Source organism: Pezoporus flaviventris, unplaced genomic scaffold, assembly GCF_033815535.1.
Source record: "Pezoporus flaviventris isolate CSIRO_AGI_PZ_B2104156 unplaced genomic scaffold, CSIRO_AGI_Pfla_v1 ptg000015l, whole genome shotgun sequence".
Lineage (NCBI taxonomy): Eukaryota > Metazoa > Chordata > Aves > Psittaciformes > Psittacidae > Pezoporus > Pezoporus flaviventris.
Window position 1 is genome coordinate 27,898,236 of NW_026892563.1, and position 140,648 is coordinate 28,038,883.

General features: G+C 43.9%; 2 protein-coding genes across 11 annotated transcripts; both read left to right on the forward strand.

Annotated features, from left to right (window-relative positions):
- Window positions 1-5,744: 5,744 nt before the first annotated feature.
- On the forward strand, window positions 5,745-31,463 carry NXPE3 (neurexophilin and PC-esterase domain family member 3). 2 transcript variants are annotated; one of them, XM_061453915.1, is made up of 6 exons: window positions 5,745-5,825; window positions 8,247-8,459; window positions 20,502-21,262; window positions 23,259-23,332; window positions 26,442-26,648; window positions 29,800-31,463. In XM_061453915.1, the coding sequence occupies exons 2-6, from the start codon at window positions 8,367-8,369 to the stop codon at window positions 30,348-30,350; spliced, it is 1,686 nt and encodes a 561-aa protein (XP_061309899.1). In that variant the 5' UTR covers window positions 5,745-5,825; window positions 8,247-8,366; the 3' UTR covers window positions 30,351-31,463. The 2 variants fall into 2 exon arrangements, with proteins under 2 accessions (XP_061309899.1, XP_061309898.1); XM_061453914.1 differs by lacking the exon at window positions 5,745-5,825 and adding an exon at window positions 6,946-7,162.
- Window positions 31,464-38,500: 7,037 nt separating this feature from the next.
- NFKBIZ (NFKB inhibitor zeta) lies at window positions 38,501-81,641 on the forward strand. 9 transcript variants are annotated; one of them, XR_009743484.1, is made up of 13 exons: window positions 49,535-49,837; window positions 50,242-50,381; window positions 51,258-51,294; window positions 51,385-51,491; window positions 51,587-52,350; window positions 52,778-52,883; window positions 53,208-53,354; window positions 53,700-53,763; window positions 54,149-54,318; window positions 54,962-55,072; window positions 55,190-55,357; window positions 77,534-77,713; window positions 81,581-81,641. XR_009743484.1 is itself a non-coding variant. In XM_061453918.1 (12 exons), exons 1-12 carry the CDS (start codon window positions 49,606-49,608, stop codon window positions 77,597-77,599), a joined length of 2,112 nt encoding a protein of 703 aa, XP_061309902.1. In that variant the 5' UTR covers window positions 49,535-49,605; the 3' UTR covers window positions 77,600-77,805. The 9 variants fall into 9 exon arrangements, 7 of the variants coding, with proteins under 7 accessions (XP_061309906.1, XP_061309902.1, XP_061309905.1 ...); XR_009743483.1 differs by having other exon boundaries at window positions 77,534-77,664; XM_061453918.1 differs by lacking the exon at window positions 81,581-81,641 and having other exon boundaries at window positions 77,534-77,805.
- The last annotated feature ends 59,007 nt before the right edge of the window (window positions 81,642-140,648 follow it).

Below are 140,648 nucleotides of genomic sequence, written 5' to 3' on the forward strand. Positions count from 1 at the left end.
TGTTTATGTCAGTGGCCCTATCTTCCATGTTCTTAATTCCCTACTGTGTTTAAATTAAAAGATGTGGCAGTATTCTGTACAGAGCTTTCTAGAAATAGGATTAAGGCTGTGGGCTTATCAAAGGAAATATAATCGCAAAGCATGTTTTTCCCTCTTCTTCTATTTTGGTTTGGTCAGATACCTGATGTGTGTTTAAATGAAGATTAATTGAATGTATTTCAGCTTTAACAAACAGTCCAGCAACTCGGGCATTCTAGGAAAGTTGAGGGTTACTGCAGGACAGTAATCCCAAAGTTGAAAAAAACCCAACCCAAAACCAAAAATCCCAAACAAACAACACCTCCCCCCCTCAAAAAAAAAAACAAAAAACAAAAAACCAAACAACCCCCCCAAAAACCCCAAAACTTTGTTTTGTTTAACTTTTACTTGACACAGGGAGGTTAGTGGTAGTTTTAACTCTACTATGTTTCCACTTCATTATGCCAAAGAAGTTAGCTAGGGTTAGTGAGACTCTTCTTGCTCTTCTGTGGAGATATTTGAAAGACGGAAATAGGCATAGCTAAAGTGTCTTCAGGACTTAAAAGACTAATCTTGGAGTAAAGCCATTAAAGCTGTACTGTTAGGTTTAAATGCTGTAGTTTTTTAGGATTAGTAACCATGACACTTCAGGAGATCAGGTTGAAGGTCCCTCTTGTCCCTGTTTCCAATCCATGCTTGTAATAAGATCAGACATTAAAATCTTTAGTTAGAGTTGGAAGATAAAGGGATACACCTAGTGGACAGACCCACTTTTGTTCAAATGGAATTAGTTATTTTTAAATTTATGGGGTGAAATCCTTACATATGTTAGGAGCTGAGTTTCTCTTTTGACTGGTTGAAAACCTCCTTTTAATTCTGTATAAGAGTATAGAACCATAGAATAGTTAGGGTTGGAAAGGACCTTAAGATCATCTAGTTCCATCCCCCCCGCCATGGGCAGGGACACCACACACTAAACCGTATTACCCAAGGCTCTGTCAAACCTGGCCTTGAACATCGCCAGGGATGCAGCATTCACAACTTCCTTCGGCAACTGATTCCAGTGCCTCAACACCCTTACAGTAAAGAACTTCTTCCTTATAACCAATCTAAACTTCCCCTGTTCAAGTTTTAACCTGTTACCCCTTGTCCTATCACTACAGTCCCTAATGAAGAGTCCCTCCCCAGCATCCTTATAGGCCCCCTTCAGATACTGGAAGGCTGCTATGAGGTCTCCATGCAGCCTTCTCTTCTCCAGGCTGAACAGACACAACTTTCTCAGCCTATCTTCATACGGGAGGTGCTCCAGCCCCTTGATCATCCTTGTGGCCCTTCTCTGGACTTGTTCCAACACTTCCATCTCCTTTTTATGTTGAGACCACCAGAACTGCACACAATACTCCCAGTGAGGTCTCACAAAAGCAGAGTAGAAGGTCAGGATCTCTTTCGACCTGCTGGTCACACTCCTTTTGATGCAGCCCAGGATATGTTTGGCTTTTGGGGCTGTGGGCACACACTGAAGCTGGCTCATGTTCATTTCCTCATCAACCAACACCCCTAAGTCCTTTGTGATAGTCTTATCATAACTTGTGGATCTGGAAAGGTGTATATGGCTGTCGCAAGTCTTGTAATCCAGCATGCTCTCTGGTCTGGGAGCATCAAGACCAATGGAGTGAACATGCCTCCCTGCATAATTGTGCCTGTTGTCCGAGTGGGGACTGCTTCAGGATTTCTCAGAGGATGCTTTCGTGCACAGCCTAGGTTGTTTCTGTTAAAATTTGTGAATGTGAGAGATTTGCAACTGCTCCAGTCTATCCCATTTTTCCTTGCCAAGATCCTGTTTACCTGATGTCCTGATTTAATCCCAGCTGGTAACTAAGTACTGCACAGCTGCTGCTTACTTTGCCCTGGTGGGACAAGAGAATTGGAAAAGTAAAAGTGAGAAAACTTATGGGTTGAGATCAGGACAGCTTAATAAGTAAAGCAAAACAAGGAATCCACTCCCAACTTCCTATCTGTAGGCGAGGCTTCAGCCATCTTCACAAAAGCAAGGCTCAATCATGCATAACAGGAAACAAACACCATTACACCACATGTCCCCCCTTCCTTCTTCCTCTCCCAGCTCTACATGCTGAGCGTGACACCATATGGTCTGGAATATCCCTTGGATCAGCTGGGGTCAGCTATCCCAGCTGTGTCCCCTCCTGACTCCTTGTGCACTCCCAGCCACTTGCTAGTGGGCTGAGAGGCAGAAAAAGCCTTGGCTCTGTGCAAGCACTGCTCAGCAGTAATGAAAACATCCCTGTGTTACTAACGTTGTTTTCCAAAACACAGCCGCATACTAGTTACTATGATGAAAATTAACCCAAGCCAAAACCAGCTCAGCTGCTCTTTCTCATAATGTGCAAGACATCAGTAACAAAGGAAAAAATAGAGGAAAATTGTGTTCAGGATGCCCAAATGAAACCAGTTATAACCTCTAACTTCCAACACTCTGGAATTTGTCTGTGAAAACTGAGAAGCCCATGATCATGTAGGATGCCCTGGAAAATGTAAAATATGTGGCACATTGTGTTGAAACTGTTCATGTGTTGAGCTGAAAGCAATAATCCATTACAAAAGCCTAAAAATTCTCAATGTAGGGTTGTGAGGAACAGCCTAGCAGCCAGGGCTGTTTCGTTAGCATTCTGCTGAACTGCATTCAAGCAGCAGACTTTGCGATGTCTCTTCCTGACCATTTTTATTACACCAGCTGAAGTTCTCCAGTCCCTTGAAAACTTGCAGCGTGTTTCCTGGTGTGGGAAATCTGTGGAAAATAAGCTGAGGGGATTACCAATGCTTGTATGTATAGAGGTTGTGGGACCTGAGAAGAAATAGGACATACTGAGAAATCCTACAGCTTGAACTCTCTTTTCTTCCTTCCATCATTAGCTCCTACAGCCCCTTCAACTTAAAATTAAAGGCAAATGCACTTGCTATTAGTAGAACTTGTGTTTTCAAGAACCACTCCACAGCTGTCCTGTAGTGCTGAGCTACCTGGGGTAGACTTCATTTACTTGTCCTCTCTTCATTGTGGCTTGCTTGTTCCCAATTTCAATACTACTTCTGCAGCATGTTGGCTGCCCTTTTGGTCTTTTATTCTCTGGCTTTACTCACAGATACTGAGAGTCTCAAGCACATGGAGTAGCTATTCTTTTGCTAGCAGGTGACCTTTCTCACCTGCTTTCTCATATTCATAATTGCCTGTTCCATTCCCTTCTATGGTGTGGCAATGTCCTTTTATTTGGTCTTTTATTGTTCTGCTTATACAGACAGATGGCTTTTAATTCTTGACTGACACTGGTGCCTATTGGACTTCTGTTTTCCATCTCTATCAAGTAATCACCAGTGTAATGTGGGGAAGAGGAGGAAAATAGAAGCAAGACCACTTAACTTGTTCAAAATAGGCTGATGGGGATGAGGGCAGGAGAGTAAGCATTTCATATTTTTAATGGCTAAAATATTGTGTTCACAGGACTATTTCAGCTGCTCTGTCTCTGTTGCTGATTTTAAGCAAGTCAAGTATTTCTTGCTAAAACTAACAGAGTCTTTAACCTGTACACATGAAAACAACTGCTAGCAGGTGAAAGTTTTGGAAAGAGGCATTCCCAAACTTACATGGCAAATCCAGTTGCAGGTGACCTGTTATCACATTGAAGGTACCCCTCAGCTCTGGTGCAGCATGCTAAATCCAATGCTGACTACATGCAGCTCTTTGAGCATTTTGAAGCCCTGCTTCTAAGGCAGCTGGCTTTGCCTAACACTGCTGTTGTGTACCTGTCTCCCTTGCTCGGCTCCTGCAGCTGGCCTGTGGGCCAGCCTCTTCCTCCTTTATAACCTTCTCTCTGTTCCACGCCCGCTTCCTCTCATATTCACTTCAGGCTCAGCAGCTTGTGATCCATGTTCCTGTCAGAGCCTTCTCTCTTGACTGGGGGTGCAGGTGCAGAGTATCATGATGCCACCTGCACTCTGTAGCAGCCTCCCCGCATCCTGGTTTCTTTGGCTTCACCCACTGTCACTCAAAACATTACAGGGACTTTTATTTCTCTTTTTTATCATTAACTAGTGCCCTCCCAGCGATGAGTGTGTGCTGTTTTAAGGTTTTCCTTCCTCACACGATCACTGTTTTCAGCGCAGTTGAGCATCGCCAGTGCTGCAGAACTCCGCCAGGACCAGGTCCAGGTTCAGGTTCAATCGAGTTTCCCCTGCCGGTGCCGGGTCTCTCGGCCGCGGCCTGCGCTCTGCCCACAGGCCGGGGCGGCAGCCTGGGCGAGGCGGTGGCCGTTAGGGGCGGTGGTTGGCAGGGCGGGACCGGGGGGCGGTGCGATGGCGGCAGCCGTTGGTGTCGGGGGTGGGGCTGCAGGCGGGGCAGCAGGGCCGATGGGTACAAGGCCCGTCTCCTCCGCGCCGGGGGAGCAGCTGCTGTTTGGCCCGGGGGACCGGCTGGGGCTGCGGTGAGGGGGCGTGGGGGGCTGGCGGCTGGCCGGGGAAGCGGCGCTGTGGAGGAGCAGTAGCGGAGCGGGGGTGTCGCAGGGAGGCCCAGGGGCCTCGGCTGCGGGTACCCGGCTGAGGTGAGGGTTTGGGGGTTGACGGGTGTCCGCTAGGATCCCCGTTCCCCGCGGTTGGGCCCGCCCTCACCGGCGCGCTTGCGGGCATTGCTCGGGCTTTCTGTCGGGGGCGGCTGGAGGTGCTTCCTGACCGTGCAGGGGCCGCCGGCCGAGGGATGCAAGTCGCTGTGGCAGCCAGAGGCCGGCTGGTCCTGGGGCGTGTGCCCGGGCTGCTGCGCGGGGCTGCCCAGCTGAAGCCGAGGTGTGCCGTGGAAGCAAGAGCGTAAGTGCCTCCGAGGCAGTAAAGTACACCTTTACCATTTACATCGCTGGCGGCAGTGCTTCCTGCTGGCTGTTTTTTGTCTTCTTCCCTTCATCCCTTACTTGCGGACGAGGACCCAGGCAGTGCTCACACTTCGGTGTGGAGCAGCCTTGTTTTCCTGGAGCAGAGCAGCTGCCTGGAGCTGCCGCAAAGCCTGAACTCTGGCAAGCGACCGGCGCTGACTTCTGAATATCAGCCCCACTCTCTGGGGAGCAAGGCTGAATTGGGAGAAGCAGGGTCGTGAACCCGGTTTTTCTGTGGCTGTGTCTAGCCTAGAAACCTTGTGCCTCAGAGAAATGGGCTCGGCGTCTCCAGTTAGCTGCTTGTATGCCTTAGCGATTTGCGTGACAGCTCTTTGAAGTAGTTGCACTGATACGTGCTTTTGGAATGCTGCTGGCTTAGAGAAGTACCGAGATAAAGAACTGATAAGACTTAACGACTTAGAGAAAAATCCCAACCCCCCAAAAACAGTCCTGAGTATGAGAGAACTTGAATACTGTTCATAAAAATGTCACTGAGCTGGTTTCTGTTTTTAACCTTAGGCAAAAATGTGGTATGTAATAACAGAACATAGCTGAGAGGGGTAATGCTTAGTAATTAATAGAAGAAAACTCAAAGGTATAGGACTGAATTTAAAAGAAATTAAAATACTTAACACCCCATCCACCCCACCACCAGGTTAGCACAGAAATAAAACTAATTTTATGATTAAGGAGTCTTAACTGTTATGTTATATTTTGTTACTGCAAGTAAACCATCAATATGTGTGATTTCATTAAATATTTGTGTGTGTGCATATATATATTTATATATCTATGTATGATTTTCCCCCAGTATTGTTTCCAAGGTTATTTTTGACCTTTTTTTGTGGATAGCTTCAGAGGATCTCCAAGAATAGGGTAAGAATCTAAGGCTTTTTTGGTGTACTTGCATGCTTCCATTATGTGAAAAATGAACTAGATCAATAATTCAGGGATGATGAAACTGGAAGTATGTTAAGGCCTTTAGTATAAAGAAAGCTCTAAACCTGTACATTTGAATATTTTAAAACATGTGATGTTTACAGAAATACAGAAATTTTTGAGCAAGAACTTTTGAACAAAAATACGTGGTATTAGTTTCTGTGGCCCATTTAGGTCTGTGAAATTGCATTCCATTGATTTTCAGTGTCTTGTGCTTTTCAGTGATATTCAGATAATTCTCAGCAAATTGGAAATCTAATTTTTCTCTAGTGTATTTGCTTCTGTTCCTCAGATGGTCATCTATGTCCTTAAATTATGATTTTAATGTATTTAGATATATTCATTAGCAGTTATGATTTAAAACCTGAGTTGGTATTTTATACAAATTTAATACTTTATATTAGCACAGAGCTGTTTCTACAATGAAAGTTTGTTGCATTTTATCAGTTTGATGCTTTTACTTTAATGGATGTCTTGCTTTTTCAAAACTTGTTCATCAGTCAGAAATACAATCTCTAATTCTCAGCAAAGTATTTGAAATTATAATCCCTATAATCCCTGTAAAGCAATTTGATGTGGGATCTATTTTGAGACTGTCCTTGTTATACCAGTAATATATTTCAGTTTTCTATCTTTCATTCAAATTCATTAAATAATGAATGATTTTGTTAGCTAATTTTGATATTTAATGTATCATTACATTGATGATACATGTATCATTACATTTTGATATTTAATGTATCATTACTTCAAGGCCAGGTTGGACAGAGCCCTGGTGAGGTGTCCCTGCCCATGGCAGAGGGGTTGGAACTTGATGATCTTAAGGTCCTTTCCAACCCTAACCACTCTATGATTCTATGATTACTTTTAATTTAATTTTACACAACTTTCTTCATATAGTCTTAATAAATAGTATAACTTTTTGGTTATACTACTTATAGAAAATTATAAAAAATATTTAATAATTTGTTTATACTCAATGATCTTAAGGTCCTTTCCAACCCTAATCATTTTGTGATTCTATGTTGTTACACTTGGTGGATGGTTGTATGAGTAACACTGCTTTGTTAATATTAGGTTTGAAGTGATTGATATCTTTTGACTGTTTCTTCTTGCCATCTGTTGTCTGTTTCCAAGTTTAGAGCTTTTTCTTCTGCAAGAACAGCATCCTTTTTGCTTGTAAAATGACTGCCTCAGAATTGTCTTTTCTAGAAAAGAAGGAAGATCTGAGTCAAACTGAACAAGTAATAAGCTGCAAGAACTCCTTTTCAGCAGTTAAGTCTGTGATTTTATAATAGATAGCTACTGGGCAGCCTCAAGGAATATATTTCATGAAAGTTAAATTTCATTGAAAGTATGACTACTATTATATTGCATTAAAAAAAAATACAAACAAAAGAAACAAACCCCAGCACCTTGAGTTTTTCACAGAAGTTTACTTTTTTACCATTAGAGCTACATTGAAGTACATGATGTAGAAGGGATGACTAAAAAAAACCCAAACAAATCAACAAACCAAACCAACCAAATCAACAAACCAAACCAACCAACAGGGAGGGTGTAGTTTAATATTATAGAAATTTTTGAGTTTTAATGCATTCAACTCCAATACTCTTGTTTAACTAATAGGTGAAAAATATCTTTTGTCTATCCAGACTTGCTTCAGACCTTAATCTTTAAGAACAACTTATTGGAACCTCTAGTCAGGTAAATGGTCCAAACCCACAAGTCTTGGTCTTGTGATGGCTGATGGTGGTTGTGTGGCCTAACAGGTAAACAGGGTGGTTGTTGTTTCTTTAGGTTTTTTGGTTGCCAGAAAGAAATCTTGCACTCTTCTTTTGCTTTTTTGGTGAAACTGGCTTTATGAGGTTTTTGCCTCGACATGCCCAAGAGAATTAAGTAACATAATCACAGAATCAACTAGGTTGGAAAAGACCTTTAAGTTCATCAAGTCCAGCTGTTACCCCAGTATTGCCAGTACCACCACTAAACCATGTCACTAGGGGCCTCTTCTATATTGTTTTTGAACACTTCCAGGGATGGGGATTCCACCACTTCCCTGGGAAGATTTTCCAACTCCTGGTCACCCTTTTGGTGAAGAAATACTTCCTAATATCCAGTCTAAACCTCCCCTGATGCAGCTTGAGGCCATTACCTCTTCTCCTGTTACCTGGGAGAAGAGACCAGCTACCTCTTCGCTCCAGACAGTACTGTTCAGAATAATGCCACAAAAATCTGTCTTAACAGTTTTATTATATCCATTGTTGCTGTGCACAGTTCTGCTATTTATATGCTTTCAGTGTCAAACTTCTATTAATATTTTGGGGCTTAATATAATTTTTGTAAATGCATTTGCAGGAATGAAGCAGAAGTCACCTGCATTCTCTTGTGCACTACTGAGACGAAATGACATTCATGTTTGCTGTGAATGGAAGTCATGGCAGCACCTAACATGGGAGGGAGAGGCATGAGTGGACAATGTGGCGTGACTCGTTCAGATTGCAGATCTTCTGCCTGCTTATGGCAGTACTGGCTATTGTGGTGCTGGTCCACAATTTTTTTCAGTTAGAGGTAAGTGGAGCCTGTTTACCCTCCAAGAGGGCTTGAGCAACATTATTCCTCTGAGTATAAGGTCAGAGTTGTGACTGATGGCATTTAGATATCACTTCCTGTGATCCCAAGTGGTATCTGGACTTATTTAATCCAACAACCCTCTCAAAGGGCTAATTCGATTAGTTAGCTTGGATTGAGCAGGGTATTGCTGAGTTGTGTTTGACAGTCTTCAAGGGTGGTCAGGTTTCACAACCTGCCTAGGCAGCCTGTTGCAGTGCTGCACCTTTCTCATGGTGGATAATGCTTCTCTTACGTGCAGGTGAAAGTTGTCTCTTGTCCTTTTAGTGTGTCTGATCCCAGTTCCTCTGTAACTTCCCTTTAGGTAGTGAAACACTGCAGTTAGATCACCTCTTGGTCTTCTCCAGACTTTAAAACAAACCAAACAAAAAAGTCTGGTTCCCTTTCTGTCATGTACTCCAGTTCCCTAATCATCTCGGGGCTTCTTAGCCAGGCTCACCAGTTTGACTGTGGTATAGGGGTGTCCAAAAACTGTATCCTAGGTATAGCTTCGTCAAGGCCAAGTTGAGGGAAATTATAACTTTGCTTGATCATCTAGTTATGCTTTTGTTAATTCACTGCTACAATACTATGCTGTTGACACATGATCAGTTTGCTGTCCACTGGAATCCCTAGGTCTTTTTCTGCAGAGCTGTTAGCTAGCTAGTTGATTTTCAGTTTATGCTGATGCAACTTCTCTTTGCCTTTTTCTTTTTCCCTTTGCTGTGTTTGACTTGCATGTTTACTTATTTTACTTACCCCTTTAGTGCAGTGGTACTTTCAAACTCCATAATGAGTAACCCTAGACTAAAGTCAGGACAGACTAAATCACCAAGACTCTGTTCTAGGGAACCTTGAAGGCTGACCCTGCCCATTGGCTGCCTGCTTGGCCAGACTATTCAGTGCAGCATTTGGTGGGTGAGCATAATAATGCTCAGCCTGACACCTTGTTAAATTATAGCTATCTGTTATGTGTGTTAGCCAATCAATAATTGCTTTATGTTTTGGTTGTGGTTGGTTTGTTTTTATTTTTTTTATGCCAAGGTGGGTTTTTTTGGGGTTTTTTTTGTTTTTTTCCTGGCTAGTGATGCCCAAATGAAATGATCCAAATGAGGGGCTATAAAATCTCCTCTCAACCCCCAAAAAGATAAAGCTGAATTGGAAGAGGTAAAGATAAGGGCAAGGAAAATGTCAGAGTAGTCAAAAATCACAACTGACACAGGATCAATAACTAAAGAATGAATGTTTGTTTCGTATTCCAGTACTAGTGAAGGCATTAAATAAAAAAATGCAGATGCTGAATTCAAATGAAGCAGGGGTGGGTTTTTTTTTATGGATTGCATCAAAGCTGCAGAAATCCTTGCAGTAAGACTGTAGCTGCTAAATGCATATATTAAAAAACCTGCATGAATTCACAGAAGATAAAATCATTAGTGGATCTTAAAGATGTCAACTCTAGTTTTTAAGACATCTGTAAGTGGCAGAAACAGGAAGAAATATGACAGCATGTTTGGCCTGTATTCTTTTCTCACATATCTGCTGTTGGAAACTACTGGAAATCAAAATACTGTGTTTGATGGACTTTTCTTTTGAGTTAGCATGATTATTTTTGTGTAACACAGAAGGTAGATTTTCTTTTGTTATCTCTTTCTGTGTTTTTTGGTCTTATTCTCCCCCACCCTCACCTCCAGGATATTACATGCAGAACATTGTTGGTATTTTTGCATCTTAGACTATTTTTTTTTTTTAAAAAAAAACCTTACATTTCTTAGGAAAAGGGCTGTTGCAGAGCTTTGAGAGTGAAATTAAATATGCAGTATGGGTGTTCACCCACTAGTCATGATAAGTATCCACATGGCTTTGATCTTTACACATCTCACATTCCAAACTTAGTTAAGAATTGTGTTACAGGTAAATCTTTTTGGTGTAACGTGCAACTCTAACCCCTTTTGTTGTCTTGACTTTTCTGAATGGATCCACTCTGGTATTTGTCTGTGTCTTTGGCACAGCTTTCCAGGCAGTCTAGTATAGCTGTCTGTGCTGATTCTTTTCAGCATAGGGATCAAAGCCTTTTCCAGTTTAGAATGTTTTCACAGAATATCTGTAGCTGAATCTGTTCAGGCTCTGGAAGGAGGGCATATTGTTGAAAATGTATTTGTAAATGCATCAGACATGCTTCTCATCCCCAAATCATCTAATCTAGCTGGCTGAGCTAAAGGCACTTATCAGGTAGCTCCCAGCTAGCCTCGTTTTTTCTCTTTAGGATTTTACACTTTTTCTTGTTGTAATCTTCACTCTTGAATTCTTAAGCTACTAATGATACTCTCTCAACAGTCCTACCCATGTCAGAATTTTACTTTTCTTACCTTGTATTTAAAAAAAAACACAAAAAAACAAACCAACAAGCTGTCCACAAAACATCTGCTAGCCTGCTTACTGTTTAATTCAGTTTTTAGTATGGAGTAACTCCTCCCATGAGGTCCACGGCTGACCACTGCGTTATAGTACCAGAAGAAATGTTTTGGGTGGGGTTTTTTTGCAAACACAGCTAGACGGATAAAATGTTCAACAGTTTAATTTTCCACGAAGTATCAGGTTTGTTGCTGAGGAGCAACATCATACCTGTATGATACAGGAGAGTTTGTATAGTTGTACCAATTGCCTTTAGAGTGACAGAACCACTTCAGGGCTGGTTGTGAGCATTTTTATTTAAGAGCACTTATTAAAGAGAGCATATGGGGAGAGAGGCAGTTTCTTGTGTGATAACTATGTAACAAAATTTTTTATTCTTCCTGCTAAATTGCAGGTGCCTACAGAAGGTAACTGCATCATCTTATTTGCATTATTGCTGGAACATTGTCTGGTGATGGCTTTAGGATTTGCTTTGACATTTAGAGTGACTTGGCACCCACTCAGTGCTTTGAGACAGTAAAGACAGTGAACTGATCTCATGCCTTCTGTAGGCAACAAATATAAAGTACCTGGAGTGTAAAATTAGACAGTAAGATGACTGACTTTTCAGTAATTGCTATTTGTTCAGTTTCATTATTTGTCTGCTGCATAAACTCAGCCTGTCTATTGGGCAAACTGGTACTTCTCCTTCCGGGATGCCTGTCATGTGGGGCTCTCTTGTGGCTTTTTCTGCTCTAATATTGGTGACATGCCGGTTTACAGCAATTGTTCTAAATGTACCAGACCATGCTAAGGGTTACAGCTGGTAGAAGATACTGGCTTTAAGATGGAGTTCTACCTTTTTAGCAATTGAAATATTTAATTTTTTATCAGCCACCAACATAATCACATTTAACTGAGGACAAGTGTACAATTATGGGTCTAACCAAGTACCCTGTGACCCTTCTAGAATATATTTAAGAGCATAATTGCCTGGGTGGGTCTATATGTTATATCTCATTTTTGCTTAGTTGGAAGTGAGAATGCTAAAAGTTGAGTAATTGACCTGAAACATTTATTAGTTCTCCTGAAAATACATCTATTTTTCCCCTCTTTTTTATGACATCTTTTCTGCACCAGGAACAGCTTATGGGATTTATTTATGCTTAATTGCCATGTAGTCCATTCTGTTCTGCCTGTGTTACTTGGCATAAATCCATGAAATCACTTTGTGGTTGTATTTGTTTTCTGGTTAACTTCAAAATGCAGCAAATAAAAAAAGTACAGAAAAAAAACCAAACAAAAAATTACAAAGGAACAAATGGAAAACTGTCAAGCAAGCACAACAAACAAATTCTTTTGAATTTCACTAAAAATCAAGACACCATAACTGGAGTATATATGGAAATAAGCAAAACAGGGCAAATGTTATTCAATTTGGAGACTGTATTAAAAACCGAAAGCATCTATGTCATAAAAGAAGAGGGCTTTTGGGAAATCTTGAGGAAGTGCTCTTCGTCCGCCCTACTTAAAGGAATTTTATTTTGTTGGAGTAGAGAGCTTGCAGTTCTGCATGGGCTCTGCCACAGAAAATACATGGACTCGGAGATCAATATGATCAGACAAAAGCCGTTTATTACAAAGCCTTAACCCCTTAAATACTATTTCTTACATGCACTTCCAGTGATTTGGCATATTATGATTGGATACATGTCTTGAAGACCCTTTGCAACTAGCATATAATTGGTTAAGCACAGGTGTGGGAACTTGACCTCGAAAGCTTGCCAACAGTCCGCAGTTCTCATTACCTCAGTGAATTCTAGCTTCTTCTTATCTTGCTTGCTTAAGCTTCCTTGGGCCTCTCACGGCCTTGCTGTATCTTTCAGGATTATTCGGAGTTTATGTACCAATTATCCATTCTCCCGTGAGAACACTGTCTCCACATCTCCCCCTTTTTGTTTTATATACGTTTTGGGTGACTCTACTTGAGCAGGGGATTTGGGCTAGATCACATCTCCAGCATATGCCAACTACAGGCTGCTGGGCCTGCCCCTTTTTTCTCCTGTATGGTTCCCTGACAACAGGGGAGGCCATCCCTCACATCAAGGTCTGGCATGGCTTGTGTCCCCACCGCTCCATGCCTGCTGGGTTGCAGCCAACAGCGGAGCTAAAGGTTCTTCTTGGTGGCAAACACAGAGGCCAACCCAGTCTTGCCCTTGGCTGTGGTAGCAGGCATTTTGTCAGCCTCAGTCCTTGCGCCTTGTTGTCAATGCAGAGTTTCACCTGCTTCATCCAGTAACAAGTCGCTACTACAGCAAGGCACCCACAAATTTACATTAGCAGAGTAACTATTACAGGGTGCAGCAGCAGTTGAAGATGCTGATGGCAGCGAGGGACTAGTGGAAGAAATTTCTTACCAGTGGAATTCTCCCCCCCTCTTAATTTGTTCCATCACCTGCTTTATAACACTACCATTGTATTAAAATCTTTCTATCTTTTGCCTTAGCATTTTCTAGCAGCTACTGCAAATTTCCATATGCTAACATTTCTTTTACAGGTGACGAATCTATACAATACAAGGCATAGTTTCTTATTAGCAACTAGCTAGTAAATACAGGTGGTTTTATACACAAAATCACAACCTCTAATAATAGCTACTTTACAAGCACACGTATTTAGGATGTTACTTTTCAGTTGCCCCCAAGTGATGTTTTGCAGTCATTTGTTTTTCTCTTCCTCTATCTCATTCTGCTTGGGGTATTCACAATCAGTTCCTGTAGCTGAGGCATCAGGTTTTTCCATTCGTCTGTCCAGCTCATGGCAAGGCTTGACAAACTTTGCAGGCAGTCGCCATGGGCCTGTAGGCAGGAAGACACAAATATACCCCCTCCCTCAAGTTATCAGTTCTTGAGAAGCAGACAGTTAAACTGCACGTTGTTAACTGTCGAGAAGTTTGCTGCATCATTGCTCTTTTCTCCTTTTTTTTTTTAATCCCTGCAAAAGCCGGCCTGCTCAGCAGCAGCTACAGCCGCCTGCCTGCTTCAGCAGCAACTATAAATACCTGCCGGCAGCTGCACTTTTACATTAACTCTTTCATGCCCGAAATGTTAAAAGCTACCCGTTAAAAACTTTTACATGAGCCCAACAATACAAAAAACACCGATTGCCCTCAATACACACACATGTGTGGGATCCCACAAGCACACACCACACAACTACAGTATTTGAAGCACAAAATCCAGACAATCATTACTCCCACTACAGTTCCACGTACAGAATGTGGCATAAGAACCCTGTGGAGACTAATAGCAAACCAGCTCCGAGAAGCATCATTGCAGTGCGAGGTGGCAGGCTCATTCTTAGCGGGCGTCCCCGCAGAGGCTCTGCCTCCCCCACAGTGCATGAGGCTTGGGCTTTTATACTGACCAAAATGCACACTCATTCCAACACAGGTGGCCAGCCTGTGCTGAAAGAAGTGGCCAGCAATATCTGTAAAGGTCTCCAAAGGTTGATAGAAACCTGGACATACTTATTTTTACCAACTTCTAGTTCATAAGTATCACAGAGAGACTGTATTAAATGAGTCACAGTATGCCCAACACCCCTCATAAGACCTTCCCACCACCGAAAACACACACAATACCCCTGTATCCCATGTTTGTCTCGCTGTAGGTTCGGGTGGGTGGTGGATGGTTTGTTTTGGTTTGTTTGTTTTTTTGTTTGTTTTGTTTTGTTTTTTTCTTTTTTTTTCTTTTTTTTTTTTTTTTTACCTTAACATGAAATTGTTTGCTGTCTTCACTATAAGAAGGACTGAAAAACATCCATAAAACGGAAGTCCTAAGCTGACATTTCAATTAATTCAGTCACTGACAAGGGGGGTTGTCCCAGGGTGGTGCTGGTTCTTTCCAGGGTTTCACCCATTGTGCTGGCACCCACCACAGACCAGAATCTGTAATTATACACATATAACCTCAACCAGTTAGTTTTACTTCTGCAGGACCTTTCCAAATGCCGGTTTCCAAGTCCTTATACTGGACCCGAATACCCTGAGTTTTAGTCATATAACCTGAACCTAATGCCTGACCATGTATTATGGCAGGGGGGTCATTAAAGTCTCTGTCAATCGCAGAAAATTCATAACATATACAGCTTTCTGTATCCTTGCTACCGGTGTAAGTCCTTCTTCCCCCATTTTTTGTTTTTCCAACAGTTGTTTCAAAGTTTGATGTGTTCGTTCAATAATAGTTTGTCCTTTAGTACCTCCACGATACCCTGACCTTGTTGTAGAAGGGGTTTAACAGCAGCAGCGAAGGCAGTAGCCATGTATCCAGCCTTTTCCTCTGCTGTGCCCACTTTAGAACATGCATCCATCATTTCCTGAAGACCAGCAGATTTTGGCAAAACCTGCAAAATACGCTTACAAGCTGGGTTACCATTTTCCATAGCCAGAGACATAAGCATGGATTCTTTCGCATTAGACGCCAGATCAATATTCTTTTCAATAGCCTCTGTCAATAAATTGCATATATGGCTCAGTAGGTCCCTGCTTTACTGATGTATATGAAGGATTAGGTTTTCCCGCTTCCGGCACAGCTTTCAGAGCAGCTAAAGCCAATTGCTGTGCTTGCTGTAAAACTTCAATTTTCATACAAGCTTGTACTCCATCAGGGTGAAATTGTCCCTTTCCCAATAACATTTCAGATGAAACACCGTGCAAAGGGTGATGAGGATTACACTCTAAATTCTCATCTGCAGCCCTTGCAGCGAGCTCCTCAAACCCACTTTTGAAATGTAGGAGCTGTGAAGGAGTTAATAAAATTGCAGCCACTCTGAGACAATCATTTGGAGTAACACTACTGGAAAAGAAAGCAGATAACATTTGCTGTGTATATGAGGAAGACAACCCATACTGAGTAATTGCTCCCTTAATTTCTTTCATAGCTTTCCAGTCCATAGGAGTCCAGACAGACTGTCCCTGAGAATTTATAATAACAGGGAATGCAGCGGGAACATCTATCGGTAAAATAGTACTGCCTATGATTGCATCCTGAATGCAGCCTCGCCATCTCATGGCACTTGGATTGGCTTTATTAGATGTAGGAGTCCGTGGTAATGGCACATCACACGGACTGATCTTATCTGTTTTTTCCGGTTTTTCTGGGGCTTGCTCCCTCTCCTCCCCCAACTTGTCCAGACGGTCCCGCAAGTCCTGCAATTGCTTATCTAAGGATTTTGTCCATTGCCCCCAGTTCCACTCATTTTGCAGCTCCAGTGGGAGCGATGCAAGCGGTGGTGTATGTGGCGGAGGTGGGTATTTATTTGGAGTTACGCTCTCCTCCTTAGGAGACTCCCACCCCAGCAAAAATTCTTGGAGATCAAGTTTAGGGGCAGTAGCAGCATGAAAAGGGTTAACATCAGTTTGTTTCAGTTGCTCAGTAGCGCTACTGGCTCCTGAGTATCAGCTGGAGCTACTGCTGGTAAAGGCATTGTCGACACAGGATAGGGGAAGGGCGCAGGGTCCTCAGACTTTCATACTGTACTGTGTGCCGGTTTTTGACCAGAATGTTTTATGCCAGAAACAGACGACACTACCATGGCTGTAGCACCGGGTGCTGAATCTAATGTAGGTGCCAAGTCCTGCTGTTGTGAAGGCAAGTCAGAGAGAGCTGTAAAAACGGATTTTGCCGCTTGTTTCTCAGCCTTCATTGCGGCTAGAGTCCCTTTTAGTAGTAACCAGGGGGCAGCCTCCTTAAACCCACAAGTAACTTGATCCCACAGGCATGCCCCAATTTTTTTCCAAGTCCCGAGATCAAAAGCTTCATTAACCCCCTTGATCAGCTCTTTTTCTTTACTCCAGAGCAACAATCTTTTTAACAGATTATCGTCATATTCTATCCCTCTTACTGAGAGGATATGCTGGAAGAGCTTAAGGATGACCATTTTTTCTTTACTTAATTGATTCCCCATCCTAACCCTCTTCCAGACCCCGTCGGCTGTTACCTTATTTCCACTGCGCAGTGTCTTCCGGGCTCACTAGGCTCCATTCCGAGGCGACTACCTCCCGATCCTGGTCCTGCCGGATCGAACCCAGCCGACGTCCCTGCGGCTCCGCGTTTTCCACTTTCTTCGGTGCCACGCGCTTTAGTTCCTTCAGTTTCAATATGAAAAATATGGGGGGTCCGTGTTCAGGCGCCATTTGCCGCAGAAAATACATGGACTCAGTCAGAGATCAATATGATTAGACAAAAGCCGTTTATTACAAAGCCTTAACCCCTTAAATACTATTTCTTACATGCACTTACAGTAATTTGGCATATTATGATTGGATACATGTCTTGAAGACCCTTTGCAACTAGCATATAATTGGTTAAGCACAGGTGTGGGAACTTGACCTCAAAAGCTTGCCAACAGTCCACAGTTCTCATTACCTCAGTGAATTCTAGCTTCTTCTTATCTTGCTTGCTTAAGCTTCCTTGGCCTCTCACGGCCTTGCTGTATCTTTCAGGATTATTCGGAGTTTATGTACCAATTATCCATTCTCCCGTGAGAACACTGTCTCCACAGGGCTCAGTATGACTTCTTAACTTACAAGAGCCAGAGAGATTTGGAAATATCAGTGAAAGAGCAGATAGGTAATGGAGTGAGGACAGACTAAGCTATTAATCTGCCTCTAGGCAAGCCGTGTGTATCCACATGGGTAGGAGAACATGAGCACTTGTGTGGAGATGAGCCTGGGAAGCACTTAAAAACGGAAGGTGGTTTAGAAAGCTTTTCTATTCTAGTTGAGGATCTTTGGTATATTGACTCTGAAGCTTTCCCTGCCTTAACTGGGAAAAGGAATCTTGAATCTCTATAATTATAGTAGTTTCTCCTGTGAATAGTGTACATGGTGTATCTTACTGTCACATGTAAGCTGTATTATTGCATTCTGCAATAATGCATGGTCCTTTTTTGTGCTTGGGAGAGGGGTGTAAAGATGAACATGGAGGTTAGAGAAAGAATGGTCCTTCAAGATGTTGAATCAGCTGTAGTTTTACCTTCATAGAGATTTTTTGGTTTTCTCTTCCCCTTGAAGAGTGACTGAGGAAATATTTGTGGTATGATCTATTCTGCTTAGTGGGTCATAACCTCAGATGCTGGACTTGAAGTGACAGTGCTTGTCTAGAACAGTGGCTAAATACAAATGAAGAGCTTTGGCCTTGTGCTTTGCTAAGAAGACTGTGTAGGAAAATTGTTTTAGAGACATGGAACTATGTTCTCTGCTCTGTTTTTTGAATGCATGAGTTTGTTGTCTTGGTGTTCTTTGCACCCTTTTCCACTAAAAGATATAGGTATGCCCTTGGAAAGACTTCAGAAAGGCTAGCAAGGCCATGAACGACATTGTCTGTATCTCTGACAGAAAGACTGGGTTAAAAATCCTCAAGAAATGTATAGATGGTAAAATATAATGATAGGTCTGGTTTTAAGGCCTTCTTATATAGCTATCGCTTTCCTGCATTTGAGAGGATTTTTTTCCTTATTCCCCCGACCTGAAATAACAACCACTGAATAACCAACTGAAATACAGAAACTGTCTCTTGAGAGCTTACAATGAACACAAGAATTTATGACACACAGAGAAAAAATATAACAAACTTTAAAAAATATTTTCATGAGGCAATATTTGTGTTATGTATATGCATGAGCAAGTGGAAGGAAGAAGTTGTAAAGGTTTCCAAAAATAGAAACTTGGCTTATTTTGAGAATGCATGTAGGCAAGATTTAAAGTAGAACTGTGCCCAAGATTCATTCTTAGCTCTTCCTGAAATTAACTGAATTAATAAAGTAATGTGCAGTGATACATTCTCATTTTTGCCTGCTCTGCTGAAAAATAGAAATAATTACAAATTACCTCAGATGGCCTTCAGGGAAAGTTTATTCCATCCTGGTTGGAAATGTAAAAGAGAAGTAAAAGCTTCTGTTATGATAATAACGTCTGTGAATACAGATCTGTGAATACCTGTCAATTTATATTTCATAGTTAAAATGTAGCAATTTACAGTTTCAGGTTTTATAGTTAGTATGGATATTAAACAGAGAAAATTCTGTGTATCCATCCTGCATCCTAGTGTACTCATCCTCTTAACCTGGTCAAAACCAGCTTCTTATGTAACAGGCTTCCAAAGCCTGTTAGGCTTGTTAGGTTTATTTTTCCTCTAAAAAATGTATTGAATCTCTGTGTTGTTCAAATGCCTTTAATATACTGACAAAGTCAAATAAAATGTAGCAGCAGGAGGAAACTACCTAGTCTGTACATGTAAATGATATTTCAATGGACTAAGAAAGGTTTATAACTTATTGTTATGGCTTTAACGTAAATGCTGGGAATTTTAGTACATTACTGGGCAGCTAGTTGTGGAGGAAGTAAACAGAAAACACTAGGATATTGGTATGTACAATGATCTTTTTAAACAAATAAAATAGTATGGTTTGGTTTTTTTTAGAAATCTTTTTTTTTTCTAGAAATTTTAAACTGGCATATTTTCTGATGCCATGAGAATGGTATGTTGTATAATTTTAACCTTTACTTGAAAAATTATTTGCTTCTCTATGACACGCAAGTATGAATAAAGCTCTGCAACACACACCTGATAATTAAGTACTCATTGACTGTAATTTTGTGCATATATGAGGTGTAAATTTGGATTTATTGATTAGAAATCTCACAGATTACTCTGGAGTCTTAGACTGTGCTATGCAGTCATTTGCATGAAAATACATTTTTTTGGACACTGATCTCAAATCACAGCAGAAGTCATCTCTCTTAGTCTAGCCCTGTTTTAACTATTTTAGTTTTTAAACTCTTGTGTGGATTATGGAATGCTTTGCTTGTGTTTCATTTGACTCTAGAGGAAGCTGTATATAGATTTTTAAAATCTTAAATATAAATATTTTTTTCCTGTTTAGTCCTAGGTTGTCCCAGGCTATTTTACTTGCCCACCACTTCATGAACTCATTGCCCCTGAAGCATTCCTTCTTCTGTTTCTTTCAATCTGTACATCACAGGGAATTCCACATTTCAAATAATTAGATAGGAAGCAATGTGAATGTAAGCAGATAAGTGACTGCAGCTGCTACATGCAACAGGCTAATCTGGAAGGCATGTGCAGGGGGTACCTTAGCTTCATCCGTGTTGTAATGTCTCAAACCCTATTTCCTTGCATTGTATTGGGCAGCTATTAGAACTCATTGTGCTCAAAGACTATAATATTGCTACAGTAAGAAAATTAAACATGAGTTACAATTTACTATTTAATTAGACAACCTTTTGTAATTTTTTCTAGATTGATGATATTTACAGAATATAGTGGTATTCAAAATACTGCCACAGAAAAGATTTGACCAGATTTATATATTAAAGCCTCTTTGCCAGGTGACCACAGGTTGACCACCTGTTTCTTTGCCCATGGTCAAAGTAATAGATTTGTGTCTCCTGTTAAAATTGCTTCATTTGGTCACATGTGAATCTCTATAAGCAAAGCCCAGTTCTTGGTATCATTTTGTGACAAAGCATCCGTTATTCATAGTGTTTCATTTAACAGCACAGTTTCAGGTAATCTTTTTCCTCCTCAGCACCTGGATGATGACACAGTTTCAGGATCAAATTGGATAACAGAAAACAATGTTGAGCGTTCTCTATCACAAACAACTAAAACTGCCAGGAAACCTTATTGTGGTTATAAGCAGCAGACTTTGTCCAAGAGAGAACAAGCAGAACAGGAATCATTGCTTGCTGCAATACAGTGGCCAAAGTTGCCTAACAGCAAAATTGCCTTTGTACAAAGCACTGATCCCGCACATAGTGACTTTGTGATTGTGAAGCCCAGCAGGTTCTTCAAGGTGGGTGATCAGTTAGAGGTGCTTGTTCATATGAAGGATTTCCAAGGAAAACCTAAGCAATATGGTGGCGACTATCTACAGGCACGAATTCATTCTCCTCTGCTGAAAGCTGGAGCAACAGGAAAGATTGTAGATTGCCACAATGGCCTTTATAAAGTCTTCTTTACCTTGCTTTGGCCAGGGGAGGTCAAAGTTTCTGTATCACTTGTCCATCCGAGTGAAGCAATCCAAGTCCTCCTGCGTTTACGAGAAGAAAGGCCTGACAGAGTCTATTTCAAAAGCTCATTCAAGTCTGGGAGGTATTCAGAAACTACTGAGTGTAATATTTGCCTGCCTGGAGGTCTCCCAGTCTGTAACTTCACAGATCTCTACACGGGTGAGCCATGGTTCTGTTACAAGCCTCGAAAACTCCCCTGTGCCAGCCGAATCAACCATGCCAAGGGTGGATATCAAAAAGGTCTTCTGACACGAGAAGAAAGCCTCTTTTTCCAAAGGTATGTGTGTTATTGAATTAATGTATAATCAGCCAAGTATTATTTATTTAAAGACAAACTTTCAGTCATTGGTGAAATATTACAGATTGCCTTAGAGGAGGTGTGTATCTGCAGGAGCAGGTTTTTGATGTGAATTGTTGAATAGTTTCTTTCCCTCCATTCAGCTGTGCCAAGAGCACAGTAATCTTAAACTAAAGAATCTTGGAACGTAGTTCTCTCTCTATGCTTTGAATTCAACCCTGGTGCACCTGCTATATTAAAGAGCATGCTATCTAAATCTGGTGTGGTTTGAGGGACTGTTTCCTTCTTTTGTTTGCACACCTACACTTGCAATACAAATAAGTATACAAATACAAATCTCTGCTTTGAGATGTTTTGGGGTGTTTTTTTGGCCAAGTCTGAGCTACCTAAAAAAGGTCCAAGTTTTAGGCTTATTTTTACACAAAACAATTGCTTTTACCCTCAGCAAAAGCCATCTTGCATCTAATGTAATGTGTTCCTTTTAAATCTTGTGAAGAATTTTAGGACAGTCATGAAGAAAACACCTGGTAGGACAAGCTGCTGAGCAAAACCTTTGAAAGTGGAAATGATCTGTGCATGTTATAGGAAGTGTTGAACCTAATTAGTTTCACAGACATCTTTTTCTTCTGCATTCAACATTTTTTAAAAAATATATCCCTTAGTGCCTGGGTAGATGTGATAGAACTGCTTCTGGATATACCCTTAGCTGAAATTAGACATAGTTAGCTACTGTGTAGTGTCAGAATTGTAGTTGTAGGCTACCGCCTTGCTCTCCAAAAAAAGATGTTGAAAATGTTGTGGCAGGTTGTTCACTTGAGGTTTAAATTGGGAAAGGCTTTAGAGTAGCAGCTCCCAATAGTTTAATTAGGAAAGAGTGTGCATGTTTGTAACTGAAAGCCAGAGGTCAACCATAAATATCAGTGGAAATGGTTTTTCGCTATTCCTTGTTAAGATTGTAAGTGGGTCTTCTGACTTTCTGTGCCTCAGGCAGTTCACCTGCAACATATGGCTGATACTGACTGGTTAGGTTTCCAAATGGGAGTGGGATTTTTTTTTTTCCTGCATGTTTTGTTTTTTTGTTTCATTCCCCTTTGAGATCCTTTACTGAATCTGCTTATAGAAATTCCAAATTATTTATTTCTTAAATGGAGAAAAACATTGGAAAAAGGATTCTCTTCTAAACAGCAACAAAAGACAGAATAGTTTAGTATTAAATCTCTGCAACTGTCACAGCTGTACAGTAGTGATATTTGTCCAACACAAAGCGATCAGAATCCACTGATGTCCACAAGCAAGTACTTCTGAGGTCTCTTGGTGCTTAAAGGGATAAGCTTTGTTTCTATATTCAGCAAATTGCTGTCCTACTGGAAGACCAAAGTTACTGCTGGAGATCTCTGAACATCAGCTGGTACTACTGTCTTCCCCAGGGTCAAGGAGAAACCACTTCCAGCCTAGGCTATAGCTAGAACTGCAGGTGCTGAACTGCCACAAGCTCCACTGTGTGCTGCAGAGCAGGCTGTGGGATTGCAGGGGCTAAAAGCAGTAAGTACCTCAGCAGAAGTTTTTTCTGTGATAAGCACCTGTAGCGCACTGGCAGAGCTGGGAGCTGCTGCCGCAGCAGTGTACCCTTTTAGTGTCTTGTCTCCTGCCAGTGGCACATGTACCACAAGTTGAGAAATTCCCTCTTTGTGGTAAATCCCCCAAAGCATCTTGCAGACCTCTGATAGCTTTATCTAGGTTTGTGCCAATAAAAGTGTCTGCAAGATTTGTGTTCTAGTGCTATGAAATTTTGAATTCTGATTCAGAATGATAGTGGAAAATAATACAGAATGAATTCAGCTATAGTGAGTAGACTGAATTTAAATTTAAGTTCTTAGTGAGCCTTATTTACTTATTTGAAGTGATTTAAAAAAAAATAGTATTACCTTCAAATTTTACTGTTAATTTTACACAATTTTTTTTTTTTTCTTCCAAGTGATGTGAATATCAAAAGGCCAATACTCTCCAGTGGACCTGATTCAGTGATAGTAAAGCCCAAGGCATTTACAGGTAAAGTGAACTTCGTAAGATTCTTGTTTGTAATGCATAACTAAATTTATAAAAAGAATAATAGGCATAAGGTAATAATTGATTTGCTTGTTTTCATAGCATGGAATATAACTTTTAAATTTGTCTTTAGAAGACACAGGTTTTTGGGCATTAACTGCAATGCAAGTTTAGTACTAACTGGCGGTATTCAAGGCCAGGTCGCATGTAGTCTTGGGTGGCATGGTTTAGTGTGAGATGTCCTTGCCCATGGCAAGAGGGGTGGAACTAAATGATCTTATGGTCCTTTCCAACCCTAACTATTCTATGATTCTAACAACAAAATTAACTAAAATTCATACATACATGGAATTTTTAGCAAAAGACAATAAAAAGGTTGTTCTCTCCAAAAGTGTATTTTTTCTAGCACTTACTCAGGGTTATAAAATGTCATACTATAACTGCTCACCAAAATCTCAAGTTACTCTAGCAAACCCAGCTGTGTGGCATTTCTTACTTTCTTTCTCTAAGTATTTTGACTACCAGATTTTGGAAATTTGCATGTAAGCATTACTGTCATTTGTTTAACCACATGATGTCACAATCTGCAGCTGTGGACCAGAATCTAATTGTTCTACACACTGTCTAAAAACAGAACAAAGAGATGGTCTGTAATAAGTTCAACTTAGAGGGTTATCTCATTCATATCCATATACATCTTAAAGCCTGTATGACTCATTTTGTGTGATACACAGGGAATTGCTTCTTGATTGAAAGCGTGTTTTCATAAGGTTGTAGGAGACTTTAAAGGCAGAGTTCATGACATGGGCAATAATGTCTTAACAGAAAACAGCCTACAGCATTTCTTGCTTTTAGAATTGCATTTCACTAGTGAAAGAGTGCTGCTATTAGGCCAGCAGCATTTCCCCCTGCTTGCTTTCTTCACATCCTTTAGATGAGATGTTTTTTGCTGCTTTTTTTTTTATCCTGTGTGTTTCCTCACAGAAACTGCTGCAAATTTGAAATTTGATTACATTGCCCTTCTTTCAGGAGTTTTCAGGATCAAAGCTTGCCTGCATTTCCTGAGGAGTAATGCTGGATTAGAAAGAGTTGATAGCAGTAGCACAGTATTCTTTGGGGAAATTCTGTCTATGAAGAACGGTCTCTGAATAAATAAACTTAATACATTGGTATAACGGTGGTGGATGTATGGCTTTGTTAGGCTTGATGGCACATAAATGCATTGTTCTGCTGTTCTTGCTTTTGCACATACCTTTCTGTTTAAGGGTAAATGTAGATAAAGATGATATTTTTAACTTTTTTTTTTTTTCTGAAATACAAGTTTTATTTCTATTCCTGGTCTGTAACTGTTCAGATTGGAGCTTTTACTCTCTTCTATAAAATCCAGACTATCTGGATTCTGAATTTCTGAATTCTGAAACAAAACTGATGGTACTGTGCACAGATTTGAAATGCTGGTGTTAGGTTTAGCATGAGGCATCAAAAAGTTTTTCTAGTACCATCTTCATATATTTATGTATAGTCAAAGAATTGATTTAAGAGACAAAAAGTGCAATCATTTTTATATCAAAATTTAAGAAGCAAATGAACTGAAGTTGTGAATTCACATGATGAATTATTCTTTAATTACATGATCGTATGAAGGTATTTTCCTTTTTTTTTTTGTAAGATTCCTGTTTTATACATATTAGAGGAGTTAACATTACTAGTTTTTGTCTCTTCCTTCATTGTCCCTGTTGCCGGATTTAAAGAAACATCCAGAGATACAATCTTCTAGTGCTTTGTCCTGTGGTACTCATCATTATAGTCTTTTCTGTTATACAAACAGAATAGTAGTTTGCTTTTTATGGTGTCCCTGTAAAAACGTAGATGTTAACTAAGGAGGTTAACATCTACTAATGCAAGACGCAGATCATATTGCACACAGTGAGACCAAAAATGGTGGTTGGGAATGGGTGCTTAAACATGCTTATGGTCTAATTTTACTGAGTTTGGCTATACCTGTGTTATAATGAAGCATCTACCAGAGGATGCTTGGAATTTCTCTGCATGTACTTTTACACAGTTACAACAGTCCCTGGCATGATTTTGGCCATGGCAATGTTTGGCTGACGTAACTATGAGATTGCAGCTTCTCTTCCTCTAATCTCTGGCCCTTGCTTGCAAGGTATTGCCTGACATCTGCAAGTTTGGTAGGCATCCTACAGAATAGAGCTTCCCTGGGGTAGTCTCATTACTCCTCAGGGGGCCACCTATCGTGGGCAGTAAAAAGGGAAGGGGCTAGGTAGCAGAGGAAAGTAGGAAATCTAGGGAATTAGAGACTTGTAATTCATACATTCAAAGGACACATAAAACAATGCTTGGTCACAGCTTTAATTCTGGCATTTCCAAGCTTTGGAGTCCTTACAATCCAGACTTCACTCTTGCAGCCTGCGTGGTCAGAGCAGGAGTGTCGGTGTATGTATGTGTAATTCCATGGACAGGCTTATTTTGTTCGGTTGTTTGTGTTTTGAGTGGTCTCAGGCTGTCGCGCTGGGGTTGGTGGGCCGCGCTGCTGGCGGCAGGATGGCCGCTGGGGGACAGCAGAGCGCCGCTGCACGGAGGTCCCTGCTGCTCTGTACCCTCTGCAAGCACTCACCCTTGAGCGTTTCTGTCCAATTGTGGAAGGTGACAGGTACTCACTACTTTGTACTTTATCAGGGACACCATGTAAAGTGAGCTGAGTGAAATTGTAATAGTTCAGCCAACTCGGCCTGGTTTTCCTGCAGGTTTTGCTGCAGAAGGGGTGAAATACTGGAGCTTAAAGAAGTGTGATGCATCAGGCTTCAGAACTGTGATGCATCCAGGCTGGATGTGATTCCTGGCAACATGATCTAGTTGAAGATGTCCCTGCTCATTGGAGGATGGTTAGACTATGTGAGCTTTGAAGGTCCCTTCCAACCCAAGCTGTTCTATGAATCTGTGATTCTGTAAGCTTTTTAATCTGTGTGATACATCATACTCATTTGCTTTAAACTAGGAAAGATGTTTATACACCACTGGCAATATGTCCATGAAGGTTACGGAGGCTGGTTTTTCCTGTACATAATTTTAAAGAACTTTTCTCTTCCAGATTCAAGCAGTGTAGACAGAGCTGAAGATTCTATGGCTTCACCTGCTGGTTATTATTATGAAGATCAGTGGAGGTCCAGAACACATTGGATCCATCATTTTAACAAGTCAGATGATATAACCAAGTGCTTACAAGGAAAAGTAATCCACCTGTTTGGAGACTCTACAATAAGGCAGTGGTTTGAATATCTGACAGCATTTGTTCCAGGTTAATTTATTATTTTTTTTTTCTTCATTTGGTTTTGTCCTTAAAGAACTTTGCATAATTTTATTTTTCACATCTCAAACACAAAGTTGATATTACTGGATGACAATGTAAAGGAAGAAGAAAGACAAAACGTTACTGGGAGTACTGGTAGATAGGCATTTAGTCAAATGTTAAAGCAGACACTGGAAACAAGTAGGCCTTGGAAATGAGGCCACAAGGTGTCTGCAAAGTTGTCCATGCTTCACCAGTAAGGACTGCTGCGGTAGCTGTGAGTTAAGGTGGCCACCTAGGGGGCATGGCAGAAGTCACTTAAGGTTGCTTTGCAAGGCCTTGCAGCATCCCATCACATGAATGACATTAGAATGAAGTAGAAAATGACTTCCATTACTGTTGATTGGTTTTGAGCCCTTTCTTGTGCTTCCCTTATTTTAACCTAAAAACAGAATTTCAGTAGCCAATTAGATATTCCTTCCTCACGCCTTACCCCTAAAGCAGTTAAATTGTGTTGGAATAGAGACTTTGAGACTCCTTAATGCCTGTAAGTAGAGGTGCCATGCCTGACCTTGTGCTCACCAACAGGGAAGGGCTGGTTTGAAATATGACGCTCCAGGGCAGCCTTGGTTGCAGCGATCACGAGATGGTCAAATTTGAGATCCTCAGGACAGAAGAGCGTGCAGGAAGCTCACTGCCCTGGACTTCAAGAGAGCAGACTTTGGCCTCTTCAGGAACCTGCTTAGTAAGGTCCCATGGGATATAGCCCTAGAGGGCAGGGTGGCCCAAGACTCTTGGCTGATATTCAAGGATCACCTGCTACAAGCTCAGGAGTGTTGCATCCGAACTAGAAGGAAGTGCAGCAGGAGGGCCAGGAGACCTCCTTGGATGGATAAGGAGCTGCTGAGGAAACTTTGAGGGGAAAAAAGAGGCTTCTAAAAGGTGGAAGAAAGGACAGGCAGCCTGGGAAGAATGCAGGGATGTTGTCTGGAAAACTAGGGACCAGGTTAGGAAAGCTAAGACCCAGTTAGAATTAAACTTGGCTAGGGACGTTAAGGATAACAGGAAGGGATTCTATAGGTACGTAGCGAATAAAAGACAGACTAGGGACAACATAGGCCCCCTCAGGAAGCTATAGGGAGAACTGCCTACCCTGGATTTGGAGAAGGCGGAGGTTCTTAATGACTTCTTTTCCCCAGTCTTCACTGGCAGAGGCTCTGACCACACCACCCAAGCCTTGGAAGGTAGACGCAGGGACTGTAAGAATGGATACCCTGGGCCCACTGTAGGAGAGGATCTGGTTCTAGGCCATCTTAAGAACCTGAATGTGCACAAGTCCATGGGACCTGATAGAATCCATCCATGGGTCCTGAAGGAAATATAACCCCCATTTTCAAGAGGGGGAGAATGGATGACCCAGGGAACTACAGACCAGTCAGTCTCACCTCCATGCCTGGCAAAATCTTGAAGCAAATTCTCATGGAAGGCATGCTAAGGCACATGAAAAACAACAAGGTGCTTGATGACAGCCAGCATGGCTTCACTAAGGGGAAATCCTGCCTGACCAATTTGGTGGCCTTCTATGATGAGGCTACGGAACTGATGGACGGGGTAGAGCAGTTGATGCCATCTACCTGGACTTGTGCAACACGTTTGACACTGTCCCACACGACATCCTTGTCTCTAAATTGGAGAGACATCAATTTGATGGATGACCACTCAGTGGATAAAGAACTGGCTGGATGGCCACACACAAAGAGTTGTGGTCAATGGCTCAATGTCCAGCTGGAGACCAGTAACGAGTGGTGTCCCTCAGGGATCAGTGTTGGGACCGGTCTTGTTCAACATCTTTGTCAGTGACATGGACAGTGGGATTGAGTGTGCCCTCAGCAAGTTTGCCAATGACACCAAGCTGTGTGGTTCGGTTGATAGGCTGGAGGGAAGGAATGCCATCCAGAGGGACCCTGACACACTTGTGAGGTGGGCTGATGCCAGCCTTATGAAGTTTAACCATGCCAAGTGCAAGGTCCTACACCTGGGTTGGAGCAATCCCAGGCACAGCTACAGGTTGGGCAGAGAAGAGATTCAGAGCAACCCTGCAGAGAAGGACTTGGGGGTGTTGGTTGATGAAGAAATGAACATGAGCCAGCTTCAGTGTGCACTCACAGGCCAAAAAGCCAAACATATCCTGGTCTGCATCAAAAGGAGTGTGACTAGCAGGTCGAAATAAGTGATCCTGCCCTTCTACTCTGCTCTTGTGAGACCTCACCTGGAGTATTGTGTGCAGTTCTGATGTCCTCAACATAAAAAAGACATGAAAATGTTGGAACAAGTCCAGAGGAGGGCCACGAGGATGATCAATAGGCTGGAGCACCTCCCGTATGAAGATAGGCTGAGAAAGTTGTGTCTGTTCAGCCTGGAGAAGAGAAGGCTGCGTGGAGACCTCATAGCAGCCTTCCAGTATCTGAAGGGGGCCTATAAGGATGCTGGGGAGGGACTCTTCATTAGGGACTGTAGTGCTAGGACAAGGGGTAACAGGTTAAAACTTGAACAGGGGAAGTTTAGATTGGTTATAAGGAAGAAGTTCTTTACTGTAAGGGTGTTGAGGCACTGGAATGGGTTGCCCAGGGGGCTTGTGAATGCTCCATCCCTGGTGTTGTTCAAGGCCAGATTGGACAAAGCCTTGGGTGATACAGTTTAGTGTGAGGTGTCCCTGCCCATGGCAGGGGGGTTGGAACTTGATGATCTTAAGGTCCTTTCCAACCCTAACTATTCTATGAAGTCATCTTTAAGTTTAATGGAGTCCTAAAGCTGCCAGGAGGATTTCCATGGACTTGGGATTTATAGAGAACAAATGACTGAAGGAGTCTATTTGGAAAATATCTTTTATGAGAGAGAGAAGGAAATATTTTGGGAAAGGCATGAACAGCCTTGTGAAGTTGAAGTGTGCTTTCTTGCAGATTTCAGCACCCAGAAACTCCACTCTGAAATATGCAGCTGAAACACACATGATACTCATCTTCTGTTTCATTTTAGAGTTCTCAGAATTAAACTCAGATTTCCATATCTACTGCTGGTTTTGCCCTGTGGTCCTAGCATCTTTTTGATAGTGTTAATATCTTTTGTTATCTTTCACTAACGCTTGCTCTTGGGTTTTCAGATCTAGTGGAATTTAACCTGGGGAGTCCTAAGAACGTGGGGCCTTTCATGTCTGTGGATCTGAAGCACAATATCCTAGTGAAGTTCCGCTGTCATGGGCCACCCATTCGCTTCTCCACAGTCTTTAGCAGTGAGCTGCGCTACATTGCCAATGAACTGAATGGCATAGTGGGTGGGAGAAACACAGTGATAGCCATAACTATATGGTCCCACTTCAGCACTTTCCCTGTGGAAGTGTATATTCAGCGGCTGAGGAACATTCGGAGATCAATTATTCAATTGCTGGATCGCAGCCCCAAGACTTCAATCATCATCAGAACTGCCAATGTTCAGGAGCTTGGGCCAGAAGTGAGCCTCTTTAACAGTGATTGGTATTCCTTTCAGCTTGATTCTGTAATGAGAAAAATGTTCTCAGGAATTGCTGTGCACTTTGTGGATGCTTGGGAGATGTCTCTGGCTCACTACCTGCCACATAACTTGCACCCAAAAGAAATAATTGTTAAGAATCAAATAAATGCATTTTTATCTTACGTGTGCCCTTTGCAAACTTAGCACAAGTAGGTACCCTTATGTCATCTTTTGCTATAGCTGAAGTAAAGTTGCTCTTTGTTGGAGCAATTGAGGTAGGCTGGGTGGTACGGAAGAACTCTGGTTATTGTACTTGCATGCAGTATAAGTGGGTGGCCTTATCTCTGGGTAGCTGTGAAGTGTGGTAAAGAGGAGTTGATTGTTCAGGCCATATCTTCCTGCAAGGATGATTCCTGTCAACCTTACCATTCATATCTGAGATTAGAGAGCACTTTAAATTAAATCAACAGGATTCAATAAGAAATTACGTGGATTATTAGCTTTACTAGTTGTCTGTACTGTATGCTTAGCTTAATCCATATGACACTGATTTTGTTGTCAGAGTCTTGCTGCTCAGAACTGTGTGTCAAGTCTGCGAAAGATTTTGGGAGCAGTCTTTCTCTCAGTGTTCTAGTGTTTGAGGGACATCTCTCTCCAGTTGTATGTCAGAGAAGCACAGTGTCTGTTCTTGTTTCAAAGTCCTAATTAGAAATGTGAAGGGAGTGTACCAAAATCGCTAATGTCAATCAAGGAAGCAAATCAAAGTAACTATAATATTAAGTCATCACAAATTTGCTGAAATAGAGTACACAAGTTAGGCAACTTTGGTGTTCACAGATGGCTGCTAAATAATGCAAATAGCCAGTATTTTAGCTTGATATCCTGTACTACTGAATTTCTTCTGAGCTTTGGTACACTGTCTACTTCTTGATTTGTCTGTAATGGAGAAATGTGTATATTATGACCTCAGTGAAGACACTGTCTCAGGCAGTTTCTGCAAGTTCAAGTTGCAGGCTCACTTACTTGAAGCTTGAAGCATTTACTAATAAAAGTGTTTCCCTTCCCTGTAAGATAAAGCTCTTCACTTATGTTCCTGTGAAGCTGGGCTTCTGATAATTACTCTTCTGCATCATTCATATGTTGTGTCTGTGTGGAGAAGCTAAGTGATGTGAATGCACTTGGTGATTTGGCACTGGGTAACGGTAACTGGCACACACTAGTGCCAAGGCCATGCTGTGGTGCCCCTTCTGATTTCTTCATGAGCTTCACTGCTGCCAATATAAAAGGTCAAAAAAATTGCACCCAAAAGCCTAGCACACAGAGCTGCCCTTGGTGAATATCGGTGGTTTTGCTGGTGTGAAAGCTGGTGGCTCTTGTGCCTCTTGGTGTGGTGGTTTCTGCTGCTCACTTGATTGAGCCTGTCTATAGCTTTAGCTAGTAGCACTTTGAAAATTCAGCCCCGAAGTTAAGCAGCAGTATTCCATGATGTCTTATTTCTGGACCTCCTCAGGCCAAAGTTTGTCTTTACCATCTGCTTTGCTGAGAAATGTGTCAGAAAGTAGAGGAGTGCTTCTGAAGAAGCTCATCACTCTTAAGGAGAATGGGAAAGCTGAGTCTTTGTGAGCAAACTAAGAAGAATAATGAGGCCAATTGGTAGGTGGCCCAGAGTGGCATAATTGAAATGTCTTCATATTAGAAACATTTTACTCTTTGCCAAGTTTGCTGCTATGTTAGGAAGGTTGTGCTCTTATTGCTGGAGCCCCAAGAGAGCTGCTACTACTAACCACAGGAACAGTGGTTTTATTCTGTTTATTTTAAAGGACAGCCAAGAACTGTTTTGAAAACAAATGTAAATGCTTTTAGGATGTAAGAGACTGTCAATAATATCCATCTAGAAACTTACAAATTTTAGAATGTTTTAAAATGACTGGAGGAGTTGCATACACTGAAATAGCATTTTTACCTAGCTTTTCACATCAGAATTAAGGAGGTCCAATTTGCCAGTTCCTACTGACAGTTGATTCACATAGATTTGTTCATACATTAGCTTTAGGTAACTATTTCTTTCTTTAATATGCTAATGGAAATTTATTCTCTGCTAAAAAGAGACCACAGTAATTCAGGTCTGGGAAGGTAAACCACCACAATGCAAAATGACTTTTCATCTTTTCCAGCTGTGTTTTTTTAAATAGATAGAATATAAGAGTTTCATCCTGGATAACAAATCTATCAAATAATGTTAATAAAAATAAGACTTCAAACTTTTACTTCAAAAGAAACTACTTCATTTGTGGACTAACCATCTGGTTTTCCTCATAAAGCCATTATCATGTGTGAAAGTGTTGTGGCAGAGTGTTTCATCTCCAAATGTTGTAGTGCTCAGCATTGCTCTGTAACAGCAGCTTTATATTGGTGTTAGCTTCCAAGAACAGAGAAGAATATTTTTTTGACTGTTTTTATAATTGAGGGAAGGAGAACAGGGTTGGCATTAGCAAAGATGTCTAATTGCCTTCTGGTAGAACCTCTCCCTTTTAGATTAATTAGATTAATTATTTAATAACAGATGAACTAACTTTTAGGAAATGCACTTGAGAGAAATTGCCAGTTGATTTGGAATGAGGACCAATAATTCATTTCTTTGGGCTTTGGAATAGACAGGGAGGAGAAAGGGAGAAACTGAGACTTTACTCTTGTTTTAAGATGAAGGCTGGGGACACTATGCTTTTATATGTCATTCAGTTGAACTATAAAGGATTTTTCATTTCTATTCTCATCTTATTACCAGTTATATATGTACCATATATATGGAAACATAGAAGCAATAAAATATTTTTAAATTGGTTTCTTTAAACCTCTAAGTTTCTAAATGGATTTTAATAGGAATTTAAGGGGTTGTTTATTTTTCAGGTTACTTAATATGAAACAGGACTGGAAAGGAACTTCTCAGTCATCAGCTGAATATCTTTTTGCATGTAAAAATTTATTTAATGAGTTTTTGAAAGCCCCATCTTCCTTTCCATTTTCTTCATTTGAAGGGAAGAAATTGTATTATTTTTTAATATCTTCATTCTTGTCCTGAGCCTTTTGATTATTAACCTTTCAATACAGAGATTTTTATTCCTTTTAAATTTCTTTATTCAAATAAATAAATCCCAATGAAGAAGTATTCTTATGGTGTTTATCAGAAGATTTCAGAGCAATCCATTTATAAGATACAAACCTTCCATTTTATGGATTGGGCTGATTCATGGTGATTTTCTGCACCTGTTATTTTGAGAATCTTGTTTTTCATATCTACCATATTAAGCTGATTTTTTGTTCTAGAGATTTAGTAAAAGCATTAGTTGAATTGTTGGTGAAAAGAGAGGATAAAAAGTAAAAGTTTCCCTTTTTTAAGGTTTTCAATTGCTGGTAATTCCATCTGCTATGCAGCACTATAGCTTTACAAGATTCAATTTATCTTTTTTCATTGTTTTACTTGTTAGAGGTAAGCTTTTAATAATGGGATCTTTGCTTACTAGAAGGGTTTGTAGGGCTTTTTATGTACTACAGGCAACAATTCCATGTATACATGACAAAACCCAAAGATTTGAAGTTAATTCCTGAGAAGGGTGAGAGTACTGTGGTTCTGCTTTGGCTTTGTTGCAAAAGTGTGGGTTAAAATGTTGTTCCACTCATGACAGTTTAAATAATAGCAAAAACTTAAATCATCACAAATGTGTATTTATTGTTTAAAGCACTTAGTTGTTAAGTCCAGATCACTTCATGCTTAGTCTATACTCATATATTTAGAATGTCTGCAAGGCTCTTGTTATCTCTTGGTAGCAGAGAAGAACTCTGTGTGTTAGAGAACTTGTTTTCAAAAGGATTTTTTTTTCCATGTATATTATTGAAATACTTACAATACAAAGAAGGCTCTAACGTCTTTTTATTTCCTAATTTAAATAATTTAAAAAGCCAAAAAGCTCAAAAATAAAAAGTTCCTAATAAAGAGGGCAAGCTTACTTGAACTCTTTCATCTGATTTAGTTTCTGTTTATCCTATTTCCTGTAAACCCCCCCCATTATATTTTTATAGTTGCATAGTAGTTCCCTTAGTTTTGCTTATTACTTTTTTTGCCCTGTGTGTAGGGTAGAAGTTTCACAGTATAGTTTATAGATTAAGATCACTTAGAAAAGTGATTCTTTTTTTTTTTTCTGATGATGTGTATTTGGAGGAGAGTGGTCTGTGCAAGCTGCACATGCCTGACATGAGACCCAGCACTGAAGCACACTTGATGTTTTCTCCTGTCGGTCTGTCAGGCCTGAGGCATGATAAAAGCTTGCATATAGCCTGGGCTTCCTTTTTTTGAGTGTTTTTGCAATGCAACCAGCCAACAGGAAATACTTAATCCACTTCAGTTAAAAAAGCAGTGTGAAGGACAGAGCTGAGATCCACTGTTGTTTGATGCTTTTTTAGGTTATGAAGAGTTTTTACTTTAAGTAATGGAATTAAAATTGAGAACTGTCTTGTAAGTCACTTGGTGTGTTCGAGGCCCATAGGACACCCCATGCATCTTCCTGTATCTGGATCTTTGAGTCTTTCCTGAAATGTTCATTCACTGTGGTGCTTGTCACGCCTATCTGAACTCTCAAGCAATGTAACCTGGCTCATAGCTGGGCAGTGACTCTAAAATCCTGTCCAAATTACTGTTTTCTCCTTCACTGTTGATGTTACTAGCCTCTTGTGGAAGCTTTTTATGGTGAAATAAGCAGGTCTGCTTTGGGAGTCTGTCTTTGTGAATTGCACAGGAGCTTCTCTGCCTGGAATGGGAGAGAGTGGTTTTGTAGGAGGATGCTGAAGAATTGAGAGTATGTAAGTTGTTCTGTATGAGCCGCAGATGCAGAGTGAGCACATCACTAAACCCAACTGAAAGTATAATGGGCATATCCTGACTGTGTCAGCCAGTGTGTGCTTTATAGATTAGTGAATCCTTAACGGATGTGGCCAGAAGAGGGCTTTGAGGCACTGAAAAAGAGCCTGGGATGACTCTCACATGAAAAACGTAAGCCACAATGTAACAGCCTTAGAGGTAGTTTATTTTCTAATTCTTGGGTAGTTGTATTTTAAAAACAAATGACGTGAACACTACTGAATGAAGCTCTTTTACATGCAAGTCTTTTTAGAGTGAAATTTAGTTGGTGACATAAACATTGATAACTTGGTAATTCTCAGATTGGCTCAAGATTGTCCTCATGACTTTTTTTTTTCTGAAATCTGATTTCTCACCCACTCCCCCCAAGTCACAAAAGGATCCAGAGGAGTAACCTTTACTGGGATAGAACAGTCCATCTCAAGTCAGTTCTTCCTGCAGTGTAGAAAACTTAGCAGACTGCGTGACCTGACAGCAAGACCATGCTATGGCAGTCAGCGTTCTTTGGTTCAGCCATCCATTAAACATTTTGTGCTGGATTCCACTTGTTTTTCTCTCCCTTCCTTGGACAGCTTTGAAAATAGACAAGTGTTTTTCTCATGGTGCCCTCACTCTTGAGCCCTCTATAAGAGCCTGCTTTTTTTTGATATGGGGCTCTCTCTTTTCACTCTCAAGTCTCTGCTGCAGGTTGTTTGCAGCAGTCAGGACTGGTTATATGGCAAGCACTATTGCTCTGCCACGGTGTGGCAGCCCGCTCTGAAGAGTCTTGCAAAAGAGCTTCCAGAGGGACGTGTTTATTGGAGTTCAGGAGGCTAGTGGCATGGCAAACGTATCTGCACTGAAAGAACCAGGACAAAGTCATGTGTTTTTTCCCCTCTCACCATCATGTGCTCAGTTCTTTCCACTCCTTCCTTGATTTTCCCTGGGCTGGGTGAGTCACACTTTCCAGTCCCGCCTGCCCTCTTTCTCTGCCTGAATCAGCTTGTCTCAGGGATTTTGTCACTTGCTGCTGGCAAGGCAGCCATTGCTGTCTTTAGCCGTTTCTTTCTTCTAATGGTTTCTTCCCTTCCTCCATCTTTGCCATTTTTGATCTCTGTATTTGTGTTATTGTTAACAACTTCTCCTACATCTCATTTTTGCCTTTGTTTTCATTAGAAAAAGTAGAAAAATAGTTTAAGAAAAAAAGATACTGTCATAAAAATGCAATAAAAAACATTCAAGAGCTCTAGTAGCAAGCAGATTTTAAAATTATTTTATAGAATGCAAAATGTGTCCAGTATATATATCTTTCATTCCAAACAATTTCATATCCACTGTTTTAAATGTAGGTTCTCTACCGCAACAAATTTCTTCCTGATCTTCTGTTGTCCCTATTCTTCTGCACAACAAATATTGCTACCAGAATATTTTGTTTCTGACTGGCGTCATGACTCTTCACCCTGCCCTTTCGCACATCATCTGTTTGGCCGTGGCGTTGTTACTCTGCCTTTCTGGTTTCCTCTTCGTTTCTTGTCATATTTGGATTTTCCTTTGCTTTGCAGCAGGGATTGCTTGTTTGCACTGATCAGTAGTTCCCTGGAGGGTGCTGAACATTGACACCAAATGACAAGTGCTCCCCATAGCTTTAGGAGCCAGAATACCAGAGCTGCCTTGATTCAAGGGGCAGTGACTCGTGGGAAGAAAGTGATGGAGCAGCTGGATGAACTGAGTGGTGCTCCAGGTGCTGCTCCTAGTGCCTGTGTGCGTTGGGCCATCCATGCCCCTCTGGGGCTGCAACCTGTCATCTTTGCAGAGACATCTCGGTACTTTGTGAAGGCACCCAGAGGCCTCATGGATCCCTGATGGCAGCATGTTTTGCTCCACAGTTGCTGCAAGAGAGAGCAGGGCATGAATCTCGCTGGGGCACTGCCCTGCCACACATTGGACAAGACTGATGGCTGTGGGCCTTCAGTGCGTGAATTAATACCAAGCGTGGCTGGAGCAAACAGCCCTTATTTCAAAGAAAAGCATTGAACCCATCAAGATTATCAGCTGAACATGTTCCAGTGACGTAATACATCTGTGAACAGGAAGATGGAGCCTATGCAAAGTTTCCTGCCTGCAGGGGGAAGGTTTCAAAATTACCACCTTTCGGAAAGAGACGATCTCTCCTATGTCCCTCCTGCAGCTTACTGAGGCAGGGCAAGGGTAGAATCTGAGGGGAGGGGGGTGGTGTTTGTTTGGTTTTAACATTTACGTTCCAGTGCAGGAGGCAGGGGGATAAGTGGTGCTTTTACCTTGCTGGTGCCAGTCTGTTAATTCTGCTTGAGAAGGGGTACTGAAAAGCACTGAAGCCAGGGTGTGTTTGATCTGAGAAGATTTGGGTGTCTGTCCTTGCTTGCTGTTTTTTATAAGCATGGTGAATCCTGGTCTGTACCACTGCTGAAAGAAGAAGCAGGAGTATGATTCAGATGGATCTGCTAATTTCTTAGGAAAATCCTGGAAACTCCTTCAGTGCTGAAGGTTATATCTCCTGGAGAAGGTGCCTGTTTTACACCTGATACATCTGTGACAAAGGGGAGTACACACCCCCACACCCCCCCATTTTAATGAGACTTCTGGCTGTATGGAGCTTTCCTACTTATGCTAGCCCATGTGAAGCTCATGCCCTTTCTGAGGGCAAAGTCCCGCTGAAACCCAGGCAGTCACCAAGGAGATGTGTTTACCCTGCTCCACCTCCCAAAGGCTAGAGCTGTTCTTTATCTGTGGACACTGCATCTCTCTTGCTTCCTATGCGACCACTACACAGGCACTTGCTTGCCCAGGTTACCCTGCAGCACCAAAGGCTACAAGACCTCCAGCTTGGCTGTTTGCAGCCATACAGGCAGCACTTCTGGCAGGAGGTGGGCAAGGAGCAGAACCTGACCCTGTCAGGAATGAAACCCCTCCACACTGTACACTCCAGGTTTTTCTTCACCCCTTTATTGTACAGCCCTTTTCATTGTTCTTGCTGTGAATCTCGTATCAGTGACTTCTAGACCCATTTTTTGGCAGCATTACACCAGCCTGGGGTTTCCTGCCATCTTCTTTGGAGGGGGAATGTCCATGCCAGGTCTCAGCCCGCCTGGGAAATTCCACCACACAGAAAAAGTCCAGGGAGCTACACTCACACAGCCCTCCTCCTCCACCCTGCCACTTCCTGTCGAATGGCATAACATCCTGCTGCCCTAACCAGCGCTGAAAGAGAAGTGGTGTGTGATCACTGCAATAAAAGACTCCTTGCTTACTCAGCTGGGACTTATGATAAACCTGTGTGTGTGTGTGTGTGTGTGTGTGTTTAGAGGGCCTCTTTTTTTATACGTTTTTTTCTCTGTGACCAGAAAGCCAGAGGAAGCAGGACACGTGCGTGTGCTGGGGGGAGTTTCCTTGCTGCTGCTTCTCTGTTTCATACCTTAAAACCTCAGAGGAACTTATCAATCATTCATACAGACGTGGCCATAAGAATCAGATGCCCCTAGGGTGCAAAGAACTGGCTCATTTGCCATAGAGCTAATTCTAACTTCACTCCTTCGACATGCAGGTACACTATTATAATTATATTTGATTCATTGCTTAAAACCTTAATTGATTGGAACAATATTGATTTCTCATCATTATTTTGGGGTTTTTTGCTTCTAATAGCCTTGCAAGTGGCTTGTGCTATAATTGCCTGTGTATAGGGTTGGGTGCAGAAGAAAGGCAGGATTTTGGGAAGCTAATGGAAGATAACCAAGTGTGAAGAAACCACAATGAATGGTGGGATTTTTGAAAGGCCACAGTGGATTCAGGGGCAAATACCCCTAAATAGCTTAGCTATTCTGGACAATTTCTCTGAAACAATTGTTTTTTTCAGGGGAGGATGTTAAGAAGGATGTATGCATGCATGGATGGATGGATGGGAAGCTAAGCTAAGCTCAGCTCTGGGAGGACTGAATGGAAGAAACATTTTTAGTGGAAGCAGGTGTTTTGTATAAACTTGATTACAGTTTCTTTTCTGGCAGCTCATCAGTAGTTCTGGAATAGCAGAATGTCATCCTCATACGAGCCTGCCAGTTTCATAGTGCAGTGTGAGACAACACAGGGAAACATGCATAAAAATAGAGATTTATGCCTACCTTCTTGTAATTTAGTAAAATATCTGTGGGAATTAAGAAAAGTAAGTTTAATTAACTTAAACTTGACTTTAAAATTTGTTATGCTAAGGGCTTTATTAACCCAAACCATAAACTTCTTTTCATTGCTTGGTGAGGGTTTCTTTGGTTTACCACATGAGGTCGATTATGCATGACCTCTGCCCATATCTGGCAGGCATGAAGGCAGCTCAGCACTAAGCTTCTTTCAGAGGATGCAATGTGGTCTGGGTTTTAGACCCCCCAAATTTGGGGGCATGTTTGTACAATGATGTCATCAAAGACTTGAGTGTGGCTGCGGACAAGTGGTTTGCAAGTACTTTAGATGGAAGCCAGGTATTTTCAGCTTGGACATTGTAGTTTGCCTGAAGGCACACAGGTACAGAGAAAGGGTGATACCCTGGGCTCTCCCTCAGCCTCACTGAGTGACCAAGGTCAGGGACAAATGTCACCTAGGGACATTGGGAAGAAGGCCATGTATCTGCTACAAATGAAACTCCAGTATCATCTTGGTTCCCAAGGCAAGTGATTTATTTTCGGCTAATTAGATGGTTTATCCACTTTCTTTACATCAAGCCACATGTTTCCCATTGTGCTTAATAGCAGTGGATAGGTGGAGTGTGTGTGTGTGTGGAGGCACTGCTATCTGCCTCTGGATTCTGGGCACTAGCTGAGCCCTGGGCTGCCTGGGGAAGATGAACAGCCTCAGCCCTGCAGCCTGCCCTGCCTACATCAGAGCCCTGCTGCTGCCTAAGAAGTAGTAGTTGGGATATTATCATCATCATCATCAACTAGCTGCTGGAAATGGGCTTCCAGCAGCTCTCCTGGGTGCTGGGAAGCCTCCTCACCCCTGGGCTGCCTGGAACAGCCAGGCGGCAAGCACAGCAGTATCTCTCCCATTGGCTCTGCCTTGTGCTGTACCCAGGATGGTATGTTCTGGCTTTGCTTCTAGTCCTGGGGCTTTCAGAGAACAGCAAAATTCAGTCCTGCTGGTGCTGCTGAGAAATCCCCGTGTGACTTTTCACGTTCCCAGTCACAAGCTCCTGAGAGGGAAGGTGCAAAACTGTCTTTACTCTTGCTTTCTTCTCAAGAAATTGGCAGGAAGTTAAAAGGAAACTTGAACATCCATGGGCTAGCTTCTGTGAAGAGCAGTGTCCTGTCAGACAGGATGTGTCTGGCTTCAGCTGGTGTCTTTTCCCACTAGGAACTGGAGGAAGGAGCCAATGCCTGGGAACAGAGCTCTGCACCATGCCCCACAAAATCAAAGAATTTATTTCTAACTTTCTTTATGTTTTATGCTAACTCATGCAGAGTTTACATATTACAGTAAATTTGTCATTTGTCATTTATTTCTTTCTAAATGTGTAGCAACTGGCTGTTAGAAGTTTAGTTTCTTGCTTAGAAGCAAGAAAGAACACAGTGCCCTTCTCATGATACTAATAATCTTGATGCAGACATAGGACTTACGTGACAGAAAATTCTGATCCATAGATAGAGCAATGTTGTCCCAGTTGTCCTGACACACTTTTAACTTAAGATAAATCCTGCCCCAGTATACGCAATTCATCCCAAGCACAGGAAAGGTTTTCTACTTCTGCTTGGAAGCAATCTAACCTTTTCCCTGCCATAACAAAATTTTGCTGCCTTGGTTTAGGTGCTTTTTTAAATGAGAAAATTTCCTGTTTATTGAATTTTTGTCTGACTAATGAAGGACTAAAGCTGACTTTCAGGACTTTCCCCAGGTCAGCCAGTTGTGTTTTGAAAGCTGGAATTTCTCTAGTGAATGGAAGGCATTTAAACTCCATAAACTGGAAAACAGTGAAATAAGACCAAGGTATAAGACAAGGGCATTCCCTTCAATGATCTTTGCAATGTTAACATGGTTCAAGTGTCTTTTTCTGTGGTTGTTTTGTTTCTGCCTGGGCTTTCCTGCCTGCTGATCTGCACCCTTGAGCTGGTGGTATGTTCACAGGCTGTGTAGGATTGTGCAAATCAGTGCTGGGGTTTCCTGCAGGTGTTGATCCTGCCAGGCAACCACAGCACAGGTGATCTGCATGTGTGCTGATACTGTGGCTTGGGATTTCTGTGGACAGATCAGCCCAGTTGGATTTGCTGTCCAGTATATGTGGCTGGTTTGACTTGTCGAAGAAGTGGGTAAATTTTCCAAGTCTGCCTGGATAACGTTTTTGAGTGGAAAAACACATGTTTGGGAAGCCTGGATGTAACCTTAGACAGGTTGCCTGTTACTACACATAAATTGAGAGACTAGGAGCGCAGGGTCCCAGGTAGATTGTAGTTGGAGAAATTGTATTTTTCTGGGTAAAAATCTCACTGAGATAAAGCAGTTTTTCCTCCTGTTCCTGTACTGAAGAGTTGAGTGGCAATGCTGCACTGGGACAGCTCTGCTGTCCCTGCTAGAAAGGGGTTTTGTTTTACAGGTGATCCTTGTCTGTGAAAGGTAGGAAGACTGAAATTGAAGTCCACCAGAGTCTAACTCATCCTCTGTGCTTATAGCACAGGCTCCTGCATCTGACAGCAGAAAACAGAATTAATGTGGATGCAGAATGACAGGTTTTGGCCCAGGTTGGTTGCCTGAGTTAAGAGGAAAAAGGTCTTCAGTGTGAGTCATGAGGAAAACTGATGCTTTCTTTCCCCTTCAGACCTGCACTGGGACTCCCTAACAGCACTGAGAAACTGCACTAACTCCCTTTCTGTATGGGAAGATTGGAACAAGCAAAACATTTTGAGTCAAGGATGCACACTATTTACCTCATCTATGTACATACAGTATCCTTTACAGGTGATACATGACGCTGCCCTTTGCTATGGGGAAACAGTCTTCTGCTCTCTATTTGCATGCTGTGACATCAGTGGTGCATGTATTTCTCAGCCATGAGTTCCTACTGCAAGGCACTAATGAACTAATGAGGTATATGAGCTTATGAGAAAACATGACTAACCAGAGCAGTGAGTACATTGAGAGGAATGACCACAAACACAAGGTGCAACTATGGGGAAACTCTTTACTTGCACAGAAATGAGATCCACTTAACCACCTTTGTAACCCTTACTGGGTTTGGGCTTTCTTTTCCTCTGTACTGATTTCAGCTGCTTTCTATATGCAGTGAGAAACGATCTACTTAGGAGCAGCCCAACTTTAGGAAAAAAAAAAAAAATTCAAACAGCCTGAGAGAAAAAAAAAAGAGAAAAACTGAGGACATTCTCTGGATCAAAGGAGCAAGCCCCAGAAGAAAACATGTTAAATAAATAGTCTGAGTTTTCCTTTTATATGAAGAATTATATATGACCCTTTTGAAGTTCAGACTAATGCCAGAATGCCAATTTTGGAGACCAATGCCTAGGAAAATATGTAGCAATGCAAGTATAGCAAAGAGGGAAGAAATACTAAATCCTCTGTACTGGCTTTTAGAGTGAAACTGTGTCATGGCCTATTTCCAACCTGCTGACATGTGCTCTACTAAACTGTTAAAGCAAACATAGGTATTGATCCTGAACAGTTTCTAGGAGTGGAATAGTTACTAAGCTTTTATCTCTGTTTTTCTGGATGCTATTCTGAAAGCAAACCACATGTTATACTGCATGGCTTCGGTTTGTGTACTCTGTGGAAATGCTGCTAGGATACAGAGGTGTGGCGGTGGTTTGCACGCCTTGACTGACACTGCACCAGACCTTAATTACATCTATTGGAGAACAAGAACATTTGACATCCACACAGCAAATATTTACTTGTGTTAAGCAACTGGGTTGTAAGCTACCAGTTTTATTTCCAGTTTGAGAATACCACAAAGATTATACTTCTCCAGAAATGCATTGCAAAACTGAATTCGTGTAAATAGTAGTTTGTGCTCTGTCTCTTTACCTAGGGGCTGATCCTCATCCAATGATGCTGCTTAGGAGATAGACAAACAGAGAAGTTTATTCTATTCCCATGCTCACTGAACCATAGGCTGCTCCAAGAGCTGGCATGTTTCTCACTTGCAGTTAGGAAGGACTGTGTGTCTGGCAGAGTGATTACATGCTGGTATAGAGGGAAGGCAAAGCTCTACTTTCTTGGCTTGGTTTATTTATGTATTTACTTGAAGCCTACATCCCATATAACATTCACCCTAGTATGTGCCCTAGGAACTGAACAGTGCAGGCACACTGATGTTGTAAAGGCTAGCCCTTTCCTTACAGCTGACCAGCCACATTCGTACAGAGAATAACCCTTACTCAGCCTTGGTTTCTTCTGAACTCCATGTGGCCTCCCCAGGATGCATCTTCTGTTTGTTGGGGTTTGTGCTTGGTTTTTTGGTTTTTTTTTCAACTGTTGTATGTGTGAAGGAGCTTCAAGGGGATTTTCTGAGAAGAAAGAAGAGCTAGAATGCTTTTTGGAGAGTAAGCTAATACAGAGGGAGACAACTGGCAGACTCTTGCTCAGGCTTCACCCAAAAGAGCTAGTTTCTCTCAGAACTCAGAGCTCAGAATTGAGTTCATGTAAGAGCACTGTTACCAGTCCTGGGATCAGGATGTGAGGATGACCTATGGGGTCACATCATCTGACCATATACAGGTAGGGACATCTTCAGACTGTGTGCCTGGTCCTTGCCCTGCTCCCTTGTGTGGGCTTTGTGGGGCTGATTGGAGGCAGCTCTGCTGGAGGTTTCCTTTCAGCTGCCTTGCTGCCACTCCATGGAATGGCCCAGAAGTCTCCTGCCCTGCAGCATCGCTGCAAAGCTCATGTCAGAAAGAACAGACCAGAGATTCCTGAAAGCAGGCAGCAAAACTTCTCCCTCAGTTTTAATTTGTGCTATCATTATTGACATGTTGTTCTCAGTGTTGAGGGCCCAGGTATGAGAGAACATCTCATGGCTACAATTAAAAAGGGTGTTGACAAGATGGAATTCTGATGAGAAACCCCAAAACACTGAGCAGGCTTCTTGATTTTGCTTTGACTTGATGCTGTGGCTCAGCTGTTTCTGTGTAATGAGAGCACGGTTAGTGGAGATGAATGCAGAGGGGAAGCCCAGCCCAGCATGTACAGTGCAGCTTTCCTTTGTGTGGGTTCTGATTGCAAAGGGGAGACACATGACCTTGGTTAGCCTTGATGTTTAGTTGCTGGTTGAAGTTTACGGTTTGGGCTTTCAACCTCTCTGACTTTTGCAATGACTACCCAGCAAGTGCAAGCTTGGAGACAACAGGAATTTTTGTTGTTCTTAACTGGATTTTCAGATCCCTTCAAAGTAGCTCATGGGTGTTGTCGTGGTTTAAGCCCAGCCGCAAATCAGAACCATGCAGTCTCTGTCTCACTCCCCCCCTTCCCCCCCCCCAGCTCCCGGAGGGATGGGGAGGAGAATCGAAAGAATCTAACTCCCTCAGGTTGAGATAAGAACAGTCCAGTAACTAAGGTATAACACAAATCACTACTGCTGCCACCAATAATAATAATGATAATGGGAATAACAAGGGAAGAGAATATAATTGCTCACCACCCACTGACGGACACCCAGCCCAACCCCGCATTTTCAGTATACCATCACTTTTATATATATCCATATATATATGTCCACAGAGAGAGAGATTATTCCTTAGTGCATGGACCAATTCCTATAAAGCTGCTGAGTCCATTCAGTCCATGATGTCGGGCTCCATCTCTTGTAACAGTCTTTCAGAGCAGGAGAGGCTGTGTGCAGTGTTCACACTCATGAATAACCCGGGCAATATTGTCCATTCCTAAGTCCACCCCTCGATCATGAGTCCATCTCTATGTTGCATCCCTGCCATGATAGCCTGAGGAGTCATGGGCCCACCAGGCTCAAAATAATTCACCCTCCCCTTCAGCAGTTTCTGCAATTTGTTGCTGGGGACTCCATACAGCTGCCTTCCATCTCTGATGCTTCCAAAGCACTGGAGGGGCCCAGTGGACTAGGTACTTGCCCAGTACAGTCCCACACACCCTGCCACTCATAACTGTCCAGCCTCGGGGAAAATCTCTTGGTTCTCATATATTGTCATCTAACCCTAGACAAGACCCAAACATGACTCCGCTTAACTTTCAAGATCAGACAAAATGGTCATGGATAAAACACACTCTGTATGTGTGCCAACATGGTGATCCCCATCACAATCAGCAGGCAGGTCTCAAGGGTACCCAAAAGCCATTCAAAACCCTCAGAACTTTCAAACGATGCTGCTGTACTTGCCACTGGGGCTGGTGTAGCTGCACTGTCTGCTGTAGTTGGAGTTTGAGTAGCTGCTGTACTTGTCTCTGGGGTTGGCGTAGTTGCTGTGCTTGGAGTTAGAGTAGCTGCGTTATCTGTTGTAGTCAGAGTTTGAATAGCTGCTGTACTTGTTGCAGGGGTGTGTGGGAATGTCTCTCTCACAGGCTGACCACCCAAGGAGGGGAAAAAAGATGTGTAAATGCCATACGCTTCTATTATATACCTCCCAAAGTATAGGAGTGGTGACCACACTCGGAATGCAAGCCAGATCAGTTTCATGATCAATGAGTCTATTGAATTACAAGTCATTACCATAAAGTACAATGAAACAAGAACCTTAGCTCAAGACCCTCAGCTGATAAACACTAACATAGCAAATACTGACTGTAAGTAAGGTACAACATGCTGAAATTCTGAGATCAAGAGCAACAACTTTGAGAGCCAATAAATCAGCATTGTGATGAGTGACTGTTAATCTGAAATAATGAATGCTTATACGATTAGACACACACCAGTCAGATGTATTGTTACCTCAACCCTTCGTGCCCCACACTGGGCACCACAAAGAACTGTAGTGGTTTAAGCCCAGCCAGCAACCCAGAACCACGCAGCCACTCACTCACTCCCTCCCCTTCCTCCCCCTGCTCCCGGAGGGATGGGGAGAAGAATTGAAAGAATGTAATTCCCACGGGTTGAGATAAGAACAGTCTAGTAACTAAGGTATAATACAAACCACTACTGCTACCACCAATAATAATAATGATAATGGGAATAACAAGGGAAGAGAATATAACTGCTCACTGCCCGCTGACCGATACCCAGCCCAACCCCGGCAGTGATCTAGCCCTTCCGGGTAACTGCCCCCAGTTCTACATCCTGGCCATGACATACTGTGGTATGGAATACTTCTTTGGCTAGTTTGGGTCAGGTGTCCTGCCTCTGCTTCCTCATGGCTTCCCCTCCTCCCTGGCAGAGCATGAGACTCAGAAAGTCCTTGGTCAGACTAAACATTCTGACCAGTAACTAAAAACATCGGTGTTATCAGAACTGTTGCCAGGGTGAAAGTCAAAACCATAGTGCTGCACCAGCTACTAAGAATGAGAAAAATGACTGCTACTGCTGAACCCAGGACAGGTGTGCACAAGTCTCGCTCTCAAAAAGTGTTTTGATAATCAAGTATATTGGTATAACATAAGCCAAGACCAATTAGCTTTAATTCCACAATACCTGTCCAGGTTGTGTTCTGAAGTAAGGGAAGAAGCAAAGTTTTCAGAAACAAATGCATTTTGTGTCTGATTTTCGCAGCTGTGTGAGATACCAATACAAGCATATCTCACTGTTTGCGTGTGTACAGAGAAGAGGTTTCAGGACAAATGTTGCTAATACTGGCCGCTAGTTGGCATTATTGATATATCCCAGTAAAACGGAGCTGGTGCAATAGAAACCCGTGAGGGCAGCACTGGGTGAGCTGAAACTTTCACCAGCTCTGGAGGGTGATGGGTTGCACTGAATTTGGTCAGAGCAGGCAGAAACCACCTGGGCACCACAGCCTTGTAATGCCTTCCCAGCTGACCCCTGCTTTTCCACAGTTTATTGCTGTCCATAGGTGCTATGCTGGGTTTCCAGTCAGAAGAAGCTGTGACAAGCTTTTAGCCACCACCCTGCCCTGGAGGAGCTTTCTTAGGGTGAAGACATCCCACAGGGGTTTGGTCACCACAGATGTTACGTAGTGTTTGGGCCAAAACAACAAATACTCAAGGTCTGCAGCATTAATAACTACAATTTGTAGATGTAGCAATAATTTACCAGTAACTTGCATGGAAGCACTTTGAGAGCACAAAGCTGCTGGGAGCCAGCTCATCTTGTGTAACCGATGGGTGTGTGTATTTTTGAAAGAGCCTTTTGTTATGGAGCTCAGTGGAATTAGACTTGTCTTAATCTTCTTTGACTGGGAGTAGATTTATGCCAGAAGACCTGATAAATAAGATGTCACTGACGAAACAAGTATGAGATGAGGTATCAGAGTGTTGCCTGAAGCAGATTTTGCTTGGTAAGAGGAGAGCAAGTCACCAATTCACACTTCAGGAAAGTAGGAACTTTGGAATAGAAGAGAAAAAGCAATTCCACACTCTGATCCACTGGATCTGCTTTTGGAAAGCTGGGTTGTGGGTCCACCCCTCGGCCACTGAGCCTGCAAAGAGTGTTCAGGGGCTGAAGGATCTCTGAGCAGCAAGTGCTTTTTAATGAGGAAATGCTGAAAAGTGTGTACCTAAGGCTAAGGTATCATAACTGAGATCTCAGGCTTGAAGAATAGCAGTGACCCACCTCCTTGTGTGTTTAAAACATACAGCTTGCATAAAGAAGTTTGTGAAATGAGGGAGAAGGTGTGCTTAGGAGATAGCTGCTGATTAGGGAGCAAGTGAGTTTTCTCCTTTATTAGGTTGTGCTATTTTTGGCACTACTTGGCATCTGGTTTCATTTTATGGGTCACATTTGCAAATTGTACTGTGACTGCATGAGTCAGTTTTACACAATGGTGTAAAACAACAGCCTTTGGAGTAGAAAAATGCTGAGCTAATTCCCAGTGAAACCCTTCCTTCAACTGACAGCAGAGGAAACACTTGAATAATATAAAGTAATTCACTCCTGCCTCCTCATGGGCTGATTAATATAATTTCATGTTGCACCTGTCCCATGTTTTTTTAATACAACTAAAACATGTATAATAATCTAAATTATAGATCTCCAATTTGCATAATACACTTTAGAAATACCGTGTTCTTTCACTACGTATTTTTTTTGGCGGACACAGAGCTAAAAACATCTTGATCGCAGCCTCATGGACAAAAAAGCACACTCGTGTTTTAGAAGATTGTGACCTCAGTGGAAAAAAAGCAGAAATATTGGTTTGAGAAGTAGAAATCTGAGAAGTCTCCCCTGTGAATATGGGTAATAACTCAGCTGCGTTGTTAACAGTAATCACAGGCACATGGTTTTGCCCAGTTTTTGTTTAGGCATTGTATTGCTTACCCACTTCTTCCTGCTTCTTTTGACCACGAGGCTTTGCCATCACAGTATGGTGCAACCTGTAAACAAAAAGATTTCTGTGTCTGTCTCCTGCTTATCACAGCCTTTGATACCAAAGGGAAAGATGTGACTCATCTCTGCTGTGAGTAACTGCTCACACACCCCTTCTCTCTGGATGCCGCACACGACCAAAAAAATCCCCATGCTCCCAAACTCGTGTCCCCAGAGCAGAGGCTTGGTAGGAGCGGCGTGGGTGATCCCATGCCATCTTTGTGCTTGGGCCAAGGGGTACATGCCAGAGGGGATACAAGCCTGCATCAGCAGTGGTGGGAGACTGAGGGTGGTGCTTGTGGTTTCCATCTCTGCAGCTGCACGAGAGGGTGGAAATTTGGGGTTGCATGCTTCACAAGTGAGGGCTAAAAGGCTGCAGGAGGCCTCCACAGGAGAGGTCAGGGTGCAAGGTGGCACCCAGCTCTATTCATCCCCGTCACAGAAACATAGGATGGACTGGGCTGGAAGGGACACAAAGATCATCTAGTTCCAATCCGCCTGCCATGGGCAGGGGCACCTTCCACTAGACCAGGCTGCTCAAAGCCCCATCCAACCCGGCCTTGAACACTGCCAGTGATGGGGCAGCCACAACTTCCCTGGGTAACCTGTTCCAGTGCCTTACCGCTCTCATAGTGAAGTATTTCTTCCTAGTATGTAATATAAATCTATCCCCTTATTAGCTTAAAGCTATCCCCCCTTGGTTCTGTCGCTACTGCTGCCCGTCTTCAGGTTTCCTTTAGGGTCCCTCCATGTCCGGGGAGACTGCTCTAAGGTCCCCATGAGCTCTCCCATTTCCAGGCTGAACAGAGACGATGATCCCCACCACGCCGCCGACGCCTGGTGCCCGAGCTGGGGAGCTGTGGAGCCCGGCCGGGGCGGGACGATCCTAGATCACGTCTCTTCATGTCGTGTCGCCCCGCCCCGGGCACGGCCACGTCCCACCGCCCCTGGGCGGGAGGGCGGAGCCACTATAAGTGCCCCCGCCAGTACAGCCTCGCCTTAGTAGCTGGCGCGTCGACTGCCTAAACCTGGCTGCGCCTGTGGTCACTCCGCCGCCCGCCGCCCTCCTCCTCCGCCGCCCGCCGCCCCGTGGCACCGCCATGATCGTGGAGAGCAGCCGGGACGCGGCGCCCGATGGCGGCGACGGCAGCGCCCTCAGTAGCCCCATCAATCTCACCTACTTCTACGGGGCGTCGCCCCACTCCAGCGAGGGCAGCTGCTCGCCGGCGCACTCCGGCCCTGGGTCGCCGGGCTCTGACTCGGACCTCTCGGTGAGCAGCCGCGGAGGCGGCCGGAGGGACCCCCGGGGCAGTGCCCGCCCCGCTCTGCAAGGTACTGCGTCCCCCCTCGGCGGTCCCGACCCCAGCGGGGCGACGGAGGGAGCGAAGCCGCCGCTTCTGCCCCGTCCCGTTCACACCGGCAGCGAAGCCGGTCGCGGACCCCTCTTGCTTTAAAAGCCCCGGAAGCGGTGAATAAGAGGGAGCTTCGCTTCTGGCAGGACCGTTCAGCCGGCGCTGCGTGTGCAGCGCCCGGTTCTTGCGGCAGTGGGGTCACTGCTTGACTCGATGGAGGGGGGAGCAGGAGCATCGCCCCGGCTTCTCTCTGTTGAAATAGGGAGTTCAGGGGGTTTTCCACGAGCGTTCCCGCTTTTCTTTGTTTGTTTTTTTTTTTAATTGTTAAAACGTGGAAACGGGATCGGTGTCTTGAACTCGGGGTTTGCATTCGTGTTCCAACAGCTGAACAGCACATGGGGGGCGGAAAGCAGCACAGGGGACCTTTCCAGGGGGTTCGTGTGAAGAACTCCGTGAAGGAGCTCCTGTTGCACTTCAGGAGCAGCAAACAGATGTCCTCGGGCTCCGCCACAGAGGAAGGCAAGGTAACCAGCATTTTTCAGCAATAACATAATTGCTTGAAATGCTTGATGAAGCTGGCAAACAAACAAACAAAAGAAATAAAAAAAAGGCATGCGATAATGCCAGAAAGGAGCTTGTTGGTTTATCTGGTGTGGATGGAGTCAGTATTTTTCCTTTTCAATACGTAATGGAAGAACACAGCTGGGAAGAAATTAGCAAGGGGGTTTATTGTGGGTGAAGGAGGCACTTGAAAATGTTTTTACTAAGCTTTATTCTGAAGGGAGTTTGGATAAAGATGTGTTTGTGTTACGAAACCACAGAAACTCCCTGCTAACTTGGATGAGCTCATTCATTGTACAAGTTGGGGAATCTTCTCAGAAGAAAATTGTTTGTCATGCTATTGTGCTCCTCTGTGAGAAACATGCAGTATAAAGGCAGACACCACCACCACCCCACCCCCCCCCCCGAAAAGACGAAAAACAATAATACAGGAAATTCTGGGCAGATTAAAGGTTTTTTTTTCTGAGTGTATGTTTGCCACAGGAAAAGTTTTGCATGGAAAAGCTCATGGCACTGAAGAAGTGTAAAATAGGCTTACTTATTTAAAAAAAAAAATTCTCTGACCTCCGTAAGGAGTGCTTTTCTCTAAATTTTCTTGAGTTTGTGGTATTGTAATGAATAGCTCAAAATAAGAAAAATATTTTTTGTTTAAGTTCCATGTTTCAATTTTTTAACCTTAATTAAAAGCAATTAAATTAGGGTTAAGCAAACATGTACTAGAATTATTCTAAGGTATAATCTATGTTTATAAAAGCAAATTGTTGCTGATTTCTTCTTGGTTTTGTTTTCTTTTCTCTGAAATATCGTAATAATGGAATAATCTGGATTTCTCTCAAAAGGCACAAGGAGGATTGGTGAACTATGACCAATACACAGGTAAAAAAATACCCTTATACATTTATACCTTTTTAAAGTTTGATTGTGAGAGTAACCTCCAAATGGGTTCTAAATCTATTTTCTGCTCAGCAGAGCTGAAGAGCATACTAGGTCACAGTGGCAAAAGAAAGGCTCCAGAGCTGCTTTCTGATGGACTGTCTTTTAAGCGCCAAGCTAATGTTCACCCACACCTCCTGGTAAGCTTTGTGTGATTAGTGGCTTCTAGAGCCAACTTGCCTCCAACTTTTGTGGTCTTGTTTGGATTTTCCTTTTTCTTTTTTATTCTTGGCAGACGCCACCCCAGACACCAACTTCTATGGATAACATGGAGGAGACTCATAAAAACAACCCAAAGCATGACAGCAATTCCGATCTTCTTCAGAACATTATAAACATCAAGAACGAATCAAGCCCCATTTCTCTGAACACGGTGCAGGTCAGCTGGTTGCCCACTGTGTCTAGTCACAGCTCACCTGGTGAGCAGTACCAGGAGAGCCCAGGGACACAGGCTTTCTCCCCATCCCAGAAGTACCACACATTCCAAGATCACACCTCGCAGCATATGCTTGATCCGCCGCAGCATTACCAGTTTCCTCCATCCCAGAACCAAGATTTGTCACAGACCTATCCTTCAGATGCCTCCTTGGAGTACAGGCCCTTTGCTGCCAATGACCAGTCTCCTGGCTACCAGCAGAGTACCTTTGAGAGCCATGAACTGCAGTACTGCCCATCACAGAGCTTCTCCTCCCTCTTGAATGACTCTGAGGGTTCAGAGGGTATCTTTGCTCCCCTCCAGCCACTGAGCAGTGCCCACCTGCAGCCTGATGTCAGCCCCCACCCTCCAAACTTTAGCTTGCTTTCCAGTAACATCTGTGGTAGTCTGGAGCGCAGTGTCTCTTTGGCTACTCTGAATGTCTCTCTACCTGACCAAAGCATCACCAGAAGCACGACTCGGCTGGGAAAGTCATTTTTTCAGTGGCAGGTAGAGCAGGAGGAAAACAAACTGGCCAGCATCTCTCAAGAACAATTCCTTGCAAAAGACTCTGATGGAGACACGTGAGTGCTCTTTACCTCTGCATTTCTGGTGTGAAAGACTGGGGGATGTGTCTAGGGTTTGTTGGATCATGAGCTTGTAATGGAAGCAGTTCATTAGCAGTGTTTGTGTCATGAGTGCAGTAGTTTCACCAAGTGAAAAGTCTTGCTGGTGGGCTGCAATGCACAGAATTGCAGCACACTGACTGGATAAGGTGTTTGTACTGTATAAATTCAGGTTCTTATCATTAGACTTTAACGTAGTAAATGGGGAGGAAAAGATTCTAATTTAGATGCTTTAAATTGCCCTGGGAACAAGGTATCTGTGTTCCTGTCTTAGTGATGCAGAGAAAGGCTGCATAACACCCCTCCCATATGTTTGGATCTCTGTAATGTCTTGATCTGTAGTTTGTATGATGGTGTAACTTTGTGTTTCACCTCTTTCCCACAGCTTCCTTCACATTGCTGTTGCCCAGGGCCGACGAGCACTCTCCTATGTTCTTGCAAGGAAGATGGCTGCCCTGAACATGCTGGATATTAAGGAGCACAATGGCCAGGTAAGGTTCTCAGTCTGTGCACCTGCTTGGTGCACCTGAGTGCTTCTGCATGTCTGGACCTTGGGGAAGATGTGGTGAAATGTTTATTTAATATTAACCCTGAGATTTAGCCTGCATACTAACATTAACCTTGAGCTATTAATACTTCCTGGGATCACCTTGAGCTGGTAAAACACTGTGCTCTGCTTCATTTGTCCTGGCTTCCTGGTATTCATAATCACTGCTTAAATAAAACCAGGTAGCTAGGCTTTTTATTTGTTTTAGTTGCTCTTTCCTGTTAGAGATCAGATGACTAATAGTTTGAGTTTTCTTTTTGATTTGCAGAGTGCTTTCCAGGTTGCTGTGGCTGCCAATCAGCATCTCATTGTGCAGGACTTGGTTAGTTTGGGGGCTCAAGTCAACACCATGGACTGCTGGGGTAGAACACCATTGCATGTTTGTGCTGAGAAGGGGCATGCCCAGGTCCTTCAGGTAAGACCAAGCAGGCATAGTTCTGCCCTGATGGTTAATGCTTCTACATTGTATTAGTTGTCTTGGGAAACTCTGGAAATGCCACTCCTCCCTTTATATTTCTCTGTGTAGCCTTGTGAGTATGTCTCAGGGTTCTATGGTAATGGCTTGAAGTGAGACTGAATTTCACAATCAAGTTCTCACTAATGTTTTAGAGTAATTTGGTGGAATCTTCTAGTCTATGAAAAAAAAATCTCAGTGCCATTATTTATTGTAACTTTGTTGCAGTAAGGCTGTATACAAGCTTGAGGAAGGAATATGTGGTTTGGATAAGACCTAAATGCATACCTGTTCCCCCTTTTGTAGGCAATCCAAAAGGGAGCTATGGGAAGCAATCAGTATGTGGACCTTGAGACAACAAACTATGAAGGTAAGTAGTTAAGAGGTTATAATTTACAGAGTTATAGGATGCTATAATGTTTAATAGCTGCTGATGTGAATGTTATCATGGGTTGAGAATCAATAAAATTGAGCATATCTTTGCCAGGTTGAATTTCACAATTACAGTTGAAATTACATTAGAATTGGCATATCTGTCAGATAAAAAAGTGGTTAATCTGTGCCTGTCAGGACCTCTTTCCTCTTACATGCAATTGCTGTGTTTGGCATGGAGAGTGTAGGTAATAATTGGCTATTATTTAAAATATTTGAGTGCCAGCAATGTGTCAGTGGGTGCAGAACCCAGAATCTTCGGCAGCAGAGATTCCATTATAACAGCTCTTTCTAATGTGCATGTGATGTTTTTTAATGTTAAGGTTTGACAGCATTGCACTGTGCTGTTCTGGCCCATAATGCTGTGTTGCATGAGCTGCAGAACAGTCAGCCACCTCACTCCCCTGAGGTCCAGGAGCTTCTGTTGAGAAACAAGAGCCTGGTAGAAACCATCAAGACTCTGATACAAATGGGAGCCTCTGTTGAAGCTAAAGTAAGTAAAATGGCTTGTCTGAAGCATTAGATCCAGAGAGAATGTGGGGAAAAAAACATGTCCTTTTCTCCTATGCCACATTTCAGTGTTATTACAAAGGAAGTAGACTAATTTGAAAGCTTCCCTACATCTTATTTACCTGAGTGGAATGAGAATGTTGCCTTTATTCAGAGCAAGGTATTATCGCTGTAGATGAACCCTGGAGAAAAAGGGAGGTGACAGTCTTAATTTCTGGATTAAGAATGATGCTATGCTGGCTGCAGTTGATTGTGTCTTAAAAGTAAGAGTAAGTTTGGAGCACTCTGAGGTGTATCCATAGTAATAGGGTGCTGGTGATTACTTTGTTCTTGAGCTGCAAATTTTAATTAAAAACTGCTGACCTGTCCAGTTTAGGTCTGTGCTGGGGCAGACATTACTTGATGTAACTTTTGATATTTTTGCTATGAAAACTCGCTGCCAAATAAGATCCCTCCATTGTTCATTATGTGTTCATATTAAAATACATATTCAAATTGACTTTCAGTGAATTATTAGTATCAATATGTTTGCTCAACACTGCAGTTACTCTTTCTGTTTTGTCTGCATGTTCACCCTGAATGGGTGAACCACCTACAGGGAAGACTAACAGTTTCTTTTTTGATAGGATCGCAAAAGTGGTCGTTCAGCTTTACATTTGGCAGCAGAAGAAGCAAACCTGGAGCTCATTCGTCTCTTTTTAGAGCTGCCCAACTGCCTGTCTTTTGTTAATGCAAAGGTACAGTGATTTTTCTGGAATGCAGATATAATCTGGGGTGTGCATGTGTGTGGCACTGTGAGTGTCCGGAGGCTAATGCCCTGCCTTTACTTCATGGACTTACTTTGTCTTCTTCAGGCTTATAATGGCAACACAGCACTCCATGTGGCTGCCAGCCTGCAGTATCGGGTGAGTCAGTTGGATGCTGTGCGTCTGCTCATGCGCAAGGGAGCTGATCCAAGTGCCAGGAACCTGGAGAATGAGCAGCCAGTTCATCTGGTTCCTGATGGCCTTGTAGGAGAACAGGTAATAAAAACATCAAACAGCCTTCTCCTTTGCTCCCATCTGTCCCCATCTACAGAAAAGCCATATTCCTCTCTGAATTTCGGTTTTTGAGTTACAGCTTTTGTGGAAAATGCATAGCAAACACAATTTTACTCGTGGATCTTTGCCTTAAAAAGTTAGGATCAGGGAAACTGTACAAAGACCTGGAATTACAAATTTCACTTTTTTTTTCCATCTCAAAAGCTTTTTCCTGTCAAGATAGGATTTTTCTTTGTAACCTTGCAACATATTGGAGTGTAATACACCTTCTCTTGTTCATTTCAGTATGGCCCAAGATTGTACTACTGTTGCTCGTCATAATTAGTAATGGCAGTTCTTAGGCCCGAGTAACAGGTGAAGAAAATCCCTCTTTCCTAGGAGCTACACAAATACATGATGAAAATGGTGACTCTTGACCTAAGTAGCTAATAACTTAAGCAACTGAGTAATTCTTTTGCTTTTCATTGATTCAAATGCTGTAAAATTGGATCAATTCTGGAGTAACTGGGCTCAGATAAATGAGGAATGCAGAACTTGGTCTAGGGTTGGGGTTGTTTTTCAGATTGACTCATGTTAGGATGATGAATGCTAATATATTTGTCTTTCTTGTCTCCAGATAAGACGTATCCTAAAAGGGAAGGCGATTCAGCAGAGGGCGTCCCCATTTTAAGCTCCATGTTCCTTGGAGTTCAGCAACTCACACTCACTGTCAGTCAGGCAGTCCTACTATATCTGTAAATAGACCATTTGCCTGGTGTGGGCAAATGTTAGTTGTTTCTATGAAACAAAATTTTTTTGTTCACTATCATATAGTGGGTTATATAAGAATTAAATAAAAAAAAAACCAACAAACTAAACCAAAACCTAACAATCAAATTCCTCTGAGTAAATGGGAATGTTTCATTCCCAGGTATGTGGAATATTTGCCTGGATACCTGGATTTCCTAGCTATGGCAAGTCTAATTTTACAGTCTGAGACATGTCAACGTTGCAGAGCTTTTTTTTTTTTTCTCACTTAAAACATTAAGTGCAAAAGAAATTAAATATTTTTAATTTGAACATTTATTTATGTAACTTTGTAGCTTTCTTCCAATAGCTCATGCAGGATTGTACATGGTCACTGTCATTATTTGTACAGCTGTATATAGTTCTAAGAATCCACTGATCATTTGGGGAATGAACTGAAGAAACAAGTTCCTTTATCTTGAACTTGCCAATTGCATGTAGAGTTTTGATGCTACACTAGTGCAAACAGAATTCTGTTGTTTTGAAAGGCTGAAAATCAAAAGTACCGTTACAGTACATAGCATTGATTTGTGTGTGCCTTTGGAGTTCTTAATGAAACACAAAAAGTTCAGAGGACTGCATCAGTTTTTTGTGTACCCAGGAGGTTTTTCTTTTGATGGGACAATAGACTGAGGGAGAAAGATCATGACTTCAGTAGTCTGTGTATAACTTTATTGTACTTCAGAGAGTATGATCTTGATTCAGTGAAAGTATTTAGCATGTACTTAACTGTTGATGCATGCTGAAATATCTCCATATTAATTGTAATACTTCAACATGTATAAGCCTTGCTAATTTCAGTAGGACTTGAGCACATGCTTAAGTAGTCTGCTAAACTGGGCTCTGGTTAATTTTAGAGACTTGGTGTTTTTCACCTTCTAAGCAGAGTTAGTCCATTTATGGTTTTACCTTATAGGTATGGTAGCTAGCCAAGTAATATTTGAACTTGATGTTTTTCCATTTTTTAATAATTATGGGTATTAATGCAAAATGTACACTTATGATGCTCTATACTTGTGTTCTGTTGGAGAAAGCTTCTCCCTGTCACTTTCTGAATGATGATGCTGGGCTGTAATCCAGTAACATGTTCTCTGTATGGTCTATGGTCTTTGCTCTTAAACTGGTTTTGCCTCACACGCACTTCTCTGTCCTAACAGTTCAGTCTGATAGTGCTGTTTTGACAAAGTATGTCTTGTATACAAGCTAAGTAAAAAAAAAAAAAAAATCTGATATGCAGAGACTTAATTGCAATGTATTTCCTGAAGGTTCTCATGTAACTTGTGATTGAATAAACATGCTAATTAAATTTTGGTGGCTACTGTCTGTGATACAAATGATAATGAAATCAAGCTTGACAGAGAAGTGTTTTAGCAAGGTAATCCTGTTGGACTGGTGAATGTTCATCCTGCTGTTTAATGCTTTCTCTTGTTTGATGCTGGTTTTGAAGCTGGTACTTTGGTGTTTTGGATCATACACCATGCAGTTGTATTACCTCTGTATTTAGTACATGTGCCCTAGAGTTAATAGTCACCAGGTTGCTGAAATTGCAGGTTGTGACCTGAACACTTCTCCCTGTATACGTGAGTGAGAGCAGCTCTGACAATGTCGTGTTTCCCCACGACTTCCTTGCCTTGGTCCTCAATTCTTACAGCTCAGGTACAAGCAGTTGCCCTAGGATGGGTGGAAGTCTGCATAAGCAAATGAGAGTATACACATGGTGAAAGACTGCTTGCTTCACACATTAAAAAATGGTCTGAGCTGGCCATGACCTTTCAGGAGGAAGAACTGCCATCACAGACCATCCCTGCTGAGCACTGTGCTGGTGGCATGGCAACGGTCAAGAAAAGCTGGTGAAGCTTTAGGATATGAAGGAAAGGACTGAAGAGAAATGAGTGCTTCTGTGCTACTGTATAAACCTGTTGTTCACCCCTGCTTCACTGTTTTTTGTGGTTAGGGTGTCCTGTCAGATCAAAATGTTTTAGGATTGGAAGAGGCTCAGAGGTGTGGAGGATGCTCCTTGCAGGGAGCATCAGAGCAAGCTAGGGCTCTTCAGTTGCAAAAGTGATGTCTGACAGCAGGTATGACAGGCCTTCAGAGTCATGTCAGGCCAGTGAAACCGGATTGGGATGTACTACTCACTGTCCCTTCCAGTATGGGTGCTGGAGGCTGTTAATGAAGGTACTGAGTGCAAAACAGACAGGATGTTTCCTTGAGATAGTAGAAGAATGTGGCAGAAACAAGACTTTTGCAGGTTCAGGGAGGGCATGGGTGTATATTTAGAAGGAGGGTATTTTTGTGGAGAGTCACAAGAAAAACCATGTGAGGCAGTCCTCTCTGAAAGGGTGAAGTACTGTACTACAGGCTTGCCCTGCTCTCAGGGACTTGCTAATGGATGCTCTCACAGACTTGATACCAGAGTGGATTATAACCTGCGCTCAGATCCTTGCAGTTAGGCTTTTAGTGGTTCATGAGTTCAGTCTGGTTCCACTGATACTGGTTGCACCTTTCATAAGAAGAAAATGTTGGAAATTCATCTTGCAGCCAGTTGAACCCTTCCTGATCCTTTGCTTGAGTGCAAAAACATGTCCCTGCAAGTCTCAAAAATGGCATTTGGTGCTGAGGTAAGGTGAAGAGGCTGAAGGTTGTTTAGTAGATGAGAGTGAGAAATGATGATAGAGACTGGAAATAGAACTGAATTCCTAGTTAAGGTTTGCAAAGGTTAAATGGCACTTCTATGTGAACAGCTAATTAGGCCTAAATTGTGTTGAAGATGTTATCTGCACCTCTCACTGCAAGTGACCCTGCTGCAGGGTTTTTGGTTTGGTTTGACTTTTTTTGTGGGTTTGGTTTTGTTTGCTTTTTTTGTGGGTTTGTTTGTTTTGGTTTTTGTTTTTGTTTTTGTTTTTTTGCTATGATACACTTGATAGTACTGCTTCCGTTTCACTCCCATTTTCTTTATAGGAAGTGATACAGGAAAAAGAATTGCTGATGGGATATTCGGGCCCTTCAGATCAGCCAGATGCCTGGCATTCCTTTTTTGGGTGGTGTTGACTGAGTTATCTCACAAAGGAAGGAAGTACCTTGAGTCTGTAAGGGTGGCAGAGCAAAAGCATGAGTTCAGACAATCCTTGAGCATGATATAGGCTCTGCTGGTGAGAGGCATTTAGCAAGTAGCACAGTGTCAAGTGGCTTTCAGTGGCACTCATGCCCTTCTGGAAGGGGTGCTCCTGGCACTCCAAGTTAGGAAATTCCTAAGGAGACACTGAAGTCTTTGAAGTTCATTTAACCTGCCAAGAGCCTAAATTCATTGTCTCAAGAGCTCAGTAGGCAACTTCACAAAAAAGTATCTCTACTCTGAGTGTAATTGACTCATGTTTCTCCTCTCTGATATTGGGAAGTTCTGGCCTATCTGCCATGATAGAACTAGATCGGAAATAATCCCCTTTCACTGAAGGGTAAGTGACACTAAGTATTTAGTAGGTTGGTAGTATTTACCTGAAAAACTCATGGTGCTGGGAAAGTGCTGAATAACTTTTATTGATGTGGATGTCAGCACACTAGTTACTTTTCTGGCTGGAGCAGAGGCAGAAGAGACTCTGGCTTGGGTCCAAGTAGGAATATTAAGACACATGGAGCTTTGTTCCCAGAATGTTTCTGATTTGTTTGTCTAAGTAAGCCAAAAAAGGCAACCCAAAAGGGTTGCTTTTTTATTTTTGTGGGCTACTCATCTGGCTGGAGTTGTGGAAGGCAGCAATCCACAATTTAAAAGAAACGTGTTCTGCTTCTGGGGATGGAAAAATACAATTTCCCACATTTATTGCTCATTTTATAATTTTATCAGAAAAGAAAAACATAGCCAGGAAGTGCACTCTTACAGAAATTGGGTGTGGTAAAAGCGACTGCAAAGATAGGACACGAACTGCTTGTTCTTCTTGCCTGATAGTTTGCTTATCTGGTTGCCTTTCTTTCCAAAATATAGGTGCTCCCCTGTGTAAGGGAAATGCTGAGGGTGGTTAAAGTGCAGTGAACATGGGAAAATAAAGAATGGGTTTCTGCAGTTATGTATTTGCCAAAAATTGACCTTGATTTTCAGTGCATTCAAAACGAATTCTTCTGTTGCTATCTATTACCTTTCTTAAGTGTTTGGTGGTGATATTGGCCTGAGATACTGGTGCCTTGGGAGAGTCAAAACTGACTCCTCACCAGGTTGGTTAAGTGTCATACAGCCTCCAGTAGTGCTACCTTTCACTTTTTATGATTAAGACAAGGACAGTGCCAGCAATGCTGATTCTGGCACTGGCCTGCACCTGGGTTTAGAAAGGCAAGTGTCACCCCCAGACATCAGGGCAACTTTGAAGCATCATCTCAACTCCCTTCCCCACTGCCCCCAGGCCTGCATCGAGGGCTCACCTGGCAGAATTTTGCTACTTTGAGAGGAAGCCTTTCTTAGTATGCTTTATTAGAATTTCTTACAATTTATTTTAGAAGATAAAACACCAACCTTGACAGGAGAAAGGTTTAGTTTTCTCAAGGGATGGACTGCTGATGTTTCTGCCTCTAAATGAGGCAGAAGTAGTCCTTAAATGAGTTGCATATGACAGGTGGCCTTGCTATCTGGGAATGTTCATCCATATACAAAACCCGTATGTGCAGTTACCTTTCCTGGCAGAATTTAACGAGTATTGTTGACTAATGGACCAGTGTTCAATCTTAAAGCATTTCATTAGATCCTATCACTGTTAGCAAAAAAATTCAAGACAGCACTAGTGAAACTCCTTACTGTGCTAGTGCAGAGATGCTTTACCAGAAGTTACCTCTTTTCAGGTAGTTGGATCTGGGGGTTGGTTTCTCCTGCAGGTGCCTATCTTGGTTTTGCTGGAGAAGAAAGGTAATATATCTTGGGCTGTGTTTGTTTAGTGTGTATTTATTTTCAGCTCTCCTGATTAAGAGGCTGACACTGTAAGTCTTTGTTTTGCTCTTAGCTCTGAAAATGTGATCTAAGCTGGTTTGATAAGGTGGTTGCTGTACTAACCAACTTACACTTCATGTGGTTTTCCTCTTAGTTACTGGTGAAATTTCTCCCTTCCCCTTTGTTAGTCAGAAACCCTGAGGGAAAGATGACTAAGATGGTGTTTAAAATTTAAGAGGGGGAGCAGGTAATTGAAAGAAGTTGTCCTTTGCTTCTGTAAATCTGTCTGGACTGCAAGTAAGACTATGGAGATCCTGACTGAACTGTCTTCATGTGGATGCAGTGCAGAGATGCTTTCACATATGTTTAATGAAAGCCTCTAGCTCTGTTCAGATGGTCTTGGTCTTGTGACATTTCGGTACCATAGTAGATACCATTTGGTAGGTCATGTACCAAATGGTGCATGTTGGCTGCCTGTGGCTGGCTTTTAGGCTCCAAATAAAAGATCTCTTCAGCAGTGTTGACCTCTTTCCATCAACATAACCTAGGAGAGATGTAGAAGTTGTATCATTTCAGTCTGTGGCTCACTGGGACAGCCTTCGATCATTGCTCGTGTGGCTCTTGAGGGCTTTCTGAGGAGGCCCAGACCTGCTCTGTAAGCTTCAAACTCAGGCTTGCCATAAGAAAGGACTGGGACTACATAAACACTGCTGTTTGTGGCCAGCCAATAGACCCTGCGGAGCTGAGCAGGTACATCTTATTATCCTCTGGTAGACCACAGGTCTTTGCCCAAGGACTTTCACTCTGCTAAAAACAGCCTAGTAAGTGATGTCAATAAATTTGCGGTTTCTGTAAGAATTGGAAATTTGAGGTCACACCAATGCAAGATATTTAGAGATGCTTACAGTGCTAATGTCCTGGGTTCAGCAGTAGCAGTCATGTTTTTCCTTTGTGTTAACTGGTGCAGTGCTGTGTTTTGACTTCTAGCTTGAGAACAGTGTTGGTGAAGCCGATGTTTTCGGTTGTTGCTAAGTGATGTTTACCCTGACCAAGGACTCTGTGAGGCTCATGCTCTGCCAGGGAGGAGGGGAAGCTGTGAGGAAGCAGAGACGGGGCGCCTGACCCGGGCTAGCCGGGGAGGTATTCCATACCACAGCACGTCATGCCCGGGGTGGGGGGGGTAACTGGGAGTTACCCGGAAGGACAGGGGCTTCCGGGTGGAACTCGCTTTCTTGGCCGGTGGTATCGTATTCTCTTCCCTTGTTATTTTCCCTTATCATTGTTTTAGCTGATAGTAGCGGTGGTGATTTGTGTTGTACATTGGTTGCTGAACTGTTCTTGTCTCAACCCGTAGGAGTTGCACTCTCTCGATCCTCCTCCCCGTTCCTCCGGGAGCGGGGAAGGGGAGAGCCCCGGTGCGGGGGGGGGGGGGGGGGGGGGGAGACGGACACGGACCTCGATTGTTGTCAGCTCGGCACCACTCACTGGGAGTGAGTGAACAAGTTACCTGACTGGGTTTAAACCACGACAGTTCTTTTTGGTGCCCAACGAGGGACACGAGGGGTTGAGATAAGAACAGATCTGACTGGATTAATAGCCACTCGTCACAATGCTGATTTATTGGCTCTCAAGGTTTTTCCTCTTGATCTCACAGTTTCAGTATATCATATCTTACGTCCATCCGGTATTTGCTGTATTAGTGTTTTTCAAGTGTGGGGCTTGGGCTAAGGTTTTTATCCCATTGTACTTTATGGTAATGACTTGTAATACAATAGAATCATTGATCATGAAACTGATCTGGCTTATGTTCCCAGTGCAGTCATGACCCAGATGCTTACAGTGCTACCTATGACCTTGTCCTTCACACAGGGCTGCAGCTGGGCATAGTGTGTAGGAGTAAGAGCTGGGTCACCAGTGGCAGCCTATGTGCATTTTGAGGGGAAGTGTTTTAGGAGCAATTTGAGGAGAAACATCAAGACAGTAGTGTGCTTTTATCACTCTTCATCAGTAGATTTCCAGGTGGCTTCAAAAGCCAGCAATAGTCACTAATCCCATCAGTTAGATAAGAAGCCAGAGGTAGAGAGAAAAGGCTCATCTGAAGATACTCAAAGAACCACAGGAGCTTCATCCAAAGGTAGTGCAGGCCTGCGATAGTTGCCTGCTCTTTCTGAGTTTGCTGAATAATGTGGTGTGCAATGACTGATCTGTAAGTCATTCAGTATCCTTTTATAAGTAATTCACATTTAATTCATGGTTTTTGTGCACTCAGTTCGGAGACCTTGCCTGGGATACTGCTTTTGCTCACTGCTGGGATTGCCAGGCTGTTCAGATCAGCCATTGGATGGAACCTCAGAACAAGCTGCAGTCTTTTTCCCTGAAAAATGTTATCCAAGCCATGATGGCTGGAACAGGAAGCGAAAAAGCAGACCCTGACTAGGGAAAAATATAGCAGGGCAAATTGAGTGTATTGTGACTGCAGGGAACTCTAAGCCAAACCCAGGTCTCTAGTCTCATTGCGTTTTGTGACCATTTGGGGCAAAACTATGAAAGCCATTTTTAAGTGAGGTGAAATTGTATAAAGACATTTAAAAAATCTAGTCATAAAACATGCTTAATTATTAGTGGATTTCTTAAAAAAGGGAGGGTAAATAGAACTAAGACATACACATTTGACTTAGTGGTATGAGCTTTTAACAGTGCTTAAAACATCACCACGAGTGATCTGATGTAGCTCTATAAAATAAATCTTCCTACCGGGATGCGAAGATTCAGCTCAGGACACAGATGACTCACCAGGAGGTAACTATGTCAGTGGGTCAGCTGCTCTGATGCTCAGGATAGATGGACTTCTCTTAACAAAAATAGTAAGGGGGTTGGGAGAAAGAGCATCTTTAAAAGTAAGCAGGTAGGAGAGGATGTTTTACTGCCTGGAATACACAGCTTTTATCCAGCTCTGCCCCTGCCCCTAGTTGCAGGCTGGTATGGGTTTTCATTTTTTCAAACTTTCTCACACATGTCTATGAATAAAAAGCATGCATATGTAGAGTGAGTTTATAATATAGATCAATTTATTTTTGTACTCTGTAGAAGAAGTGTATGTATATATGCATGCAAAATGAAATATGTAAAATGTATTGTGTGGGAGTACATAAGGCAGCAAAGCTCTTTCAACAAGATTAATCTTTTTACTCAGGAGTTCATTACTTCAGAAGTTTTTATTTTCTTTTGTTAAAAATAGAAACTTTTCCCATACTATTCTCTCAGATTTGTAAATTGCATGCACTAGGGAAAACCTGTAGTAAAACCCAAAGCTCTATGGGGAATAAAAATCAAGTTTCTAGCGGTTTTTGGTCCTGAGAATGAACACTATGCCAAGTATGTGAGTACAGTCTGTGTCTGAAATTGAGAACCCGAACGTCCTCCCCATTCCTCTCACAGTGAATTCATAAATCTATGAGTCTCCGTGAACTAGTAAATCTTGCAATCTCCTCTCTGTTCCTGTAAGGAGAAGGATCCTAGTAAAGGTGTTTTGTGTGCACCTTGCGGCATGGAGGACCGAGTTAACACTGCAAAGGGCTGATCTGCTGCCTGGAAAATGACAAACAATGCACAAGCAACTTCTAGCCCTCATCCAGGGCTGAAACCTGCCTGTACAACCAGTAGTGCAAAGGCAGATACCTTTGTACTTTATTACAGACGCAGTAAACAAAGAATTTTTGTTTCTTCTTCCTTAGCTGTCATAATGAAATTTTATTATTGTAGTGGTTTATCTGTCTCCTGATGAACATGAATGTCGTTAGCTTCTTTCCCACGCGCTCTGCATCAAGTGTCTCAAGGTGCCTCTCGATTTCAGGGCAGCCGTCCTTTCCACGCCTTATGTCCCCAGCCATAAGCACAGTCTGGCTGCTGTGGCTGAGCCTGGGGACAGCCGATGGGAGGAAGCGCTGGAGCAAACCTGCGGTTGCTGGACACTGATCCCCCTTTGGAGTGGCCCAAGTTCAGGATCAGGATTTTCAAGCTTGGAAACAGACAGCACTGGGGTGGGTGTATACCTCCAGCTGCCTTGCTTTTGTCCTGGGGCATGTTCAAGGGAGAGGTATCCTTGCTGCAGGGACAATGACTCCTGTTCATCTGGGCCGAACAGAGCAGGAGCGCAACTAATGAGCATTATGTGCTTTCTAGGAAGGTGCTGAAAAGACATAGTAAGAACTGTGGGGAATGCAGGCTGCTCCTCCTGCCTTCTTGTTCCCCTGTTGACACCTAGGCTCCTGTTCTCCACTCCTATGGCAGAATGGCCCTTTGCTTTCCAGAGAGGTGCCTGGCTGTTGCTCCTTAGCTGGGACTGCAACTATTAAGCTCTCTTGACCCTTCCTTGTGCTGCCTGTGCTCCACAAGCCCAGCAATGGTACCTTCCTTCATGGATCTACTGGTGGCTGCCATCTCTGGAAATGCCTCCCCACCTTGTGTCCATCCACACCCTGTCCACCTCATCCATGGTGGGGATCTTGTAATGGCCTCTGCCCCAAAGAGCTCTTGGTCTAGATGCTAGGTGCAGGAACAAGTGCAACAGGGGCTCTACTTCAAAAAGATGTCTTCCCTGGTCACTGGCTGGATGCAGTTAGGCATTTGGGGAAAATTTGAATAAGGAGAGAGTGGAGGCCTGGCAGCTTCATCTGGGCTTTCATCAGCTGCTCTCCATTTGTGTACAGAGTTTATATGCTGCTGTTTTGTTATCTTGGTTATCATGCTGGTGGCTCTGGTTCTGGCTCTGCCTGTTTATTCCATTGTTGAATTTATTGCTCTGGACTCTTTACTCTTCTTGGCTCCTGATAAATTACTGCCTCTTATTAGCCTTAAATTACTTCCTCTTGCCAATCTTTAATTATTTGTTGCCACCATATCTTGGTGCCACATCCTCTTAATTAGTGTTGCCATATTGGTGGAGACTCTTCTGTGCCTTTGTTAAATGCATTAGCTTTGCTTTCAGCTTGCTTTGGCCATTCTCTCTGCCCCTCCTTCCCCCATCAGCTTGTGTCTTGCACTGATAATACAGAGCATCATCCCTATGCTTTCCTGTGAGTCTTTGTGGTCTTCCAGCAGCCTTCTTGGCTTATCCTGTGCCACAAGCTCCCTCCTTCCTTGTTCTTCTACAGCCTGTGTTGTACCTTCCTTTTCGGAGCTGGAGGGTGTTGGTGGATTTCTTTTGCTCTGTCTTCTCTCTTTCTGCTTTTATGTATGCTCTTATGTCCTCTGCCTGTCCTATTTCCTTCATCTTAACTCTTGCTTTGCAAGTGGTTTACGTATTTATATTTTTTCCTGCTGCTGTCCTGACTACTTTGGTGGGATACACTTTGGCAACAAAACGGAGAAGAAAGTTGCCAACTTCATTTTGTAACCTGCTTTTCTGCTCAAGACTGGTGCTGATATCTCTTTGGTGCCTCTTTTCTTGAGCAGCATCCAAAAGCCTCTATCCAGTTGTATTCAGTCTACCATGTCTAGCTTTGGTATTTGCTTTCCCCTGTCTCCTGCCCAGTCTCCTCCTTGGACCACCATATGTGTGCTTGGGCAGTCACATTCTGCCTCGCCTGGTGCCTTTGAACACTTCACCTCTGTGGAGCTCAGGCTTCCCATGTTGTTACAGCATTCAGTCTCCATTACCACTCTCTGTTGTGCTCTGTGTTGCTATCCGCAGAGTCATATTCATCCCAAGCCCTGCCATTGCAACCATTTTCTCCCCTGCCTCTTTTCCCACCTGTGCAAATCCTACCAGCTTATGCTTACCTTACTAGCACTACCAATGCATTTCCTTTTGTATCTGCTGCTATTAAACTGCTTCTGGAGAGAAGGCAAATTGAAACTTGGGGAAACTAGAAGAGGAAGGAAATAGCGTCAAAGCTAGAAACAGCCAAACCTTGCTGATGTGCCTAGTACTAACCTATTCTACCGCATTAGTCTCCTACTCAAAGTCCTCTGGTCACAACCCATTGCTGAAATGTTGAGTGCTTTCTTCTCCCGCATAAGCAGGTCTCAGAGCTTATGCAGTCCTGCAGCCATTGTGCCTTTTTATTCACCCATGCTGTAGGCTGGCTGCAGCCTGTAGCCCACCCCGCACATGGAACTTCATCTAGAATAGCTGCTCTGTCTTTGCATACTACCTATCAAAACAGTGGCCAGAATTGCCTTGGCATTGACATTTATTTCCCCAAAGTTGGTAGTAAGAATTTCCAGCTGCTGTATGTCCCAGAAGTGTTTCCTTTGCTGTGCCACACCTTGTGGCCTCAGCTGTGTGCCTCATCAATGCTCTTGATGGAGGCTGGTGGAGCTAGAGGCTTTTGCTGGGATGGCGGATTCCCCCATCGTGCAACTCTCATTCAAGAGCCTTGTTCCCCCCCTCAGCCAACGCTGTCAGTTCTCAGGATCTGTCTGCTTCCTCCAAGCATTTGTCAAGATTGCGGGAATGATTCGGCCTATGAAAGTCATTAGTTTAACTAATATTGTATCTCTTTATTATAAAAATGTTCTTTGAGGTTGATTAATGAGGAGTGGGTGGAGGTAAAATGAACTCTGGTTTTGCAGGTGAAACACCATTCCTTTAAAAAGAAAAATAAACCCACTTAAAACAAATGTCTACTTCTTCCTGTGGGGAGACTGTCTCCCACAGAAAGCTGTTATTTTCTGTCCCCCGTTTTTTTTGTTTTAAGAAGCAGTGTATTCTCTGCATGTCTTATCTGTCTGTCTTCTGTCTCCCTCAGTAAAATGCTAACATCTTTGGTCACAAGTATGTAGCCTGGTGGCTTGTCTCTTTGAAAAATGGCAGATGCATGGCATGAGGTATAAAAATGCTGTGATATCTTGGATTTAATAGTGCTATGGCAGTGACATCTCTCAGGTCCTCTTGCTTAACGAGTTGTTGACTTAATGATAAATCTTAGAAAACTATCAAAATGCCTGTGTGGAAGCTGCTCCCTTTGTGAAGAAATATGCCTGAGAGCAAGCATGCTGCCAGGCTCTTCCTTTGTTGCCCCAGCTGTACCCCAGCAGATGGGAGGCTGCTGCTGCCTCGAGTCATCTCAGGTGGGCTGCTGCGGAGGGGATGGCACACCCCTCCTTTGCCCAGTGGTCACTGTCCTTGGCCAAGGCAGGCAAAGACTTTACAGACTTCAAGTCCCAGAAACAGCCTCCCTCGGTGTGGTTCCTGACTGTCATGTCCTTTCAGACAGCATGAGGATATCTGTGTTAGGCCTATTCTCTTTCTAAATAGAAGTTCAGCTTCCATGTCTGTCAGTGCAGCTGGAAACTTCTTTTCAAGTGGAGGTGCCTTGAGGGGAAGGCAATGTAGAGAAACACTGTGGTTCTTGTAGCCATCCTCGTATCCAGTTTATACTACCACCAGCCTATTTTGGTGCATAACTTGGTAACACCTTGGCTGTAACCACGGTGGTGCAGAAAGAATTCTCGCTCTGCTCTTGTAGAGGTTGCAGCCACAGTGCTCTCTTCTCCAGTGGTGTTAAAGACTGCCTTTTGCTTTATGTCCACAGGAAATGCTAACTAGAAAAGAAGGCCTCAGAAAACAATTTTGGAAATAACTAGTGTTTCTGACTGCATTATATACAATGCCCTTGAAAAGCTCCCTGGAGCGTTAACATAGGGTGCCCTTTTCTGCAGATCACTTGTACTGTACGGCTGGTCAGGGTGAGGATGAGCAATGATGCTGAGATTGCTGATTAAACTGTGAATGTGGAGACCAGGCTGCTGAGCTTAGGTGGATGAATTAAGCTAAAAGAATCTGTCTGCCTTGGCACTTTCTGTGCTGGGATGGGAATGGAGGAGGAGGGGCAGGCATGGGGGGATATGCTTGACATAGTGGCAGCGCAAGCAGCTTGGGCCCTGCCTGTGCCAGCAGAAGTGGGTGGGAGGTGGTATGAGCCTGGGGCATGGCTCATACCTCAGTGGCATGGCTCAGCTTGCTCTCCTGTGCCCTGCCAGCCATGGCCCTGTCTCTCCCTGCAGCTCTGCTCTTGTTTCCCTTTCTCCCTGTTGCTTTTCTTTGATTCCTGATGAGCTAAACCTTCTTTAGGAGGGGGAAAGAGATCCTCAGCATTGGGGAAGGCAGATGATTGTTCTTAAAACCTTCTCTTGCATCTCCCTTTCCTGCTCTCAGAGGAACAGCAAAGTACTTCCCATGTCCCAGGACTATGCAGAAGCTTGCCTGGGATGCCGGTACCAGGAGGATATTCTCAGACCCCAAGATACTCTCTGGTGACCCTATTCTCAATGCTGCCCATATAAATATGCGTATGAGTGCATGGGGAGGGCTGGGGCTGAAGGGCAAACACATGATGTTTGTCTTGCAAGGGAAAGTGGATTGCCACACACAGCCCATCCTGGAACTGCATGCAAGCTCATGAGGCATGCAGAGGAATAGAGGTCTTCAGGATGGGGACCGAGTTTGGTGTTAATCATCACAACATTAGACTCATGGTGTCTCCAGTGCAATGATTTTGGAAGAGTGGCTCTCTGGGTGCTATCGGAAGACATGCAAATGCATGCAGAGCCAGCTCATGCACCCAGCAGGGAACAAGCCTTCCCTTTAAGGCAGGAGTGGGTGGGCATTCTAGTTGTCTGGGCCTGAGAGGTAGGAAACACCCCAGCATCAGTCCTGGCAACACAACTGTGCTGGTAATGGCAAGCTGTGCAGGGACTTTCGACACCTTACCCCACACTGGTTCATTCCTGTCTGGAAGAAAGAGGATGTTTTTCTGCAGCAAAGGAAGAATCTTTAGTCCACATCCAGGTTACAGTGTGAGAAGTGGTGCTGACCCAGGTGGCTGGGGGGATGATATGCCTTAAATCCATTCTTGACATTTCTTAATATATTAGCCATCATCTTAGCAGCATGAAGGTAGTAAGAGGATCACCATCTAGGAGAAATCTCACATAGCCCAGTACTGAGCAGAACAGGGGACACAGGGCTTCTGCTAGCTCCCCTCTCCCTCCGTGGGAAAGGCTTTCAGGTGCTGGGTGCCAGAAGCACCCTTTCCCTCAGGCGCTGGGCCCTTGGGCTTGTCTGCTTCCCTTGGCAGCAATTCAGGTGACTCCTCCAGCACCGTCCCAGTGTCAGTCACACACAGCTTCTCGTGGGTGCTGGTGTCGGGTGGGGGTCAATAATGCTAAATGGGGTTATTCTGGGGAGGAACACTGGGGCAAGCTGCCAGCCCCTAGTTGGGAAAAGTCTTATTTCCCTGAAGGCTGTTTCTCTGAACAAAGCACGAGGAAGTGCAAGAGGGAAAGACCTCTCTTCACCAAGGAGGGCCTGACACTGACCCTTCCAGGGTTTTAAGCACTTTTGCAGGATGGGGGATGTCAGAATGTGTTGGAAATGGACCCCAGCTCTGGCTTTTCTGGGAATATGGTTTGGTTCGAGATGCTTGGTTTTGCCCCATCCTTTCTCATTCCCACTACCACCAACTGCCACCTACTTGGCTCTGCCATGTGTTGCATGGCCTTAGCAGCTCTTCCCACATGCTTTTACTTCTTTTTTAAGGGGTTATTGTTAACCTGGACCTCTTCAAAGTCTGCTCATAGGTTTGGTCCCCTGGACAGCTCCCACCATTAAGAGAGAGAAGCCCTGCAGCAAGGGGTTGGCTGGGTGGCAGCAAGGGGAGGAAGGTCACAGAAGGAAAAATGTGGCTACTGTGTTGCAGTTGCCTTTTCCTCAGATTGCATGGGCGGTTGCGCTGGAGATTGCTTGGCCTGTCGAGGCAAACCAGTGCTGGCTTGAGGAGCCCTGAACCCTGCTGGATCTGGGGGATGGTCTGAGATGTGATGAAATCGTGAGAGCCTTTTGGATCCTCTGGGAAGTGGAGGAAGGTGAGGTTTTGTACTGGCTTTAGAAAGGTGCAGAGAGCTTTCCTTGTCCTTGAGGGGTTGTAGCAAGTGCAAAGGGGAAGCAAAGCTATTCAGTTGGTGAGACAAGACTAAAGCTCTAAGCAAGTTAGAGCTTTCTGACCTCGCCTTACCTAACTTCTCTTACGTAGAACCTTAAATCTGTTTTCCTTTTCCTTACCCAAGGATAAATGCAAAGTAATGCAATTATGTTCAATGAGAAAACGAAACTGATCAGTGATAAGAATCTGATTTCATCTCCTGCAAAATGGTGGTCTTTCTGCTACTTTCTCATCCTGACAAAACCTTAATTGCCTAGGGACTTTTGCCTCATCAAAGTATTGTTTCTCTTTAATTTTAATGCCCAAAACCTCCATCCAAGCAAATATTTAGCTTGTGCAAAGCTTGCACCAAACAAACCAGGACAAATTCCCCACTTACCCTTCAACACAATTTCTTGCTGTTATATATATCTTTTCAGGAAGGCTGTGGCTCACCGGAGCCCCGAGGTGTCATACAAGGCTGCTCTGGCCACTTTTCCCACAGAAAATCCTTCCTTTCTCCACAAGGAAAGTGCTCTTGTTTTAGTGTGGGCTCCCTGGGCTGCAAATGGCTTGCCTGTGCCTGTGAAAAAAAAGAGATGAAACTGGCACAAGGGTTTCCTATGTGGCCACTTATGGAGGCTTTTCTGAAGTTTGCCTGGACTCTGACAGCAATTGCTCCCTATGAGGGTTAGGCAGCTGACACGGATTTGAGGGTCTTTGCAAAGTACCTACATATCCTAAAAAAACGTGGCACTGGGACCTCAGCTTCGTGTCTGTGAAATGGCCATTGTCCTTCCCTGGAGGCTTTGGGACAGAGAAGGAAGAAGCTGTATGAGCGTAGCAGAGTGATTGCTTGAGTCCTGCATCAGTGCCTGGTGTCCAGCTTTCCACATGCAGAGAAGAGTTATTTTATTCTGATTTCAGGTATCTGGTTGTGCAGGGGAGACTTACCAGCATGCTTTGCTGCAGACATTCATAGGGATTATCCTTGGTTTAGACCTGCTGTGTGTGGAAGGGGAAATGAGACTGATTGTGCAAGGATATTGCAGTTTGCTTGTCAGGTAGCTTCTGGCACACTTCCTAGAAAGCCCCTTTGGTTTTTGTTTCTGTTTTCACATTAAATTCAATTTGGGAAAATGTTCAACCTACCACTTTGATCTTCTTAAAGTAGTGTAACTATAATTTGCTCTGATTAAAGCAGTACTGATGGACTCCAGCCTTTTGTGGATGTACTTACCTTGCTAGAAATAGCCTGTTGCTGTGAGTTAGCCCTGATGGGCAGCTCATCCCACTCCCAATTGCTGATCCCCCTCAGCTGGATGGGGGAGACCATTGGAAGAGTAAAAGTGTGAAAACTCCTGGATTGAGATAAAGGCAGATTAATAGGTAAAGCAAAATGTGCATGCACATGCAAGCATGAGCTGGGGTCAGCTGTCCTGGCTGTGTCCCCCTCCCAACTTCTTGTGCACTCCTAGCCTACTCAAGAGCAGGACACACTGAGAAGCAGAAAAACCCTTGACTCTGTGTGAGCACTGTTCTGCAGTAATTAAAACATCAGTTTATTATCAAACCTGTTTTGGTCACAAACCAAAACATAACATCATATAAGCTGCTATGGAAAAAGTTAACTGTATCCCAGCCAAAACCTGTGCACCTTTTATTTCCAGTAAGGAGGAGTAGTAAGTCAAAGCTTTTACCCTGGTGTTTTGTTACAAGAACATTGTTCAAAGGAAGTTGGGTGGACAAGATTTGTAGGTAAAACTAAAATCTTTTATTAGACCAAGTGTTACAACTGCAAAAAAATTGAGATGCTCTTTTGGGAACAGAGTAATTCTTTGCTTTGGAGCTGTAGGCATGAAAACTAATTTTTTTCCACCTGTACCAATTAGTTGAAGATAAGTCACAGGCTTGCAACTGTGCACTTATAGCAGGTGACTGCCTCTGTACTATTGAGGCTACAAAAGGGCAAGAAGCATAAAAGTAGCACATGAGGTGTTCTGAAAGTATACAGCAACTATATAAACATGGGATATAATCCAAAGTTCAACTTTGTTTAGGCCTTTATTGCTTGCTCAGGATCAACAGTTCCAGTAACTTGCTGCTGTTTGGATTTATTTTGTTTGTGTGTGTGTTAACACTATTTCAAAGAAGCAATAAAACTTCAAAAACTGGACTTTGATTTTACACTGTTTGTGCTTGGGAATTGAAATATTTAAAATGGAATTTCTCTTTATCACCTGGAGAGTGTGTGAAAGAGAGCAAGTGAGCAAGAGGGAGATCTTTACATATCTCCATCATCTTGAATTTCAAAGGGCTTTACAAATCTTAGTCTTCCAAAACCCACTAAAATGGTGTGCTTTGCATATGATTATGTGAAGCTCATTAGTGAGGGTGCTAATGAGCCCCTACACACCTGAGGCTGATAAATGAGGTTCCTGAGTAAGATGATTTGCTTAAGGTCAGACTCCTGTAAATTGACAGCAAAGCTGGAAATAGAAATCATTGTTTCCCGGTCCCTGGTACCATATTCCCACGGATGGAATGTGGGCTTTTTTTTTTTTTAAAGATGAAAACACTGCTGTTTGTTCATGATGCTTCATTTCGTGTGCTTTCAATGTAATCTTCACAAATGCAAATGTCGTGACCTAGAGCAATATAAGGCCTTCACTAAAAAGCTCTCCACAATATCAGTCTTCATGCAATTGTATGAAGCAGAAGGGATAGCCCAATTTAACAATTCCCATGCCTCATAAAATTATTGGCCTAGTTTCTTTAAAGTGGGTTTAAGCCCTAGCCCCCCAGTGTGATTTAACACACAACCCATACTGTTAATTGTCTATCTTCTGCCTTTAAGGTGATGAGTTACTGGAAAGTGAGGGAAACTGTTTGCCTTTTATGCGCTTAGAGCCAATTTTGCATGTTTTTTTTTATCTTTGTTTTCAGGCTGCAATTGAGCACACTGACCTTCCTTCCTCCTGTTTGCTTAGAGGAACTGTAATTGAGATGGGGATGAGCGCAGAGTTGTACAGAACTGGTGCTGCACAAGAGAAGCCTCAGTACTGGAGTAAGGGCTCTGCTCTGGACACAGGCAGCCACCAAAACATCCCGTGCCCACGTCTTGGGGAGAAACTGGGGATCGCACCCTGGGCATGGAGACATGCTGTGTTAGGGAGATGCCTAGAAACTCACAGTTACACCCTTTGGAGGGTACCACACCTCAGTGATGGTGTGCTTTACTTGTGAAGGGTAAAACCTCTTCTGTGCTTTTCCCATCTCTCCACTAATGTCCCTCCTTCTCCTCTGTGTGTACAGCATGCCTTCTTTTCCTTGCTTCTCTGGTATTGCTGGAGCAGAACAGCTGTTTGTATTGTTAATAGTTTGGAGCAAGGCCAGTGAAATGGTTTTTGGCAATTCTAGGCTTGCAGGGAAGATTTGTGGCCCAGAAAATAGAAGCAAAGATATATACATACACATATATACATGTATATACACACATATATATGCATGTATACATACGCGAGAGAAAGCAAGGGAGAGAGTCTGCCAACAAGCCTACCATGTGAGTGCATGAGCATATTTTTTTGGCAGGGCAGTTGTGCCTGCACATTTTATACTGATTCTATATACTCTTCTCATCCTCAAACTGCTTTAGGCTTGAATGTCTGGGGACATGAAGTTGTTCCTTGAGATGGTGGTGCTGCGGAAGCCATTGGTACCTACAGCTGTGGTTTACCCACAACTGGACTTTGAAGCACACGTAACGTGTATCATCCACCCCTGGGTAGATGTTGTTTTCTCCACTAGTGCTTGAGCTGGCATGGATAATGCTGGCAAGTGGAGCGTGCTAAATGAAAGCAAACAGTTTACTTACTTCTTGTATAAACCAAACAGAAAAACGCTTATTCTGTTACTTATCTCAGCAGGGCTGAACCAAATGCCAAATGGTGGCCACAGAATTCAGATACCTCATATTGATTAAAATCAGGTTGGTTTTTTTAAGTTATCTGAAAACAGACTATTTTTCAATGTATTGAGACAATAGCAATAAAAGCTGTAAAACTGTGTTCTTCTTCTGGCACTAGCCCATTGTAAACAGCAAGCTACCAGGCTTAATGAGGCAATTCTGTACCATCACTTTTAATAACTGAATGTTTGTCTCCCGGCTATTCAGGTGGGCTATTACTGTTATTTAATATTACTGGCAATGTTGTTATATATTCTGAGCCACCACTGGCAAAGAGTGAGGTGATTCTTCCAGATAACAGCAGTGCAATAACATTTTACTGGATTTAACTGAGAGAAAGGCCAGGCAAAGCCACTGTGTTTTCCTTCTTCCTTGCAAATGTTATTTCAAGCACTGAAAGAGTTAAATTAAATAATTACAGTCATAAGCATGTTGATGCTCACTTCTGTTATGACAAACATAAAAATGTATTGACCTAAAAGGTAAATGTTGGCTGAAGCAAAAAACTGACGTCAATATAAATTCCAAAGCACTCCATATCTTGATATTTGGCACATGAACCTCATACTGTATATATAGTGTGAAATACTTAGGTTTGTTTTAATTAAATGGATAATAATCTGGTGATTGTCATTCTTATTTCAAGTGTAACAATTTATGGCATGACTAATTCTGCTGAAAAAACCCGAATGGTCAGCAACAATCTGAAGGGCTGAGCAAACTGTCAAATGACGGCAATTTGTTCTATCAGTGACATCAATGGGGTTTTCAGAGAAAAAGGTACATGTACTTTGCCTAGTCTGCCCAAATTATCAGGGTGACTTTTGTCTGTCCAGTGTGTTTTGCACCAGTATTTTTTCCCCACCCAGAAATTTGCTGATGGAGATCCGTTTGTGGCTAAATCTATAGACATTTAGTCCTCTACCATCAGTACCATCCCTCCCTCCCTCCCCTGCAGATGTGCTGGTGCTAGTTTGTGCTTCTCCCTCTTCTCTTGCCTCTCACAGCCTAGGCTGGGCCTGTTGTGCAGGTTACCCCACCGTCATCAGCCTTCTTTCACATAAATCAGTGGACCTGAGCTGATATGTTTCTCTGTTGCCAGTTTTTGCCACTGAATTGTCTCCTGAGAGTTAAGCAGCTCTGGGTAAGCTGGCCTGCTAAAAGGGAAGGTGACAGCAAGTTTAGGGCCTCTTGAAGCATCGTGGGTACCTCAGAAGGGTCCACCAGTGTGCTAACTGGTGGATCCAACAGTGAGGCTTCCACCATGTGCAAAATGAGGGTAAATTTTATTTTGCCTTTCCAGCAAAAGCTCTACTTGCAGAGTGTGGAGATGGGTCATGCCTGGTGGAGAGGGGGATGTGTGGGCAGTCCCAAGATCCCAGAGGTGAGGGATGGGTCTGGGTCCCAGACAGTGGAGGCAGATATTAGCACTGGGCTTGAGCCTGGGGATGTGGGTGTAATGGAACAAGAGATGGCCTGAGGGATGCAAGGGTGGAGCAGGAGGGGGTGGTGTGCCTGCGGCTCTGCTAGAGGCCATGCCTGAGTAAACTAAGATTACAATTAGACTTGTAAATCTCCTGAGAAACCCTTGGGAAAGTGTCCATTGTGATTCACAGGGTTCTCCCCCCACCCCCACCCGGCCCACGCTGCGCTGTGAAAGTGAAACCCTTGCTGTCTGTCCAGCATGAATGTTTCTCCAGCCATGAAATCCATGTGTTCAGAAGCTGTATCTGGCTCTGTCATAGAGCCTGCTGTCGAGTCTCAGTGTATCAAAGCCCTTGTGTGTGTGCTTTGGCTTTCCTTTGCTTCTGTGAATTGACTAAAGCTTGCATTCATTCTTGTGAGCCCCCAGTGCAGGTCATAAGCGTGGATAATATAAAGGCGTATGTGTCCTCCAAAGCAGTACCCAAGAAAAGAAAAGAAAGGCAAGGTAAAGGTGAAAAAAAAAATCAGGTATTTCTTGGTTTCTTAAGACAGATCTGACCTCGTACATAAGCTTGTGTTTTTTTCCCATTCCTTTTTCCTCACAGTGATGTGTAAGTGGAGACTGATTTCACAGTCACTGATCTCACCAACTCAGTACTAACCCAGGGTTAGCTTGAAACTTGGCTTAGGAGAATGACTTGATGTGAGGGCAATCTGGAGCAGTGCTTTTCTTTCCTGCTTTTAGGGTCTCCTCATGTCCCATTTCTTTTCCTTTCAGAAACTCTAAAGGGAAGAAACTTTAATTAGGATTTTTAAATTAAATATCGAAGAGGACATTCACAAGCTGCAGCCTGATTCTGGCAGTTCATGTTGTAAGAGGTTACTGACTTGAGACCTGAAGTGTTCCCCATTTTCAGAATTTGGCTACATTAAAACCACAGAGTTTATCTGTAGATTTCCTCAGAAAATCATCAGGGACTTCATGACAAATTAAGCACATTGATTTTTTTTCCTTGAGCCTTGCTGGGTAATCTTCAGATTTTCCTTTCAAAGCAAGAATACTCTTATTTTTCCTAAATATCTTCAGGTGTTCCAGCTATGTGATAAAACAAGGTCTGCAACAAACATTTTTTGCCATTTTGCAGGGCTTTTTCTCAGTGTTAGTGCTTCTGCCTTCAGGTAGAAGAATGGCAGACGAGACTGGTGCTTAACTCCAAAAGCCAGCTGGGGAAACCCACCACCTCCTCTTGTCGGGAAGAGTGACAGGGACATCCAGGTCAGAACACAGGCAAATTAGAGAACTTGCATTTTCCCTCCTCTTCCAGGTGACTTTTAATATGAAATATTTTTGTGGTAGTAATCTGTTGTTTCAGGCCACTGCCCATGTATGTGGGTCTGGAGAGGACAAAACGTGAGGCTTCATAGGCTTCTGTAGTCTATGGTAATCCATTTAGGTGACATGGCACATGCAGATTGAAGAAAATGGGAGAGGAGTTTGTTTCTATACCTGCTGCATCTCTCACTTTAGGACTGAACATCCAGTTTATTAAGAAATTGTGGTGATATACTATTATTATTTCCTACTGTTGTGCAAAGCAGAAATTTGGTTTCCTGAATTTTAATGATATGCCTTTTGTGACTGCTTTTGTGTTTAATATTGCAAGGTAAAACATCTGGAGTTAATAGAAGAAGGTGCTTTAAATACAAGGCAATTGTAAATGAAAGGCTCCTTACATGAGGCATAGCTTTTGCTGTGCCATCTGGATCATCAGGAGTGAGCCTGTCCCAGGGGTGGCTGGTCTTGCCCCCTAGCTGTGGTGGGGCTCTGAGCTTTGAGGATGCAGAGTACACCCGGTGTGTTGAATGTGTCTAGCTATGCAAACCTATCTCTGTAAGCGAAGGCTTCTGTGATATTCTGACTCATGCTGCAGAGAGAGCTCATAAAGCAAAAGTAACTTTTCGAGGCAGTCACCCTTCAGAGTAAAACCGCACTTGAAGAAACTGGGTCTTTCCCACTGATGAGCTCAGTAGTATTATGTCAGCACTTCGCAATGCAAGTGAACAGAATGAATTATAAATCCTGGAATGATTTGGATTGGAAGGACCTTAAAGATCATCTAAGGGCACCTTCCACTAGACCAGGTTGCTCACAGCCCCATCCAACCTGGCCTTGCACACTTCCAGAGATGGGACATCCACAGTTTCTCTGGGCAACTTGTTCCAGTGTCTCACCACCCTTACAGTGAAGAATTTCTTCCTAATATCTAATCTAAACCTGCGCTCTTTCAGTTTAAAGCCATTCCCCCTTGTCCTGTCACTCAAGGCCTGCTAAAAAGACCCTCTTCAGCTTTCTCATAGGCTCCCTTTAGGTACTAGAAGGCTGCTGTAAGGTCTTCCCAGAGCCTTCTCTTCTCCAGGCTGAACAGGACCAACTCGCTCAGCCCATCGTCACAGGAAAGATTCTCCAGCCCCCGGTCATCATCAATCATCATGGCCCTCCTCTGGACCCACTCAAGCAGCTCCACTTCCCTCTTGTGTGGGGGCCCCAGAGCTGAACACAGTACTGCAGGTGGGGATTCAGGAGAATAGAGGGGCAGGATCATCTCCTTTGACCTGCTGGTCAAGCTTCTTTTGATGCAGCCCAGCATATAGTTGCATTCTGGGCTGTGAGCACACACTGCCGGCTCATGGTGAGCTTTCCATCAACCAATACACCCAAGTCCTTCTCGTCAGGGCTGCTCTCAGACCATTTTCCACTGTAGCTGTGCTTGGGATTGCCCCAGCCCAGGTGCAGGACTGCACTTGACCACAACTCTTTGAGTGGGATCATCCAGCTAATTCCTTATCCACTGGGTTATCCATCCATCAAATCCATGCCTTTCCAGTTTAGAGACAAGGATGTCATGTGGAACAGTGCCAAATGCTTTGTACAAATCCAGGTAGATGACAACAGTTTCTCTTTCCTTATCTACCAAAACTGTAACCCTGTCTTAGAAGGCCACCAAATTTGTCAGGCATGATTTTCCTTAGTGAAGCCATGCTGGCTGTCACCAATCACCTCCTCATGATCTGTGTGCTTTAGCATAGTTTCTAGGAGGATCTGTTCCATCATCTTGCAAGGCACAGAGGTGACAGAACCCATTAGGAGACAAACTACCCAGCCCACTTGTCGCAGTTTACTTGTTGCAATCAAGGTTTCACAGTTCGTGAACTACTACTATGTGATTCATCCTTCTCTTTGTAGGTGGGTGATGTTCCTGTTGCTAGATCAGGTATTTCCCTGCCTTCAACACAAATGCTGTGCAAAAAATGCCTCTTTCTCAAGGCTCCTTTTTCTGCAGACTCCTAGCACATGGAAGCTGAGAATTTTGATGACTCCAGCTACACCACCACAGGCCACGGAGGATGACAGCAAATCGCATGGCAGTGTGCCGTGTATGCTGATTTTGCTTTCTAAAGGTTTGTCGTGGTTTAAACCCAGTCAGGCAACTTGTTCACTCACTCCCAGTGAGTGGTGCTAAGCTGACAGCAATCGAGGGCCCCCCCCCCCCATTGGGGCTCTCCCCTTCCCCGCTCCCGGAGGAACGGGGAGGAGGATCGAAAGAGTGCAACTCCTACAGGCTGAGACAAGAACAGTCCAGCAACCAATGTACAACACAAATCACCACCGCTACTACCATCAACAACAATGATAAGAGAAAATAACAACGGAAGAGAATACGATACCACCGGCCAAGAAAACGAGTCCCACCCGGAAGCCCATGTCCTTACGGGTAACTCCCAGTTACCCCCCACCCCGGGCATGACATGCTGTGGTATGGAATACCTCCTTGGCTAGCCTGGGTCAGGCGCCCCGTCTCTGCTTCCTCATGGCTTCCCCTCCTCCCTGGCAGAGCATGAGCCTCACAAAGTCCTTGGTCAGGGTAAACATCACTTAGCAACAACCGAAAACATCGGTTTCACCAACACTGTTCCCAGGCTGGAAGTCAAAACACAGCACTGCACCAGCTACCAAGAAGGAGAAACATGACTGCTACTGCTGAACCCAGGACCCCATGTACAGGATTCCTGCTTAGTCAGTATGCCTTCGTCTTCCCTGCTTTGTCAGGAAAAAACTCAGCAAAGCTGCCACGTGCAGGTCAGCCAGAAGCTTCAGAAATATGCATCAGGAAGCCTAGGTGGCTGACCCGCACAATGGCAGGCCATTTTTTCATGTAATGCTGGCTTTGCCACTGGCTGTACATGACAGTTGGTGCACTGGTACTATTTGGATGGAGACGAAATTTTGTGTAGCTGGGGTGACTCATAGGCTGCAGGAGCTGTGTAAGCTCCAGCAGTGTCTTGCAGGACAAGCTTGTGTTTTGAGCAACTCAGATGTTATCTTGTCCCTGTTTTTTTCCAAGCTGTCAAAACCAATGCTCCTGAGTGATCATGCAAATGTCAGAGAGTAGATAGCTTGACCTTATTCTCCTATTTTAAAGCAAACTAGTGCCTGAATTCTCACTCTGGTGTAAGTCTCAATTCTGTGCATTCAAAATAAAGCCTTAGTGGCCTTAGGAGTTTATGTACTATTGGCTTGTTACATCCACTTAAAAAACTTATATCCAGTGTCTACATTTGCAGCTGGACAGCATGTGGGATCCAGCCAGGCTAAAAATCCCTGCATATGAATTATAAATAGACCCTGTCTGTGCCCTGTGGTGGATGCTTCTGTCAGCTCTTTAGCTGAAATAACATGCAGCCACTTAAATACTTGGATTTTGCACAACACCTGGAATGGCAAAGAAACCAAAACCAAGTAATGTTATTATACAATACATAAATCCAAGCTACACCCATATCTTGGGCAATATAAGTGTTTATATACACTTACACACACACGTCTGTGTATATAAATGCTTAATCCTTGAGGTGGAGCTGCTACTATGTGTACGATGATGCTTGATAAACTTTCTGGACTGAGGTAGAAGAAACTAGTCTTTGCAAAATAAAAACATAATGATTGAAACTTATGTGTTTGCATTGCTTCCCTAAAGACAAAGTGTGCTATTTTGGGGTATTGTTTGTATTAATGTGTTATTTTTTTTCGTAACAGCATATAAAATTCTGGCATAGCCGTGTTTCAGGTTTTCATGGGAAATAAGGAATGTTAGTGTCCTGGTTTCATCTGTAAAGGTTATTTTTCTTCCTAGTAGCCGGTACAGCTAGATGCCCATCTCTGCAACTCCAGACTTCAAAAAAACCAAAACAAAACAGTGCTGTCATGATCATCAGCAGAGAATAAAGCTGTGGAAAGTCAGCAGCAATGGGAGTCTCCTGGTACTGTCCTTACATCATCATTGACTGAACCCGACTTCCCTTCAATCATCATCCCAACAAAGAATGAACTGTGATGAAACGAGGTGAGCTCAGCAGTGATTCAGCAGGCAACAATCTAATACCATACACCGTCTCTCCTGCCCTGAAGGACTGTTAGGACAGATGAAGCCCGATACCACATTGAATGAGCTCAACAAATTTTATTGGAATGGCGCATAGATTAAGGAATGATACCTGTCTGTATATATGTGTGTGTCTACATCAAGAGACAAAAAAAAAGTGATGGTATATTGGAAAATGTGGGATCTGAGCATGACATGAATGGTATAGGCTAAGGGGTGGATACTGCCCTGGGTTTGGCTGTAACAGTTATTTTTCATCCTTGTAGCTGGTACAGTGCTGTGTTTTGGCTTTAGTTTGGAAACAGTGTTGATAACACACCAATTGTTGTTTCAGTTGTTGCTGAGCAGCGCTTACCCCGATCAAGGACTTTTCAGTCTCATGCTCTGCCAGGGAGGAGAGGCACAAGAAGCCAGGAGGAAGCAAAGACAGGACACCTGACCCAAACTAGCCAAAGCAGTATTCCATACCACAGCATGTCATGCCCAGTATATAAATGGGGGGAGTTTCCTGGAAGGGACCGATCACGGCTCAGGTTGGGCTGGGTATCGGTCAGTGGCTGGTGAGCAATTGTACTGTGCATCACTTGTGTTTTCTGATCTTTTATTTCTTCTCTTGTTGCTTCTTATTATCATTATTGGTTTTGTTGGTATTCTTTCTATTATTACTATATTTTTTTGCTTCTTATTATCATTATTGGTTTTGTTGGTATTCTTTCTATTATTACTATATTTTACTTTATTTTAGTTATTGGACTGCTCTTAGCTCAACCCATGAGGTTTACATTCTTTTGATTCTCCTCCCCATCACATCCCTAGGGAGGCGGGGAAGAAGAGGGTGAGTGAGCAGCTGCATGGTTCTGAGTTACCAGTTGGGTTTAAACCACAACAGTTAGCAAATACACAACTTCAACTCCACCAAGTCAGCCAATATGGTAGAGAAAAGGTAACGGTGCCACCCTCTTTCACTCGCACCACCTCCTCAAGACCACAAGCTATAAAAATGAAATTGATAAGAAGCAATATTTAATGGGCTATTACTTTGGTGTCAGTAGGCAACCTCATCTAGCAGAAAAGAAGGCACCAACTGCTCACTGGTACTCTGGTTACTTTAAGCAAACCAGTTGTTTTACACTCCACTGTTTTGTTTTGTTTTGTTGATTTTGAGAGATTTTCTTGTGATTAGAGACTTCCTTTTTGCAGCATATGACATGTCTTCATTTCTGGTAGGGCTTAATTCCCAACGAAGACATGGTTTGCTAATGGCTTATAGCCCTGGAACAGAAAAAAGTGTTTCTCAGATGGAAAAGTATTTGCTCAGAATGACCTTAGCTTTAGGCAAGCAGAGCAAGCAGAGAAATGACACAAAAGCATTGGAAGCACATGATCATCTATCTCCCTTGACAATTTGCTAGAACTGAGTAAGAAAGGACTTGCTCCTTACAGAAAATAGGATACACTGGATATTTGAAAAGGCAGAGTGTATGTAATGCTGCTTATGAGAGCAAACCATTCTGTGCATAAAAGGACAGGATGCCAAGGATGTCTCCAGACAGCCAAAAATCTCTTCTGAAACTCTGTGGTGATATATGTAGAATGAAAGTAAGAATACCTCTGCTGGTTTGGAAATGCACATGCAATGTCTAGTTTCTATTTCATAATACAGGTTTACATTTGTATCAAATGGATTTCATCACTTGCTGCTGAAGAGATCTTCCTAACAGGCATGCTTTTTCCCCTTATTAGCTCAGGTTAAGTCTTCCTCTTAAATATAGATCTCTCCACACCTGGATAGGTATTTTCTGATTACTGTATATGCCTTGATTCATGACACCACGGATGTATACAGTGGTTCCCAGTGTAATGTCAGGGCCGCAGTGGACTTCATTTTCACTGCTGGCTTTGGATTAGCTCTTATCATGGTATTTTACTACAAGGGGTCTAGGGATTATTGCTGATGTTTGGACACTTGGTGTCTTGTGAGACTGGGTTTGCAGGTGAGTGCTATCATTAACCTGTGTAAAGTTTCTCTTCTGATGGCAAGTTATGTAGATTTATACTCTGAGTTCCCCAAACATAGGATTTTGTGAGGAGAAAAGAAGAATGGTGGTACAAGGTCCTCTCAAGAAAGGCACTAATAGCTTAAGCTCTCTGTTCTCTTCCTTTCCCCTACTCTCTTTAAAACTTCCACATGTGACACAGGAATGTTTTTTTTTTCATCCTTACAATACACCCTTTCTATCTGTCAAAGAAAACTGTGGCTGGTGCAGTCCTCCATCCTGGCTCTTTGCTAGACTTGCTGCCTTTTGGAACTGAGTCTGGAGGTTGTGGCAGTAAAACTCAGAGATGGCAAAGCAGTAAAAAGAGAATATTACATCAGCAGTGGACTTAATCCACAGAAAACATGTAAGGGTTAGAAGTATGAGGGATCTAGAATTAGTATGTGCACATTAATAGCAATTACTTTTTTTTTCTGGGAGTGATTACTGGAAAATGGTGGTGCTGCTAAGTAGTTGGTCTCCCTTCTATCTCTGAAGTATTTGTATTCCTTTACCTTGATTATTGTTTTATGAGGATTTTTTTTTTCTGCCTTTGTTTGTAAACAAGGCAGCAGATGCCAGGATCTAAAACCTATTAGAGATCTAATCCAAAAGCCATGAAAGTCAGTGATTATCTTGCCTATGAGATCAACTAATAATGTAATAGGGATTATTTTAAGACCCGCAACAGAGGTTGACTAACTATTCCACATGTTTACAGCAGTAATCCTAGCTATTCTTTTTATTGATATGGACTGGGTAGTTGATCCTTTGCTTTGTCTCTCCTGACAAAGTGTTTCTGAATGGTAATGGTATATATAACGAGAAACTGTGGCTTTTGAGTGAAAGAAGTTTTACATGAACTGCTGGTCCCCCAGGCAATTTTGATGTTTCTTTTTGAGGGAAAAAAAGAAACATCTAAAAAACCGGTTTGTCAGTTCTGCATTCAGCCTGCTGATAGCCGCTGTCCTTTGCCTGTCCCACCTGCTTGTGTGCCTCTTGTGTTCTTGATGCACAGTGATACCTCTGCAGCTGGTATGATAACTTGCTGCCACACTATAAGTCTAGTATCCTCTGAATGTCTCCCCTACACCTCTCCTTATAGAGATGGTGAATTCTGATTTGCTCTATCCAAGTCTCTCCAAAAGGAAATCTGGTGAAACAGCCGTACTGGTATCTTTTTCTTTGTTTCTTTTGTTTTGGTTTTTTAATTGTACACAAAATAGCCTAGGTACATGATTTAAAAACACTTACCTCTTTGGCAGGGCTAAAACTGGGGTCTGCAAGGTTTTCTTGGGAGAGCAACAGCCTTTTCTGATTGTCAACACATCTACCTGATGACGGAAAAATTAGTAACAGAGCTGCTGAGCCAGAGGGAGAGAGACACCATGTCTCACAGATGTTATTTGGATTGGCCAAGTTGCAACATGTAATAGAAATATATCCCTCTGGATCTAGGGTGAATTATGAAAGTGCCTCGTTACAGAAAATGTCAAAATATTTTCCATAAGAGCCTGAATTTTGCTACATTACTCCTCTTCCCTCTTCAAGAAACAGCTTTTAAGCAAGTTTGGTTGTCAAAATGCTAAAAATTAAGCTGGCTAAAAGAGAATCTCCTGTTACATTTCCACCAGTCAACAAGAGCGTCAGCAAGCTGTGGGCATTTCATCTGTGAGTGAGGTTAGCTGTCTTTACAAGCCTTTAACTGTGGAAATCCCCACCTCAACTGGACCTTTGCATTTGGAGGGAAGTGAGTTGGCCCTGTTTCTCCTTCTGTGCTGTCCCAAATCCGTCCTATCATTACCCTGAGCAGCAATTTACCTTAGGAGGTGTTTTTCCCCACCAGGCTGGCTGCTCTCATGTGACCATGCGGAGTTCACTGCAAAGCCTCAGTGTTGACATTAGGAATATGACAACCCTTATCCAGCCACAGACGTTTTCAGAAGTACTGACTGCTGGCCTGAGTTACCTGAAGCTGTTACTAATTGTTCAGTGATGACGCAAATGCCAGGGTCCAATTTCAGCCCTACTGCTGGCTCCCAGGCAGGAATGACCTGCTTGGCTGTTATTGCTCTCCTTATCATGGTGGCAGGCAAGCCTGCAAATTCCCCAGGTGCCACACTCCTGCTTATTGAAAAGTGCACTTCATTTCTTTTGGAGTAAAATAGTGTTTCCTGTGGGCTTTGCTTTTATTTAAACCTGTGGGGTTTTTTTCCCCACCCATGTAGAAACTGTTCTTGGTGCCTGTCTGAGCATCACTTCACACTTGTTATTATCCAAAACTGTTAAAATCATATTAAATGTCTTAAAGACTCTTCATCCAGGTATCTGGCCTAAATCTCCCGTAGCAGGCATATCACAAGGGATTGTTTCAACACGACTTACACACTCCTCCACTGAATTGGAATTGTTCTCTGCACCACTGGCAACTCCTGTGGAAAACTGCTCTAATGGCTGCTCAATTGCACTTGAAGCAGTTTTATATGTTTTTATAAATGTTTTCACTTCTGATTTGGCCATTAATCACAAATGCCATCTGATGTTATTAATGCGATGGTCAAAGCAGAAGGTATATCCTAGAGATTAGTGGTGGGAAGCACTAGACCACAGCCTTGGCCTCCTACCCAGACTGATTCTGTGATGTGGAGTGAGTCAGCAGCTGTGCCTCAGTTTCCTTATATAAGATGGGATAGTAATGGGTGAATTGCAAAGCTTACAGGGTCTGGCAGCCTGGTATCACCCGCCACTCCATTCCTATGATTAGTGGGAGAGAAGAGAGGCAGAAACACAGAGCAGAGGCAGCTGAGGTCTCCTGGAAACACACCAGTCACACCAGCATTGCAACTTCTGCTGCAGTCAGCTTGCTTCGGGTCAGTCCTGAGGGCCAGGTGCATGGGCAGCTGGGCAAAGGGGCCTTGGGTGAGAGGCTGAGGCTGGGTGAAATACCCTGCACAACTGTGATGGATGTTTTCTGTGCACAACCGTGAGAACAGTCTCTGTATGGCTTTGTCACCTGTATTCAGGTCTGTCTAAGGTTTTTGCAAAACAAGTGAAGTGGATGAGAAAAAAAAGGTCTCCTTCTTTTTAACTGTAGCATTCCAAAATAATATAAAGACTATCCTCAGTGGCCAAACCACAGAAATTGCCATGCAGATCCAAGAGCAGGTGTGCCTCCTGGAGCTACTGGAACAGCATCAGAAACCTGCTGGATCACCAGTAGAAAGTGTTCTCTTAATTCTGGGTCAAATTCTGCTCCAAATGTGGTTGAGAGCAAACCTCCTGTTTACTTTAATGCTAGCTGGCTTTCATCTGTTGTTTTGGAATAAACTGAGATCAGTCATGAGAAGTGCAAAGTATGTCTGTTGGGGCAGAAGGAAGCCAGCGATGTGCTGGGAGAAATTAGGAATGAATCAGTTTTTATGTCCAGGTCCTTGGGATAAGATCTTTCAGGAGTGTACATGGCAAAGGGTACTCCTGGAAGTTCAGCATGAACCTGAGGTTATGGTTTTCCACTTCACATTTTCCTTAACTTCACCCACAGCCCACCCTGGATGGCTGCAGCACAATGCCTGTGTAGCGCTCAGGTGTGGTCCAGTGCAGTAGGTCATTTCCATGGGGTTTTGTGTTGGTCACTCCTACCAAACCAGTGGCTTTTTGGAAACCATCCCTGTGCCTGCTGTTGTGAATATGACCTACCCTACAAAACAGCTCTGTGCCTGGCAGTAGGTATTGAGCTGTCCCCCTGCATTGCAAGTGTCCCTCAGATGTGCATGGGTAGGTGTTCGTGCTTAGCTGGCTTCACCGAGCTCCATGGAATACAAGTTCTGCCTCAAAAATATCTACTTTCTTCAGCTTGAGACGTGCAGAATTTCAGTTATTTTTTTGTGCCATGGAAGTCATCCCATCCCTTCAAGAACAGCAGGCTGGCTGAATACACTCTTTTATTGTGGTAGAAATAGGGAGAGAATGCTTGTGAGTTGTGTGCATAGGCTATTACAGGTTGTATTTCTTAATTCAACTTCCTAACCATTCAGCCAGTCCAGTTTCTAGGTCAGTGTGGATATGAGGTGGTAAGTCATGATTAACACAAATGTCCAAACAGATTTAGATCATTCACCATTCTTCTTCTCCCTGTATCCATCAAGAACTTCAGATGTAACTGACCTATTATTCAGTGGGACAACTCCTTTCCCACCCACTGCTGTTTCCCAAACCATTCCCTCTCACTTAACGCCTTCCAAAACATTTAAGACTTGATACTCTGGAGTGCTGAGCACCCTGGCCTTCATTCAGTAGAACACTTAAACATAGGAATAATTTCATTTGATGTCAATTATTTGCATTCTTTAGTTGCTTTGGTGTGAATTGTTCCATATTCAATAGGGTGGAGCCCAGGGAGTCCTTTCCTGGCTGTGCTGCTCAAGTTTGCTAAACAGGGAGGAAAGCTAAAGCAGCTCTTTTCAGTGCTTGTGCTGCTGAAGAACAAAAGGAAGCAGCAGCTAGAAAGGGTATTTCTGGGCAGGATGGGGTTGTGGTTCACTAATGTTGTGTTCTTCTCATTGTATCCTTATCAGATCTTGGGAGATTATTCTTATCAGAGCCTGTAGTATTATTTTATCAGCTTGAAAGATGATTCTTTTATACCAGGGCAGCTGTAAGCCTCCTAAGGCCTTTCATTTTATTTACCTCTCTGCTGCACTTCTCTGCCCCTCTTCCATCAGCATTTGCCCTTTGATTTGTGCTCAGAGTAGACTGACATATAAGCATATAACAATGGGTTGGAGGTGTTTTACAGTGTAAAATGCCTGGTTGTGTGATTTAGACCACTGTCTCTCAGTTCCCAAGTAAAAGTATGGCTCAAATAGGGCTCCAATGCCTGTTTTAAGAGATTTAGCCCGGTGATGCTCATTCTTGTCAGCTCAGACTGGTGGCAGAACATAAAGGTGTGTAGCTGTGATTTTATCTGTGCTACCTCAGGCTGCTAGTTTGTGGTCAGGGATGAGCTGAGCAGTTCTTTAGGACAGAAACATTCTTCTAGTATGTGGGGAGCGCAGAGTAAGACAGGAGCTCCTGGAAATAGGTAAAATATTAATAATAATAATAATAAAAATAATAATAATAATGGTTTTGTTACATCTTCTGTGTCAAAGTGCCCAACTTGGCCAATATGCACATACTTGTAGTTTGGTATTCTAATTTGGAAACTTCAGCAGACTTCCTGCCCACTCCTTATCAGAGGAGAAGGGAGAGGTGATAGGATGGCATCAGCAGATGCTCCAGGCCTCTTGTGAAGCCTGTCTGTGTTGCCAGGTTACCTTTGGTGTTAATAATTCAAGGGGTTCTATAGGATAGCTTTTGCTGTGCCTGTTAGTGTAAGAGGCACAGCATATCATCCCAAAAGTAAGACCACAGCCTCAGAGCTGCCAGACAGGAACTGGTGCTGCAAGGGAGGTCCAAAGTGGTCCCCACATAAAATGCCTGTCTCAAGCACATAAAGAGCAGCTACATCTGCACCAGCCACTGGTGCAGCTCAGGAGCATGTCCTCTTGTCAGCCACCCTGCCTTACTCCCTGTGGTGGCCTCCCAGGGTAGGGAGGGGCACCCAGGGAAGTCGTGGGCAGCATGTGTGTGAGGGCTGCCCCCCAAGGCAGAGCAGACTGGTCTCAATTCTCCTGGCTGGGGAGAGAAAGGCAAGCTGCAGGGGAGCAAGCCGTGCTGTCACACTTGGCCTCCAGACCTGACCCCTTTTGTTTCCTGGCTTAACAACAGCCAAAGAAACCAGCATATAGTCATTCATATTTGCAGTGTAAATGTGGCCCAGTTGTGTGAACGCTTGATGGCTTTTATTTTATCACAGTTTCATTTTATCACAACTTACGCTCTTCTGTTCACTTTCCCGCAAATAGCAGATGCATGGGGATTTGTCTGGTTTTGCCAGTGCTGCAGAGGTGTCAAGGGTGGCTGTGCATACCCAGGCACTCAGCGCATGGCCATCTCCACATGCGGTGGCAGCTATAGAGGGTCTGAAACATCTCTGCCAGCAGCAAAATGCACTTGTGCTCCTTCCCTGTCACTCTATGTCTTATTGTGCTGTAACCAGCAAAAGAGTGGAAAAAATGCCATGGTGGAATGACTGGCTGGAAAAAGGATAGGAAACACCAGAAAACAGCTGAAGGGAGCTGTCTGGAAGCAATCCATTGTGTTCCTATTCAGCATTTTCAGCAGAGATGTAAAAATTGGAGCTTGTTCCACACCAGAGGCAGGAAATAAGGGAAGTGAATGCAAAGCATGTGTAAGGGACCAGGCTAAAGGTCTGCCTGGCTCAGGATCCTGCCCCTGCCCTGCAGTAGCAGCCGTGAGACCAGGATGGCAAGATCAAACTTTCCCCTCCATCAGCACACAGTTTGAGGGGAGCAGCCTGCACCCCACCATCCTCCTGCTGCTGTGGCCAGGCACTGGTGCAGAGCATCCAGTGGAGTGTGCATGGAGCAGGAGAGTGTCCCAAGAGCCCAACTGTTCAGTGCTGCCCTGGGCACAGGCAGGTGACCAGACGTGGGCATGTCTCTTTTGGCTGGGGTCGGCTGTAGCCTCTGCAGCAGCGAGGCCCTGTCTGCATTTTTGGAAGTGCTATGAGACTGTTTCTCCCGAGGGCTATCGCTGTCTGGGTGCAGTGCAGGCAATAAAACCCAGCAGCAGCAGTGCTGGTGGGGCTCTTACACCACGGTTCCCTCTCCTCTGGTTGTGCTGCAGCTGCTGGACAATGCACCCTGCATTTCAGTTGCTCCCCATTTTTTGCCTGGTTTTGGCAATTTATAACTCCACCATCCTCCACTGAGGAAATACGCCCAATGGGTCCTCTCTGCCTCATTATCCCCACAGGGGACACTGTCTGCAGATAGTAAAAACATGGCTCTGCCAGCTTCTGTAATTTGGGTCATGGTTCACAGTGGCTGCACCAGGCTGGGTTTGCTCAACTTTGCTCCCTTGCACCCTGCAGCCCCTGGTTTCAGCTGCTGAGGAGCCTGCGCTGACTTCCCAGCTGCCTGCCCTGCTGTGCCTGTCGAAAGGGAGCTGCGTTGGCCCCGGGGTTGTGGTGGTAACAGCTGGAGTTGTGGCTGGAAAACTCCCCTTGCTAAGGCACCTGAAGGGAAACTGCCCAGATTTTGGGTTTTTGGTTTTGTTGTTATTTTTTTCCCTTAAAGTCCTGAATTTACAAGCTAGCCTTGTGGGGATTCTTTTCAACTGGTATGGGAAAAGTCTAAGTGGGGGAGATGGAAAGGGCTGGCCCCTAATTTCTGAGCACTTAAAGCTGGTGAAATTGGCCATAGGACTGTGTTATTCACCATGATTTCATTTCCTGCTGTTGATCTCTGATCTGCAAAAGCATGGGCCTGAGATCCTGATCTGCTTGGGAAAAAGCTGGTCCCTCCAGAAAACTGTTTTGGTGTTGACTTCTAGGAGACTCAGGGCCAAGCTTTTATGGTAGTTTGCATAGATTTTTAAAAGAACCTCACGTCTAATCTAGAAATTATATTCCAGAGTGGTATTATTCAAAAGGAATGACAATACAGCAAAAATACCCTGTACTTCTTCAATCTCTAACCCTAACCCGAAACCTCCTCTCTTCTCGGAGTTTTGATAGGACTATGGTACCAGCTGTGCCAAGTAGTATCATTTAGACATCACAACTTCAGACTGACAACTTCTCTTGCAAAAAGTAAATACAAAGGAGTTTGTGATGTGTACCTGGTCTATGTGCTGTAGCCATGAGCTGTCTTGTCAGTAGTGGTTTACACAGACATTTAGATTTGTGTGAGTTTCACAATTGCATTTGAAGCCTCTGAGCTGCTGGAGCACTGCCTGGTTGCTGTAGGGGGCTGGGGCCCTCAGCATTTTGCAGGGTGGAGCTTGTCATCTTGCTTGAAAGCAGCTTCTCATGAATGCTGTACCTGAGAGCAGTGGCAGTGGCACTTCTCACTGCCTGTACCCAGAGGAATAAAGGAAAGTAGGACTAGTGGGAGTTTCAGAAGCCTCTAACTCACCAGACGAGCATAAATATCTTCTAGGGATTGCCCTGAGGTGTGGTTTGAAAAAGCAGCCGGGTTAAAGTGGCTTTGCTAAGTTTGTTCCCATGAATACGATTTTCCCCAGGCACACCTTTTACATATACCTGTTAGATAAAAGCTACCGCAGAGTAAAGGAAAAACAACACACAACACTCTTAATTAAAGATATCAGGGGAAGGAGCCTCCTCATACAAACAAAAAAAGAGGTGAGGTTGTTCCAGTTTAAAAAGCCCTGAGAAATAAAGCTGCCTGTGATTGGTATGGTGGTCCACCCTAGTTCTTGTGTGGAACCTAGGCTCAGTGAGTGCTGATGTCTGCGGTGCTTATAGGTGTGTGCATGACCTTCTTGTCTCCTCCACCCCAGACCACTCCCTATTGCCTGGTGATGGCAGCATCGGAAAACTCAACTTAAAATCTGTTCCTGTCAGTTTGCTTTCTGGGGCTGGTTCCCCTGGGTGTAACCTGCCTTCAGTCTTGTAGCTTCCTGCCTAGGTTATCTGTCCACCTGTCCAGCCCATGCTGGGATCCCACTCTTCCCAAACTCCCTTGGGCTTTCCCAAATGCGTGACATGTTTTAGAGGATGGGCTCCTTCCATGCCAGTGACAGAAGAATGAGTTTGTCCTTTTACATAGGTATGATCCCATGTCTGTTGGGGGTGGGCTGTCCAATTCCTCTCTGCAGAGGTGCGATACCAGGTGCGAGATGCAGTGATTTTTACATGGCTGTTCCTAGCTAGCCAATCATGTGTTATAGAAACAATCCCACAGTTCTCAGGACCTGAGAGCAGTAAGTAAATTACTTTGCCCACATTGCTGAGACCATAATGTGGAGGAAATGGAAACAGCAAATGGTGTAGATAGAAAAGCCAACTCTTGGACGTGCCTACTTTGTGCCAGTTAATGAAATTATGCTGATTACTTGCTTTGATGTAAACTCGCTCTTTTGAACAAGTCTATGATCTTGTATTTGAAAGCCGGAAAACTTCTGTTGTTGAAGATGTGGAAGATGCAAAAGCTTTTGCTGGTGTGTGATGAATGTGGATCCATGAGCTAGGCCTTTCAAAATATGTTGGTTTGTGACATTGCGGAGGAAGGGAAAAGATGGAAAGGATGTGCAGGGTGCCTTTACCAGTGGGGGCTCCTGAGCATTGGGTCCAAAAAGCCCATCTGGCTGGATGGATGTGTACCTGTGGCCTAATGGGAAGGGGGAAAGGGGTTTTACTATGCTGTTTGCCCTGCTGTAGTTTGTGCTCACACACAAATGAACCAAATGAACACCTATGTATTTTGGGAGGTCAGTGATGTACTGGTACGAACAAAAGCAGTGGTCTGGTGCCCTGGTGGCAGTGGACCTGACTGAAATGACTGTGAAAAAACAGAGCTACAAGAGCTGTGTGTGACATTGGGAAGATAGTCCAGACCTAGCAAACCCTTGTGAGAGCAACAACAAAAGCTTATCTTGCTCTTCTATCAGTCTGCTGCTCATGGGAACCCATGCAGTGAAGTATTTATTCAAAAGGCTAGTTGTGTAGGTGGCCGAGTGTGTTATCACAGAAACAAAATGTTAGTCATGAGAGCATGTTCGCCAGACATGCCTTCTGCATGCGCCTTCTCGCGCAGCAGCTAGCTTTATCTCCTGGCAGGGCGCAGGCTCTTGCCAGCTTGGCATGGGAGTGTGGCAGGATGGGACTTGATGTGAAGAGTCTGGAAGGGAATGCTGCTCCGCCAGCACCAAGCACTCTGACTGCATTTCCATGTTTAATTCATGTTTTAGTTAATGTGGCGTATGTGAAGACATGGCTAACAAATGGTTGTGGTGTTGTTTTGTAAATCATTGTCTTGCTTTCAGATCAATGAAACTAACTCCGTGGCTGATAGTTACCCTACTGAGGCTTTCAGATGTGTGTAACTCTTAGGCTGGCTCAGCTTTTGGGTGCCCAACTTTAAGCAAGCTTTCAGTGTCTTTTGGAAGCACAGATCTTCTCAAGGACGGTGGAAGCAGACACAGCAAAAGAGAGGGTCCCAAATGACAAATCCCCTGAGTATATTCTTTCTTTCAAGGAAAGATCTATTCTTTCCTTGCATGTTGGAGACGGTACTAATAAGGGGGGCTTATAGAATTATACCATGGTGAGACCTTCTTTTATAGAAGGATGACTGAATAAAAAAAACTTATTCCCTTTGGAGAAATAGCAAGTAAGTTATGTCAGTATGGTTGCATGGCTGCTAAGGTAATTTTCCCTGCTTTTGGCTGTTCCAGTACATTTAAAGCAAGTAACTGTTGATGCAGACTTTTCAACAGAAGAAATACTCTGCTTTGATAGGTTCCCTGGTGCAGCTGTGAAGGAGGAGCTGTGGGGCTTCATTGCAGGGAGCTGTGAGGCTGTACCAAAGGAAGCAGAGGCAGCTTTGATGGGTGACACACATATGAAGCACCCCGATTTGTGAAGGCATTCCCATCCTTCACCACACTGTTAATTTACCTACAGCACAATTTGCCAAGGTTATTTAACTATCATTTTCTTGCTTCATATTGATTTTATTCTTATATGTTGCCTAAAGTTATAGAAATAATTAGCAGAAGAGTCTTCCCATTGCATTTACTATGGAGTTAATTAGAAGTTTTATCATGTAGAGCAGTCATGTGAGAAAAACAGTACTGTAGTAACTCATGTAACTCTTGTAATAACCCATCTAGCTGATGTGAAACAGCAGATCTCCATTGACTCCTGCTGGCCCTTGTCATTTTGCAAAAGCAGCAGGAACATGATCCTGAGCAACATGGGAAACACCATTGGCTTTTGTTTCACAAACACTCAAAGGCCTAGCATGTGCTCCAGGGAAGTTCTCTCACTGTTTAAGCAATTTGTTGGGGAATTAAGCTGACTCGTTGCAAATCAGTGCACCTTTCCCCCAGTTTCCTTCATGTCACCATGGGAGGGACCTGGCAGCTCTGTGGCATTTCCACACTCTTCTCATTCACCTAGTGTTTAGACTGTCAAGGATATTCAGGATAAGTTTGCCTCTGGGCTCAAGGCTTCTAAGGCTCACTATGGCATTACCAAATGCTGAGCTATTTGCTGTGTATCGTCTAGGGTTTTCCAGTGATAGGATTGCCCTCCATGCATAAACCAGCTTTGCTATGGCAGGAAAGCTTTTCTTGCTTTATAGCACCAAGTGTCTGGGTCAAATAGCTCAAGCATCCTCCTTCTGCTCCTTTCTTTCAGACTGTAGATCCATGCAGTTTCTCCCACAGCCAGCTGACAGTAAGTGCTGAGTCTCGCTCATTAGATGGCCAGTAGACCATCTGTAGTGACATCTCTGAAATGGCCTTTCTGCAGAGTGTTACAGTGTCTGAACTGTGGGTCATGAGAGGAAGAGAGTGTGGGGTTACACCTTTGCATGACAAACTTGATGGTGGTGGTCACTGATCAGTTTGTAGGTGCCATGAGCATTACTTGTGACTGCTGCCTGTGAACTACACTTGCAGGTGCTGTTGGGAGTGGCAGAAGTGAGCTGTGACTGTATGTATAATTGTACATACCAAAGATGAAAAAGAAACTTGCACATGCCGGTAGGTAATTTGGGCATTGATAATTGTAACTGGGTGTCTTAAATCCAGCTCATGGCCCAGAAAGAATGTTTATTCCTGAAAAGAAGGCTCTTCAGCATGATTTTCTGGCTGCAGTCCAATGTCTGATATCCCTTTCTGAAACTGGGATAAGTACATGTTCATCCTGTAGAGAAGCTGAGACTTGTGGCTGGCTGAAGATATAACTCAGCCTTGCCTCCTCCCAGAAGGTGGCTCTCATAAAACTGGGAGGAAGCATATGCTGGCCTGGGTAGTCCATCTAGATATGGAGCATGACCCAGGCCAGCATATGCTTCCTCATATTTCTGGAAGAGATGTTGTGCCAGGTAGCTTGTGGTCCTCTGGAAGCTGCCCATATTTGTGTGTTTCTTCCAGCTTGTGACATGTAGACAGCATTCGTGCTTTAGCAGGGAAGGCAAGACTGGCTGGGAGCTGCTTCCAAATTGAGTAGTGCTGCTTCCTGCAGGGGAGACAGGGTCTCAGCACTTAGAAGATCAACTGAATATTTAGGCTGGTGGCTTGTCTTTGAAGAGGTCTCCAGTCAGCAAAGTAGGGGTGCGTGGAGGTTCAGAGCAGGACATCTTCCAGCAGCACCCCAGGGAGGGTGTCTGAGCAGAGACCACAGTTTCAGCAGCTCCAGGTTCTGCTTTCAGATCCTCCACTGTAAGGTGTCATGAGCAGCATGCCTCTATATACGTATGCAACCACTAGTCTACTTATATGGCAAGCTCTTTGGTACTGGGTGTTGTGTATTTCCCTGTTGTTCCCTGCAGCCTTGGTTTGAGTCGATACTCTTCCAGGGGGTTGGAGCTCCTCACTGCAGAACTGCGGGCAGCTGATGTGGTTGTTGTGCCAGGGGCACAGACAGGCAGCCCACCTGGAAGGACACAGCTCAAATGTGAGCTCTGGGAACCTGAGGCACCTTCTGGATACTTTGCTGACTACCTAGGGTAGTATAAGCACCTAAGATAAATTAACCTAAGATGGTATGATGATCCTCCTCATTCCTTCTCCACATGCACTTGTTTTTTTACTCATAGTCATATTTGTATATGGCTGATGTCTGATTTATGTCTATTCATTTCACAGTATCACAGTAAGCTAGAGATTGGAAGGGACCTCAAAGATCATCTAGTTCAATCCCCCTGCCGGAGCAGGAACACCTAGATAAGGTTACACAGGAATGTGTCCAGGCAGGTTTTGAATGTCTCCAGAGAAGGAGACTCTACAACCTCCCTGGGCAGCCTGTTCCAGTGTTCTGTCACCCTCACTGAGAAGAAGTTTCTTCTCAAGTTTAAGTGGAACCTCTTGTGTTCCAGTTTGTACCCATTGCCCCTTGTCCTATCATTGTTTGCCACTGAGTAGAGCCTGGCTCCATCCTTGTGACACTCCCCCTTTATATATTTATATACACTAACAAGGTCACCCCTCAGTTTCCTCTTCTCCAAACTATAAAGACCCAGCTCCCTCAGTCTTTCCTCATAAGGGAGATGCTCCACTCCCTTAATCATCTTCGTTGCCCTGCGCTGGACTCTCTCCAGCAGCTCCCTGTCCTTCTTGAACTGAGGGGCCCAGAACTGGACACAATATTCCAGATGGGGTCTCACCAGGGCAGAGTAGAGGGGAAGGAGGACCTCTCTCGACCTACTAACCACCCCCCTTCTAATACACCCCAGGATGCCATTGGCCTTCTTGGCCACAAGGGCACAGTGTTGGCTCATGGTCATCCTGTCGTCCACTAGGACCCCCAGGTCCCTCTCCCCTACACTGCTCTCTAACAGGTCGTTCCCCAACCTATACTGGAACCTGGGGTTGTTCCTGCCCAGGTGCAGGACTCTACACTTTCCCTTGTTATATTTCATCAAGGTATTCCCTGCCCAACTCTCCAGCCTGTCCAGGTCTCGCTGGATGGCAGCACAGCCTTCTGGCGTGTCAGCCACTCCTCCCAGCTTAGTGTCATCAGCAAACTTGCTGACAGTACACTCAATTCCCTCATCTAAATCATTGATGAATATATTAAATAATACTGGTCCCAGTACTGACCCTTGAGGCACTCCACTAGATACAGGCCTCCAACTAGACTCCGCCCCATAGACTACAACTCTGGCTTCTCTCCTTCAGCCAGTTCACAGTCCACCTCACTACCTGATCATCCAGACCACACTTCCTCAATTTAGCTGTGAGGATGCTGTGGGAGACTCTGTCAAATGCTTTGTTGAAGTCAAGGTAGACCACATCCACCGCTCTGCCATCATCCATCCACTGTCTTATTTCCTCATAAAAGGCTATGAGATTGGTCAAGCATGACTTCCCCTTGGTGAAGCCATGTTGACTGCCCCTCATAACCCTCTTATCCTTGATATGCCTTACGATGGCACAAGGATAAGGTGTTCCATCACTTTCCCAGGGATGGAGGTGAGGCTGACTGGCCTATAGTTACCCGGGTCCTCCTTCTTGCCCTTTCTGAAGACTGGAGTGACATTTGCTTTCCTCCAGTCCTCGGGCACCTCTCCCGTTTCCCAAGACTTGGTAAAGATGATGGAGAGTGGTCTAGCAATGACTTCCGCCAGTTCCCTCAGCACCCGCGGGTGCATCCCATCTGGACCCATGGATTTATGGATGTCCAGGTTGCTCAACTGGTCTCTAACCCATTCCTCATCGACTAAGGCAAACCGCTCCGTTGACCTGACTTCATCTGAGGTCTCAGGGGTAAAGGACTCTTCAGGACTGCCCGCAGCAGAGTAGACAGAGACAAAGAAGGCATTCAGTAACTCTGCCATCTCTGTATCTTCTGTCACCAGGGCACCCATCCCATTCATCAGTGGGCCTACATTGCCTCTGGTGTTAGTTTTATCTGCCATGTATTTGAAAAAGCTGTTTCTGCTGTCCTTGACCCCTCTCGCCAGATTTAATTCTAAGGAGGCCTTAGTCATCCTAGCTGCCTTTCTACATCCTCTAGCAGCAGCCTTATATTCCTCCCAAGTGGCCAGCCCCTCCTTCCATCACCTGTAAACTCTCCTCTTCCACTTGAGCATACCCAGCAATTCCCTATTTAGCCACGCAGGTCTCCTGGCCCTCTTCCTTGACTTCCTATGTGCCGGGATGCTCTGATCTTGAGCTCGGAAAAAGCAATCCTTGAATGCCAACCAACTATCTTGGGCCCCTTTACCTTCAAGCAGCCTTGCCCATGGGATTTCCCCTAGCAATTGCTTGAAAAGGCCAAAGTTTGCCCTGCTAAAGTCCAGGGTTGCAATTCTACTTGCTATTCTACTGGTCCTACCACACAAGATCCTGAATTCCACCATCTCGTGGTCACTGCAACCAAGGCAGCCCTCAACCTTTACTGATCCGACCAGATCCTCCTTGTTAGTGAGGATGAGATCCAGCAGCGCTCCTCTCCTGGTTGGCTCATCCACCATTTGCAGGAGGAAGTTATCATCCATACACTGGAGGAACCTCCTGGACTGTGGCTGGGTTGCTGAGTAGTCCTTCCAGCAAACATTAGGGAAGTTAATATCCCCCACGACAACCACGGCTTGTGACTGTGAGGCCGCTCTCAGCTGCCTGTAGAAGGCCTTGTCAACTTCCTCACCCTGATCTGGTGGCCTGTAACAGACACCCACAACAGTATCACCCCTGCCAGCCTGCCCCTTAATTCTCACCCACAGACTCTCAACTTGCTTGTCATCTGTCCCTGGACAGAACTCAGTGCATTGTAGCTGCTCTCACACATAAAGAGCAATGCCACCACCCTGCCTGACTGGCCTGTCTTTCCTGAAAAGGACATAGCCCTCCATGACTATATTCCAGTCACGTGAGCTGTCCCACCACGTCTGTAATTGCCACCAGATCATAAGCTCCTGACTTAACACAGGTTTCTAACTCTTCCTGCTTATTTCCCATGCTGCGCGCATTGGTGTACAGACATTTCAGGGAGCGAGCTGAGCACACCGATTTCACCCTAGGATTATAAGAGGCCTCCCAGTCTTCATCAATTCTGGAGTGCTGCCCCACTGGGGCAAGCCCAGCTACAACCCCATCCCCCTTTGAATCTAGTTTAAAGCTCTCCAAATGAGCCCTGCTAATTCGTGCCCCAGCATCCTTTTGCCTCTGTGAGATAAACCTTTCCCACATGCCATTGTCCAGACTGGTGCCCTATAAAACCAGCTGTTATCAAAGAATCCAAAGCCCTGCATGCAGCACCAGTCTTGAAGCCAATCGTTTATGGACTGAATTTTCCCATTCTGTCCCACATCATCAATGGAAGATGGAAGGAGTGAGGAGAAGATCACTTGAGCCCCAGACTCTTTCACCATCCGCCCCAAGGCCCTGTAGTCTTTCTTCATCCCACTCAGACTGTGGGAAGCAGCTTCCCCCTCACCTGTCTGGAAGACCAGCAGCGGGTAGTAGTTTGTTGGGTGCACCAGGTTGGGGAGCGCCCTGGTGATATCCCTCACTGGGGCTCCAGGCAGACTACACACTTCCCTATGATGAGGGTCAACTCTGCATATCAGGCCCTCTGTCCCTCTCAGAAGGGAATCGCCTACTACAGTGACCCTTCTTTCTTTCTTATCAGAGGCAGTCTTGAGGTGCGAAGTCGATTTTTCTATGTGGCCTTGTAGGCTGGCCTTGCACCACATCCTCACCTACCTCTCCTTCAAGATCCAGGGCCTCAAACCTATTACAGAGAGACACCTGGGGAAGCAGGGCAGGAAGGGAGGAGGGTTGCCCATGACGCCGAACTGGAATTCGCTTCCAACCCTCGTCATCTTTTTGGTCCCCTACCTCTGCGCAAAGGCTACAGGGCAGGGGCTGCCTTGGGCCATCCCCCTCTGTGTGAGAAGGCAGGGGGTCCTTCCCCTTTTGGGGGGTATCTCCCTGGAACCGTTCCAACTGGCACGCCAGGGAGTTACTCCACCAGTCGATCTCCCTTTCACACTCCCTGATGGTTCTCAGCACGTCAACCTCCTCCTTAAGTTTTGCCACCAGGCTAAGCAGATCTACCTGCTCACACCTCACGCAGGTGGAACGCTGTCCTCCCTCCCCCGGCAGCAGCAGGCTCTGGCACTCCCTGCACACAGAGACCTGAACAGCCACGGTTTGGGACGGGGTCTCTGTCTGAGTTGCTGTAGTCACCTTACTGCAAGCTCTCCTTCTGGAGGCGACCATATTGGTCCGCAGTCTGGGACACCAGCAACAGGGTCAGCAACACGACCTGGTTGCTCCTCCCTGCGCCTGGTGGGCAGCGACGTGCCACTGCCCTCTCAGAGGCTCCCTCAAGGCAAGCGGCAGGGGAGTGGTCACCGTCACCGTGGGAACGCCCCCCGCCACGTCAGCCTCTCTCGCAAGGGCTGCTGGGGCTTCGGGGCTCGGGAGATGTCGGGAATCGCCATGTGTCTGCGGTGTCTTCTCTGATTTTTCCTAATCTCCGTTGAACCTAGCGGTCGCTGAAGCATGTCGGCTGAGGCTCTAGCTGGGCTAGCTCCGATTATTTCCATCTGAAGACCTTTTTACCTACAGTTAGTGTGAAGTTGTCTGTTTCTTGATAACTGCAGCATGCTGATCATTGTTCTACAGATCTTTATTTGAGCCTGAAATAAGGGCTTATGTATTCTTTGTTTTCTCAGATTGTGGTCTGAGATGCATGATCAGTTTGGTCCATCTTAGACCGCATTTAAAATCGCAATTTGTTGCCTTAGTGAAAAAAGATAAATTCTGCTTGCCAAAAGCCCCATCCTCTTAGATATCTATCAGTGCCTTGCCTAACTTAGATAAAACATCTGTATAGCTCAAAGCTGTACCATGTTAGCAGTGAACTCATCTGAATCTTGTATGAAAGAGCCTGTAACTTCAAAGTTAATAATGCCAAAATTCAGCTGTAATTCTGTAAGCAACAGCTGGACTATAAATTGGTTGCTGCTTTGGAGAAGACTTTCTTTAAGTCCTTGGCTAAGAAATATTTCTTGCTCAGTTATCATTTAAGCAAATTGACTCTGAACCAGCTGTCCTAGAGGAAGATTGCCTGCCTGCTGGTTATCGCTTCTGTGCCAGGGGGAGGCAGCTGCAAAAGTGATAGCTCTCTCTGGTGTGTCATGGAGGGATCCAAGGCACAGTCCCCCTGCCTAGAGCAAGCAGGTGGCTCTGATGGTTTGAGGGTATGCTCTCAGCACGAGTGCACAGGGCAAGCTACTGGGCAGGATGACAATGTGAAGCCCTGACTCGATCTGCCAGCCAAACCACTTGTTATCTGTAGCCCACTGGAGATGAAAGGAGCCCTGTATACCTATGCAGACTCTCTGAATGAGGGCACTGTTGCTGCAGCACATTAAGGAGGAAAGCAGGTTATAGGCGTGTTAGGATGCTAAGCTGTTAAGCTGACACAGCAAGATGCGGAAGTGGTGTCCATCTGTGACTCCAGAGTTAGAGCAGGCAGTGCTGTGCAGTGCTGAAATGAGCCCCAAGTTGTTTTAGGCTGGAAACAAGAAAGGCTGCTTGTAACTCTAGCAGTATGAAGATGCCTGATGTAGTGGTGGAGGAGGAAAAGGGCAGCAAATCTTCGAGTGCCTGTTGTGGTTAAAGTGGACCCTGAGCTCTCAGATATTGAACTGCAGAATTACATGTTTGATGGGAAGCAACAGTGGTGTCTATGTTTGGATTTCCATGGGCTGTGTGAAAAAGCTATGAGGAATGCCAACCAAATCCATTTCAACTGTTGCCCATGGTCTTTACTTACTAGGGTGACTCCTTGTTTCAGCATCAAACAAGACATTTCACAGCTCAGAGAGCTGCTTATCTTGTATGTGATGAAAACACTGATTCTGTTGCTGGAGAGCAGGGAATCTGTAGGTTCTTATTATCAGATGTATAATTTCTGGGGTTAATCTTTAAGCCTCTCTGACTCTAAAGCACTTTTTTCCCCTAACTGGTGCTCTTGGTAAGGCTTTCACAGTTAGGCTTTAGCAGGAGGAAAGGAGGTGTAAATGCTGAAATTTCTCTCTGCAAGTAACTGATCGGGAACCAGTGGCCTCCTTGCTTGCCTGCAATTAACAGGGAGGGAGGCATCTGGAATCCTTTCCAACTAGCATAAGATGTTGTGGTTGGAGTCCATTGCCTTCTACTTAATTCATGCACCTTCTACTCAATTCATGCACCCTTTCAGCAGCTGCCCCGTATGCACACTTTGATGAAAGTTAATCATTATCACTGCAGGAATAAATCCTGCTTGCTAACTGAATTAAAATCAAAATTCTTCAAGCCTGACTGCAGCTGAGGGAGAGGGTGAGCTGGCCAAAGCAGACTGCTAGCATCGAAAGTAGCTAGACACTGCCCTAATGAATTTCTGGCTTGAGCATGAACTCTCCTCCCAGAACACACACACCCACAAACACGACTGCCCATGTCGCAGGTGGAGAGGCTGCTTCTCCAGATGCAGGTCTGCCTTGAAAGAGTGATCAAGGCCTGATTCCCCTCACCAGTGCTTTCACTAGCTCTTATATGCATGTGAGGCACTTGGCTGTGTCAAAATACAGCATAACAGAGAGGGAGGAGCAGGATCTGACAGCAGGGGACGGAAAGAAGAGGAAGCCTGGTGGAAAACCACCATCCCTCACTTTTTCTGACAGGGATGTTGTTGGTGGGGTTGTTGAAAGACACCACATGTTTTGCAGGAGCTGCTGGTCAAAGGAAGGCCACAGGACCTTGCCCTGACTTGAGGAATCATTTCCATTGATGTTCAGTTGACCTCTGGGAGTGGTGAAAACTGCTCTCATCCGAACCAGATATACACAGAAACAGGATCAGGTCTCACAAAATGTTTAAACATTGCATCTGGGTAGTTCATCAGACAATAGCTGTTTTCACACTCTAACAAGAGCTTTGCTGACTGCCTAACAGGAGGGGGAAGAGCAACGTGGAGCTGCAGCAGCAGCTTCTGGCAGGACGAGGACAGTGGCACCAGGGAGGTGTGCTGGGGAGAGGAGCCAGGCATCCATGGTATAAAGCAGAAACCTGAACCAAACCCAGGAACCAAGGCATTGTAGGGAGCTCCTCTTTGCTTTTCTTTCTGATTTGCTTTAGTAGTAGACAAGTGAGCTATACTCAAGCTTAATGTTTCTCTGGGAGCCCTTGCTCCCTCCACAGCAAGGGAGAAGGGGGTGCTGTTCCCCCTCACCAGCCAGCTCTTTGCCTGGCATGGGAGCTGCCCCTGGACTGGGGGTGACAGGTAGTCCTTTTGGGTCCTGCTTCACCAGCTTGCCCTAAGGCTTCTCCCTTCCTCGTTTCTCACATGGGAAGTTGATTTTTTCCCCCTCTTGGAAACAGCATTGGCAAGGTGTATTAGGGCCAAGCAGGAGTTTACAGCCTTGATCAGAGGTGGCAGATCCTCCCTCACATCTCATATTGCTGCACTGGGACTGGAGGTGATGGCTGCTGACTCATGAGAGGTGTTTCCTTATTCGTGGAATGGAGATGAGGGAAGTACTGAGCTGAGGACAGTGAGAGATGGGATTTGGCAATGGAATGAACCTTGCCATCTTCTCGTGTGGGTGTGCAGAATGCTTCCTGCAGACCTGTTGAGTCAGTCTCATTTGCAGTGCTTGGCTGCTGCTGAGCCTCTGCTTGAGGGCAGGAGACTGGCATGTCACAGAGAAGCGTGCAGAGGATGATGAGGAGGAATAGGCTGAATGTGAGATCATAGCATGGGCATTGCCAGGCATTAAAGGTTTCAATAGAGCTCCTACATGAGAAGGATCGGGCTCAGACCTTGCAGTCTCTTACCCATTTACCAGCTGCCCTGTTTTGGATGCTATGCATTAAACCCTGAAGCAGGCTGGTTCAAGCTGCTTAGTATTGTCCTTTCCTGTGCCTTCTCATCTTGCTCTTACTCTTGTATTTCTCTCAGATGAGCCAGAGAAACACTGTTGTGTGCAGGCAGGTGGCACCTCTCATTTCAGGGTGTTCAGGTCACTTGAAAATGCTTCTGTTCCCCCAGCTCCAGCTGGCTTCTCTAACTCCAGTACCCACTGAAAGATGCTTTGGTTTCAAGAAAGGGAAAGAAAAACACAAATATGTATGGCTTTTACCATTTAAAATAGGCATTATGCTACACTTTTAAAATGAATAAATGCTATCAAAAGAAGTGACAAGAGGAAAGGGGAAACTGGTGACTATAAAGATGACGGCTCAGCTGAATCACTCAAAGTGCCTTTCTGAAGTTAGCTTCCTACACTGCTGAAAACACTTAAATGTGCCTTTAAAAATGAGAGTGATCTTTTCAGTTACTTTCTTTCTCTAAACCCAGAAAGAGCTGTTTGACAAAGGGGATCACCTCATGCTACTACATGATGTGGGAGGCCCTGTTGAGCCATCTTGCTGCAAACTAATTTGAGGAAGAATTACTCAGCAAAAGTTCTCTTGAAATAGGTTGAGACATACGCACATTTTGGCTACTTCTAAGAACAACGTGAGTCTGCATCCTGATTTAAAAGGAGCTGGTATATTAATCAGGGTTCCCCTAGAGATGAGTTACTCTGATTCCTGGGGCTACTGTTGGAGTGACATACTCCGAATTTCAGGTACCACTGAAATAGTTTCAGTGAAACTGCAAATGTAGTAAAAAGGCAAAACCTTGTCTTTATGCAAAGGAAAGCAAAGGCAAAACTAAAAAAGGGAATCTCCCAGGCTTATTTCATCTCTTCTTTGCGGTCATCTATTTTAAAATCTAAACATAACAGCATGTGTACATCCTGTGCTTGATGCTGTTGTTATTTTTGAAGAAAAGGAAATTATTATTTTCCTATTAATTTGCTGCTTTATTTTCTTTTGTACTGACCCAGCTACAAATGCAGCTGGCTTCAACTGGATGCAGATCTGTACAGGCATTTCTCTTCTGCTCCTTGTGAAATCTTCTATCTGTGCATGCATGGATCCTCTCCCACCTTTTCAATTTCCCAAGCTGTATTTTGATTTACAGTCTGTAGCAGACAGACTACTGCTGTGTGCCCAGAAATCACAGGGAGTGTGAGTGTGGAAGAGCAACAGACCACACACATGTGCTGATATTTTTAGGAAGTCCTGTCAGTCATTTTCAGTCACCCCTGCCAGCACAGGAAGATCACATCTGATGTTGTGATAATACTAAAAATCCCCTGTTGCTGTGAGCATGAATCAGCTTAGAGCCATTCCTGTTTGCAATGCAGAAGCAGAATCCAAACATTCGTGTGCTGCACCAAGATGAAGATTGGTGGGCAAATTTGCTGCCCCTGAACACATGAGCAAGAAATCTCTATCTGATGGTTAAAGCTTATTCTCATGCTCCTGCTCATATGAGATTGGGAAGTGCGCAAGGCAAATGTGAGCAGGCTGATGGTGGCACACAGTGCATAACTAATACTGACTTGGTATTTCTACCCATGTCCTATAGCCCTCAGATGTGTCTGCTCTCAACTGCATATTCTGAGGCTTGAGCATTTCTGTAACAATTCTTCAAATTACTTTATCGATTCTGTCATTTAGCTAATAGATTCACATTTGGTAATAAATCTCCAAGGCCTTTCTTAGAGGTGTAGGTTTGAAACAAAGACCTATCCTATTGCTTATTCTCTGCCAAAAATTAAATTGCAGGCATGTTTCTTCAGATGTCTTGTTGAAGTACGTGTTTCTGGCTACAGGTATAACTACCAAAAGTGTACAGGTATGTCTTACTGTGTATCTGCAGAAACCATTTCTCCTTTCCACAGAAACCCAATTTTGGCAGAAGGACTTCAAGATTGGGTGCAAATCGGAGCATAGCATGGTTATGGTTCAGCAAAGGCTTTTCCTGCTTCTTCTGGTCTCCTTTGCTGTGGGCCAGATGGGTTGGGGAAGATTGATGGTGTCTTGTAGCAGTGGTACTAGTCTCCTCTCTTGCCTATTACTCTAGGATTGGGAGGATGGTGAAGACCGGTTTGATTTCTGGAAGAAGGCTCCTAGGTCTTTTCAGAGGTTTTCAGTCTCTCCACAGCAACATGTTCTGGGAGGCTGTGATGTTTCTTGTTTTGTAAAGTGTTGCAAAAAAAAAGATGTCTCTGCCTGTGGCTCTTCTGTGGCCAGGGCTCCTCTCCATGTTCCTGTGGTGGTGTGTTATCCCTAGCAGGGCTGATGGGGATCAGGTGTTGATATATAGCCCATCTGACAAGGTGCTGGCTCTTTCATCATATGTGGAAAACAGTCAAAACTGCTGCAAATATTGTGGCAGATTGCCTAAGGTCACAGGGAAGGTCAGGCAAAAAAAACAGAGAAGTAAATGTAGATCTCAATGTGCTACGCTTGTTCGCCATCTGCCAGACCTGCCCTCCTCATCTCTCTCTCCTCTGTCCCTTCTTTTGCATTTCAGAACATCCTCCCTTGCAGCTGGCAGACATTGTTTCCTTCTGTACGGGGCTTCTGAAACTGTGGGTCCAGTGATGCAGGCCACTAAGCAGTATCTGTGTCCTGCTCAGTGAGGCTGCCTGTCAACTCCCTCTTCTGTCCTTCCCAGAAGGAAAGGTCAAGCAGCCTCCAGATTTTTTCATGTCCCCTCGAAACTGATGCCATCTGAATTCTGGCTGTTTCTCCATCAGCATAGGTTTGTTTTACTAAATTCCCTGTGCCACAAATGGGAGAAGCCACAGCTGTATTTTTCAAGAGGTCTTGAAGAGCAAAAGGGGTGACATCCCATGTTGCCTTCTCACAGGAATTGTCTGGAAAAACTCCTGATGTGCTGAAGCAAAACATGAGCTCAGGGAGGGAGCAGCAGCTTCTTCCACAAAGGCTGATGGAGGATTAGGAATGTGAACATGACCTACAGAAGAAGATCCTGGTTGCCCACATCTTTCTCGCCCATGGTGCAAACCCAGTGGGGCTAAGTTTGCACAGGGTAAAATGAAGCTGAGTGGTATGTGCTTAGGATTCCTCCCCAGTAGCAACAGAGCCACTGAAGGCTGGTGATTTCAAATGTAAATATTCTCTGCAGTGATGTGGTTGATCACCAGAGAAAAGGGATGGATTGTGGCTGGCGAAACTTGAGCAGACTTCTGTGTCTGCTCAGGTGCATCCCAAGAAGCTGGCAGTGGTTGCCAATGCCAGGTCTGCTCTCCTGAAGCTGCTGCTCGTAGCAAGTGGGATTGCACAGTGCCTGGACAGAGCAATGCTGCACTATGCCTGGGACCTCTAGACATTGTTGTCCTACAGATAATAACAGGGTTTGAGCTGCTGACATTGCTTGTTGTGAGTCAGGTTTTCCACAGAGCATGGTGCCTGACATGCTGAGCTGCTGGAAGAAGGGGACCTGCTTTTAGGTGTTCGCTAGACTGTCTGCTGGAGTGCTGCGCCCCCATGGAATTCTGGTACTCTGCTACAGGAGTTGCATTTCCTTGGGTACCACGGATCATGTCCTCTGCTCAGGCTTGAGCCTAGCCTCCCTGGTCCTGTGGGATGATACCCCAGCTCTGAGTGGGCTCATGGGCTCCTAGCATGTCATCTTTGATGACCTCCAGCCAGCTTTACTCCTGGAGAGACAAAGTGTTGGCCATTGGTCCTTGCTGGTCTTTGGAGCTCTCTGTAGCTCTTGCAAGGCCAGAAGGGGCCATTACTGCACTCTGCAATGCCTAGGAAGATCCAGGCACTGCCAGTGGCATATTTAGAATTAACAGAAAAAGGTGCGTCTTTGCGAAATCCTCTGTTCTGCTGTGGAGCAAGAAACCAGAAAAAATCCAGTGGAGCTTTTAAATGCACAGAAACTAATTCTGGCTTAAAGCCACTGAGCTGTGAACTGCAAGAGTGGGAAATAACTCAGGGGAGACAACACTGTATGTTTGTGCTGGTTTTGTGCTCTTCCCAAACTGGTGCCTGGTTGGTTGCAGATAGCTGGGATGAAGCCTGATGGACTTTGGTGCCCCCAAGCATCTGCTCCAGGGCATGCAATGACGTGGCTTTCCTGAGGACCAGTGTGGTGGCACCTCTAGGGAAGTTCCTTCCCATGCAGCTAGGTGAGATCAGGCTCCCTTGCATACCCATCATTTTCTGCTTAGATCTGTATGTTTATTTTTAAAATGGGACATTCAGCTGTATGCTTTCCTTCACTGCATTGACACCAAGAGAAACCACAGGGACAAAGCTGTATAGGACAAACTCCAAATCTTCTCAAAATGATTCCAGCTGTGCTGCTGTTTTTGCATAACATTGTGTTGTTATACTCTCATTGCCTTTCTGTTTTGCTTTTTGCTTGTTTTTTGGTTTTGCCTTAGGCCATGGACAAGGTGCAGTGGCAGATACAAATTTCAGAGCATGTATTCTTAAGTCCAGTGGGCTGTCTGCAGCGTTCCCTGTACTTACAACCAGCAAGCAGGCCAGTAAGACTGTTTCATGCATGTAGCCATATGGTGAGGATCAGCTACCCTTCAGGCCCATGCCTTTAGTCTACTATCTCTTCATTTTCTCTGCATCACTTTCTATTTCCCATTTCCCCCTTTTTATTTGCTGTGACTTTTAGATGTTGCTGTTGGATGGATATGCAAGGATTCCTTCTCTGCTTTTTCTTTCTTCTTTTAATTTTTCTTTTTTTTTTTTTTTTAAACATGGTTTTGAAGGAAAAAAAAACAACCAAAACAACCAAAACCCAACACAAAACAAGTGACCATAAAAAAAAAGAACTGAGCTGTTTGGGGTGCCAGCAGCAAGGGATAGAGAGCTGCCTGCACCTGCCTCCTGCATGCTTTGCAGTCTGTGCCCAGGGCCAGGCTGGACACTCAAATCCTGCTTACAAAAGGGGTGAGAATTTGGATCACTTGGGGTTTCTTTCTAAAACTGCTCCCCAGAGGTCCAAGCTGCCTGAAAATTCAGACATCAGACTACCCCCTGCAACCTTTCCTGCCAAGGGAGAAAATTAAACTCTTTCATTTTGTTTAGATGGAGTAAATTGTTGTGGTTTGGGTTTTGGTTTGCATCTTAAGATTGTATGTTTTACTATAACCTATTTCTATGAAATTAAATGAAAAGATACTGGAAAGAGGAAGATCCCTCAGCTGTTTGGTTAGCTGTGACTGGGGTATGGGAACTTTTGCCCCTTAGCCGTTTTCACCCTGGCCCAGGATATTGGCAAAATCGAGGCTGAGCTGTCAGGTGGCAAATTAGCCCCACAACAATTGCCAGACAAATCTTGTAGTTACTTTGCAATGCACCAGTGGGGGACAGAGTATTTGTCTTCCTATCTAATAGATGAGGCACAGAGACTGTTTGGCTCAGCCTGTAAGCCTACTTAAGCACTTAACTGCCCCTGATTTCAGTGGAAATGGTATGAGTAAGCGTCCTTTGAATGCAAAGCCTGATCTTAGTTAAGAGGATGCAGAAAGCTTCTGAGGGTGCAGGGAACCAATCATCCTCTCTGATGAAGGACTGCAGCCAAGATATGGCTGCAGCACATGATAGCACTTGTGATAGACTCTGAAACAGAAGATGAGGCTAGGGCCAGTCTGTGCTATGAGGACAGGCCAAACCAACGGGAAGTAATTTAAATTGCAAAGATGCTGCTGAAAGGTCGTGGAGAGTAAATGGCTTAATAAGCTAAATAAGCTTGACATGCTGCATTGAAAAGAAACCTGCAAGATTGTGAAATGCTGGTGCAAGATGAAATTTGGATGCTGAAATACTGATTTATCCTATTCTGCAAACCATGGGTATAAAATGTAGGGATGCTGGAAATGCTATGGGCTGATCTGCAGCGATGTCGCTTGAGAATGTCGGTGAAGAATGTCACAGGTCCCCACTTCATATTCCTGGGAGGATAATGTAGCATTCAAGTATCACACCAAGTTCATGTGAATTCGAGTGAATGTTGAAGTTACCGGAAACCATTTGATTATCTTTGGCAAGATGGAACTGTTGAGCAGATGTGAAACTAAATATCCTGTTGATGAGGGAAAAACCCTCAGTATTTCAGTCAAATTTGTATTTTCCTCTGTTAGTCTTTTTTAAGAAGAGGCATAAAGAGGAGACGAAAAATTCAATTTTTTGCATGATTAGCAGGTGAAATTCTCTCAAAGCAAGATACTTGTTTCACATGTTTCGCTTACATTGAATGTGACATTTTGTACCCGCATTAGGTCAGTCATGATGTGGTATTATTTTTTTTAAGATAGTTGCTCAGCCAGGAGGCTAAATCTCAAATAATCAATACATGCCTACTCAGGAAGTCTCCTTCTCTACATCCTGTCAGTGTAAATGATGTTATCATGAAGAGTGTAATTGAATAAGATATATAGACTCTTACTGTAAAGAAAAGTTAATTTCTCAATTACATTATTCTTGTATTTTCAGCTTTTTATGTGAGCTACTAAACTGACTTGTCACTCTGGGGTGTTTATTTTTATGTCATGAAAAAATGCAGTAAGAACAAATATAGAGCATATGAAATTAAAATAACTCTTTAAAAAAATAGATCAAATACAGAATTTAAAATATTTGATGTTGGGACAGGTTTATAGATGTTAACCAGAAAGCATAAAAACTGCAGATTGTTCTTTTATTTTGTTTCCCTACCTCATGTGTGGCCGGATTACTGTGGGAAGAGAATTACTTATAAGGTGATGAGATCCCCATGAACATGGGAGTTTGGGAGATTTTGTGCTTCTCAGGGTATGCATTGCAGGGAGCAGTGATAAGGATGTTCAATATATGGGCAGAAGGCTGTATGGCGTTGTTATGGCTGGACTTTCCTCCAGATGGCTGTATTCCCATTCAGGGCCTGATCCTCAGAAAGAGCTGCTATCTTGTAGTGCCCAAATGTGACCTGTGTTTTCTTAGTTCTTAATACATGGTGTTCAGCACTGCAAAAACTGGTTTTGGAGATTTAATTTATTCTTTTTTTCCTCTCCCTGTGGTTCTTGTTCTCATAGCTTCTTAATCATTCTCCTCTGCTTTGGCTTCCTGAAAGGAGCTCATCTGTTCTCTTGCGCTGGTTTCAGTCTGCACTGAAACCACAAAACTCAGATTAACCTCTTCAAAAGCTTTACCAGGCTTCAGGTACTCCTGAAGCAAATCTGGGCCCGTTTTCATGCAAATCCAAATACCTTTTATAGTTTTGTTTCAACTTGACATTTTGATTTTGAGATTTTTGAGTTGCTCAGACCCTGAGGCTTTATGTGAAACCCAAAGGGCGTGAACTTACATGAACTGAAACAGAAAAATATTCAGAGGAATCTACTGAAGACTGAAACTACGTTCCCACAACCGTGCTTAATAAAATGCTCTATTTTTCTTTTAATTGGAGAAGTGGAAGCTACTTTTCCACAGCAAGGAGCTAAAGCAAGGGAGTTTCCAATTTAGGTATACGAGGTATATTAAATAGGGATCCTGGTAAATCACAGAGGGTTTATCCTCTCCCAACTGGGAAGCCACTAAATATTGCACTTCTCTATCTCAGTGTGACCTGAGCAATGAGAAAACCAATGTTTTCCCCTCCCAGGGTGTGCTGGCCCAGGGGTGATGCAGGGTTTGTTGTCACAGTGGGTCGCTATCATTTCCAGGAGAGCTGTGGTGTGTCCTCTGCCTTGGCATGGCTGACAGCAGTGTCAGGTCAGGCCAGCGTTGGTTGTGGTGGAGAAGCCCTAGCACTGCTCTGGCTGAGCACCTCCAGTGTCACTTCTGTTTTTTTCAGCTTGCAGTGGGTACAGTGACTTCCCACAGGTGGCCCAGCAGAGCCCACTGACCCACTCCTGAATCCCCTGTGAGGCCAGGTCACCTCCAACCCCAACAGCCCTAGGACTTGTTGCTGACGGCAAGTGGTCTCACCAAGGTACTTGTGGGTCAGTGCCATCCCTCTCCTCTTCACTTGCTGCCCACCTTTCTGGGAGCCTATGGGCACTGCCACATGGTGGTGGGGATGGGAACAGGAGGAAGAGAGGAGGAAGTACTTCTTGACACATGTACAGGCAGAGCCGTTGACAGAAGATGAGCAGTGTGTGCTCAAGGCAAGCTTTAGGCTTTAGTTCTGGGCCCCTCACTACACGAGAGACATTGAGATGTGGAACGGGTCCAGAGAAGGGCGACAAAGCTGGTGAAGGCTCTGGAGAACAAGTCTGAACAAGTCTGATGAGGAACAGCTGAGGGAACTGGGATTGTTTAGTCTGGAGAAGAGAAGGCTCAGGGGGGACCTTATTGTTCTCTACAACTACCTGACAGGAGGTTGTAGTGAGGTGGGTGTTGGTCTCTTCTTCCAAGAAATAAGTGATAGGACAAGGAAATGGCCTTTAGTGCAGCAGGGGAGATTTAGATTGGAGATTAGAAAAAAAGTCTTCACCAAAAGAATAGTCAATCACTGGAACAAGCTGCCCAGGAAAGTGGTTGAGTCACTATCCCTGGGCGTGTTTAAAAGATACATAGATGTGGTGCTTAGAGACATGGTTTACTGGTGGACCTGCCAGTGGTGCTTAGAGACATGGTTTAGTGGTGGACCTGCCAGGTTTACAGTTGGATTCAATGACCTTAAAGGTCTTCTCCAACCTAAATGATTATATGATTCATGCCAGTGAAAAATGGTCAGATGTTTTTTTACATGCACAGCACTTTAAATAACTTTTTTAGTTTTTTCTAAAAAATTATGCAGAAAAGCACCTCCGATTTGGATGATAAGTTGGGAAACGTTACTTTGATATAAGAATCTTAACCTCAGTGGCTCAGCCACCAAAAGGAAAGTTTGAGACTCACTCAAAACTGGCAAGCACCACGTTTTTCCAATTGTAAAACCATAGCACAATCAAGCTGAGGAGCCTCTAGGAAACACAGTAAGATTTGCTTAAAGGAAAAAAAATCAATTTATTTGTTTTGATCATAACTCTTCAGAGGTTTCAATGCTTCACTGAGCTCCCAGTAGTTGATGCAATTCTGATGAACCGGCTGATAGTTATATAATGAGAAGCAGTCAAGGTTAATGACCTTCTCTAGAGGAAGTTTTAAACAATAAAATAGATCATTATCATCCAATAAATTCTTCATATGTTTTCTCACAGACAGATAATTCTTTATGCAAAACATTTTCAGCATACAAGCTAAACATAGAAATAGGAGTGAGACTGGCAAATATTTTTAAGGAAGCTTGCTCTTTCTTACATCTGCCAGGAAGTAAAACAAGAACAACCCTCCCTGTCCTGTCTATCCGTGAGGAGTCTGTAAATCTTTTAGAGAGAAAGGTGAGCCGCAATCATTGCTCAGGTCTATTCAAAGTGAAGCTAAGAAATTGCTGAAGAGACACTGATCAATAGTTTTGTTCTGTGTGAACATATGGAACACTGTTGCTTGGGTTTTTAAAACGCTTGTTATTAAAAAACACTTCAGTGTTAGAGTGAAGACAGCTTGAAGAAGGGGCTTGTGGATTAACTAATGCTTGGCCCAGGGAAAATAAATTCAGAGAGTGATGTGGAGAGACTGAGAAAAAAAAAAATCTCAGTGAGAACCTTAACTGGGAATGCCTGGGTTCAGTTTCCAGCTTGGTTTCCCCTGACCCCTGAGAATTTACTTAGTCCTTGTATCCATTATCAGCTCCAGGAGCTCTGAAGCAGCAAGTCCCAGCAGTAACCCAGCATGGAGAAATTATGGTTGTGGAAGTCAGGTAACTCTCAGAAATAAAGACTCTAGTGCAGAAGTCGGTGGAGGAGGACTGAAAGAGATTGTGAAAACATGTTAGTTACTGAGCACTAGCAAGCCCATTGTAAAATCTTAGATGAGATAAGGTGGCTGTGTTTTTTACCACAAGATAACTAACAAGGACAACTTGCTCCACTCCACCCATGACTAATCTCACCACCTTCTTTGCTTCACTGTACACATGGTATTTGCAGTGAGTAAACCATATGTAAACTGCAGATCTAATAGGTTGCCTGGATGTGCATGCCCTTTAAATCAATTATATTAGTCTTTTAATTAACATTAAAAGTCTTAACTGATGGTTTTGAAAGCTTCATCTCAAAAGGCTTCATTTTTCTAGGTGTGGATTTTCTCACTTCTCCCATAGACAGAGACAAACAGAATCAGAGCCAGCCTTTGAAATGGCAGACCTTCACTTCCACACACATGCTTTCTTAACAAAGTGAAACCCAGGGGCTGAGCACAGTCATTCACAGCCACAGACCCACAGTGGATTTTCCACGCTTTTAAGTCAGTAACATCTCAAGGGGAGCATGGTGTCAGAAGTGCAAGATCTATTTCCCTCCACAACCTGCATCTCACACAGCTCCCCAGCACTGTGCTCAGCTGCCACAGAGTCCCCATGCACTGCTGCGCTGCTGTGATGCCAGTGGTGCTGCTGGGAAGTGACAGGGGTGTTGAAGGGGCTTGGCTTACAGGGAAGAGATCGTTGCTTCAGGCAGGTTGGGTTTTGCTTGCCTGTGTGTTCAGCAAGCTGTCTTTCATTCAGAGGGATGGCTGGATCTGTGCATGGCTGCAAGCATTTATTTCCATAGACAGTGTGCTGGTGATTGATCATTATTCATATTTTTCCATTAAGAACACTTCAGTCAGAGATTACACAAGCAGAAATGATGCTGGCATGACAAAACAATTCCAGTTAATTATAAACACTTGAACAAAACTCTTTGCAAACAACTGTGGGGCTAAAAGTTGTTTTGACACCCCTGTGGTGGAAGAAACTGAACAACTAACACATTCCTGGGAACCAGGACTGTCCTACAAATGAACTACAGGCAGCAAAATAATTCCTTTCCTTCTTTTCAGTAATCCATTTAAAAAGTCTCTAGTGCCCTGCTTTGTACAACAGCTGTGAGCCAAACTCCATTAGCATTTTTAAAGGATTTTTTATTTAAGGACACAAGTGGCTTGGGAGTCATGGTTTTAATTTAGCAAAAGAAGCAAAAGCGTATTTCATGTGGCTTGGGCACTCAGCATGGGTGCCTAGGGCTCATATAATGATGCCTTTACCACCACAGCAGCTCCTTCACCAGCTGTACTTTAACTGTACCGGTACAGTCCTCATACAGTGGTTATCTAAACCACAGACTCTGCAGCACCGTGTGAAGTTTGCTGCTGAAGGCAGGGATATAGTTCAGCATAATGCTTTCAGGAAGGAAATAGATCTTTACATCTTCATTTCCTTGTTTCCAGAAAAATAACTAAAGGGTTATTTTCATTTCTCCATCTTAGGAGACAGAAGGTTCATGTAGAGTAAAATAATACTTTTTCTGTCACGAAGTATCTTTTTCTGTGGCTCAGGTTCATGCTCTTGAGCGTGTTGTCGAGGGGAACAATTTACATACTTTAAATCCAAGCTCTTGCTGAAAGCCTTTGCTGAATGACCAAGGCTGCACACAACCTGATGGTTAACAAGCTTTTCTCTGCTGTAGCTGCTGCTTGGAAGGCCTGCTCAACATTGTGTTTCAGCTACCAAAGCACCAGCAGTGCATAAAGTGCTTTTACCAGCTGTGCCTCACCAGTGGTGGATATGACGTGTAAATGTTATGTATTGACAGTTGTCAGTTATTTCACAACACCTGATCTGATTGCAAATCTCACTTGCCTCTTTTACTTCTGGAACGTGGTTGTCCAGGCTCTTGGGCTGTGTAACAAAGACCACCTTATCCAGCTCTCCCTGCCTTCATTAATGGAATTAGAACTAGTATGGGGTGGAATTGAGTAGGCTGGAATAAGGTTAGTAGCTTGCTCTAAATGAATTTGTTTTTCTTGTAAACTAGAAAGGTATGAGGAATTATATCTGCCTATCAGATATGATTCCTTTGATGTACACAAAGCAGTACTGATCTAGCTGAGGATCAGATATGGGAGTCTTTCTTCAGTGGAACAATAATACCATTAATTCACATTTCTGATGTCTATGTTGCGGGCTAATCTAACCTCCTATGAGATACTCAATTTTATGAATAATCTCATTGTGGTTCTTTTCCCCCACCTTGTTACCTTTTAATAGAGGATAATGACAAAAACTATATACTTTTGTATGAGATCACAGGTATGCACCATTAAGCTTGTACAGTGGTTGATTTGGGTGTTTTAGCTTTGCATAATTCACACCTATTTTATTTTCCTCATATGAAAGCTCAAATGGATATTGCTGGAGCACAGCAAGAAAAATTATTTGTCTATAACTTAGGAAAATTAATGACATTATAAAACTCCTGCAGTTATAAATGGAATGAAGTATTTTTGGTTTTCACACTTCTGTTCCCCTTTAGAAAAGCTCAGCAACTTCCATTCACATTGCATACATTAGTTGTATTGAGAAGAATTGGTGAACATGTTCCTCGGTGTAAAACTCACAAATGCTTTCCATAGGGAGGAATAAAATCACATGGTTTTGGGGAAAGCAGTTGGAAGAGCCTCTCAGACTCTTTTTCCTTTCTCCTGATGAGAATTCAGGCCATAAAGAAAAAGTACTTTTTGTTCTCAGGATAATAGAAGTCCCAAGAGAGCAAATGGTTTTGGACCTTTCAACTATACTTATCTCAGGCACCCTGGCAGCGTTTCTGCATGGGGCTGAGGGCAGCACATGCGCTGCTGTGGTGGTGGATGTTGCAACACCTCCAGCATCACAGGGAGGAGCAGACATACTGGAAAAGCTGAGCCATGCCCTGTGCTTTCCTTGTTCATCACAGAGGAGAGAAAGGCTTCTCTGCCAAAAACAAACAAGGTGCTGTGGGCTGAATCACGGTGGCTTGCAAGGAAACGAGGTGGGAGCGAGGCTCTATTTTAAATGTGTGTTTATTTAATTTATCCTACTGCATGCTGACTACATCCTTTTTCCTGGGGAAGCCCATGGGAAGGTGTCATGTCTCCTTCACATGCAGTGCCTGTCTGCCTGGCAGGGATGCATAGCATGGCTGGAGGGCTTGCTGCTGGCTCCCCCATCTCTGTGGCATTCACTTGGAAAGCAGGGATAAGAAGATTGATTCAGCTGTGGCTGTGTCTTTTTTGAGAGGGAAACCAGGACTGGGAAGTAGGGAGTGAAAGGAGTGTGGGGCTGGTGATGGGAGGCATGATTCTGGAGCCCAGGACCTCACAGCAGCTGATGCAGGCAATATCTCCAGTGTTCAACATTTCAGGCCTTTAAGTCAGTTTTTGTCCCTGCTTTGCAATTAGTGCTCATCACTGGCACTGCTCTAGGACTGGCTTTCCTTTCGCAGCTGCTGCTATTGTGAAGGGACGAGCTGAAGGAAGAAACAGGCTTAGGTTTATTGAACAGTGAGATTCACCTGTTCAACCACCACTATGCCAGTGAGCTGGGGAAAAAAGGTAATGATGAACTTGATTACCAGGTGAGGGTTTTTTTCTGAATCAAGACAGGAAAGTGTTGGTTTGTATCTACAGGCATTCTTCAATGAAGTATTTTATATACCTTTAGTTAATCGTAGTTAATCATGCTCCATAAGAATTACTTAATGAATGGGAAGAGGCGCTACTTGCTTGAGAACATCATGTCTTCCTTTGGAAAAACCATGAAAAGAAGCTGGCTTCTGGAACTGAAGATATTAATGATGAGTTGTGGTCAATGGCTCAATGTCCAGCTGGAGACCAGTAACGAGTGGTGTCCCTTGGGGATCGGTGTTGGGACTGGTCTTGTTTAACATCTTCGTCGCTGACATGGACAGTGGGATTGAGTGCGCCCTCAGCAAGTTTGCCGATGACACAAAGCTGTGTGGGTAAAGAGCTGAAAAAAGCAAGAGCAAGCTAAATAAGAGCTAAGATCAGTCCCTGAGTACCTCTGCATGCCTCTACTAAAATCACTGAGAGAGGTACTACTTAAGATTCAGCAGACCTAAGGTTTAACTAATGTCAGAACAGGATGAGTGTTACTGGACCAGGAAGCTATAAGGGAAATAAGACTCAAGACCAAATAGTTTCTTTCACACAAAAGCAAGCTTATTTAAAAATCCAAACTCAGAACCTTTTAAAATCATACAATAGAATAATTTTTGAGATTGGTTTTGCAGCTGTTTATTCAGAAAAAAAAGAAACCAAAGCAAAACAAAAAACACACTACAAGCTGATACTGTAGGAGCCTGGATGAACCTCCCCCACCCAGCTTCCAAAATCAGGGTATTAGTCCAATGTACAGAAGGTGCAAGGTTACCAACTACAAAAATGGGAAAAGGTGAGAGAGAAATAAATGCTGGCAATCATTTCTTTCTTTGCACTAGGATCTAGGCTTCATGTGCTATGCATGGCTATAATTCCTATGAAAAAAATCAAGTATAATAGAGTTGAGGAGAATTCCCTTCACAAATAAGCGCTACTCAAGCCTCCCTATATGAATTTAAAGGGGTGTGGCAAGTTCTCATGGACTTGCTTTCAATGGCTCTTATTTAATTACTTAGAGAGCTCCAGACATCCAAGAGATTAAGCAGGCAACAGCGCATCAGGACATAAGTGCTCTACTGGGGATCAGAATGAGCCCCACATATTTCCATTTTATCCATGTCATTTTATAGCAAGAAAGTCACAACTAGAAACTTGCAAATAGATGGTATTCAGCTTAAATGCGACTAGAACACCAATTTTAGTAACTCCAGCAAACTAGCACATAATTTAGGAAAAGTATTATCTTAACTCTGAAGTGCTCCGACAAAAGACAGCGCTAGCTGAGCAGTAGGAGATTGAGTTACCTCTATATTTCTAAACATTTGGTTTTTATATAATTGAGGACACCAATGCCACCTTGTTAGTTATGTCATTTATTTTACAAAGCAAAAGGGAAGAGTAAGAACAGTTTTACAGATAATTCAGATTGGAATTATCACACAACTCTTGGAGTGCTTTTGGACTAATACAGTGAAATATTTAGACAGCAAACTATTATCTCCTTATGACCACTGAGAGTAACTGGTGTTACATCAAACTGATAACTGTCACGTAACCTACAAAACCACTTAGAGTGGTCAAACCACAACAGTGCTGCAATCTAACTTCCTGAACAGCTCTAAGAGCGCTTGACAATTACAGGATTTTAGTACTAAGGAAATGGGAAGACAAATGTAGGGCTTTTCTTGTCAGCTTCACCCACTCATATGACCTTCAGTCACTACAACATATATGCATCAGGCCCCTACACTCCAATCTTTATATCTACATTAGCTTCAACCTACAGGAGGTTTGCTGATTTTTTCTGATCTTTCTTCTTCTGATCTTTCTCAGTGTTCTGCCCCCCCCCCCCCCCCCCAAAAAAAAAAAAAGACAAACCAACACACAAAACCACAAAACCAAAACACTGGACAGCCAGCATGGCTTCAAGAAGGGGAAATCCTGCCTGAACAATTTGGTGGCCTTCTATGATGGGGCTACAGAACTGATGGACAGGGGTAGAGCAGTTGATGTCATCTACCTGGACTTGTGCAAAGCGTCAGACGCTATCCCACATGACATCCTTGTCTCTAAACTGAAGAGACACCAATTTGATGGATGGACCACTCAGTGGATAAAGAACTGGCTGGATGGCCGCACACAAAGAGTTGTGGTCAATGGCTCAATGTCCAGCTGGAGACCAGTAACGAGTGGTGTCCCTCAGGGATCGGTGTTGGGACCGGTCTTGTTTAACATCTTCATCGCTGACATGGACAGTGAGATTGAGTGCGCCCTCAGCAAGTTTGCCGATGACACCAAGCTGTGTTGTTCAGTTGATACACTGGAGGGAAGGAATGCCATCCAGAGGGAACTTGACACGCTTGTGAGGTGGGCTGATGCCAACCTCATGAAGTTTAACCATGCCAAGTGCAAGGTCCTACACCTGGGTCGGAGCAATCCCAGGCACAGCTACAGGTTGGGCAGAGAAGAGATTCAGAGCAGCCCTGCAGAGAAGGACTTGGTGGTGATGGTCGATGAGAAGCTTAATATGAGCCAGCACTGTGCACTAGCAGCCCAGAAAGCCAACCGTATCCTGGGCTGCATCAAAAGGAGCGTGACCAGCAGGTCAAGGGAGGTGATCCTGCCCCTCTGCTCTGCTCTCGTGAGACCTCACTTGGAGTATTGTGTGCAGTTCTGGTGTCCTCAACATACAAAGGACATGGAAGTGTTGGAACAAGTCCAGAGGAGGGCCACGAGGATGATCAAGGGGCTGGAGCACCTCCCGTATGAAGATAGGCTGAGAAAGTTGTGTCTGTTCAGCCTGGAGAAGAGAAGGCTGCGTGGAGACCTCATAGCAGCCTTCCAGTATCTGAAGGGGGCCTATAGGGATGCTGGGGAGGGACTCTTCATTAGGGACTGTAGTGACAGGACAAGGGGTAACGGGTTAAAACTTGAACAGGGGAACTTTAGATGGCATATAAAGAGGAAATTCTTTCCTGTTAGGGTGGTGAGGCACTGGAATAGGTTGCCCAGGGAGGTTGTGAATGCTCCATCCCTGGCAGTGCTCAAGACCAGATTGAACAAGGCCTTGGGTGATATGGTTTAGTGTGGGGTGTCCCTGCCCATGGCAGGGGGGTTGGAACTTGATGATCTTAAGGTCCTTTCCAGCCCTAACTATTCTATGATTCTATTCTATGATTCTATGAAATACATATTTGGGAACAGAGAGAGGGCAAAAATCTCTGAGAGAGAAGTATTTAAGTTAAATGACACTACCAGCACAAACCCAGTTGGCTAAAAATGGGTCACAAGGAAGTCTAGGCTTGAACGATTTAAGTTTAGTATCAGTCTCTCAAGCAATTTAATGAAGGTAAGGACCTAAAAGCTTTTCAAAATGGAATGTAATAAATTCTTGAAGTGATTGTGCAACACAGGAGGAAAATTCTTAGTAAGAATCAGGATGTGCCCTCAGATAAAGATGAACTAGCATGTTCAAAGGGATTGGAAAGGAGACTAAATCACTGTTCATGTTGCCCTATATTAAATGCATGCTCGGGTGCCTCTGTAGCACGAATGTAGGAGCCAGAGAGGAAACCCTTTCCTTTCCCCATGACAGTACCCAGGGCGTTGGCTATGGATAGGTAGTGGCAGAATGTATGGCAAAATAAAAAACTGGTCCTGCTCAGCTCAGTGGTGGAGGAATGGTGCACCCTGCTTGTGCCATTTGGTTTAGTCTCTGGCTTTAAAGCTGAATGGGAAATTTCCTACAAGCTGAATGAGCAACACTTTCTTCCTGCCCTCAGACCATGGGGGTAGGGTGTGGTCCACTTTGAAGGTCTGTGTAGAATGGAAGGTCCTTACAGTGTACTTTTTCTACTACAGGTAGAGAGAAAGATGCGTTTTGGGGGAGTGACCCATCTGTCCTATTATACACATTTACTTTGGGGATGAGACGAAGAGTGCCCCTCAACTACGTATCCCTTTCTGTTGTCTATCCTAGGAATCGAGATGGATAGTAACACCCAGGAGAATTCTTTTGTCCTGAGGACAGGGTATGGCAGGGAGCAGAAAGGAGTTCTTTCTCAGAATAGCTGCTCTGATGAGTTCCCAGGGAAACATGCATTTGTGTAATATTGGAGGAATTAAGTTCTTCAAGTCTTCAGTTTCCTTGGCTATTCAAACTTTCATCAGCTCTCACCTCATCAGTCCCTGACTTTGATGGACAGCAGGGAAGGCTTTACCACTAACCTTTATGGAAGGAGAACTGAGCAGTTTGCTATGTGTGTGTGTCTGCATGTGGTTAGTGCTGCAAAACAAGACACCAAGGCCTGCAGCTTTCCTGAGATACACTCATTTACATCATGATGTGGTGCCCAATTACTGAATTACTACAAGGTCTTTCTACGGCACTTTTCCTTTTAGACTGTGGTGGATTTTACACAGGTGAATGTTTATTTGTGTGTACGTGACATGCATGTGAAAGCCTTTACTGTGGTACAGGAAGAGGAAATGTATTTTGTTTGCCTATTTAAAGAGGAAAGTGTTGGGGGTTTTTTCTCATAGGAAGTAATCTTGCTTTGCAAGCATGTTTCTTCTAAGTACGCATGCTAGGAATGTTTACACTTCGCTTCCAAAAAAGTAAGCTACTAAGAATATAGTATCAGTTATACAACACCCGCATGACCACATTATCACTTGAAACAAAATGAAAACTAATAGAAACATCTTTGTCTTCTGGTGCAATAACTTCCTTTATGAGTTACCTGAGGGATGCAAGTCTGTGATCTGGCTTCAGTGAGGTTGAAAGTAATTGGAGTGGAAACAAGGAGATTATTTATATCTCAATTGCAGCACTGAGGTAGAATTATAATTAAAGCAACCTAGAAGCCTTCTGAGGTTCTTTCGTTGCTTCTTTGTGTTAGTTTCCTATCTCTTCTGGAATAGTGGTAAGCTGCGGAAAGTGGCCTCAGTCAACCATTAGGTTAGATGTGAACTTGTGAATCAGAGGCACAGACTGGCACATCACTCAATTCTGTTTGGAGGCAAGTCAGCGAATGTGGAATAATCTCCTGAGTGACACCACGTATGGATTTGTATGGGCAAAAGTGGGGGATCGTGTTTCTGCCCAGCTGTAAAGGTGTTCCATTCTATGAGAAAACATTTTGTTATTTTAGTATGCTTGTTTTGTTTTGTGTAATACAAATAATGTAATATAGCCTGCTGAGGTAGGAAGGAGTAACCTGCCTTTATAAACAATCCTTATCTGTGAATGAACTCTATCCTTAAGCTGTTGAGGTGCCAGCCATTTCCGCAAAGAAATTGCTCTCTTGGCTTTGTTGACGAAAGCTTCATCCACAGTGAGAATGTATTTGAAATGAATCACGGAGGGGCTCAGCCTGGGGAAGGGTGGATGAGGCGGAGCTCAACTGATACGTTAAATCAAAAGCTCAGCCTTGATTTATAGCCACAGCCACCACTGGTTACAGATGCTGTTGTTCGCAAAAGAGCCACATTCAGCCCCAACAATTTGAAGTTAGGATCATATCCGTTCCTTCAGCTGATTTTTGTGTGGAAGTGAGATAGAAAACCACGTGTGACTCCAAGAAGCAGCTGTTGCATGCTCTTTGGGACAGCATGGCCAAGCCACACATCAGCAGTTCTCAAACTGTGTGGCCTTTCACCTGTCATGGAGATGTGGTCTTCTGCACCAGCCTTCAGCAACCTGCTGCCCTTCGGCAACCTGGGCACCAGTGGCAGTGCTACCCCATTCCCAGGCCTCCTGCCTGGAGTATTTCCCACCAAAATTCCATGTGGCTGAGGGAGGTCGGGGCTCTTGTTAAACTCTTCAGCAACACAGTGGCAGAAAGTGGGGGAACCAGGCTTAAAATGGAGCTTCTGGAGAGTTACACAGCTGAGAGAAACAAATCCTGAATGCCAACTGAGGTTGGATGCTGCTCTTCAGAAGCATGGTTTTGCCTGGTGTACCTCAGCGGCCCAGCCCATTCAGACCAGTGTCAAGGTCCTTCTGCCTGGGGTGAACCTCTTGTGTCAGGAAACTGCTTGCCTTAAAAAACGTCCTCTCTCTTCTTTGAATTAGGATCCAGGCTGAGAAAACGTATCTCTTTCCTCCAGAGAGATCTTTACTGAGACTATATGCTTTTTATTATCTCAGTCTGTCTGGTCTCTCTCATAGTTAACTAGGCTAAGGCAGTCAATGGTCCATCATTGGCATTTGCAGAACAGAATACTTATCACAATGAAGTTGCTTTATGACCATACTGGAGTTTTACACTCCAATCTGGAAGTTCAATTGCAAAGAGAACATTGCAGAGAAGGTTATGATAACACAGTGGAGACTTCAGTTTGACACAGACCTCTCTCTGCTATTTGTTACAAGATTATTTAATCTTCCAACTTCCACCTATAATTGCATCAGATTGATTTCACTGTTTTGATTTCGCTTTTGAAACAACACAGCTGTTGTGTAATAATCTGGGTGTGTGAACTAACACTTCCTGAGGTCTTGAAGCAGGGAGCAAAAAAAAGAGAAGGCATTTAGAAACTACCTTAGTGAATCTGCCTGTGGTTTAACCAGCAGAGCTGCATGTGGAGAGCAATGAGATGCATTGTGAGCTCTGGAAAACTTAGTAAAGTACTGTAGAGCAAAGTCCATGCCTTATTAGCTCCTGTCCCGCTGGTTCAAGAGAGCATGAAAGCAGAAAGGCTGCTCCCACCCAGAATGTTTTTGGAATACCAAAAGGGAGTGTGGGTGCCTGAGACCTGATTGCAGGTGTGTCCTGCTCATAGGCTGTTCCTGAAGCTTAGCCAAGCGGCTGCTGCAGGAAATAGGAGGTAATGTGGCCTCTCATGACACTGTAAGCCCTGCACTTAGACCAGACAGCCCACACGCCTGTGTGCCCAGACAGTGCTGGCTGCATGTGCTAGCATCCCCAGTGACCCAGAGGGGGACAAATAGGCCAGAAATCACCCTCTGCTGCTCTCAAAAGAGGCTGTGGCACTATTCTGGTGGGACCTATCTGATCAGGTTGTGACGCCCTGGGAGCCTCGATTTCAGCTGGTTACGCTTGTAAAACTTGCAAAACTCTTTGCTTCCCACTCTTAGCAGGTGAAGCAAGTTTCTATTTATAACTGTTTTCATGGACTTCCTTGCCAAGGGTTTTCTATGTTTATTGCAAACCCAAATTGGATGGTGAGGGTAAAAATTACACTTGTTTTGCTGTGTTTTATCCATGGCTTCTCATCTTTCTTCTTATTGAGCCATTGCATAACACACTTTTTGGATTGAAGTACGTTAATCAGCCCAGCTTCTTGCCTCTGTTATGTTACACGCCGGGTAAATAGATACATAGGCTCTGCAACCTAGTTCGGTCACAACGATCTGCTTTAAAAACAAACCCACGTGCAATAGAAGTTCATCTGGACCATGTTGGTAGCAATGGGTTGGGAGCTGATGCTGTGGGCTGTTATGTCAGCATGGCTGACACCCTCCTGGCTCAGCTGCAGCTGGAGCAGCACCTCCTACTCCTTCTGTTAGCCCTGACAGCTGGCCTGCAGCAAACCTCACTGCATGACATACACTTATGTAAGAGATAGGAAGAGGCTGGATCAAAGCTGTGTTTGAAGGATCTCATAGGTTCTGATGGTATCTAGTCATCTGACAAGCCACTTTTACACTCCTCTGGTGCATTTCAGAGAGGAAAGGGAGAGCTCTGCTCTGTCGGAGGCATGTTCAGTGGTAAACCTGCCAGCTGTGGGAAAAGGGGTGAGGATAGAATGTGCTTTGTTAGGGAAAACCCAGCTGACAATGGGCCACAGGCTCCTCAAAGCACCATTCTTCCAGTTACTGTGCTGTTTGGGGGGTTAGACCCAGCCTTTTCAAACTCACACATGCCCCATCTACTTGGCATGGCCCTTCTGCAAATGCTCCTGCATTGCTTTGCATGAGCCTTCCCCTCAAAACTTGCCACATTTTGGACCAACATTACTGCTGGCCTCTGTGAGGGGGCAGCTATTTACCATGTGCTGCAATCAGCAACCCTGCTGCAATGTGGAAGCCCTTCTTCCTGAGAGCCATATAATAACTTCAGGCACCTCCCCCCAGGTCTTTCCACTTGCATTTTCCTACGGGAGCAGCAGATCTTTCCCTTAACAGCTGATGATGACTTAAATGCCTGAACTGGGGCTTTAGCAGTCTGGGGCAGTGGGTATTTTCCAGACGAGTTTCACATTTCTTCTGCTGCATCCTGGCACCCTGACAGGATGGGAGACCTGTGGACAAGTGCTCACATGGGCCCTCAGAGATCTGTGTCATTGGCTGTGCAGGTTTTGGTACCTCTGAAAACACAGATCAGCTCCCAGATCTGTGCCCCTGCTGTGGCTCTGGAAACACCATTATGTGCTTAGACTTAGGACAGGCAGGTTACCTACAGAATCCCTGTTGAGGATAGATGCTGAGGATCGCAGCAGAGCCCAAATACCCTACTGACTCCTAAATGGGACCTCCTGTTCTAGTTCAGGGCTCAAGGGTGCTGTTAAAATGGACAGGATCATTTTGGTTGGTTTGCTTGCTTGTTTTACACTCTTGCAAAGCTGTAGTTTCTCCTTCGCAATACTTGGGTGGATAGCATTTATGGTTTTGACCAACAGAAAAAGAGTTGCACTCAGGCACAAATGATGCAGAGCTCACTTGGGGTGTGACCATGAATAATGTTAGAATGTTATATATATATAAGCTAAAGTAAAAAACAAAGCAAACAAAAAACTACCAAAGTATCTGAAACTAAATAATCAGAAAGTCTCAGGCAGAATCCAGACAGCATTGCTGGGTCCCAGGCAGTGCTTGTGGTCCCATTTTTGCCTCTCCTTTAGCTGCTGATGTGGTGTGACCTAGTTCTAGAGGGGGAGAGGGAAGGAAGGAAGACTTATGTCTCCTCTCTTCACAGCCCTTTAATGAGTCCAAGCTAGAAGAAGATGACTGCTTCCATCTTCTACCGGCCACGGTGATCAGCATCAGGGACAAGGTGGAATAAGGGAGCAGGGCAGTTGTAGAGCCACGTTGCCTGGTGCCAGGGACAGGTCTTGGAGGGCTGGCAGCAAAGAAGGGAGCTAACACTTGCTGGGCTTTGTGGAGAGCGTGGGGTGGAGGCTGGGCTGCCTGGCTGCACGTCTCTCCTTTTGCAAGCACAGCCATGCACCAGCACCACGCTCAGCAGAGCACCTCCCTAGCATGGTCCTGTTCACACGAGCATCTTACAAACTCAAGCCCTGGACCTGCTTGGCTGTCTTGCACACAGGTAACACTACAAACTTTTTTCAAATGAAAAAAAGGCTTATAAAAAGTGGAAGCATTCACATGAGTGGTATTCAATCAGGAAACAGAAGCAATACTGGGCAATTTAGGTAATCACATCACAGAATCATGGAATCATAGGATCATAGAATGGTTTGGTCACGATGTGTATTTTCTGTATGCCACTAACAACAAAAAAAAAAAAAAAAAAGAAGAGCCCAAAGACTGTTTCTTTTACAGGGATTTTTATTCCTTTGCTGATTATGCAGCGAGAAATTCCTAAACAAGACCAAGATAAGGAAAATGGAATAATGTACAAAATTTTCTCGTGCAAGGTCATAAAAACAGCCTACAATATGGTTATTAGTGATGACATACAGTAGATATAAGAAGGTGATCTGTGGCATGATCACAGTATTTGGCAAATCCAGTACAAACCCAGGATAACGCACACTGTCTGCATTTGAGCAGGAAGACCATAAAACAGGAGGAGGGGAAAGAGGGCAATAACTCCCATTAAACTGTAACCTGAGTTTCATTTGACTCTTTTGCCAACAGTGTACAAGGTGATTTACTCAGATTTTTATTTTTGCTTTCACAAAAGCTTAGGTAAGCCTTCCATGTTGAAGGTGGTAGTAAATTGTCCGTGTACTACTCCACTTGCAGTAAGGACCACAGCTCAAACAGCCCTATCATGAAATAGAGGCTCAAATTTGTCTGGGTGAATGGCTGATCTCAAGAAAAAATAACTCAAACAAAAAAGCCCAACCCCCCAAATCAGGTCTCATTTTAAGTGTAGATATCTTCATAAATTAAAAGGGTTGAGGGTACTGGACCAAGAAGACTTTTCATTGCTTTCTGTTAATTTGCCACCTTTATCACAACTTAGCATTTTAAGTTTGTAGTGTTGCTTATTGCTGCCAGCAATGGAAAGTAATATATTCCCATCCATTTATACTCCTTTACAAATGTGATCCAGATCACACCAAAGTCATTCTGGTAACATTACACAGATACATACAAACAAGCTGTTAATACGTTGGTCTCTGTAACTACCTTCTGTCACTGATTTAGCACTTATTAAAATGTCAAAAAAATTATCAACATGTCATAAATGTAAACACTGGAATTGTGACTACAGTGTTTGACTTAGAATATTGTTTGAATTTACCAAAAGCAAGGACGATACCCCTAACTGTGCATGTCCCAGCCTCTCAGAGTGATCTATGATGTGTGAAAGAAACACTGTCTCACATACCAACTGCAAGTGATGTTTAGTCATTTTGGGGTGAGGGGGTGGGGGTGGAAAAAGTGTATGAGTCATAAAATCCCAAGTTTTCTCAAAATCTGTGTGTGTTCAGGAGGGGAGTCTTCTTGTGAGACCACTCACATGCTTTCTTCATTTGCTTCTGGAGAGAAGCCTGAAAACCAGAAATATTTTGAATCCAGTTTCTCACAGGGAAAGATGATAGCATCTATTTTTTCCATCAGCCCTAGGTTACCAGCATAATCCCTCTCCCTGGGCACTGTGCCTTTTATTACTAAGACACAGGGAGAAAACAGTTGTCCAACAACTCTCTCAGCCTGGGATTATCAATGTAGGATTTGTGAGGATGGGTAGTTAAGCCTGTTGCTCAACACTGAAGTTCCCTTGCAGCTGGTGTTGCATAAACCACAGCTGGATGCTTCCCCTGAAAGAGCAAGCTCTGACTGGGGATGGTCATGGACATCTCTGAGGAGTCCCATCCAAACTCCAGCTCTGACTGATATGACAGTGCTGACCTGCAGTCCCTGTGGATGGAGAAGGCACTGGTGGCATTGAGGGCCATGGGCTGCACCCGGCATTGGTCCTCGGTTGCACAAGAACTGCCACTTCCCTGCATCAGGCCAGACACAGGGGGAGATGGGCTCAGCAGGCAGGAGGCGCTGGTGTCCGCAGGCAGGAGGTGTGGGTGTCTGCAGCCAGCCACAGACACTGGACACTGCTTCCTGTCTGTCTTGGCCAAGGAAAATTCTTGGCACTGTTGCCTCACCAAATAGGTCATTATTTATGAGGAGACAGAGCTAAGAGCTTGGAAAGCACCCTCCCATTTTGGCGTGGCTTGTGCTTGTGCTGGGACTTCTAAGCGTTATGGAGGGAATGAAATGAAAACAAATTCTGAACCTCAGTCACTGCAGTCCAAAATAAACAGGGATATGGTGTGGTTTTTTACTGCATCCTCCAGCGACGGCTGGGAGGGATGAATTTGCCCACTCCTGCTGCACTGCCCTGCCAGCCCTGCCAGAGGGGAGATGGGCGCTGTGCTGCCGCATCCCTGCTAGCCTGAAGAAGGGAGATTTCCCTCCGTGCTGGGTTCCTGTGCTGCTGCCTCACTTCGAGATCATGCCAGATAGTGCTGTAGCTGAGCGTGTCCTGTGGGGCTCAGCTCTGTGTGCTGTGCTAAATGGCACAGTGGCACATGCTTAAACCCCAGGAAAAGCAGGGCAAGCTGTGCACTAAATCCTATTTCGATCTTACCAAGGCTGTGTGTGGTTCTCCCCCCACTTTCTGCTACCACTGCACACCTTGTCTCTCCTTCAGGTCTCTTCTGGGACACTGTGATACCACCGTATGGGACATTAGGATGGTGCTACAGTTTTTACAATAAGACAGTGGTAACAGGGCCCAGTAGTCTTATCACATAGATGTGTGTTACTCTCACAGTGTGTCTCTGCTGCAGTCACTCTAAGGAGTGATGTCTGCCTTTGCTCTGAGTGAATTGGGTGGTGGATCCAAACTGGCATTCTGAAATGCTTCTCATCTGCAGTCCCCTTGTGGAGCAAGAAAGGGCATATTGCTGTTGACTCCCCAAAATGTGGTAAGTCTGTCCATCTGCCGTGAGTTTCCTGACATCTGGCAGTACAGCAGGGGGAAGAGTTACTGCTGCTCTGCCAGAGCCTCTGGATGTCCCAAAATCCCAGATGTGCCCACCTTGCCTGCACAGAGCAGCTCAAACTGAGACCTGTAGGCTCACTGGTCCTATTTCTGATGCTCTCTCACAGCTGAGACTTCCCAGGAAGAAATAAGACTGTTTGAAAGCATAGAATATTATATACAAAGGCAGGTAACCCCCAGCACCCTAAACAATTAAACTTTAATTTAGAAAGGTGAAGTCATGGCTCATTAGTAAACTCGGAACACTGTGAAGCAAATGAGTTTGCAACAAAGAATAATGCAATACTTGAAGGAAATCTGAGGCAGCTGCAGGCAGCCTGGAGAGTGAAGTCACGGGGGAAAAACTTCCTTTCGTCTGGATTTTCACAGAAGACTGGACAAATGACTAGAGGAAATACTAACAGTGCCAGTTTGGCATTGTGTTTTGGTTGATTGATTCTCTTTGAAAGTTTATTTTTAAATAAATAAATATTGTATGCAAATAACTATCTGAGAGCCATACAACAAGCATCAGATGGACAGTGCTCTCCCTCTCAGATTTGGCTTCCAGGAGAGTGGACAAGATGGCCCAAGACGGAGTTTCCACTTATGGGCTTCTAATGGCTGTGTCAGTGCTTAGGCTGAAGTAGCTCATACTAGAAGCAAAATCAGAGCATCCTTGGCTTTCTGTCAACCACTGCTGTGTGTGTCCGCTCCCCTATTCCCAGAACTTCCCCCTGGCTTCAGGGTTTCACTGGTCAAGCTGTGCAAGGGGAGTTCTGCCAGCAGCTTGGTGCTGAGGGGCTGATATGGGGACAGGAGAGTGCAGTGGAGAACCTTCCCACATGACATGCAGGGCACATGGTGCAGCTGTTTTGCAGCGGCCAGAGAGCCTTTGGCTTTCACACCACCAGTAACTCACACTGTGAGAGGAAAGCAGCAGTGCAGGAAAGGGCAGACAACCTACTCCTGTTGAGTGGCTGAGGTTTTAGAAAGGTGAATGGACCTTATGTGACAAGGAGTACTGGAAAATCCTTGCACGGAATAGTGTGTTCCATCAGAACTTTTTAGTATCAGGGCAAGCATGAGCACTTAGTAACATCATAAGATTAATGAGTGGATTTAGCTGTCCTGTGCTCAGGCTTGTGCTACTGTGCATGTACTGATTAATGTCAGTTTTCATGCTGGCTGACTTACAGCTTCTAAACAACCACTATACTGTGGGCTTGGTTGTTTTCTAGTATTCCTCTACCCACACCTAGTGGGTCCAAGCAGTAGTGTGGGAGCACATCTGGCCTCTGTGTTATGTTTCTGGGGCCGTTTTCATCCAATTGAGCAGTTCTTATGGGTTAGAAAAATAAACTCAGTATTTGTAATGATTATAGGTCTTTGGCAGGGTTATATACCCTTTCTCCTTCATGTCTGTGTTTAGCTCTGGGCTTTATCAGTGATCAGTGTGTATCCTACTATCATAATCCACTAACACCAATCTGCAAAACATAAACACACACACATTAGCAGTCGAGCTTCCAAAACTTTGAGACTGATTTGAACACACATGTTTTTACACACTCAGTTTTCATTTAATTTTGATTCTTAAAAAAACCCTGTTTTGAAGCACTTCTGTGCTCTGGGAACTTAAATTTATCTTAATGAGAGTCCAGATTGTCTGAATTATGTGATATTTGGCAGTGTTAAAAAAAAATAGCAGAAATCATCAGTCCTCTGATACTTGCCAGAGATGTACCAGAACCTGTGGGTAATTTTTCATGCCTTATTCTGCAGCCCAATTTTCAGGTGTGGCTGACTCTTAAGGCTTTCCAGTTAGTGGGCATGAGTCATGAGTACCTTTGTTTTCTACATCTGATAAGACACAGGAGGCCTGAAAGCTCTGTTCATTTTTTAAGGAAAACATGAAAATCTGCTTTGTCATAGCTGATTGTCTCAGTATCTATCCTTTTAATGCTAATACCGGTCAGCTCACTTAATGTGTATGCATGAGCACCTGTGTTTGTGGGTATACATCACTGCTAGCCGATTTCTCTTTCCCAAGCCATCCTAATTACTCTGAACATTAACTGAAAGCCTTGAAGATGGGCAAAGGCAGAAATGATAGTTAATCATGGACTGGAGAGCATGTACTGTTTGGATTTTAACAGTATGTGTTAAGAAACAGGCTGATTAATGGTTATACTCCCTTGTAGTTGGATTCGTTGTCCACTTGAGTCAATGGACTTGGTTTTGTCCATTCTAGCAAACCAGGATACAGCTTTTGGAGGCTGACCCACCTCCAGCTGAGACAAAATGGCACCATCTTTAATGGCATGAGATTTTTCTGGAGGGCTGAGCATTTGCAGGCTCCTTTCTCCATTATTCCATTACTACTCCCATTTGCTAGTAAGGCATCAGTAAACTTTGCTATTTCTTTAAATGAAGTGGGGTGAACAATGCCAAATGTATCAGCTGGGCTTCATTCAGAGGGGGAGACAGTAGTAGGGCTGACTAAGTTGGAAAAGGCTGTGGGTATTGGGTGAATGGCTGCAGAATGAAGAATCACCTGTGACGAAGATTTAAGTGGGCCCTGACGTGTCTCCTTAGGGGTATAAAAGGCTTGGAAAGAGCTTGTTTTATTTTTGCTTTTTAGTCTTGAGAGATAGAACAGAGGCAGAAGGTTGTGATGGGAGTTAGCCTCTATGGCTGTAGCCAAGAGGATTACTTGTATGATGATGCTCTCCTTGGCTCTGAGAGCAGATGGTGCTAAAAGCAATAGAACCAAAAGTTATGGTTATACCTCATTTCTGCAGGTGTTCTCCAGAAAGCAAGTGCCTTTTCTTGTGCTGATGCTATGCTTGCTGGTGTGTGCAGTAATTCAGTGAGGTTTTGTTTAATTTTTCTCTGAGTTTTTTTTTAATTATTTGTGTCAAATTAACTGCAGTTTCTTTAATGCTCTTGTTTGTTGTTGTGGGTTTTTTTTATAAGCCATTTGTGCAGAAGTAAATGCATTTATATCAGCTTGGCTACCAAAGGAATATTTACTAATTAATGTGTGGTATTTCCACTGTTTGCTCATGTGCACATTGAAGTGGTAGTAGCTATGAATAGAGATAACTGCTGTCACTGTGTAATTATGGTGTTATTTCTTTTTGGCAGAAAGTCCTGCTTTAAGAGGTCTTTGGAGCTGGTGTCTTTTGTTATTAAAAAAAGGGGTGGTACTCTTAATATGGTTAACACTTGGAAGGAGACTATGGAAGACAAAGCACTTTTGTAGCTTTATTCAAGACTGTAAACTTACAGACAGGAGCATGAATGGGAGTGACCCCCCCTCAATCCCTTTGATTTGCAGACTTGTTAGGTCCAGATAGCTGCAAGTATTTATTTCAGGCTTAGGCACTGAATGTCTGTGTAAGACAAACCTGTTTGAGTACTGCTTGGCTCCAGTTATGAGGAAGTTCTGTGCCTCTCATGTGAGCAGAAGAGGATTGGTTTGTCTTTCTGTTACCCTGTCATCAAGCACATGTAATCCTGATATGCAAGACTTGCCATAGCTTGAAAGAACAATTTTTCTTACCTGTGCTTACAAAGGTGACTGTTTCTTCCTCTCTCCTAGGTGCTCTTCCTACCTTCTCCAGCATAAACTCTCCTGCTGCTGTTTGTTTGACTGAGGCTTTCTACATTATCCTATGAATATAATCTCAGCCTAAAACCCAAACCAAGATATAAACACAACAGCAAGTAGCAGAACTATTGAGTACTTTTGCTGGTGTTTTGTGTTTCTGGAGAAATCATCCTTGTGTTTAGCATCTTGTTTAAATTGCTGAGGTGTTCCTGTGTCTTTGAAGGGTTACACTGTGCTTGCCTATGGTATGCTGCTCCTAATCGCTGCCATTTACTTGGCTTATTTTACCTCTAAGGTCTGAAGATGAGGGCAGGAGGAGGAAGCTTCTTGCTTTCTGAAACTGGGATGACAGCTAGCAACGCAGAGCCCTGGCTGCCTCAGGCAGTGACCTTCTAGAGTGGGATAACATTGTGGAAGAGGGGAAGAGGAAGGTTACTAACCTCAGCTCTCATGTTAAAGCTCCTCTTGGTAGTAACAGCACGCTGGCAGAAGGGTCTGGATAAGCATGTATGCTACTGCCTATCAGTGGGGACAGGATGCTTTAATGTGAGTATGCTGGTGCCCCATGCCAGCACTGGAAGGAAAGCTTCCCCTGTGCCAAGCTCCTGACAGTGGTGCCACCATGAACATAGTGGCCACACTCCTCTGGGAGCCCCTTGGTCTCTCGTGCTTTCCCACCCTTCTCATGGAGCCCAGGGTGGAAGAGGGTTGCACCATCCCAGCTGATACTGGAGAAAGAGTGGCTGTGTGCATACAGGAGCCGTTTGGGTTCCTGGCCAAGCCTGGGGCATTGAAATAAGCATTCTTGTTGTTGCAACACCTCCTTCGTGCGGTGGTTTCAGTTCTTGCACTCCTCCCCTCCTCACTGATAAACACTGTAGGAATGCAGCAAGCCAAAGTTTTTGGGTTTCTGTTTAATTTTTCCCTTTTCTTGACTCTGAATAAAAGACAGAGATGAATAACATTCTGGGCTCCAAAATAAGGTGATGCTGTGCTGCTGGAGTGTTTTAAAAAATAACCTATGGAATTTTAGGTTTAGCTGGAGAATTTTTTTGCGTACTGAGGAACCCACATCAAAATCTCATTTTGATTTAACCATTTTTCAATAAAATGCAATTTCACTATGAGAGGCTGAAACATCACTAGAAATCGGTGCTAATTAGACAGTGGACATTTTACTCGTGGGGTGCTTGATCTCAGACAGAACTGCAAGGGATCAGGATCCTCCAGGAGGTGGCTTTCCCTATTTCCCTGATCATTCTTTGCCTCCCATCATAATGGCTATTTGCAGTCACTTTTAACCTCATAACTTGCCTGTAAGGCATTGTCTTTGCCTTATGGATTAGAAGATGAAGTGCTTCACAGACTAAGTGATTTGCCCAAGGTCATGCAGGAAATAAGTGTCTGAGCCAAAAACTTCGAAACCAGTATTTCTGAATCACAATTTTGACATCTCTGTACTGGCTTTGATTTGGTTAAAGTTGGATAGCTGAGCAAAAAGGAAGATTTAACCCCAAGCACAAATAAATTCAAAATTCTATGTTGACATTCTTTAGTGAGAAACAGTGCCTCCAGTCCAAGTGTTATGCTCTGATCCTTCACATCTCCCTAGTTGTCAATTACTCTAAAAATCCTTTCCCAGTGTGTTTACTTTTGCACATTCCTCATGAATGGACCTTCAGGGTTAGAAAGCTTTCTTCCTTACTGCCTCTTGTTTCTTTATCTTTTTCCTTTTTTTTTTTTTCCTTTTGGTAGTCTGGTTTCTTTCTGTGGTGTTGGAGGGCAGGCAAGGGAGGAATCTTGGAGGCAGCCAGCCAAGGGTGTGAGTGGTTAAGTTTTGTGATGGGTTAAGTTTTGCTGACATAGATTCCTGTAACTGCTGCATACTCTTGCCCTGCCAGGAACAGCCCATAAGGCGGCAAGTTTTGAAAGTCAAAGCAGGCCAGGCCAGTAATCTATTCACCTGTACAGGGCTGCAGGAGAAAACCTCTGTGTGTGTGTGTGTGTGTGTGTGTTCAGAGAAAACTTATTAATTAAATATAATATTTAATTATCTAAATAATAAGTGGCTTGGAGCTACAGGAGTCTGATGAAGCACATGCAAGAGGCTGAGTAGGTTGGTGTGCTCAGGGTGCAGGAGGGAGAGAGACTACAGGGTGAGCTGTCAGGGCTGCCTGGTCCTGGGGTGGGATGCTGGTGATCCCCAGTAACTGCTACCTAAGTCCTGTCATGTCATATAAAGGGTACAGTTCCTACCCTGCCTTTGATTGTCTGCTTCTCCTTGTAATTCCCAAGCAAACTCTCTGTATTGGTTGGAGTTTTAAAGTAACCTGAACAGGCTGAAATACACCACTTCCCAATATTGACAGGATCAGAAACTTTTTTCCAGTAAAATCTTAAAATGGAACGTAACTCTAAATTGGCTTCATTAAACAAGTTACATATCCCTTTAACTGACCAGTAAGGCAAACCTGGTACTTCATTTCTCCACAGGATGTTTTGTGCACACTGAGTTAATGAATTTATCCATGTCACAATGTCAGAGAAGCTGTTCAAAGCCTAATAATCTGAAGGTGATTGTTTAAAGGAACGGCTTGATGGACATACTTATGTTTAGGTATATTTTAAAGTCTTCTACCAAGTATGCCCTCTTTATCAGAGGAAGCATGGCTTTATTTCAAGTGTGTTGTTGCTGTGTGCTGCTGCTTCTTACTAAAAATGAGCTGATTTCCTGGAAATCTGCTAGGGGCTGAGGGGTGATGTGAGAGGGAAGTGTAGGCTATCCAGAACCATAAGAGGTCTGCCTGACCTGTGTCAGATTGTCTGGCTTTTGCAACCAGGCAATGAAAGCATAAGTTTTATCAGTTCTTCAAAAGGTAAGGAGTATTTAGCCTCCGTCCTTGAGCAAAGCTTAAAGTTATCTTGATTTGTTGACTGGAGCCATGCTCTCCTGCTCCCATTTCTCATTAAACAGACTGACCTATTTATGTTATTTAGCTCTCCTTTGACCTAAGATGCTATACAGGTATAATACCATTGTCCTATAGATTGTTCTGTAGTGTAGCTATGGGAACTGTAGCCTAATTGTCCTGTTTCCTCAACAACATTTTTAAAACTGTTCTGTCACCCTTTAGTTATTAACGTAGAAGATCTGGATGCCAAAATATTATTATGGAAAGATTTTTGAGAAAAGTAAAAGCTTGTTCATGGACTTATTTTTGAATTATCAGATCTGTTGTGATTTGTAGCACTTTTATTTGTGGTAGAGTTGCAGTGATTGTTTTCCCTGACTGGGTTTCTTTCAGAGGATTTAACATTCAGCGTGTCTGTATGCATTTTCACATGATGTCGCATGTCTTCAGGGAACTTGTGCTCTCAGCTTTTGGGCTGCAAAATGTGACCGTTTTCATGGGGCTGATATGAAGAGTGGGTGATTGCTTGTTAAGTGCTCTTGATCCATTCTTTTCTGGGGTGTGATCTTTGTGCAGAGTCTGGAGTGGGGCTGGGAGAAAGAAGGGACAGATACTGAGGTGCTCAGGGATGCTGTCAGAGCTCCTCTCTCTGCTGGGGCAGACATGAACTGCTGTCAATAATGAAGAGGGGTTCATCTGGGCCTGTGGTGTATTAGCTAGTCATGCCACTGACACACTGGTAAAGGAGCTTTGCTTTGCTTAACTGTATTATTTGAAGCAACACTTCACCTTATGGGGAATGTGTCTGAAATGACACCATGGTTTTAAACATCTGTTTAGCCTTTGTGAGGACTGCATGCATAGGCACATTGCCCATTCCTCCTTGGTCTTGGAAGAGTGTGCAAGCTTGCCAGAATTCAGTCCTCTGCAGATACCAAAGAGAGTTGCTATATACCACTCGCAGAGAGTATCACAAATCATTGCTTCTGCAGACTGATGTCAACTAACTCATGCCAATAAAACCAGCAAGAATGGACTACAGGTACTGAGAACTGCTTTTTACTTAATCTGTTTTAGCCTAAGAAAGCTAAAAATCTTCTGTAATGAAGATATGGATATTTCTCAGAACAAATAATACAAAGGGAAGAGGTAAAACAAACACTCTTCGCAGAAGAGGAAAGAGTTATACTCTTGGTTCAAGCAGCAGCTAGAGCTTGCTCTTCCTTTAGTTATGTAGGAAGAGCTCCACGTACTGGTAGAACAAATTTCTAGACTGTTTTTTGTGGTGAGTTGGTCCTGGGCTAAAAAGATGTCAACTGTTACAAAAGATAATGTGGCCGCCCTACTGGGAAATTCTGTTCAGTTCAAGACTTCTTGTGTCCTTACTAAGTAAACTCAAAAATATTTGATGGCTTACTAATTTCATGCATGGAAGCTAGTGTATATATTGGGATAAAGTGCTTTTTTATGGATGTGAAAGGAGTAGGTCTAGAATGTCTTCAGAAGAGTTTGCTGTCTGGTTCACTACACATGTGTGGCTGGTATGGCTGATGCACACATCATGCTTTCCCACTATGACTGAAAAAAAAAAAAAAATCCAGGTTTGACCAAGCAGTGAGTGACCAACATTTTCTTCCTTTTTCTTTTTTTCTTTTTTCTGACCAGCTCAGCACTTCTGATTCCTCCTTTGCTGTGCACTGATTCGGAGAAAACTCCAGGAACACACTAGCCAACAGAGTTTCAAGTTGACTAGCAGGTATTCTTTACTGCGGGGCCAGGAGACACGGGGGATAGCTCCTCCTCACACGCTATACAGGCCATTCTTATATATAAGGCTACACATGAATTACATCATTTTCCAGAAAGTTTCCCACATGCATACAAAAAATGTGATGGTGGTCTTTAAAGGTCGTTTACTTCTCCCAACAATCTTCATACCTTCGGCAGTCTTTGAAGCACCAGCTTAATTAACATTACAGACATAGCAATCATCTTGTCCTACTTAACAGTTAGTTTAACTGCTCCCATCCTGCACATCTGCTAGTCCCGGGATACTCCCCAGTAGATGTTTACACCAGCTTAATGGGTTCATTAATACCGCAAACATAACAATCATCCTGTCCTTCTACCTATCAGTTGGCGAGTTTGTTCTTGGAGTTTTCTCTGAATCAGCACAAAGGAAGAGGTTCTTCTGTGAATGTCATACAATCATACAATGGTTTGGGTTGGAAGGGACCTTAAAAATCATCTAGTTCCAACCCCCTTCCCATGGGCAGGAACGCCTCCACTAGACCAGCTTGCTCCAAGTCTCATCCAGCCTGGCCTTGAGCACTGCCAGGGACAGGGCATCCACAGTATCTCTGGGTAACCTGTACCAGTGTCTCACCACTCTCACAGGGAAGAAATTTTTTCTTAATATCTAATCCAAATTTCCCGTTTCAGTTTAAAGCCATTACCCCTTGTCCTGTCACTACATGCCCTTATCAAAAGTCTCTCGTCAGCTTTCTCGTAAGCCCCCTTTAAGTACTGGAAGCCACTCTAAGGTCTCCCCAGAGACTTCTCTTCTCCAGGCTAAACAAGCTTAACTCTCTCAGCCTGTCTTCACAAGAGAGGTGCTCCAGCCCTCCCATCACCTTTGTGGCCCTCTTCTGAACTCACTTCAACAGGTCTACATCCCTCTTGTGTTGGGGGCTCCAGAGCTGAGCACAGCAGTCCAGGTGGGGTCTGACCAGTGCTGAGTAAAGAATCACCTCCCTTGATCTGCTTGTCACGCTCCTTTTGATGCAGCCCAACACATAGCTGGCTTTCTGGGCTGCAGGCTCACAATACCAGGTCATGTCCAGTAGAGTACTGCATACCTGCTTGCTTCCTGGCTCCTTAGTGGGAGCAGCAAACTCTTGGGAATTTGCTGTTCCAACAGGCACCAATTAACCTTTTAAAAAAAGGTTCACTAATGGTGGTTTAGAGGGCCTCCTGACAGTTAAATACTGTCAGAGGGGTCATAGTTCATGAGTTACTGTCATACATCTAATGCAGGACAAGGCTTGCCTAATTACAGGCATGATGGGGCCAGATGTGTTGAGATGTCTTGGCTGGCTTTGAGTGAGTTGGTACTGGCCCTGGAGGCACTGCTATTGCATCAGAAAGGCTCTGCTGGGGTGTGGGTCCATATGCATGAGGCTGGATTTCTTTCACATTGAAGCCAGGCATGAGCCATGTGGATGACTGGGGTTGTCTTGGCTCAGGGGTCTCTTTGTGCTTCTCCTAACCAAGTAGTGACAGGGCTGTTTCTAGAAATGAGGAATGCTTTGTGTCCATATAAAATGGTTACAGCTTGATGTGTCATCCTTGTTACATCATCTGGGCTACTCCACTGCCACTGACTTATGAACAAAGTTCTTCTTGGCTGTCTCGGTCTCTGAGGCTGGACAGCTTACCTGCTGCCTGGCTAGTGAGTAGGAGGGTGTATAAGAAAGTGGTGTGTGTGTATATGATACCGTGGTAGTATGATCCCATGGTATTATGCTCCTTTTTGGGGTGCTTGGGATAGCAGCTCTGGCTACATGGTCACAGTAGTCAGCACAGCCACAAAAATGATGGTGGTACATCTTGTCAATGATAGAAATAAATCCCATCTGAGCCTCAAATAACTGGGTCATGCTTCAGAGTTTTCAAGTCAAGCTGAAGCTGTTTTTCAAGTGAAGCTGATTTGATTTGCTGATAGTCAAAAAATTGGTTCTGGCAGGACTAATCAGTACTGCCTCTAATTGTTGTAACAATGTAAACACATTCATGCCTAACACCCATTCCCCGTGTTAATGCATAATATGAAAGTGCTCCAGCGTTAGGTGAAGCTGCTGAGGGACCTAAAAAGACATATCAGTGTGAGCTTGCTCAACCAAGATTAGAACATTATCTGATTTTAGTTCTAGAGACCAAGTAGCTCTAGGCAGTGAGGCAAGTGTGTTACTACTCCCCAACATTCTTGCAAGGGGTTGTCCACAATAACCTGACTTCCTGAAAGTAATCCAGGAATTTGTCATGTCATTAAAGATTTTT

Bases quoted from the DNA above. Each gene is read 5' to 3' on its own strand.
- NXPE3 (XM_061453915.1), top strand. From the start codon at position 8,367: ATGTGGCGTGACTCGTTCAGATTGCAGATCTTCTGCCTGCTTATGGCA. The intron at 8,460-20,501 runs GTAAGTGGAGCC...TTTCCTCCTCAG, and splicing joins ACAATTTTTTTCAGTTAGAG to CACCTGGATGATGACACAGT. The intron at 23,333-26,441 runs GTAAAGTGAACT...TTTCTCTTCCAG, and splicing joins AAAGCCCAAGGCATTTACAG to ATTCAAGCAGTGTAGACAGA.
- NFKBIZ (XM_061453916.1), top strand. From the start codon at position 49,606: ATGATCGTGGAGAGCAGCCGGGACGCGGCGCCCGATGGCGGCGACGGC. The intron at 51,492-51,586 runs GTAAGCTTTGTG...TATTCTTGGCAG, and splicing joins ATGTTCACCCACACCTCCTG to ACGCCACCCCAGACACCAAC. The intron at 53,764-54,148 runs GTAAGTAGTTAA...TTTAATGTTAAG, and splicing joins TGAGACAACAAACTATGAAG to GTTTGACAGCATTGCACTGT.